This window comes from Danio rerio, chromosome 3 (genome assembly GCF_049306965.1).
Source record: "Danio rerio strain Tuebingen ecotype United States chromosome 3, GRCz12tu, whole genome shotgun sequence".
Taxonomy (NCBI): Eukaryota; Metazoa; Chordata; class Actinopteri; order Cypriniformes; family Danionidae; genus Danio; species Danio rerio.
The window spans coordinates 31,450,121-31,593,380 of record NC_133178.1 but is presented as its reverse complement, the minus strand read 5'-3'; the positions used below and the strand labels follow the sequence as shown (position 1 = coordinate 31,593,380).

Below are 143,260 nucleotides of genomic sequence, written 5' to 3'. Positions count from 1 at the left end.
TAATTAAATAGATAATAAGGCTATTAAATGCAAAAAGGCCCACTTCTTGAGAAAAAAAGAGCCACCACTTTAACCAGGCTAGCTACAGGCCTGTCATCAAGTTGCATTCACATCCTCAATAAAAACAGTAGGCTATATCAGCACATAGGTCTAATAAAGTGGTGTGGTTCGTCAATTACTTTAAAAAAAAATAAACTGAATGCACGCTTGCTGTGGATGTAAGCAAAAGGTATTAATTAAAAAGTCAACCCTGAATGTTTAACATTGTTGTCAAAGTAACTGCAACAGTTGTACTATATACCTAAATGGAAGTGAGAGAAAATCCAGTGTTAGTGGAGTATTAAATTAGACAGAATAAATGACATCATGTTCATTTAAATATGATCTTTAATATGTTACTTACCAGCTAACATACAACTGACACCGTTTTACAACCAATGCTCAGAGCTCACATTAAGTTGTGTATTTAGTTACTAATAAAGAAATAGTTACGAGTTCTCAATGCATTTTGTGTCCTCACATACATTTTAGAGATGAAAAGGGTGAAAAAAGAAACCCTTATATAATGTGCAGCTAATTGTTTTGATAAAATTGTGTAACCTTTTTGATTTAATGGAAACTGCAAAGGTTCATGGTCTTTACCACCAGATGCTAATGGAATATGCTCCAAAACACTCTAAAACCATGATTGACTGCTGGAGTGTAATCTTTTGAAATGGCTATGGTCAAAACCATTAGACCTTTGTGATGGTTTATATTGTGATTTAATTTTTTCAGTGGGAAAGAATTTAATAATGATGCTTGAACCACCTCATCAATCATCTTGTAACTGTTCCACTTCTCATGCATCTACTATTTGCTGTTCATTTACTGAAGCTCATGGGCACCTGTATCACATGGCCACCAAGCTTAAGTCAGTGCTTAAATTTTTACTTTTATTTAGCCTAATTAGTTCATATTTAATAACTTTCATTAGATAGTTTGCATTAAAATGTTCACAGTAGTTTAACTGTAATTTAAAAAATGAGTATAGTACACAACAAACACTAAAATAAATAAATAAAGTGTTACCATTCATGGCGTTTGATGCAATAATTCCTAATAAATAAGAATAATAAATCAAATAAATGAGCCTAATACATAAACAGTCCGAATTATTAATGATTAAAAGAGTGTTTAAAAAATTAAGAACTGCTTTTATTCTAGCCAAAACAAAATAAATAAGACTTTCTCCAGAAGAAAAAATATTATCAGACATACTGTGAAAACTTCCTTGCTCTGTTAAACATCATTTGGGAAATATATAAGGGAAATATATAAGAAAAAATGCAATGGGGCTATAAATTCTGACTTTAACTGTAGGTATAGAAAATTGCAAGTTAAATTTGTAATGTAACATAATGTGTGTATTTTTATATAGTATATTTTATATGTATGGCCATATACCCAAAGCACTTCACATCATGAGGAGGGTTTGTCTCTCCACACCCCCACCAACGTGTAGCATCCACTTGGAGCATGCAATGGCAGCCACAGGACAACGGCACTAGTTCGCTCACCACACACCCGCTATGGGTGGAGTGGAGAGACAGTGAGCCAGTTCAGTTGGATGGGGATAATTAGGAGCCCAGGTTTGTAAGGGCCGACTGTGGAAATTAAGCCAGGACACTGGGGTTACACCCCTACTCTTTACGAGAAGTGCAATGGGATTTTTAATGACCACAGAGAGTCAGGATCTCGGTTAAACGTCTCATCCGTAAGACGGCACTCACTGACAGTATAGTGTCCCCATCACTATATTGGGGCATTAGGATAACTGCAGCCTGAGCGCCCCTGCTGGCCTCACTAACACCACTTTCAACAGAAACCTAGTTTTACCATGTGGCCTTCCATTCAGGCACTGACCAGAATCAGCCTTGCTTAGGTTCAGTGAGTAACCAGTTTTCACAATTTTCACAAACTTTTACATAAAGAGTCATTCAAATTACAAGCTTTCATTACAGGATACCTTTTTTCTTTATCATATCAGGAATGAGGGAAACAATGTGCTATACATGAAAAATTCTAAATACTAATAGAAATGAGTTGTGACATACAAAATAATCTTGAATGCACAGCTCAAGAAACTAATTAAGTAAAATTTTAGACATAATGGGCTCTATTTTGACAGTCCATGCGCAGAGCGCAAAACGCAGGGCGCAAACGCTTTCAGGGCGTGTCAGGACGCGTTTTTGCTAATTTAAGGACGGGAAATCTGCCTTGCACCGTGGCGCATGGTCTGAAATGGTCTGAAAGGGTTGAGTTTATTTTCTTAATGAGTTATAGGTTTGTTTTGAGAATAAACCAATTAGAGTCTCATCTCCCATTCCCTTTAAGACCCAGCTGCGTCGAACCAAGAGCGCATTCGCTATTTACAGGACGCAAAGTAAGTCTAAGTGGAAAAAATGAGCATTTCACAAGCAAACAGTTAACAGTTAACAGCTATTTAACAGAAAACTGCATAATAAGAATAAGAGATAATGGATCACTTTCACATTCGCTCTTGGATAGGGAAACCTTTACGCACAGACGTCAATTAGTCTATAAATAAATACTTTTGTTTGTTAAGCGCAAATATTTGTTTCAAAACTATTTCTAAATCAGTTCTAATTTCCAGCAAACGAATAAATGAATAATAATAACAAAATGTGCTCAAAAACCTGAGTTATATCCTAAAACACATGCTGTGCCCCATATGGTCTAAAACCTGACAGGTGGGAAAATCTAAGCTTGTTTTTAATAAAACAAATATAAATATGGATATAATAAATAACACTGCTAATAATAATAACATTATACAAAAGCAAATTGTTATGAATGAACTGAAAAAGCCTCCCGAGATGAAGATGACATAAAAGCAGTGGTTTTTCATATTTATGTAGGCTAGAAAATAATATGTTTTATAATATTTTAATTCTTTATATTTATATTCTATATCAATTCTTGTTATATCCTATATATATATATCCTTAATATTTAATTTTTGACATATGTAAAGATATTTGACTATTGCTCTCTTTTGCATATTAAGTAGTGCGTAAGCGAGCCGCCGGAGTTTAGACCGGGTTAGTTTTGGTCTAATGAAAAATCTATTATAGTTTCTCAAAATAGCGACTCGCCAGCAGTCCACCTCATGCGCCTATGGGCGCTGATGCATTTGCTATTTAAACAGCGTAGCGCAACGCCTCAAAACGACTCTTGCGCCAAGCTGAAACTACAAAAAGACTATTGCGCCGCGCCTTGCGCCACACTGCGCCGGGTGTATGATAGGGCCCATATAGTAACCAGAAACATGTCTGCTATTTCTTGTTCAGAGACTATCTGTAGCAGCAGGAGTGTTTAGAACAACCCTTAATTGGATAGTTCACCCAAAAATTTAAATCAACTTTCAACTTATTCACTCTCTACTTGTTTCAGGCCTGTTTGAGATTCTTTCTTCAGTTGACCACAAAAATAGAAAGCCAGCAGCCATTAACATTCGTAGTAGGAGCAGAACATGTTGAAGTCAATGCTTTTGCTTTCCAGCATTCTTCGAAATATCGTCTTTGTATTCAACAGAAGAAGGAAACCCATAAAAGTTTGGAAAAAGTTAGGAGGATAATGACAAAATTTTCATTGTGAGGTAAACATGAAACATGGTCATCACTTCACCTGCCTAATGTCGCATCTTTCTCGCAGCCCCACAAGATGGCGCAGTTCACCAACAGTTTGGATCTGTAACTGCTCACTATCTTTGCAATCGGGGAAAAGGAAAAAAAAAATCTGTTGCATGCAGCTGTTCAGACAGAATTTCCACTCATCATTCACATAAGAATAAATATTGTGAAGGTCACTATGGAAGCTCTGTTATATGAGGGACTCCCAAAGTAATACTGCAACTCATTTTAAGGGAATGCCTTTGAACAGACGCCAGTTGGGAACACCCTCATGTTTTTTCTACTTTTACAGTTTCTATTTTTCTGTTTCTAACCAGACACAAAGCTATATTTCATCGGAAAACTAAGATACTGTCACTTACTCACCAATATGTTGTCAAAACCTGCATGACTCCTGACTGACACACTCAAACAAATCATTTTCTGTCGCCAATTAAGATAAAACAGCATTAAAGGGATAGTTTACCCAACAATTTAACTTCAGTCATCAGTGTATAAGACCCGCAGTTAAGAATACTCTATCATTTATTAACCACTTCATTAGCATATTTCATATTTGATTTCAACTGAAGAAAAAAAAGTGAATAAAGTGGATAATAAATGATCAATTAATAATTTCTGGGTCCTGTACAATTCAAAAACTCTTTATCGTGTAAACAGGAGTGAACTCTCATGTCTATGCAAGTTCTCCATGCAAAATGCTTGCTATTATGCCACTAAAACAATGGAGGCTGATGTGGAAAATGTAGGCACACGTTGTTGAACTCGTGCTGTTTCTTGTTCGGGCAGAGGAATATACGAGTCCCCTGAAGGCTGAGGGTGGTTGTTGTTCGTCAGTGTAATAACACTTCTACAAAAACAAAACAAAACGAGGTATACAATAAATGTAGGTACTAAATTAAAGTGATTTTAAAAAAATTATGAAGATCACATTTCAACGTGTTTTTTTTAAGGTAATTTATTTTAATAATGTAATTAGCATTCAATCTATAACCCATACTAAAACCTCTTTTCATTTTTTTACATATATTTACTCACTATTTACTCACCCTCACGTGGATTCACAACCTTTATAAGTTTCTTTATTCTGTGGAACACAAAAGAAAATATTTTGAAGCCTGAAACCGGTAACCATTGACTCATAGGAAAAAAACAAATATGGAAGTCAATGGTTACTAGTTTCCAGTATATTTTAAAATATCTTCTTTTGTCTTCAGCAGAACAAATAAAGAGTGAGTAAACGATCACTGAGTTTTCAGTTTTGAGTGAACTATCCTTTTTAGGTACCTTTATAAAATTTAATAGTACTGAACTGAAACTGCGTCAGTCTAGTTTTTAGAGATGAAGCTCAGTTTAGCTTAGTTCAGTGTGGTTAATTTTCACTGCTGAAAGTCCAAACACTGAAGAGCAAATCCATCAATGGGCAGCTCTACAAGTCGCAAACCAGTGGCAACAGTGGCGTGGAAAAAAACTCACCAATTGACGAAAGTGAAGGGGGAAAAAGGTAGTAGATACTAGTACTTAATCATTAGTGACTAACGGGTATTTTAGGAATGAACATGAAAATTTATAAATTTATAAAATATAAATTGTCATAATTGATATATATATATATATATATATATATATATATATATATATATATATATATATATATGATATATATATGATATAATTTATATTGAATATATATATATATATATATATATATATATATATATATATAAAGATACTTGTATCCTAGTATTTAAAAAGTACTAGTAGCATGAAAATAGTAACTTTGTTTTATAAACTAAAATTGCTTTCTACATAATACTATATTAACTAATCTAAATTTGCATAAGGAGACTGTTTTTGTATTTAATTAATCAGAAGAATGAATCATTTTACAAGATACATGAACACATAAATCGTTGCAATAACAGCAAATAAAATACAATATAATTCATGTTAACACATTAAACAACTTGTTTGAATATGTATTGGAATTCATGAGATCAATTGTAGCTATTTAAAATTTTCTGTCAGCCAACAGGTTTGTTCTCCTCAAGCTTAAAAGGAGAACAGAAAAACTATGCAATGTACAGTAAGGTCTATAAATATTGGGACATTCACACAATTCCAGCATTATTTTTTAAACTTTACACCAACACAATCAATGTAAAAAGCACTGAGATGTGCTTTAACTGCGGACTGTCAGCTTCACTATGAGGGTATTTACATCCAAATCAAGTGACCACTGTAGGCATTACCACAGTTTGCATATGTGCCTCTCACTTGTTAAGGGACCAAAAGTAATAGGACAGTTGGCTTCTCAGCTGTTCCATGGCCAGTTGTGTGTTATTTCCTTATTATTTCAATTGCAATAAGCAGATTAAAAGTCCAGAGTTCATTTCAAGTGTACTATTTGCATTTGGAATCTGTTACAGTGAACCATCAGTAAAGCGAGCCATCATTTGGCTGAAAAAAACAAAACAGCCAAAACAACTGTTGGAACATTCCTAAAAAGAAATAACACAGTAGTGAGCTCAGCAACACCAATAGACCCAGAAACCACAAAAACAACTGTGGTGGACGACTGAAAAATTCTGTCCCTGGTGAAGAAAACACCCTTCACAATAGTTGGCCAGATCAAGAACACTCTCCAGGAGGTTGGTGTGTCAGAGTCAACAATCAACAGAAGACTACACCAGAGTGAATACAGAGGGTTTACCACAAGATGTAAACTATTGGTGAGCCTCAAAATCTGAAAGGCCAGATTAGAGTTCTAAAAAGCCTTTACAGTGCTGGAACAACATCCTATGGACAGATGAGACCAAGATCAACCTGTACCAGAGTGGAAGAGAAGTATGGAGAAGGAAAGGAACTGTTCATGATCCTAAGCAGTGAAGTATGGTGGAAGTAGTGACATGGTGTGGGCATGTATGGCTATCAATAGAACTGGTTCTCTTGCATTTATTGATGAGGTGACTGCAAAAGCAGCAGGATGAATTCTGAAGTGTTTCAAGCAATATTATCTGCTTATATTAAGCCAAATTCTTCAGAACACAGTGGACAGCGCTTCACAGTGCAGATGGAGAATGACCCAAAGTATACTGCAGAAGCAACCAAAGTGTTTTTGAAGGAAAAGAAGTGTAATGTTATGCAATGGCCTAGCCAATCACCTGATCTAAATCCAATTAAGCTTGCATTTCACTTGCTGAAGACAAAACTGAAGACAAAACTGCCCCAAGAACAAGCAGGAATTGAGGACAGTTGCTGTAGAGGCCTGGCAGAGCACCACCAGGAATGAAACCCAGCTTCTGGTGATGTCTATGCATTCCAGACTTAGGGTTTTAATTGACTGCAAAGGATTTGCAACCAAGTATTAAAAAGTGACCTTTTGATTTATGATTATTGTTCCATCCTACTTACTTACTTTTGGACCCTTAACAAATGAGAGGCACAAATGCAAACTGTTGTAATTCCTACAGCGTTCACCTGATTTGGATGTAAATATGCACAAATCAAAGCTGAAAGTAGCAGTTGAAGCACATCTTGTTAGTTTTATTTCAAATTCACTGTGTTGGTGTATATAGCCAAAAATGTTAGAACTGTGTTGATATTGTGCTGAATATTTATGGACCTGACTGTATATCATCCAGGTTAAATGATCAGTCGTGGCACCGTATGTTTTTGTTTCACAAGTTTGATTTACATAAGACTTCAATTTAAATTAATCCAAGTTAGAATGATTTGTAATTAATTTGATTGTTTTAAAAGATTGCCTTAAAGTCAATGTAATATACTGTAAAATCCTGTGTGAATGAGTGTGATTAATTCTGTATTTTTAAAGATGGGGTGTGACGACTTACACAGTGTAATACATTATGTAATAATACTGCACAACAGCACAGTGCTTATATATAACAGTTTAATTTGTTTTGCATTTGTTAAACACAAATGATCCACATCATGAACAATTAAATATTTAAGACAATTAACAAGTTAAAAGCTTGTGGTCATCAAAACAATTGTTTGTAAATGATAAACTTGGAACATTGTGTAATAATAATAATAATAATAAGAATAAAAATAAAAGACAAGTATAATGTAGTAAACGTGGTGGATTATAACACTTTATAACTGATAAAGTACATTCAGCTTATAGACTTTAGCTAACTCAAGACATGTTTGTATTTATTGCTATAGGTCTCAGATGTGCAACAAGTGCTTGTATGTACAGATCATGCCTCCAGAGGGTAAGAACACATCTGAAATGATTTCTGGATTCATCTAAACCAATCGTAAACTGATTAAGATGCTTCTTGTTCGTGTGCTTAATTTAAAGATCACAAAATGAATACTGCCCTAAGACATTCAAGCAATCTACTCTTTAATATATATATGCACAGATGCTCATCAAGCCTGCTATTTGTCTTTAGTGCTGGTTTCAAATGGGAAAGTGTTGACCCAGCTCTGCGTACGAGACAGGCACTGCTGCCAGCTGTAGAGCGGCTGGTACTGAAAGTGCCGAAAAGCCTTGTCTGTGCTGACGGTGAAGGATGTGCAGGCCACAGCCAGTGTGTATTTGTTGAGCAGTGGTGTGTAGTTGTAGATGGGCTTCAGGACCCAGCGGACCATGTCGTTCATCCATGCTATGATCCACAGCATCCACACTGGCAGGCGAAGCGAGCGAAAGTTGAAGGCTGACAGAAACTGCATGTTGAATTCATCGTAGGGCTTGTATGGCGAGTCATCATAGCAGAAATAACATTCGCCACCCAGCCGATTGGGATGTTCCTGCAGAGCACGTGCTGCTAGTAAATGCATCCACGCCACATTACCTAGATGCAAAAAACAAACAACACACAAAAGACATTTAAAGGAAGAAGACATTAAATAGTTTCTTCAAAATATAGACCACATTTTTTTAAAGGCTTAGTTCACCCAAAAAAGAAACCTTATGTTATTAGTTCATGTCATTCCAATCCCTGGAGACCTTCATTCATCTTTGTAACACAAACCAAGATCTAAGATAAAACTGAGAAGATGAAATCTAAGACAATTAGGGCTGGGTGATTTGGCCTAAAATCAAGATCTCGATTAATTGAACATTTTACCTCTGTTGCATTACTTGATTTTAAAATAATTAACGGATAAACACACTAGCTACCATCTATTATTATTTACTTCAACATTGAACAACTAAAATTAAAACACACATTGCCTAAAATAGTCACTCTTTTGTATAAGAAAAAGTGAATATAAATAATTGCACTTTTGGAAATTAATATTAATGTTTTCTATATTAACAGTAAAAAATAATCAGTATCTCTTCTAAAAAATAACTCTTATATATCAGGTAAAAATATTTTAAAAAGTGCATTTCTTGAATCTTCCCTAAACAAATATTGTAATTTAAATACTAATTTTATTTATTAATTATTTATTAATTTTATTAAGGCCGAACGAAGGCAGTGGACCACGCCCGTGCGTTCAATGCAAAAGTATAAATCAGTCTTAACAGAGCGGGGTCACGTGAGGGAGAGTAACAAAAAAATTGACTTGGAAAAATTAGATTAAATTATAGGTTCTGAATGTCGATTTCGATTATTTTTCGATAAATCGCCCAGCACTAGCCACAATAATTGTAAAACTGATTGTTTTACTGATATGTTAGGGTTAACGTTTACTACAGGCAATACAATATACTGCCATTAGGGTCAGCAGCATGACACACATGCATTATTTTGACAATGGTTTGATTCCTTTTCTGGACTCTGTCTCTGAACCACTGCTGTCAGTGGAGGATGAGGGAGCTCTCGGATTTCATCCAAAATATCTTTATTTGTGTTCTGAAGATAAACAAATGTTTATGAGGAAATTGAATGACATGAATAGGAGTAATTAATAAAATAATTTTCATCTTTGGGTGAATTAACCTTTAAATATTTTTTTTAATGTGAAACTATGGGCCTTGCAAAAAAGTAATGCAAAAATCAAAGGCTGTCAATGCTTTTAAAGTAAAAAAAAAAAAAAAAAAACATAGAAAGGTAAAACAAAATGAATGCTCATGGCTCCTGATAATACAATGAGATCTTGTGAAATGAAACCATTGGTCTGTGCAAGAACTTGAACATTATTTATAAATTATCAATGTATTTATCCACAGTAATGAGTGCAATCACCACAGTCTGGCGTATGACTGTCCTGTTGTATACTGATGAATATCAAACACTGGTAAAAATATTCACTAATGCTCATGTACAATTTACACCAATGATAAAAACACTAAAGGCTACAAATAGCATAGAAGACAGTTAAATAGGGAGATTAAATAAGTAAAAATGACTGTAGGTGGCGCGGTAGCTTAGTGGTTAGCACCGTTGCCTAACAGCAAGAAGGCCGCTGGTTCGAGCCCTGACTGGGTCAGTTGTCATTTCTGTGTGGAGTTTGCATGTTTTTCCTGTGTTCGCATGGGTTTGCTCCGGGTCCTCTGGTTTCCCCCACAGTTTAAAGACATGTTCTATACGTAAATTAAATAAATTCAATTGACCATAGTGTATGAGTGAGAGAGAGAGAAAGCATGGGTGTTTCCCAGTACTGGGTTGCAGCTGGAAGGGCATCCGCTGTGTAAAACATATGCTGGATAGTTGGTGGTTCATTCCGCTGTGGCAACTTCTAAATTAATAAAGGGACTAACCTGAAGGACAATTAATGAATTAAGAAGTGACAGTAAAGTGCCGAAATAGGGTGGTGTAGTATTTGATTTAGTTTGCACAGTGAAACCCTGCTCAAAAAAAAAAAACAATATACAAAGGAATAGTTAAGGTCTCTAGGTGCATGTAAAAGATGAGGTGTTTACTGGTTCAATTCTTAAGTGCCAAAATCTGCTTTTGTGTCATTTTGTGTGAGAATGCAACATCCTGTATTATTTGTGATCTAGGTGTGAGGAGTGCCTGATGATGGCTATGGCCTTCAAAGTGCAACACGTCCAGTAAATTACTTCCAGACTGGGAAGTTTAGAGTCAGAGATCCTCTCTGCTGTTTTTCTGCTGTGCCGATGAGACTTCCTGTTTTTTGAGGTAGAGCCAGAGACTGACTTAATGACAGGGCAGCAGGAGTTCACGGACAGCTGTTATGGGTGTCCTGCTGTCTTCATAAGCCTTACGAAGTGAAGCTTTGGGAGCACTGAGATGCAGACAGACTACGACTCCAAGGTACAGTGCTCAGCGTATATATATATATATATATATATATATATATATATATATATATATATATATATATATATATATATATATATATATATATATATATATATATATATATATATATATATATATATATATATATATATATATATAAATTGAGGAGGTTGTAGTTATGATGTGTATATAGTGTTTGTCAGTTGCTTTGTGATGCATGAAAAAAAAAAAGTGTAACCTGTGGCATGGATCAGCCCAGTGCAATGCCCAGGCTGCCATGCCTACGTTACACTTTACCCTGTCAATTTAGTACATGTAAGTAGTTTTTTTTTTTTTTTTTTCATGTTTTCCTTTTTCCCTCTCTCTTTTGTTTTTCTTTTCCTCCTCTTCTCTTTCTTTTTTTTTCCTTAATACTTGTTCCTTTTTTTTTTTTTTTTAATCTGTTGTTGGACTGGTCAGGAAAATTACTGGTATATATAAAAATAATAATAATAATAATAATAATGTATAATAATAATAATAATAATAATAAATAGAAAACAAATATTATAAATAATAATAATAATAAAATGAATAAATAACATTGATAGAGACAGAAAAGGGGAACAAATAGAACAAAAGGGAAAGTAAAGAAGTATATAAAGACCAAATTATGATTCTTTTATTTTGATTGTTTACATTATACTTTTATTTTCAATTGAATTATTTTTTTTTAAATTATGTTTAATATTAGATATTTTTTTTCTTCCTCCTTATCTCTACCTGACCCCCTCTCTCCCCTCCCCTCTTGTTTATGTACTGATGAAGGCTTTGTTAGGGAATGGCTTCAGGCAAAGAGGATCTTCAATGGAGATGTATTCTGTTAATAAGTTTTTCCAGTATGACATGTGAATGGTATTTCTTGATTTCCAGTTCATGAGGATAGTTTTCTTTGCGATAGTTAGAGCCACCAGCAGAAACTGACCATTTGTATTATTTATATTGATTGTGGATATGTCACCTAATATGCAGAGGGAGGGACACAGTGGGATGTGACAACCCATTAAGTTGGAGAGTGAGTCAGTAACCTTTTCCCAAAATGATTTAATTGAAGTGCAATGCCATAAGGCATGAAGATATGTGTCTGGGGTGTTTTGTGTGCAATGTGAACATATTTCTGACGTGAAACCCATTAAATTAAAAAAAATTGTATTATCTTTTAATTTCTAAATATGTTTGGTGACTAAAATATTATTTTAATAAATATATCTGTTTAATAAATCTGTATGGACCAAAATACATTGCCTAAATTCACAGAGAAATGGAGGAAAATATTCATTTTCAAAATGGGCTGTACTCAATTATGCTGAGCTCTGTATTTGAATATGCTCAATGCAATTCAAGGACTTCAGCTTTCTGAAATCCAGGATCGTAACCAAATCTCGAAAATTTGTACTTCTCTCTTTGATGCCTAATTTCTAATTGTAAGTCCTACAACAATGGTCTCTGTCTGCAAACTTTGGTGTTCATTTTGTAAGGGGGTTTGCAGTTGAATGTGTAGAGAGGGAAACGAAAGGGTTTCAGCCACTGATCTATACAGAATGACTAGATTAGTGGTTTCAGCATGTAGCTATGCACAATTTCCATGTTCAGTTTGATGGAGGGAGAGACATATGGCTCTATTTTATTGATCTAGGAACAAAGTCTAAAGCACAGGACGCAAAAGCATTAGGGTGTGTACGAATCCACCTTTTGCTATTTTAAGGACGGAAAAATACGCTCTGCTCTTCGGCGCAAGGTCTAACAGGGTTGTGCTCATTCTCTTAATGAGTTACAGGTGTGTTTTGAGAATAAACCAATCAGAGTCTCATCTCCCATTCCCTTTAAGAGTCAGTTGCGTCACATCATGGTGCATTTGCTATTTACATGGCGGACTTTGTAAGTGGAAAAACAGGAAAAACTAAATGCTTAAACAGTTTAACAGACCATCTGCAGCAAGGATAACTAACGAAAGAATCACTTTCTATCTTTTGTGGATAAGGAAATGGTGTTGTACGTACAGACATCCATTAGCCTACAGAATTCATTTTGTTTGTTAAGTGCAAAGATTTGTTTCAAGACTATTTCTAAATTCAGTTCTAATTACCAGCAAACGGATAAATGAGCAATAGTTCAAACACAGGTCCTATGCCCATATGGCCCAAAACCTGACAGGTGGGCAAATCTAAGCTTGTTTTTAATAAAACAAACATAAATATGAATGTAATAAATAATACTGCTAATAATAATAACATTATGCATAACAAAATCAAAATTTTCTTTCTAGATCGGAACACCTATGAGTCAATGTTTTATCCAACTGGAACCGATAACTATTAAACGTTTTTGGATTTTAAAAGGTTATAGTGATCATTAAGAGTGATGGAAAATTCAGCATCCCTGTGAGCACATCAATAGAGTTCACATTTGAGTCCAATTGGGTGTGATAATAAATAAGAATGGAGTCGGACACAGGTCTACTTTGATTAATAATAATGTATGGGTTGGCTATACTCCAACATCTCTGGAAGCAGAGCTGAAGCAAAACTGCTTAATCTCTTCAAGGGGATCCTCAGCCTCAACTTGTCGATCTTATTGACAATAGACTGGGCATTCACTATAAACTGACTGGCTAAGTATGATTTATGAAGAAAGCTTATGATCCAGAAAGGTGCAGGTGTGCGAAGTAGATTTTCTGGTATGATGGAAGGAGGGGCATAGACTATGATTTCTGTCCTGTGACAGACAAATTAGCTCAGCTCATCAGATTATTTAGAGTACCAAATGATGTCTAATCAACATTCATTTTTAAACCTCTGAAGCCATCTCTCCTCATTTCTTTCTTCCCACAGTTACTGTGTTTTACGTTGATGAAGGTTAGTCAGAATCATCACACAGAGAAGTAAGAGACTGATGTTTAACCTGCATAGACGCGTCCATGCTCCGTATGAGGAGGAACTCCTCTCATCACCCAACCGCCATTACGGACACTGTTTAGATAGAAGTCCTTCATCAGCTGATGCTGTTCCCCATAGATTCCTGTTGGCCGCAGACAGCATGTGTAGAGAATGTTCCCTCCCTCGACCTAATCAGTGCAAGAAGGGGAAAGGAGAGAACAAAATGAATAATTTATTCCAGCAGAGAACTGGATGGATTGTATTTCAATTCCAATACAGGATGAAAAACAACACAAGCAATATTATGAAAAAAGAACACTAGGATTTATAGCGTTTAGAAATGCCAGTCAAGGCATAACACAATAAAACACCAAGAGCAAAGGCGTGTCTATAAAACCATACATGATGATTTAAGTCTTCCAACATGAGTGCCATGATGTTCATATTTCCCAAGGGTTTGGGAGGGAGCCGTACTGGAAAATAGCATAGTTGGAAAATAGCAACTAGACCAATGTAAATAAGAAGCATGACTTTCAGCAACCACAAAATAAAGTTACATTTGCTTGAATATGATTTATGTAAAGCCCGATGCAAGAGACTTATGTTAAATAAATAAATATATCTCAATAATGTTTTGGCTGACAAGTTGGACTAGCTTCTTAAATCGACTAACTTCAGATATGCCAATTAATAACATAAAACAGCTTTATCAAATGCGTTAAACGGAGAAAGCTGTTTACTTTTATTTGCCATACTCAGTGTTATAAACTATTATTTCGAGTCTTCAAAGTGATTGAACATGCTAAATTGATGCCTGTGTTACCTTTGTGCCATTGGCTTCCAGCACAATTTTCTCAGCTGCAGCTTTGGATTTAGGGTAGGGCATCTCATGGAATATATTATATGGAGTATCCTCATTCCCTCTGTGTCAAGAAAGAACACAATAAATTGAAAAGCAGAGCAAAGATAGATAACAGGCATTTAAGTGATTGCTACATATTTTGCAATAACTTTAATGCATTGAAGTATAGTTAAAGTCAGAATTCTTAGCCTCCCTTGGTTTTGTTTTTTTCTTTTATAAATATTTCCTAAATTATGTTTAACAGAGCAAGGAAATATTCACAATATGTCTGATAATATTTTTTCTTCTGGAGAAATTGGTTTTATTTTGGCTAGAATAAAAGCAGCTTTAAAAAAACATTGAGGTCAAAATAATTAGCCCATTTAAGCAATACATTTTTCGATAGTCTACAGAACAAACCATCGTTTTACAATAATAATAAAAAATAAACAGGGAGCTAATAATTCAGGAGGGCTAATAATTCTGACTTCAACTGTATGCTTGAAACAGTCTTGCCATAGGGCAGTTTTGAGAATTGACTCAATCATGTGAACAATGTAATAACACAGATTTTTTTATAGAAAAAAGTCAGTGGAAGACAAAGAAATGTTTGACCATATACTGCATTTTAAATGGTGACATTACCTATATTTATTTTTATCATGCGTGACAGTGAAAATGTGACGTCATGTCAGCAACTTCTCCAAACACATACATATGCATTTATTTTATTTTTTCACTCTATATCCAGATATATCAAAATATATCTTGCGTATCTAATGTTTCCAAAGACTTCTATTAGAGTTGACCTGAGTGCACCTGATTTCCAAAGGGGTTAGGGAGTGTATCTTTTTTTCTGTGAATACTTGCCTATGGCTACGAAACAATCATTATTATTAATATGATCTTAAAAGGGTATTGCTCATGGCAAGCAACTGATGTTTCACAATGTTAAATATCAAAACATACCACAAGGATATTTTCATTAAAATGTGGCAGGAAGGAGAGAGGGAGGAGGGCTGACAGATATTGGGTGCGTTTATGTTGCTATTTCATATTGAGAGAAATGAAAACATCTTGAAATGGGGGTTGTGTGTTAATCTCTCTCAAAGGAAAATGTTAATGATTCTAGCACGTGGCAGTAATGGAAAGATTTAAAGGCTTTGCTCTGTGTGCTTTTTTACTCCGAGTTCTTCACCAAACTTCAGTTAAAAGTCTGTCATGTGCAAAACAACTTAAACGCCATCCAAAAGCTATCATTCCAGTCATTGATAAGACTTGAAGACACATTTTTGCTTTGAGTCTGGCTTATTACTAGGCCAAACAGTCATCTGGAGTATTCAAGCTATGTTGGCCAAACAGATTGCTCTTTCAGTTCCTACTAACTGCGCATTATTTTGTTAATAATAAATGTGCAAATGTCATGTCAAGTAGAGAAAAATAAATAAAACAAAGAAAGAAAACAAAACAAACAAAAAAAAATTCCATTAGGGCTGAAGGATTTGGAAATCATCGCTTTAGAGCATGATATACAACACAAAAGATTCAAGTGCTTTCAGACATGCAAGTGTAATTTATCAGATGACAAGCGGTACAATGTCAGTGGCAGAGATCCATGACTTTGGTCTGTATTTTATTTTCAATTTGACAGACACTTCAAAATGGAATGTCTGAGGTGATTGTGGGATTCTGTTATGTCATATATAGAATGCCTTCAACATGTGCAAACCTATAGTCTTCCAGACATTCTTTCCTTGCGGCTTTTCACAGTGCACTTAACCCTGGGTAAAAGGGCTTTTCACACACGAAACTGTCATTGCTGAATCACTGTAAACCTAGAGTTTGAATACATTTCAGAATGTCAACAATTTACCCTGGGTTAAGAATTGACCTTATGTATTTATATGCCGATGTTTATAGCATTCAATTCAAAACTCTGGGTTAATATGGCACTTGACTCATTTACATTTAGCAGATGCTTTTATCCAAAGCAACTCCCAGCCTTGCTCAAGGGACTGACCTCAGCATTGGTATTGAGGGGTGGAAGAGAATTCACAGTGCAAGAACTCAAATCTGCGAGCTTTAGATCACAATTTCAACTAACCAATAGGCCACAGCTGCTGCAGGTTTCCATTTGAGTTAACTGGCTACAGTCTATTCAGAATAAAAACGTAACAGCACCCTGCTGAAAAATCCAGCCTAAACCAGCCTAGACTGGTTGGCTGGTTTTAGCTGGTCGACCAGGCTGGTTTTAGAGGGGTTTTGGCCATTTCCAGGCTGGTTTCCAGCCATTTCCAGCCTGGTCTTAGCTGGTCAGGCTGGGAGATGACCAGCTAAAACCAGCTTGACCAGCCTAGCCAGGCTGGGAGCCCAGCCAAAACCAGCTATGCCCAGCTTAAACCAGGCTGGTCAAGCTGGTTTTAGCTGGATTTAGCTGGTCATTTTCCAGCCTGACTAGCTAAGACCAGGCTGGAAATGGCTGGAAACCAGCCTGGAAATGGCCAAAACCCCTCTAAAACCAGCCTGGTCGACCAGCTAAAACCAGCCTAGGCTGGTTTAGGCTGGATTTTTCAGCAGGGCAGTCTACAAAAAAATATGAGAGGAAGCACAACATTAAATTCTTTATACAAACAGGTTGCATGCTCAAGAATCCTTATCAATGACACTGACACCACAAACGTGCAAATTAATCCATAGTTTAAGCATGTGAAATCTCATACTCAGGAATAGACTGTGTGCAAAATGCAAAGCAAGGTTACCCAGAATTTAAATAAGTTTTGGCTAGGAAATGTCCTCATATACTACATCCTTTTGAATTTGAACACCTTTCACTCTGTAAAGACATTTCTCAATTGTTACAATTTTAACATTTCTCAAAGAAGCTTTTTTAAACATGTCCACTCACCTGACAAATTCATCTCCCTTTACATTTGGACCAACCACCTCCATGGAGCTTGTGTAGACCAAATACTGAATACCGATATCTACACAGGCTTTTATAGCATTCTCCGTCCCTAATAATGAAAAACACGGAGTAAGAAAATGCAATAGGATTAAAAAAACAGATAAGGGGTTAATTATCAGTAAAAGAAGATGTTTGTGTTGTGTAAACTGCTTAATGACAATCGCTAAACACGCAACTGATGATGTTCCAAATATGGATGCAGTTTGAAGCATCAGATAGCTTTAAAGAGAAGGCCATAAATCATGCAAATGCTTTCTGAAGTATTGCATACTGAAAACAAAGGTAAAGTATTGTTTTTTTTAACTCCTCAGCTTCAGTGGTATTCACAGAGGTGATTTCTGGGAAAATAAGGTGGAGTGCAGAGCTCAGGCCAAACGAAAGAATATGATATGATAAGACAAGATCCAAACCAAAGGGAAATTCCAGTATGGTAGTACATTTATCAACTCCTGCTTTTGTTTTCATCTGAATTCTTTGGGTTTGTCGATGGCTATCAGTCTCGTACTGAGTCAGGCTTAACCCTTGATCAGGCGATGAACCATACATGTTAACTTCATTGACATTGATTACAATTTAGGTTTGCTCATTTAAAGCAAAGAAAGCTACATTTGAAATGTTTTTCTGAACTGAGAATTTTTCTCAGCCTAAAATGTTTATGTTCAGTTATTTCACTTTAAATGCAATAAAAGAAACATTTTATTTGCCATAAAGTTGAAATTACTGAACCTACAAAGGAGCCATGAGAAAAATGCTTTCAAAACAGAGAACACGAATTGTTTGTTCTTTAAAAAATATGTGGTAGCAAAAAAAAAAAAAAAAACATTTTAAATTGATTTCTTAAGTTCTTTAAGTCATAAAAGGCTTGTAATAATTTGTAAAACTGCTAAGGTTTTCCAATGAGTATTTTCAGTGATTTCAGCATTTAATGGTTAAAGATGTTAGCAACACTTAAGCAGCGGAGTCTTCCACAGAGAGTACGGTAAAATTAAAAAAGTGCCCCTAGCAAAACCACAAGCATTTCAAGGTCAATTTGAAGACATCAAAACATCTGTGAGAATGCAGACGTGCAGATGCTGAGTGCACTTCCCTTTCTAATTTTTTGTATTAAATTAAATGTAGATGTATAATGAAATTAGGGCTGATGGGTATTGGAAAAAAACAGATATTGCAATATTTAATTTTTCTGCTATAAATATTACAATAAGAATACAGTTTGGGTACAGAGGTTGAATAATCACAATGCAAAAAACAGCTTCTCTCAATTCGTTTGGTCTCTTTTCTAGTCCAAATATCAAAAAAAAAATCTTAGACCAGGTAAAACAATGTTTAGTTTTAACCATCAGAAGAACCAAGTGAAAATGAATAGTTTTTGCTTGTTTTAAAGAAATTATCTGCCAGTGGGGTACATGAAATAATCTAGTTTTTGCTTTGAAATGTAGATATTTGGCCTAATAGCAGGACAAAAATGTTTTTTTAGCATAAATCATATAATTTCCATAAATACAGTGATTAAATACAATTCTGTGGCTCCTGGTCAACTATAATACAGACTGGACATTACATATGTTTACGATGTGACTATTACGAATGCGTACATTACGATATCAATGCTAAAACCATATAACAAGTCGACGGTTTTTCCCATATTCGCTTGGACAGAGACGAGAACTCCGGTAAGACAAGAGGGGGAGGGGTCTGTGTATATATCAACGATCGTTGGTGTCGAAATTTTGCGGTAAGAGAAAGCATCTGCAACCCTGACCTGGAACTATTGTGCGTCACATTACGTCCGTTCTATTTGCCAAGGGAATTTACTAACATTTATTTGTGCAGTTTATATCCCACCTAGTGGGAATGCTATCAGAGCTGCAAACCAAATAGCTGACTGTGTTCATAAGCACTTACAAAACAAACCTGATGCACCCTTTTTGATTATTGGTGATTATAATCAGTGTGGACTGGAGAAATCCTTACCAGGTTTTTTTCAATATGTTAAGTGTGGAACAAGGAAAAAGAATATTCTTGACAAGTGTTATGGCAATATTAAGGATGCTTATGTTGCCAAAGCCAGACCCCCCCCCCCCCCCCCCCCCCTTGGTAACTCGGACCATAACGTTATCCATCTCCTTCCTACTTATCGGTCTGTGTTCAAAACAAGTAAACCAACGATTAAGGTCATGAAGACATGGTCAAATGAAAGTATTGAGGAGCTAAAGGGATGTTTCCTCTGCACAGACTGGGACATGTTTTATCAGGATGCAAATATAGATACTGTTACAGAAACTATCACAGCATATATTTCTTTCTGTGTGGATTCTATCATTCCACAGAGAACCATTAAGTGTTATCCGAACAGCAAACCATACATAACAGGGGGAATTAAAAGCTGTATTAAAAGGAAGAAATTGGCCTTTAGGGCAGGTGATACCGTGGGGCTTAGAGCAGCACATAAAGACCTTAATCGGGAACTAAGGACTGCAAGGATAAAATATAAAGAACAGACTGAACAACATTTGTTAAAGTCCAATACAAAAGAATTATGGAACTCAATTCGGAGAATGACAAATATGACACCAAAAAGAAAGGCATTATTCGCCTGTAACGAATCTGTTAAGGCAAATGAATTGAATGATTTCTAAATGAGATTTGAGACAGATAATTAAAAAAATGTGAAGAAATTTTAGGGGAAGTAAATTGCAACATGGCTGAAAAAAGGAGGTTAATACATCAAGGAGACGTGACTAAGGTTTTTAAATCTTTATGTTCTAGTAAGGCAATGGGAACTGATGGTATTACATGCTTTCTTCTAAAAACATTTGCTGAGGAGCTTACACCAGCCTGGCATCGCCTGTTTCAACTCTCAGTGGATACACATACAGTACCAAAGCTTTGGAAAAAATCTGTGATAATTCCAATCCCCAAAAAAGCCTTGTCCACAAGACAATAATGATTATAGGCCAGTGGCCCTAACATCAAATGTCATAAAATCATTTGAGAAGATTATAATAAAAGAATTGCGCAAGGAAGTTGAGCCGTACTTAGACCAGTATCAATTTGCATACAAAAGTAACGGTGGCACTATTGATGCAATTTCCACATTAACACATCTTGTTTTAAAACATCTAGAGAGCCCAGTTGCTTATGCTAGGTTACTTTTTATCGATTTTAGTTCAGCATTTAATTCAATTGAACCACATAAACTTTTGGAAAAGCTGGTAAAAATGCAAGTGAACCCTTTTGTTATTAAATGGTTTTATTCTTTTTTAACAGACAGGACACAGCAGGTAAAATTTAATTCAGGGTTATCTGATGTAGCAACAAGTAGTACAGGGGCGCCACAAGGGTGTGTAAGTTCACCCTTTCTGTTCACCCTCTATACAAACGACTGCGTTAGGCAGCAGACAAACCAATATATTCTTAAATTTTCCGATGACACTGTACTATTGCACCTTTTCACAAAAGATGCCAGCATCATGGAATACAGAGCGGCTGTAGAATGGTTTGTCAGCTGGTGTGATGACCACAATTTGGAAATTAATGTTAAGAAAACGGAGGAGGTCATCATAGACCCCAGGTCAGTAAGCGATAGGAGCTCTATTGTGGTTATGATAAAGACATTAAGCAGGTTGATTCATATAAATATTTAGGAGTGAACATTGATAGTGAACTTAATTGGCACTCTCAGGTGTCAAGTCTTTGTGCAAGAATTCATCAGCGATTACACTTTTTACGCAGACTAAATTATTTGGAGTGAGTAGCAGCATAATGATGACTTTTTATAAAGCAACAATAGAGTCTATTTTAAGATATGGGATTATTGTTTGGTTTGGGAATCTGACAGTAAAAATGAAAACCCAAGTTAATAACCTGATGAGAGTGGCAGGAAAAATCACGGGAATTAAGACACTTGGTTCACTAAAAGACATCTTTGAGTTGTGCACAATCCAACAAGCCAACAAGATTTTATCTGATTCTTCACATGTGCTGTCTGTGGAATATGAGCTGATGAATTCTGGCAGAAGATAAAGGGTCCCGTTGTGCAAGCATAATAGATATAAACATTCTTTTGTTCCTTTTTCAATTAAGTTGATCAACGAGCAAGCAAGGAAGGATGGTCAAAGACTAAGATAGCAGGATTGGTTTGCACAACAGAGGGCAGTGGGGCATATGGTACTTTAATTATTTTTTATTTTTTTATAAAAATTTTATTAAAATTACTGATTTTATGGAATCATATTTATATTAGGAGGTATTTTAGGATTAGATTTTAATGTGTATGCATGTTACATGTTGTCTTGTTGGTGTCGATGTACAGCAGAACCTTTTTTCTAAAACAAATTTCTCCTACGGGAGACAATAAATTTTACCTTGACCTTGACCTTGATATTGTGCAGGCCTAGGTTAAATGATTGCATTACACATTAAAGCAAATGTAATTCTCAAAGACAATGATCCATCCGGACTGGCAGACGTGTTTACTGTAAAACAGCAGTTGCGGTTGAAAAAACCAAACCTCATTATGTGCAGTAAAATTCTTGCTTTGCTTGTGAGTAAATTATGCATTTCTGGACCAACCTAACTAGTAAAGCTTAAAGGTTACTGGAAATGGCGGCAAAGAAAAACTGTGGCAGAAAGCAAAAGCACCCACACAACACCCACTAACACAGCTGCTTGTTTTCTTCCCTTTGTTGAGAGAAAAAAATACGTTTGTTTAACAAGGATGCTAAAAAAGAACACAAAAGTGTAGATTTGTACAATAAGAAACTACTTCAAATAATTAATTTCGATTTTTGAAGGCAAATAATAAATAACAGAATAAAAACAAGCACATAAGTCATTATAACTAATAAAACAAGACATTTCCAAATCATATTATTGAGTGATTTGTGAAGGGTAACACTTAAGACAGGTGGACTCAATTCACTGCCAACACAAGAATAAATAACTTGAAATCTTAATCATACAAATTCACACTATTCACTACATGGCTCTCAAATTCAATTCCTGGAGGGCCACAGCTTTGCTCTGCTACAACCCTAATTGTACAAACAAAAAATCTAAATAATTAACACTACAAGATACTATTAGGCAGGTGTGAGTTGGAGGTGTCTAGAGCTAAAATCTGCAGAGCTGCGGTCCAGCAGGAATAGAGGGTCTCACTTTAATTTGATGGTCCGCTTGTTGATTTTAAGTAACATTGCATCTACATGCCAACTAACTCTCATTAGATTATTAGTAACCTGTTGGGTTAGGGTTAGAGTTAGTGAAAGTTGACATGTACTTGCAAAGTTTCTTATAGTCAGTTAAATGTCTGTTGAAGGAGCATATCAACAGATATTAAGCAGACTGTCTACTAATACTCAAGTGGACCATCAAAATAAAGTGTTACTGTATTGACTTTAAGAACACTGATTTACTGTATTTTGATCAAATGAATGCAGCCTTAGTGAGCAGTTGCAGGGAAAATTCGGTTTTCTATAGTACTCTCCACCTGTACATTCAATACCTGTGATTGTAAACCCTTACAAACAGCAAAACACTTTCATTACTGATACAAAAGCATTGCTATCAGTCTTCTTTTATCTTCCTTTTAACTTATTATTCACTTACCTTGTACATTGACAGCAAAGATGACCTTCTCTGGAATTTTATACCACACATCAACCAAACTTGCGGCATGGAAAACCAGGTCTGCTCCCAGGAATGCATTGCGTACATCCTCATATTTTGTTATATCTCCCTGTATGATGACCACTTTCACATCCTCTGTGAATAAAAGAAAAAACGTGCTTAGCAATTTAAGAAATCCTATCTAGATTGTTTTTTCATATAGAACATTTTTAAGGGGATGTAAACAAAAACAGTGGTCCCAACATTTCCTGTTTTACATTTTGTATTTTCTTTTCCAAGAATCCAGAAAGAGCCACATTTTGATAAATAATGTTATGATAGCTGCTTTACCATCAAGTTATGATTGAAATGCCCCTTGTTACAGTTATGAAATAGTTGGATAATCAAGAAAAAAAATGTCCATGGATCAATGACATCAACACATTGAAATGGTCTATTTAAGCCATTTTCATTTTAAATAGGTCTTATGTTGTCATTGGAATACACATGCATCACATCCAGCAGTACACATAATAATTCATCAATAATATTTCATCGTATTGGAATCTGTTGACAAACCTTTGCTTACTTTATATAGCAATTTTGTAGATAAGCTTAAACTTTAAAATATTTGTGAAACGTGCTATCAAATTATTCTGCGTCAAACACGAACAATCTGTAGTTAGTTTGTAAATTCTAGTAAATGAGGGAGTCTGTGGGTGTGCTTTTGACAGCTGCTCACAAGGTCAGTTTAGCCAGCATCCTATTATCTGTGGATTGCATTAGAAAACATCCTGTTGTCATTTCTAGGATCGTTGATAATATATTTGATTATAATGACGTCTTTGTCTAATACAGGAAATAAACAATATGCTCCATCTGTCTGATGGAAGCAACACCCTCATCCTGGTAAACAAAGCATTGTTCTCATTCTTACTCAGCTATTTATACAACAATAAACATGTTTGTTTAGAATGGTCCTGCAGAGAAACGCAGTATCTGAATTTGCTGTGGTATTATCTGATTTTTGAGGCTTCCCATTGTTTTAATTTTTCAATGAAAGTGTTTAATAAAAAACAATAAGTATGTTTACATGGAAATCAAACCAATAATCCGATTTTAATGTGATTAAGCCAATACTCTGATTAAGAGTTTACCATGTAAACAGAGATTTGTTTTATTCATTTAATCAGATTAATGTCATAATCAAACTAAACAGAAATCAGATTAAGACATGTGGAGTATGCTGATTTTATTCACATTATTCAAGTGCAGTACAGACATGTAAACACTGCAATCAAACTATTACCATCATGTTGGACATTGACCTTTTTTGTAGTCAGATTCCATACACGCACAGCTGTTTGACACTATTCTCTAGACCTACATACATCTTTTGCCCATACAGTGTGCGGTATCAAATTGCAATTAAAACAACACTCTTCCAGCAGTTCATACTCGCATCCAACATCTTGTTTGTCAAGGGGGGCATGAATGAAATGTTTCTGAATGAAAGTAAAAGTGCCAAACTGCAGTTAAAGTCGACAAATTAAAAACCACCCAAAATTACATAACACTCCAGAGAAAACATGACGCAATGATGTTATTCAAGTGATGTGCTATAACATGTTAAAAAGGATCATGAAAGGAACATTAACACCTTATTCATATTATTGTCTAATTCAAATTAAGCCAAATAATTTGATTACTGATGTCCATGTAAACGTAGTCAATGAAACAAATCTACAAATGAAAATATAGCTTTATGGTTTTCTGTGGAGTCTAACAGTATTGAGGAACAAACAAAATGTAAAATAACACCATATAGCCTTCATTATTTAAATGATTAAAGACAATCAATCTTCAACTTTGTGGTCTAAATAAGCCTAAAATCTCACTGTCACGTCTTGAAAACACACACAATTAAAAATCTTACACGTGTAACTGCAACGTGACCATTGAAAAATCACACTTACAATATCGATGCTGAAGCAATTAATTGTGCAGCCCTGGTTGTTTTCGATTGTGCAACTATATCGGAGGTGTCAGTGTCAGTATGGTTAAAAAACACTATAGTATTTACTATAAATTACCATAGTATATTTTTCATGTGGGTGTCTGACAACTGAAAATAGAGCTGGCACCAGATACAGTATTGCAGCTTCTGTTACTTTTTACTTTGCACCTCTTTGTTAATATTTAATGTTATTTTATTATCATTATTACTATTTATTTAGGATATGCCTTTTCACAATCTGATTCTAATGCCTAACTATTAAACTGTTAAAAGGACTATAATTAAATGAAACATTCTTAAGAATAAAATATTACGTGTTCTTTGGAGTGTTCTTGCATTGTGATATTATATTGTCATGCTGGCATTATATAATGAGTGGAATAAAATGGTCTTAAAATTACAATAATATCGTTTATCATGATTTATTTTGGTGCCATATATATTGTACAATAAAAAATAGCCTAGAATTTATATATATATTTATATATATATATATATTTTTTTTTTTACTTGTTTGGCCATATCAGTCTATTTGACACAATCACAAGCACTGACAAACCACTGAGCCTGAACATTTCACACCAGCCTAAACATTCCACTTGTAAAAGGATTTTGCTGACAACTACCAGAGCAGCAGTCTATGGAGATTAAGGCCCAGACAGGGAAAAATGACAACCTCTTCAATAGCTACACAATACAAACAGTAATTACCGAGACTGGAATATCTAGTGTTGGATAATCATGTCTGTTATATCCCTCACCTTGAAGATGTTTGATTAACTGGGCTTTATATTAAACTCTCCTAGCGAGGGTTTTCTGATGTGCGACAGATTGTCACAACATTTTTTTCTGTCCAAGTGGGTCAATGTTCAATTCTGATATGAAAAGTTTATCTAACCTCTTTCTGTTGCCCTCTAGACTTTGACCACATGCTGAGCTATTGTCGATTTTGAACATCTGCATGAAAATAATGCAATCTTTCCCCCAGTGTGTTAAAAAAAACAGCAATGTATGTCAGGACTAAAAGGCCAAACAATGGACACTGTAGTGTATGTACTTGCCAAAAAGCCAACAAACTCTGCTAATAAAAAACAGTTCACTCACAAATTAAAGCCATCAGCAAGCTGATCACATTCAAAGTCTAACTTTCCTCAAGCATCTATATGCAGCTTCTGCTTAAGAAGTTAGGATATACTTAAAAATTTTTAGCTTTCAAATTTTAAAAACTGTAAGTTTCAGCTTAATCTCATTATAATGAGAGTTTTTTTCAGGGACTACACTGACCACAAGATTTGAGAGACTAATGTTGGGATATTTTTACAGAGAAGGACAGATGGAGCTGTCTGGTGATAATGGAAAAGATGAGCAGAGAGAACTACGTTGGATGGAAGTTGTCACCTGACCTCAAAAACTGAACCAAGCTCAAATACGCAAGCAAAAGTCAAGGTTATGTATTGAAATGAATGACAATTTCCATCTGCTTCTTCCCGTTACTGAAGTCAGAGCAACAGCAGATGCTTCCCTCTGGGCAGTTCCAGAAAAACCACACCATATAATTTAGTTGTCACGAATACCGGCATATTCTCAGGAAAACTGAATAAAAACAACCTCTTGGACAAGCGTGTCCAGCTTTACAGAAACAGCCTATTTAATTAAATCAACAGGTTTATGTTGTTGTTTAGTTTGATAAAGGAGGCTGGATATTTGCTCTATGCCTATACGAAAAGCCAACTATTAAAATAAAAGAATTTTAAGAGAGAGCATACAGAAACAATACATAAAGAAAAAAATTATGGTCTAAAAACAACTTTTGATACTCTTTTTATTTGAGACTTCATTTGCATGACCATTAATGTTTTGTGTGTATGGTTCATAAGCTGTTGACAGCAGTCTGTAGGCAGCTTATCAAGCAACTATTAGCTATTTTAAGAAAAATATAACAATCATCAATACTTAATTTAACTTTTTAGTTATATCATCTTTTTAAGACTGATTATGTAGGCTTGATTTATTTAATGCTATCAACCTTACGCAACAATAAAACTAACGTTATTATTAACTTGCTTGCTGCAAACGTATGCACAGGTAAAAAAGACTCGGTCAATTAATTCAAAAAATGTTTAATACCAACAACTAATTATAATTAATTACGACACAAAGTTTGAGATGTGGAAATTTTAATTTATTTAAAAAAAACTATTACATTCTGTTAACATCAAGCGTCTGAAAACGTAAATAAAACGCTCGTACGTTGACCGTTAAAGCAGCAAATAACGCTATTGAGACACAACTATGAATGTAATATTTAACCACGAACGGTCTGCTTGTGAGTTTCTTACCTGTACTCTCACTCTGAAGACTTGGGAAAACGTTTTTGTCGAAAAGCCTGATCTCCTTGACATTTTTTTCCTTCTCCAGCAAAACCCTCAACAGGTGCTGCCCCAGAAAACCGCATCCTCCAGTTATGACATAAGTTAACTTCGACTTGTTGTTATTGGACATTCTTTCTCCGTTGAATCCTCCTCGTTATTGACTGAAATGTTTGGTCCGTCAGCGTTTAGCGACGTCAATGACTTGGTTCACTCTGCAAATGTAAGAGAAAACAACCTGAGATCCAAATTTCGGCTAATTTAACAGCTCAGCCCAACGAGACGTGGGGGCGTTCCTCTGTCTATCTGCTGGATCCAATACGGGTAATTCCTGGCGCGTCCAGTAAGGGGGGCAAATAATGTCATTTTAATTTCGTTTTTTTAATGAATTTAATTGTAAACAATAAATTAAAATATTATATAGATAGTTATTATACACTAATGGTATTTTATATTACTAAAGGTACAATATATAGGTAAAGATGAAAAATTAGACGTTTATCTGATACATATCTGATTTTTGTTACATATCCTACAGAAGACAACAGAATTTCAGTTGAGTTTATTGTCATATAGTTTTGAATTTATATATCCAGCTAGATCAAGAAGTTTATAAAATAGATTTGTTCTTTTTTTAGACATATAAAAATATCCACATTTGTGCAGCTGTGTCTGTAATGTGCTGTAGATCAAAAACATTTAGCAATTTTATGAATAAATCCGTTTAAATATCGCTGAACACATCAAAAAATAATTCTGACTTCAACTGTTTTAAACTAGATTTTGTAACTCTAATAGTTGAGAAAAATAACAAATAGCCTATGCAGATAATTTTGCATTCATTTGAAGCGTTACACATGTACATATTTTCATATTTACACTAGTCTCAGATAACAACTTACTCTAAGCCATTATCTGTCAATTCACAAAGTGTGTGAGTAGTTAAAAATTAATATACTGATTATAACTCTGATCAAAGTCAAAATCTCCTTTCAAGGACAGTGTAATATGGCCTATATCAAACACATTTTAACCAGTTAAAACCTCTGGATCTTGCTCTGATTTGGACCAGTGGTTAAAACATGGCGTGACTGATAACTGATAAGAAAAAAACATGTTAGTGTTTAAACAGTTTAAATACATCAACCATCTAGTACATAGGAATAACATCTGCTTCTTATTTGTATAATAATCTTCAACGCTGCATAGCAACTATACATGACAGGAAATTTAAATGAGAATTTGTGAAACAAATCTGTTAACGGCTGGGGTGCATTACGAAATGGGTTACATCATCAGTCAACAGCTCACAACTTGACTTAAGAGGTTAAACAATGAAAAGAAGCCTCCTTAACCACCTAATGGGCTGTGAGAGATGTTTCATCTTTAAAAGAAAAAGAAATGACAGGGGCCAGAAAAAAAGATGATCCCCAAAAAGAATACTATACTCAACAAAATAACCAGAATCTCTCTCTATTTACAAAAAAAAATATTAAGCTTAAACATTATAGAGTTGTGCATTTACATCAGTAACTCCAGCCCAAATCTACAAAAAATAAATGAAGACAAAGTTTGCAAATGGCACTCACTCTCAGGCCAATAATTAGCTATTGCCTCATTGAATGTGGAGAAAAGAGGCTGCTCATCCAACTAAATCAGGCTAAATGATGGCCATTGGTCAGGACTCTTGATGAAGACTGAAGAATAAAACCTTGTCAGAGAACACAATGTAGAGCACAGGAGAAAAACATTACACATACAGGCATAGACAACAGATATCAGGGTTTAATGTGTCTTTTCACATAACTCTGTGGAACATGATGTTATTTTGATTACCACAGGGCGCTGTAATTGGATTGAGAAATACTAAATAATAGTGTCAGCTAAAACCCATATCAATTTATGATTTCATCGTGTGATCCTGCCAAGGGGAGAAGTATCGTTTACAAAATATACGCATTCAACAATTATTTGATTCTACTTTCCCCTTCTAGAGTTTTCCATATTCTTTCTCATATCTTGTACATGCAGTAGAAATCCCAGCAGGTGCCTCTTTATCTCAAATGTAACAAAGCTTAATGGATCACATTTTCATCGGGTATGGCTTACCTTTATTTTCAAAGAAGCTTAAAGGGACAGTTCACCCAAAACTAAAACTTCTGTCCTCATTTACTCACCCTTCACTTGTCACAAACCAGTTTCTTTCTTCAGTTGATGACACAAAAGAAGTTATTCCATCGACTTCCATAGCATTTGTTCCATAGTAAGTTTCTAACATTTTTCTAAATATCTGCTTTTGTGTACAGAAGAAAAAAGAAAACTGATAAATGTTTGGAAACACTTAAAGGGAAGTAAATGGTGAGTAAATTTGAATTTTGGATGAACCATTTCTTTAACAACCTAACTGTGAAACACTTTGGGCTCTATTTGAATGATCTAGGCGCAAAGTCTAAAGATCATGGCGCAAAAAGCATTAAGGGCATGTCGAAATCCACTTTTGCTATTTTAAGGATGGAAAAATGCAGTATGCACTGCGGTGCTTGGTCTAACAGGGTTGTGCTTATTCTCTTAATGAGTTATGGGTGTATTTTGAGCATAGCGTGCAGTAAACCAATCAGCAACCAACCAACCTTTACTTTCTTTTTGTCGTTCTTTCGTGGATTAAGGAAACGGTGTTGTACGCACTCCACTGAAGACATCCATTAGTCTACATATTTAATTACATTTGTAAGCGCAAAGATTTGTTTCAATACTATATATGAATTCAGTTCTAATTACTAGCAAATGAATAAATGAACAATAATAATGAAGTGTGAATAATGAGTTATATCCACATACGCGTCCTATGCCTGATATGGTCCAAAACCTGACCGGTGGACAATTTCTAAGCTTGCTTATAACAAATGCATATAATAAATAATAATAACGATAATAACATTATACAAAAACAAATTGTCATGAATAAACTGAAAAAAGCAGCCCGAGATGGAGACATTTGAGATATTTTTGTGGAAAATAATAATTCTTGTAATATTTTAAATCTTAATTTTTTTTAATATGTAAAGATATGTGGTATTGCTGTACATCTTGTGTGTATTAAGCAATGTGTACAACTAACAGGTTCTGTGCTGGACTTTAGACATGTTTTTAGCTGGTCAAAATAGCAACACATCGACAATGCACAGTAACACACCTCCTTTGTAGACCGGCACACGCATGAGTCCCCAAAGCAGCACAAATGAATTTGCTATTTGAACAACGTGATGCAAAATGAGAAAATTAGGGTTGTGTTTGAAAATGACACATTGCACCAAACACGTCTGCGCCTTATTGCAGCGGGTGTATGATAGGGCCCTAAGTCTTTAAAAAAAAAAAAAGGACCAGTTAAAAAATAAAAGTTAAAACCAGTTTAAAAAAAATAGGGCAAAAGCTTTAAAATCCTTTCCAACATAAGTGTACATTTGAGCTGAAAAGCCAGGACGCGTTAAACAAAAATAAAGATATAGTGTCTGGTTGATTTAATGACATTAATTGTAAAAGACACAAAACTTCACTTACATATTCGGATATTGCTTGCAAAAACACCTGTTAGCAATCAGAAGAAACATAAGAGACAACACAGGCACCTTCGAAAGAGAGCTTGAAGAGGACAAGGACGACGTGCTGAAGTGGGTCAACTTTCTGCTGAGCATTAAAGAAAAAATGGTCCAGATGACACTTCTAACCAACTATACAATCGGAAACTGGGGGAAGATTGAGAGTGTTATCTTCAGATAAGTTTTGTTTTTTTGCCAGCTAGGAGCTATGGCCTTGTAGATCAAGACCCCTGGTAGACTGCCCAAATGCTGATTCGCTTTTAATCAATTGTATCACCCTACAAAGTAATTACCAAGCTCTAGAGAACAAAAAGAAGTTTCTACTTTGTATTAACAGATACTCAAATATATTAAACTCAAGTATATCAAACATAAAATATTGCTGTGTATTTATTCAAACGGATTTCTTCTCGTTATCAGAACATTTTGAGATATATTTAATTATATCAAACTTTTGATATAGTCTAATATTGATAGCTTAAAACATTAAAGACACACCTGGATTCAAAGGCTTGAATACTGTATAAAAGGTTGGGACATACAAACCAGCAGCCCTCTTAAACAGGCTGTAAACTGTAAGTCTTAGGCCCTTTATTCTCAGTGGATTTTGTATTTGCCATGTTTTTGTTTTATTGATCGTTTTCACTGAATTTAATTTATTAATCAAAGTGTATTTTTAATAATTGTCTTCCTGGAGTGGACATTGACTTCATTTGCAGAACCCATATAGATGCCTTGTGGTACAGTATGAATCTAATTATTCCTTGAAAGACATCACAACAGATGGTTCTAAACAAAACTATGAAATATAGTGAAGAGAGGATCCTATTTAATTATGGTATTAAATGACAGCTTCCAGCATAAGTATCTTGGATAATTTGATGTCTAGTTTAAGCTTGCCAGATTATCAGAGCAGCTAAAACATTTTTTAAATGGTAATGGCTGTTTTTTTTTTTTTTTTTGTCTGTAATTATTTAAGAAACTGTTACAGATAGAAGGTATTTACAGTCAGAAGGTGTTACAGCTCACACACCACAAAGCATTACTGCTGAAAATCAAATTTTGAAAATTGGTTAAATTTGCCAATAACCACAGTGACGACCCAAAATGCTAATATAAAATTGAGTAAAATTGAGTAAAATTGTGCTTTTCAGACCTGGTGGTCATCAAAAGTTCATCAAAGGACCCCTCTAGATACTGAGTTCAAGCATCAGTTCACTGAAAAGTCTTGCAATAAAAACATGGCATCTTTTGCCATAGTGTGTTTGATCCAAAACTCAGTTTACTGCATAATGGTGAGATCAGATCTCTGTGTGGAGCACTGGCTACCTCACAGAATATAATTGTGTAAACATAATAGGGAAAGTTACCTGACTGAAAACATTTTTTGGGCTGGCGATTTAATTATAGATGCACATTGGTTGCATTATGCTATCCCTTGGAAACTTCATTGATCTTTCTTAAGGTTAGTCCATTAAATAATTAGTGGTTGCCACAGAGGGATGAACCGCCAACTTATCCAGCATGTTTTACACTGCAGATGCCAATCCAGCTGCAACCCAGAACTGGGAAATACCTTGGATTTCTCCTCTTTAATGAAATAAGGTCGAATGTCATGTGGCTCTAAATCAGGTTACAAAAACTGCCTTCATTACTGAATTTGTAAGCTAGTTTAGGTTATACACAAATAAAATAAGCATAAAAACCCACTGGCATGTTCAATCTAAAAACAATTCGATTTCGGAAGCTAATCAGCCTGCATAAAATAAAAACACATAACTAAAACTAAACCTATATTAAAAACAAACTTTGAAGATGCGTGATTAAACGATGCTAGCAGGTTTAACGACATCCTTACATGTCACTCAAGTCATTTTCTTATTAGTTAGCTATTTCTGTCTTAATTAACCTTAACTAGGCTAGCATGTTTACATCTTACATCACAGCGCGGTTCATAGCTGTTCCGACCTGTCAGCGGCTTCACAGCATCCCGATCCAAACACCTTCGTCACTCACCGGTGTTCTAGAAAACACCCCCAGGACAAAGCCGACCGTTATAATGATGTACAGCGCGTTACAGGTACAGAACATCCTGATCAGCGTTAACCATAGAGAGGTGGCATGACTCCCATACAAACACGACTTTTCTCAAATACAGCGGGATGAACGAATGTATTGTGCATGACATTTCAACAGTATATGTAAAATCCACTCTAATTTCTAGTTTCCACTCAGCGGTAACGTTAGGCTATCCTGTTTCAGTCTCCGTGAAAGCTTACCTGTCTCTTTGTGCCTACATCAATGTGCAGGTTACCAGGTACGTCTTTGCAGAGCTCGTGTTTCGCACCAGTCTTTCACGTCTACAAACTAATAGTACTTCTAAAACAGAAAAAAATCATCATAAATATATTTAACCCATTTCCTCAACTCTCCTTCCATGATTTTCACAAAATGAATCCTCTTAAAATAGGTGGTCTACACTAAACTCGTATTCCTAGTTTAAACGTGAGCTATCCCTTACCTCAGTAATTTCCCTGTTTCTTCAATGACAGCAGTGAGACTGATGTTTCTGTTTCCTGTGTGTACCTTCCTCTGCAAACTGCTTTCTTCCGCCACAGTTTAAAAGAGGAAGAGAGACAGCTCATCCATATTATACTCACCCAAAATAACTACAATCTATATATTCTCCAGTACACTGCTTAAACATACTGTACACATTAGTATCAACACTAGCTTAAATCTACAAAAATATAAAGATATTTTAAATGTCACTCTCGGGCCAATAATTAGCAATTGCCTCATTGAATGAGGAGAAAAGATGCTGCTCATCCAACTCTACCCAGCAGAATGTTGGCCAGGGGTCAGGATTCATGACGCAGGCTGCAGAATAAAACACTCAGAGAACACAATGCTTGCTTTCCATGCAGGAACAAAAGATTAGAAATACAGGTACAGACAACATTGTATAAGTGTCTCAGTGTTTTCAGCTAACAAAGTGGAACATGGTGTTATTTTAATTGCCACAGGTAGATGTAATTGGATTGTGAAACACAAAATAATACTCTCAGCTAAATCAAGGACTATCTGTAACAAAAACACATGCGTTCAACAATAATTTGATTTAGGGCTTCGCGGAAAAACGTAATTATGTATAATCATAAAAAGAATTTACGTCAATAACAATGATAAGACTGTTTTACTCTATATTGAGCCAAGAGCCAATCACACAGAAGAAATGTGCAACAACATGAATCTAAAAGTGTGTTGATATTCGAGATGTAGTGAATTTTCATCCACCGAAAATTTATCGGATGAAAAAATGTTGTGCCATTTAATGGACCCTCTCATTTTTGTGGCTTCAGTCATTGTTGGGGTACTCTTCTAAATCTGGAATCATTAACAACTGATATCGAAATATATATCGTCATTGTTCAATATGGACAATAATTAGAGATTGCACTTTTGCCATATCACCCAGCCCTAACTTGATTCTACTTCTTTCCTGTAGTGTTTTCCATATTCATTCTCCTCTCCTATCCACGCACCCCAGAAGGGGCCTTTGCTACTGCCTCAAATGTATGAAGCTTGATAGTTCAAATTACCTCTATTTTAAGTCATGGCCTGTCATCTGCAAGCGAATCCACATGCATGCAGAAACTAGCTCCTTGCATTTCGTGCTGTTTGAAAAGTGAATAAAGAAAGGCTGAGCAGCAAATTATTTTTTAAAAAATATTTTAATGCACCATTAATAAAGGGTCCAACGCATTAATACAAGAGAAATATTGCAAATAATATTAAAACTTTAAATCAAAAGAAAAAAAACAACAAAAACAAATAACTGAATGATAGGTATGTACAATTATTTTCTTGCAATGGGAAGTAGGAAAAGGATGAACATATTTACAGACTAGAACCAGTGTGTTTCTACGAGAAACAAACACCTCTACAATATTTACATGTAAGCCTTTTTAACTTTTTTGTCCTTTTCAGGGTTTTTTTTTTCACGGTTACACTTTTGTGGATCAGTTTTTACTGAAAGACTGCAATAAATCTACATATTTTACAACTCTTCCTCGCAAAGGAACAGAATGCTGGCAAGGCCCTCTGATAAAAGGGAAAAAAACAGAGCAAATAGGTAATGTCACATCAACATATGGCAGAGCAGAGAGAAGTGGAGAAAGAAAGAGAGAGAGTCAGTAATACGAAAGGACAGAAAAGAAAGAACAGACACGACCACCCATTCTAGTGAGTTTTCACACAAGCACTTCTCTCAGGAGATCTGGGACATCTATTTTAAAATATGCACAATATTTCTGTATCCTACACATTTCTTCTAACTTACGTGGAAATACATTGTACGAAAGGGAGTTATTAGTCCCCAAGTCGACACTTCAACTTAAAACAAATGCCCCATTGCTCCACGATTCCTCAGTGGTCCATAAAAACATCAATGGCAAAAGAAACCCGATGAATAATTCCAATCTTATGCTAAAATATCATGTGCATATAGTTCAGCACACTCAAAACGACGGCCTCAACTACCCTTGCTCTTCTTGAATTGCTAAAAACTATCGATGAAGTGGGTATTGCATAACGCAAGGGGTGTGTTTAAAAAAATAGTAGGTTCTTGATAACCTCTATGATAACGGTGCGTTACAGTGTACTGGCATTGTAACAACTAATTGATGAAAAATGTACAAATAAAACAGTAATGCACAACGTAACGACTTACAACACTGAACCATATAAGGTGTAGACTACGTCATACTGGAAGGGGGGAAATTTATCAATAATATCGGTTCAGCTGCGAAGAAGTTTTGTAGAGAAACATGTGCCATAACAGCCCCATATTAAAAAAATATACAGAGGTGCTTCACATACAATGATGACAGGACAGGGACAGATCTGACCTAAACGAAGGCATCAGAACGAGGATAATAAATAATAATAAAGTATGATTACTCTCTCTCAACAGGGGTGCTGCAATATGATGTTAAATTCATGTTGTTAAGCATGTCTTTAAAACTGCCCTTGAAACAAGGCCCAGCACTTTAAGGTGGTTGCTGTGCACAAATGAGAAGAATATGTGCGTGTGTGTGTGTGTGTGTTCGGTTGGTAGACAGCTGCAGTTCAAAGCATAGAGCACGGCAAAAACAACACGCAGCTGCAACAGGTGGAGCAAAATTAGATAAGGGCCTGGTCTGGAGGACAAATAAACAACAAAACTATAGGTGGGAGTCGAGGTGCTGCGGCAGTGCTGAGATCCCATTGACTCTGGGCTGAACATCAGTGTCTGTATAGAAGCCCTATCACACACACTACCTACATTGTTGTGTGCTCGGAGGAAAGTAGCTTGTGGGCCAGGACAGTTGATTGGCGAGAAGTGTATCAGGAGTAGGACACTTTCAGTTGAGGGTTCCTCTGCAGCTCTCTGTACCACATAGACATGGGATTTTGTTCTCTTCGATGGGGAACTTGTAATCGTATGTGATCTCCTCATTTACACCAATAGGCTGCTTGGAGTATATCACGATCTTCTTCTGGGACTCGATGGTGATCACTTTGGCGTAGCAGTTGGGCTATGAGAGAGAACAACAAGTTGTGAATAAGAAGAATAAATTTTTTTATTGTTATGTTGCTCTTTTATAGGGGATCTGAGAAATGTTGAATGTTTCATCTCTTTCCTGCATAGCGCGATGGGGAATGATTTCATTCCATGAGCTTATGTCTAGTTGCTTGGGGGGGAATTGCCATTGTGATGCCAATACAAATTCCATTCACAGATGCAGCAGAATCAATACATGGATTTATTTGGCTTCTAGAAGGTATGTGAAGCACTAAATCAGTTAATCCTGAAGCTACAGGGCAGCTGAAATGACAAGGGGACATTTACTACCAATATCTGGAAAAGCAGATAAAATTTAGAATCATTTAATTTCGCAGAAGAACTCAAAAGTAGATGGCCCAGAATAATCCAGTGTGAAAGGAGAGATGGAATGAGATTAGGCATGAGACGATAACCGTTTTCAATATATACAGCGGTTTGAAAAAGTCAAGGTTTTAAAACCTCAAGATTTTCAGCAATACCGTTCCTACGGTGTTTTTGAAACAAATGAAAACAGCAGAAGTCTATAATTCATTTAGCCTGACATGTTTACGGTTCCAAAATATTTTAAATGTTTCTTAACATAAAAATATTGTGCTCAAAAGAGAAAAAAAAGTTTTAGTTTTTTTACCCAGACATTCAAAAATAACTTATTCTAGAGCAGTAATCACGTGAAATCTGAAAAAAAAATTTTTATCCAAGGTTATCATACCATCAGAATCCTATACCGGCCCATGCCTAAATATGATGTGCAGTTATATGCTATGATAGTGATATTTATAAAGATAATAATGGAGTTCATTAGTGCTGGTGCAACATTTACAAATGAATAGTACACAAACAATAATATGACATCATTCTGAGGCATTGTGTAATTTGGTTTATAGCTACTCATTGACAGATTACATGGCATACAGTCAACAAGTGAGGTATAATTAAACATCTGAGCTTTCATGAAATACTTTAAATGAACTCAGAGCGGTTATAGCTGGTGCTGTTTTAACTGAACTAGAAATGTATTGATTGATGAAGAGGATCAGCACACGACTGGAACAGAATATGACATATTTTCATGAAGTATAATTTATGCATACATTTCAATGCTGAATCAAAACAGCCTTTCTTCACCACTGTTCCCATTATGTATTAAAATTGTATTAAGTTTAGGATTTTATAGAGGGACAAAGTACACAGCTTAAGCACTCAAGTAAAAGTACAGATATCCTTATAAAATCTTAATCCAGTAGCAGTACAGAGTCAAAGAGCAAAAGCACTTGATTTTTTTTATTTACTTGGGTACTAAAATAAAAGTATTTACTGATGAGCGTTTTTTTAGCAAGAGCGTTAAATTACCAAAACTTGTATATGAACTCTCAGAGCAATTATGGCTAGGGATGGGCATCATTAGGGTTTTTAACGGTATTACTACTTATATCGATACCACTTATTGGTTCGGTATTTTAACAGGTCTCTTATCTTTACTTTTTGTAGTTTTAATTTTTATGAAAAATCAAACAAACAAACTGAACAGAATTAACAACTCTGTTTTAATATTACGTTTTGAATGTAAAACAAAACAAAACCAGTAATTGTAAAATAAATAAATACATTTTTCCTGCAAAAGAATGTATAATGGTTTGACGGAAAATGACTGTATTTTTAACCATTCTTTTAGAGAAAAATCAACATATCCCTGCAGTTGAAAATACCCTTTTGAGTTGAAAATGCAGTTAAATGAGATGATGTTTATGTTTTTTCGTGCAATGTAAAAATAAGCTTTCTTTACTAAGCATAGTTTATTATTAGCCTATTCATAGGCTATATTTAAGGCTATATAAGCTTATAAAAGCATTTTTATCTGAAACATGAGCATTTCACATGTGAGATTGGTAACTGTGCAGACGAAGTTGGTCAGTTAAATTATGCTATTGTAAGACTGGAGACTCACTCTGAACGAATCATTTGAATATAAAAATGTGACCCGATCTGGCAAATTGAGTCAGAAGTGGCACCGTTCAGGCCAATATTGTGAAAGAACTACGACAAAAATTCATAAAACAGACATTGCAAAATAACCTCGCAAAGTTTTACAGTTCAGATCATTTAATAAAGGTATTTAAATTACTATAAAAGTCATTTAAGGCATGAACTATTGACTTCAAGGTCTAGAAAATTTTGAAATGAACATTGCTTTTCTTAACTCATGTCATTTTCTCTAAATGTTATATAAAACCAATCAAAAAACTTAGAAATGTATTTTGTCCAAACATACATAAACGCTGATCATTTGTTAAAGGGAATCTGTTTCAATCCTCCTGTCAGAAATAGCAGTGCTCTGTGTAAACAGGCTAGCAAATCGCTTCAGAAAGATTCAATATTTTGTAGGGTAGTCTAATGTAGTGTGGATGAGAATCACATGAATGATCAAAATGTTTGACAGCCTGTGTCTGATGCTGGAAAGGTTAATAAGGCCATGTGTTGTTGTGAAGCAGTGCGTGTGGAAACGCTTAGCATAAATTGAGATGACAAGTTAGCCAAAACACATGACTTTAACTGGAAAAGGTTGTAAACTTGACGGAGAGCCGTGTTGTTTATCATTTGATGAAGATGTTGTTTACGAGTTATGTCTGTTTATGGCCTCTCTCACCGAATACGAGATTTATTTTAACCCAATATTTAACAGTTGGAATCTCTGTTATGAATACTTTAATGCTGTTAAAAATGTAGCACCTCTGTTTAATCTTTCTGATTTTAGTAAATCTTTGTAAAAGTGGCTTTAAAAATATTTAAATAAATGCATATAAATAATTTGAGGTTCAGTCTGTTTTATAGCATTTGTATATCTAAAAAATTAAAAAATTAAGTTGTAAAATAAATAGTTTATGCCTTTAAATGCAAAGATTTTGAAGGATATCAGAAAAAACCTTTTCCTTGTGATTTTCTTTTGGAAAAAGAGGGCAGACAACTTCTTCAAAACCATTGAAGTTATGAATTTGAATAGGATATCTTTTTAAAGTCTTCTCTTTCCCTTCATTTTAATACCAAAAATAACAATTTTAAAAAAATGTGGGTCTCTATGAGTCATTATGCTGGATCAGGTAACAAATCTCCTCCAGTCTAATGCAATCCTCATATTGAGTTTTTATAAACATTAATTAGCATAACAGCTATTCACACTGGGAGGGTCAGCAACATGTTTATCACTCGAGTCATGTGGTATTTGAGATATCAGAGTGTCATTAGGAGGGAACTTACTGTGCAGCAGTGGTTAATAAACCGAGCCAAGTTACCACACTTTGTGGCATCAATGATAGTGTCATGGTCGACACGGAATAGATAACTGCTCCCGATGCCTTCCTGGGCATATCGCTTCTCCCGATTATCAGCCACCATCTACACATGGATCAACAAACACAATCCATTAGCACCGATGCATCAACAATCATGTATTACTCATAAGGAACCAACAAACATCTTAGAATATTAATTGGTTACACATCTGCTTGACTGCTCACCTGTCTGATGCTCTGTCCCACATATTCAATGACCATCTCGTCAGCAGCAATGGGCTCCATAGCAAACAAACCCCATTCGTGAATACGGCTGCGGCCAAACCTCAACTTCTTCTTGCGGAACTGCAGGCAGATCATAACAAACACGTATTATAAACAAAGACCATGCAAATATTTACAGGGCTGACCATGTTTACAAGCACATTGGGAACCTTTCCTGAACATTAACTGGAATTTGTCTATATGCAGACTAACTGATCCCAAATCAACCTATTTTAAGACCTAGAATAAAAACATGCATGTAATACTTAAAACTTTAATGTGAACAATAACAAAATGCACAAGAAAATGCTCAAGGAAATAGCATTTATCTGTAAAAATACAGTAAGAACATGCCATATTACACGCCATGCCTACATCACAGTTTCTCATTTAAAACCTTTAGTTATTGCTGTTTTTTTTATCGCAGGTTATAATTGCAATAAAATGTAGGTGAATTATAACAGAGCAAATTTTTTTGTAACCCTAGCAGTGCTGCGAGTTATTCGTTTAATCATTTAAGGCAGGGGTCACCAAACTTGCTCCTGGAGAGCCAGTGTCCTGCAGATTTTAGCCTTAACCCTAATCAAACACACCTGAACAAGCTAATCAAGGTCTTACTTGGTATACTTGAAACATCCAGGCAGCTGTGTTGAGGCAAGTTGGAGCTAAACCCTGCAGGGACACCGGCCCTCCAGGACCGAGATTGGTGACCCCTGATTTAAGGTGACATGCTGACTGACTGACAGGGCTGCACGATTCGGGAGGCCAGCAAACAAGACGTTGCTTTCAGTTATTATGAACACAATTTCCATAATTATACTTTACTTATAGTTAAGTGTCTATGGTTCTGCATACAATTACTTTATCTTTCCAGAGTTTCTAATTCTATCAATACAATTTATCCAGGTCAACTTTTTCAATAACTTTCCTCACCGTTTGTGGAGTAACGTGACACCGCTCTGTTAAGGCTCAATTACACTTGTTATATTATTAGGATATTATACTTCTGCCAAGGGGACGAGTTCAGTCCGGCACAGCCTTCGCATACCCGCGCATCTGGCAAAAAAGTTTACTTACACGTCACATAGGCACATATCGCAAGCTTTGTGACTGAACGGTTTGGTAGCGATGCGACGGTGGGTGGCGCAGAAAGCCACATTTTAGGCAATGTGTGTCTTCATTTCAGTTTAATTTCAGCATTGGTAATGTGTGTTTACTTTATTTTTAAATGATGCACCCTTCATTTAGAAATCTCTCACTTGTAATATGTGAGCATATTTACTGTACAAAACTTGTCAGTGAGCTATGAGGGCAAAAACACTAAATAAATAAAATAATTGTTCATCATTCGTAATCAAGTTAAAATTTTGATTTTAGGCCAAATCGGCCAGCCCTAGCTCCTGGTCAACTATAATTCAGACTTAACATTGCATGTCATTAACGATCCACACATTGCAATATTGATGCTAAAATGGGCAGCACTACTCACAAGTGTTCACTATTGCTTTGTCTATCATTACAGATGATTTGAACTATACTCAGTAATTGTGTATCCTAAATCTTTTTATTTCCAGATTTACTTACACTACAATCCACCACACCTGTTCAAACACTATTCTTATGGTGGGAGTTAAAACAGCACAGAAAAATCGCCCATTACTTCTAAATCATTTTGATGGAAACATCTTGATTACATTATAAATGAACTACAAAATACCAAAATCAAGGCAGTGTGTGACCCCTTTATACAACTACATAATGAACACTGATTAGCAGCACACTAAACTTCACAGTGGAGCATTCCTATCTATATTTTTCCTCTACCCAATTTTTTCATCTGCTTCTAGAAACCACTTCAATCACACAGAGCTGCGATAAATACACTAGTAAATGGCGGTGTTACATTGGAAATCAGATACATTTAGCAAACTGATTAAAATCTTGCTTTACAGTAAAACATATCAACAAAAAGACCCACAGGATAGCCTTTGTGTGACAAACCGCCAAACATCTGCTTTATAACAAATCCCCTAAACACACGTCCACCTATTCTAAACATGGAGTGAATTATTCATTCTTCCTAAAAAATTGCATGCCATCAAAGGGATAGTTCAGCCAAAAATGTACTTTTATCTTACTATTTACTCACCCTTAAGTTCTGAAGCTTTATCTGAACACAAAATAAGCTATTTTGAAATATGCTGGGAGCTAGTTGCCAATGTAGAACAAAAAAAAACCAAATATTATTGAAGTGCATCTAATTTTGTGTTTAACAGAAGAAAGAAACTCATAAGTGAAGGCGAGTAAAAAATGAAAGAACTTTCATTTTCTGTGAACTATCCCTTTAAAAAGGCTCTAAGATAAGAATGGTCTTTAAAGGAACGTCTTTTAACTTTAATCATGTGAACCCAATCTCAAACGGTTAACAAAGCACAGCACTACAACACCCACCCATAACCACTGATAAGCTCAGCCAGGCAGGGTCAATGGCACAGGAGTCACAAACTATACAACACTGTGTGTAGGGTATAGATTAATCTAAAAAGAGCACAAAGACCTGCTGGTGAATGTACCCACAGATGCCAACAACCCTGCAGGCATGATGACATCAAATTTTAAACAAAACAAATCAAGGAACTACAGCACTGAATAAAATCTAAAGCGAGCTCTTTAACCTGAAGGAGACGTGAGGTCACTGCAATCAAAGTGTTGATAACATGAAGGACAAGGCTGTGTCAACAGACTGAAGAGACTTACCTTGAGCTGGTTCAGTTTTAACAGGTCTGAGTCCATCACTGCTGGAGTGCCGATAGCACTGAGGAGACGCCGCTGCTCTGAGCGCCTTTCAGACAGCACACGATTTGAGCCCTGTGAGAGAGACGTCAACAGATGGATACAAACTACTGACCCAAACTATGTGCTGAGAGTCACTTGACGGCAAATAATCACCCTCTTAAAATTATTTAAGTAGCACAACTATAATATGTACATTTAAATCTGACATGTCTTGACAATAAAATTAAACCTGAATAAAGGCCCGTTCACACCCAGCATGAGAACTACAAATGCCCCGTTTATCCGAGTGGTACAGTTTGGTACACTTTTGTGGCTGTTTCCACTGTCAAAAGGCGTACCGAACCGTACCATACCACTTTTTTGGCACCTTTTCGAAAAGAACCAAACACGAGAAAGGGTACCTAGTGGTGGAGCTACACGCGCAGCTGAACGCTGATTAGTTACAGAGATGAGTCACGAGCTCGTGTGGAGCTAGCCAGAATGAAAACAAAGGAACCGCCATGTTTATATACAGAGCCAAGAGATTACACTAAAATATAATAACGAGCCATGGATGACCCGAGCTCAAACAACCCTTGTCGTTGTCTTGATGTACAGACACAAAGCCAAGAGGAACAAAATCTGCCAGGTGCTGTTGTTGTTAAACGAGTGCGAGCGGTTTCCGCTTTCTTCCGGGAGCTCGAGATCGCGTCTATATTTGATATAACGAACTTCTTGGGCTGATGATAATAAGGTGTGCATGATTATTGAAGTGTCTTCGTCATCTGATCCATTCAGAAAGAAAAGATTAAACGCAAGAGTGAAGCGCGAACAAAGGAGAAGCCCGACAACACATAGAAGCAAACTGTTTTAGCAACCTGAATCACGAACAAACTGCCATGTTTATCATCGCCTTTTGGACCATTATGAACTCAGAATGACAGAATTACTCTCTAACAGAGTTTAAATGTGCTGGTGATGATTAAAGACACAGATGAAAGGTTTGCACTGACTGTGGGCTGTGTTGCGTGTTGTTTATGAACCTAAATAAGGACTTTTATGTATGCTTTGTGTAGTTTTCTTTAGTTGGTAACATATCCGAGACTGTAAGGGGCTGTATGTGTTCATATGTTGCATTTATTTTGTTTATTTTATACAATTTGCAAACGTTACAGTAGGCTATTTCGTGCTGTCATTGATCTGCAGTTATGATCAAATCATGTTCAAAGAAAGGTTAGTAATAAACATTTATAAACAAGTATTTATGTGTATAAAACATTTGTTTTATGAAAACTTCTGCTCATATGATGGGTGAACGACCTGTACGGCTTTACTGTAAACATTTATTCGAGCGAGAATGACGTCGACTGAAACTCTGTCGTACACCACACCCACCAAAAGGGTACCCTTGGTAGTGGAAACGCAAGCCTCATAAAGGTGACTCGTACCGACCCGTACTGTACCATTCAGTGAAATGAGCCAAAATATATGTATAACAAAAAAAATATGTGCATCCATAATTTTGAATGATGGGAATCTGTTTATTTCATTTTATGATTTTTATTTGGCATTACCCCCTGTAACCAGCTGATGTCCTCAGTCTGCTACAAGCGCATCTGACACGTGAATCTTTATTTAAAATATATGAATCTAATCTAATTAAATTAGCAATCATAGTGAGTGTGGTCATGTTAAAAACTGTTTTCCCCAGCATTTTTAAAGGATGCAACACAATCACACTGAAACTAACACTGGACACTTGAGGTGCTTTTATTTTTATACTTCAATTTGCTAGCCTGGCTTGCATAAATTCCATGTAATTTTATCATTCTTTCCCAAGCAAAGCAATTGTTTTCTAGAGAGACATTATCTTTAAACAATCTTTAAACAAAAGAGTTTAACATCAAGTTGTGATTCTCCACAGTGGCGTCTGTAGCTTAAAAATGCCTGTAGCCTTTTTATTTCAATGGATTCTGACTAGTAGTCAGTGTTTTATCATGTATGTCTCCTTTGGTGCAGTACGGTATGGTTTAGTACGTCACCTTCATCAGGCTTTTGACTCCACTGCCAAATGGTAACCAACAGTACCCTTTTGGTAGGCAGGGTGTTTGACAGAAAGTTCGACATCATTCTTGCTTGAAGTTCAGATATCATATGAGACACTTCTTACTAAACAAATACTTTAAATACATAAATAATTATGTATGAATAAATGTTTATAACTAACCTTTGTATGAACAGGATTTGATTATAGCTGCAGATCAATGATAATGCAAAATGACCTAACGTCTGTGATTACATAAAATAAATAAAACATTGTTGACACAAAGATATTTAAAGTCTCTAAAATGTTTCCTGTTACAAATAAAAAATACCCAAAGCATACATTTAGGCCTTATTTGGGTTAATAAACCACTCAAAACATATACAGTGAGTACAAACCTCTCATCTTTATTCTTTACCAGCACAGGTAACGTTAACATCTTGTTAGAAAGTAATTCCATCATTCCAGGTTCATAATAGTCAAAAAGGTGATGATAAAAATTAAACATGACAGTTTGTTCAAGTTTTAGGTTGCTGAAAAAATATTTTACGATATTAAACGATATTGTTTCTCCAAATCTTAATCATTATAGCTGTGGTCTGTACTCTGCTGTTGTTTTACATTCAGAACGACTTTTAGAATGATGTCTTTATTGTTATCTTTATAGTTTTTGTGCTTTGGTGTGAACGGGACATCATTAATAACTTTAATGTATATTTGAGCTGAAAAAGGAAAAGAAAAGCTGAACCTACTGCAGTATCGTAGTCCCCAATTTCCCGCAATGTCACCGGCTGGTCAAGTTCAAGGTAGACGTCCTTCTCCTTGCGGCTGATGGCATAGTAGCCTTCACTACGAGCACAGCCGGTGACGTGCTCTCTGAGCTGCCCATCTGCTGTCTTCTTCTTCCGCCGGGGGTTCGGGATGTTGGTGAGTGCAGGAAAAAGGTTAAGGAATATACCTTGGAAATAAAATCAACCGTGACAGCAATACGTCTTGACTTTAAGCCATTTACACTTACACTTAACCAAAATCTATTTTAATGACTGTTGGCTTATGTATGGGCACTAAAAGCTTTTGATGTGGTTTGCATTTCTGTTTTTAAGCAGTGGTAAGGATATTAGTATGAGGGACCCAGTGTGTGTCATTGAGCCAGTCCGTGCCATGATCATCCTGCAGCAGTTTCTCATAGGTGCTCTTTAGGAGTCTCATATCTTCCTGGTCCAGGCCAGAGTTCCAGATGTCATACAAGATGGTCATCTGCTCAAACTCGCTGCGGTTCTTGTAAGAGGGACGGGGTATAGGCAGAGATTCAGGCGTGTGTTTGGGTCGCCTCTGGGTCGAGGGAGTCAGGCCAGCTTCCTGCAGGAAAAGGCGTTCGCTTTTTCTAACCTCTTCTTTTTCAAACTCCAGCGATCGCTCCAGACCGAAGTCAGAGTCTCCAGAGTCAGAGGTGGAGCTGGAAAGCTCACCAGATTCTAACTGCTCCACATCCACATCTTCTTCAAATTCCTGACAGCACAGTATGTAATTAAAATATTAGGAAACAGACTACATGCACACAATGACTAAAAAGGGGGTATTTTGACACTATTTTGGCACACTTAGTTTTACAATGCAGAACTATGAAAAACAGTTCTGTGGGTTTGTTGGAAAAACTGTTACATCGCAACAGCCTGAAACTCGCAAAAGGCGCAACCATGGTGAAATTAAGTATGAAGTGGCGGTCAACTAAAACCACGAAAGTTTTTTTTTTTTTGCAAACTATGAGTGATGTTGCAATGTTCCTTATACAAGGATCACCGTTTGGGAGACCACTTGAAACTAGACTTTCAAGTTATTTAAATGATTTTATATACATTATATACATTTAATATCTTTAAGGGGACAATACAATACCTTTCAAAAGGCTCAACACTTGTTCATTAAATTGATTTAACATTTTACAAAGACTTATATTTCAATGCTTTGTTAAAAAAACTGCATATATATATATATATATATATATATATATATATATATATATATATATATATATATATATATATATATATGTATGTATGTATGTATATACATTATACACACACACACGCATATATATTGCTTTAAGAATTGGTATATATATATATATATATATATATATATATATATATATATATATATATATACACCAATTCTTAAAGCAAAAATTAATTAGTGTAATTAGGCAAGTCATTGCACAAGTAGTTTCTTCTACAGACAATCAAATATATATATATATATATATTTTTCTAGCCGAAATAAAACAAATAAACCTTTCTCCTGAAGAAAAAATTTGATAGGAAATACTGTAAAAAAATTCCTCTGTTAAGCATGATTTGGGAAATATTTAAATATAAAACAACAAAATTCACAGGAGGGCAAATAATTTTGACTTCAACTGATATTAGTTTTAAATAATTGTGATTACAATTATTACCCAAATAATCACGATTAAGATTTTTCTCATGATTGAGCAGCCCTATAATTTAGAATGGCCGCTAAGCGATGTTACAAAATTGTAAATGGCCCTTCATAGAAAAAAGGTTTCCCAGCCTGGTCTATACTAAGAAAAATGACAAAAGCACAAACCTCTAACTTCCGTTTCTTCTGTTTCTTGACCTGCTTCTCTTTCTGTTTCTTTGAAGTCTGTAGTTCCTCATTCTCTTTGTCCTTCCTACTTCTCTTCTTGTTTTTACCTTTCCCCCTCTCCTCCAATTCCACCTCTTTGCTGATCGAGCCGGTCCTCTTGTATGGTGAGCTAAGGGTCTTGGTCTGCGTTTCCGCCGCCTCCCTGCCATCACACAGCAGGTCCAGATCCCCATATAGCTCTGGAGCCTCAGCCCTGGCAGCAAGAGCTTCTCCGATGACCTCTTCAGGAGCTTCCTGAACCCCGTGCTGATTGAGATCTGCAGGAAGCAGGACGGTGGAGTCTTGTTTCGTCTTCTTCTGTGGAGGCGTAATGTGTTGAGGTGCAGGAGTTTTAGAATAGTTGTGCTCCTGCATGACAAATAGACCCTCTGGATCCAGTAGTGGTTGGCGTGGGTGCGGGGCAAAGAAGTCTCCCTCTTCTTCCTCCAGCTTGTGCTCCTCTGCCTCGTCAGAGGTCTCAGTTTCTTCTGAGTCAATATCGGCCTCCGGGTCCATCTTGAGCGCCACATCGGCCAGAACAGAGAGGTCAGGCTTGGGGGCAGAGGCAAGCTGCAGCAGGCTGGACACTCCCAGCTGTTCCCTGAGTTTCAACCGCTGCTCCAGCTCCTCTTCATCCTCGTCCTCTTCCTCCAGAGCAGGATGAAGATGAGAAGCTGATGCCGACTGGCTGAGTGTCCGAGGGCGACCACGTGCACGGCCCTTTTGTGTTGTTGGCAATGGGACGGGATCCTCGTAGGCCATTTTGACCATGGAGGCATGGTCGAGAGGGAGATTTTGGACCGTGAGGCAGACAGGCGCAGGGGGTGTTCGGGGAGAGTCTTTGCCACGTTTGGTTGAGTTTTTGGGAGGGGGAGTTTGTGGGGATGGAGGGGGACCTGGACTCTTTTTGGGCTCATCAGGCCGCAAGGAACGCACAGGTGGAGGGACGGTAAGAATGGCTGAAGGAGAAGCAGGGGAGGTCAGGGCACTGCTTTCACTGGGACGAGAAGCAAACGGAAGGAGCATCGGGACGGGCTTAGAGGAGGCAGAAGGAGCTGCTGGTGTGGGTGTGCTTACAGGAGACACGGATGGAGGAACATCTGAAGCTTGTGAAACAGGAGAGGGAGATGGAGAGGAAGCAGTAGATGACTGAACGGATGGCTTGACCTCGCTTTCTTCCATTGAGAAAGAAACGGTCTTGCGCCGTTTCTTGAGTGGGGGAAGGAGGAGAATGGGTGAAGAAGGACGAGGGTACGGAGAAGATGGAGGCACAGGTGTAGCTGATTTCTCTTCTTCTGGAAGTCAAAAAATGTATCAAATTAACACAAAAATTTAACACTTTTGAAAATAAGAAAAAATGCCATCATTTCCTCACCCTCATGTCATTCAACTTCAGTATAACTTTCCGCAAGTGATGATATTTTACAAAATACTGGCGATAAACGATTTCTTTTTCAATTGACTTTCATAGCACAACCAAAATACAGTTAATGAGAAAGAAAACTAGTGCCAGTTCATAAACTCATTTGCTTTCCGCAAAGGAAATATTAGAAGGTAAGAAACAACATGAGGGTGAAGAAATACTAAACTTTTTCTTTGTGAAGCTAACCTTGTTTGTCCTCTGGAGTGGTCACTGATGGTTGGTCTAAACTTGCTTTGTCCCTGTAAAACAAATTGGAAATGATTCAACTTTAATGAATCTGTTCATTGACATAACTTTCTTTATGGCCTCATAGAGGGACACACCTTTCATCCTTTTCTGTGTCTACCGCTGCCACACTGTCCATCGTAGACTCATCCATTGTGTCCAATGACTCGCTCTCTGCAGCCTGCTCACCTTCCTCTTCATCTTCCTCATCAGAAGAAGAGGACGACGCTGAGGAGGATGATGAGCTCTCAGAAGAGGAGGAAGAAACACTCTCGTCATCACTGTCTGCACTAAGGGCTTCATCTGAAAGACATGAGCAACACAGAAAACAGTTAGAAACCAAAATAAGCATCTAAATGATAAACAGATAAAGTCAAATAAGATGTGCATAGCAACGACTAACAGACCAAAACAAAGAGCAGTATGCAAGACAAACAACAATTTCATACCTTCTGACTCATCCACTTTGTCACTGTCTTCATCCTCCTAAAAAACAAGTCACCAGTCACAATAATGTAAAAAACATGTATGGACTCATCTGCTGGGAGCTATATGCAAGTGAAAGAGAAGAGCTGCATAGCAATCCTCCACAGCAACTGAAAGAGAAATGCTGCCATCTAGCCATTATACAATGAAACAACAACCAAGAACATTATATAGCAAAAAATATTATTAATCATTTTAACAACTTTGTCACTGCAGTGCTGGTGTGGAAATTAATACTTATAGTGATGTTATCCAATTCACCACTGTATCTAATTTACATTCATGTGAATGGTATCAAGTTATATTTTCTTTTATATAACTGATTTATTTATTGATTTACCATGCGTTGTGGCTACAGTCTTCATCAGTTCGTGTGCCTTTTCATATCAGCTTCTATGCTTATTCATATATTTTAATGTATTATATTGAGTTTTGATTCCTGCTAAATTGTATTTCATGTTTTTTTTAAACAATGACAAAAAGCTTAAACATCTTTACAATTTTTAAATGTTACATTAAAAAAGTTACTCAAATTAAAGTTTCTCAGACAGATTCATGAACAATTATAAAGTTATTGTTAACCAAATCTAATCAAAATAGTTTTCATTTACTGAAATTAACCTGAAAATTAGACGGAAAAGTTGTGATTTAAGTAAAAAAAAAAGCTAGAAAAATATAAAAAGATGAAATTAAATAATAATAATAATAATAAAACTCAAATAAATATTGAATGTTGTTTTATTTCTTTACGTTCCCCAGTTATCAAATGAATAGAATCAAGGGCTGCACAATATATAGTATCAGCATCAATAACACTATGTACGATTCTGTAATGGTCACATCGCAGGATCTGCAATGTACATTCAGGATTATAATTGACAAGGGATGCAGTGGTTAAACTGTTCCACTATAAACAGTGCTTTATTTTGCCATGGTTAATTAATCGTAAAGGTTTCTCAACACCATGTTTCTGCACAGAACAAAAACTATTATTTTTATTTATTCTTATTTTTATTTTATTTTATTACAAAATTATTTTAATTTAATCTTTGTTCTTTCAATTATTTTTTTGTGCAAAATTATCATGTTTAAATAAATTAAATTAAACATTAAATTAAACATTTGTAGCTCAAGGTTAATTGTAGAGTATTATTTTTCACAATGAAAAAGTTATTTATTTAAGTTATAAATTAGTTATTTTACATTTGATTAATATGTTCCCAAATAGTGTTCCACTCCCCAGAAAATTTTAACTGTTTATTTCCTTTGTATTTGTTTGCTCTGTTGTACTTAAACTGCTATTTTATGCACAAATCATCACAATCAATCTAAAATTAGGAGTTCCAGCTATTCAAGTCATCTCGTGACATTGTATTTATATTGCAATATATAAATCACAATACAAAAAAATTATGCAATGTCATTTTTTTTTCCAATATTGTGCAGCTCTAATAAATTCTTTGCTGGTATATAAAGAATACCAATATACCACAGCTGAACAGATCAGGTGCAGCATATTAGTAAGACAACTAGCCTCTGGAAACCTGTACTCAAAGCACTTTCTTCTTGATGCTTGGGTTGGAGTACTTCAAACCAGCCCGTGCCCACTACAGATACACAAAAAGGACAGACCTAACGGCAAACAAACCAACCTTCTCAGAAGAGGACCCATCTGATGTCTCTTCTCCTTCGCTGTCCAGCTCGTATGGCTTGCGTGCCTTGGCTCTGCTCCTCCTCCTGGCTGCTCCTCTTTCTGCCACACGTCGCTCCTCTGTTCTTCCGGCTGCAGCGTCGGCAGATTTACCCTGATAGGAGTCTGAGAAAGAGAAAAATATGACAGAGAGGTTACATGTGTTCAATTATGTAACCTTAGAAAAAGAAAACCTGATGGAAGGCAATGGGAAATTATTAATACAGCTCATGTGGGACATACCCTCATCTTCTTCATCTGGTGGAGTAGAAGGTCTGGCTCTCTTCAGCTCATCACCCTCCACAAGCTCCTGAGGCTCTTTCCTCTTCACCTGGAGAACACATTCCTCATTAGTAATCATTTAGTTACGAAGCTTGACAGTATCACGCAACTTTAGCAACAATGGACATCTGCTTGTTACAACTGAGAACTGGAATATAGAATGAGGAATATGAGGAATATAGAACTGTATAAATTAAATGCCAAAAAAAAAAGAATCCCCATGGCCAACACCATTTTTATAAAGTTAAATAAAAAAACGGAACACACAGTTTGACATTTAATATCTGTTAAGGTTGGTTTATACTTCTATGTCGAGTGATTGGCGTGACCCACAGCGCCTGCCCTATGCATAGTCGTGCATTTATACTTCTGAGAGCTGTTTGTGTTGCTCTGCAATAACACTTCTGAAACAATAGCTGGCAGTAGGCATGGGACGATAACCTTTTTCAAGGTATACCACGGATTGGGGAAGTCAAGATTTTAAAAGATATCCAAAAATGCAGTTTTAAATTATAAAGAAATCTGTGTTTTTGAATCTATTAAAGTCAGCAGAAGTCAATGATTTATTTGCTCCAAAATAAAATGTAGGGGTGTAACGATACACTCAGCTCACGATACGATGTGTATCACGATATGATGTTCACGATTCGATATGTATCACGATATTTTGAATAAAAATTTAAAATTAAACTGAAATGCAAATTTTACCAAGTAAACTATTTTTTATGTATTTCTTTTGTTTCAACTTGTTAAACTGAACCTTCTTTAAGAAAATAAATTAAACAGGCCTGTCTCTGGAAAATAAAACAATTTAAAAACTTCTTAAAAATATTATTGAAATGACAGAGACAAAATTAAGGAACAATTTAAGTAAAGGTGCAAAAAAAATAAGCTTTCTATTCAATTGAATTTAACAGTAAGAGCTTAAGGCTTTGCTTGGTCACTTGCGTTTTTTGTGTGTGCAAAAAAAAAATCCACATTTCCAGGTATTTAATTCATATTTAATTAAATTCATTTAAAGATATCTCTAATTACAATTGTGACAAGTCAAAACTCATTTAGAGATATCTGCAAATATTTTTCAATGGAAGTCAATGGAGGAATATGACTAGTCATAATATATGTGCAGATATCTCCAATCTGATTTTGTACTAGTACAATTGTAATTGCAGATATCTCTAATTGTCATTCTGAATAGTCAAATTATAATTATGACTAGTCAAAATATAATTAGAGATATCTCTAAATATTTTTATGGATAGTCAGAACAGAGGTTTAAATGCTAAAACGGCTTGCCATACACGCGCGTCTATCAGTCCGCCCTCTGTAGTAACAGCTCACGGTCAGCACACGTCATGTGTGATTTTGCGGCGGGAACATTATATGAAGACAGAATGATATTTTAGGGTGAATTGTACCTTATAAATACAGTATGTGACTCTTTCAACACCATTAGGAGGTATCCCTGTCGCTGTGCAAAGTATGTAAATCACTGTGAAGACTTTAAAACTTAGGATGTTTGACCCAGTATGCGTGTCAAAAAGCGGACAAGTCTAAAGCAATGACTGTACAACCGAAATGTTGCCAGACGTCTGATTTTGAGAGGATGTGCCATCCTCTATTTCAACTCCACTCATCTTGGTCTGCTAACATTACTGCTGCTGCAATCTGAACTCACATGCGACAGCAGGTGGAACGTAGCTCACGTGCAAACAGCTCAACTAATAAGAGAAAACGGACGTCATATCGTAATCAAATCGTCATAACGCCACGATGCATATTGTGACATTTTTACATCGCAATAAATCGTACAACGATAAATCGTTACACCCCTAATAAAATGTGTTCAAAGGGGAAAAAGTTTTAGTTTTTACCCAGACAATTGAAAATAATATACATATTTTTGAGCAGTAATCACAATACCGAGAAACCGTGATATTTTTATCCAAGGTTATCATACCGTCACAAACCAGCCCATGCCTAGCTGGCATTGAGGTTTTTTTATGTTCCTCTGTGCTGAGTTCCTTAGCTGGTGTTTTGTTTTTTCTAAACACTACCCTAATGTACGAGTAGCTGAAACTCGCTCATTCAGAAGCATGAACCGGCAGTAGTGCAACAACTTTAATCAAAAAGTAAAAACAAAACAACAGTTTCCATCTAGAACTACCCCACTGGACTCGACACTTGTTAACACTTGCTTCAACAGGTTCGCGCTGCTCTCTGTCCCACTGCACCTGCACTGATCATAGCTACCATCCAACCAATTACAGAGATTGCAGACGTTTTTTGACAGGTGCACGTCAGCATTGGCGAGGAATATGTGACCACGCGATGGTTGTGCCAGAGCATACATGTGTGCTTGACACAGAAATACAAATCAGCCTTCAAAGTGCATGCATCCAACAGGATGCCGTATAAGGAGATCACTTTGTAAATTTATACACTGAAATGTTATTCCTTAAAAACACAATTTCATATATAAATCAGTATGTCTAAAATTAACGATTTTAAAATTATTTCAATGACTAGCCCTAGAAAAATGACAAGGTATTTGGTTTTGTTTAAATAAGGATTTGTATTAAATATAGTGATTTTTGGCCTAAAACGATTGGGGCTACTCATTTGTAAGTCACTTTGGATAAGTGTCTGCTAAATTAGCAAATATACAAAATGTGCACAGTTTACATATTCAAGAAGGTACCAACAAAATGACATAAAAAAACATTCTGGTAAACTACAGTGATCCTTTTTTCTATAATAACTGCTGTATACATATACATAAAGATACAGGAAAAAATACAATTTGTAGGTCAGCAGAAATGAGCTAAAACCTTTCAGTATAAAAAAGCTAAACTACAGTTGCCCATTTTAAGTAGAAATATATAAGACACACATACAAGAAAGTGTAGGCACATCAGTGCTCTGTAGTTTTGTTAATATAATTCTATAAGTCTGTAATTAAATAGTGCTTGAAGAGTGTTCAGTAGAAAAGTGAGTGGATTTTAGAGCCCTGCAAGATTGATTTGAGAGTTTGATAGGATGGCCACTAGGGGAACAACAGTAAACAATTATACAAGAGTATAAGTGGCAGTGAAAAGGCAGAGTAAACGTTCAATGTTTCAGAGTTGGGAAATAAAATCAGGCACCTTGAAAGAAGGCAAACGTAATGCCCCCCGCAGGGAGAAACCCTCCATGCCTCCACTCTTAGCCCAGTCTACCAGAGACATGAGTGGCTCTCTAGGTCGATTGCTTGTTGTCATCGTCGTCGTCGTCTTCTCCTCCTTCTTCTCCTCCTCACGCACCACCGCAACTCCTCGCATGGCTGTCTGGAATGGCTGAGCAAACGACAGCAATATTTGACACAACTGATAAACACTGAAGGTCATTCAAAACAAGCATTAGGAAAAGTCTGTTGTTACCTTAGCTTTCCGCTCCTTGCGGTCCCACCACTCATCAAAGGTACCAAAAGCGACATTCTCCACCATCTTGCGGTTGAGGTCCCTCTGCATGATGTTCTTCATCTCCTCGATCAAAGCTGCCAGAACCTGCTGCACTACAGCCTCACAAGGGTTGTGGCCCATTATGGCCATCTGGTCGCCTGCCGCTCCATACAGTTCTCCATCCACGCCGGGCACTGCGCCAAAGCCAGGAGGAGGATAGTGGGAAGGAAACTGTTGGGGCAGTAAGTGAGGAGGCCAGGGGGTGTGTGGAGGTGGGATGGTGTGATGGTGGGGAAGCTGAGCTGCATGAGGGTCTGGGTATGCGTACGGTAAAGGAGGAGGGATGTAGCGGTGGTCCTGATCATAATGGCTGGCAACATTCCCATCTTGGTCCATGTACGGGTGGTGAGGGTGGTGTGGCGGTGCATGCGGAGGGGGTATTGAATGAAGGTGATACGAAGGAGGATATTCAGAAGCGGGCGGGACTTCTGCAGGTGGGGCTGCTGTGCTGTTGGAGGAGGCCATTCGCATCTGGTGGAGACGACTGAGCATGTGTGTCTGCATCTGGAATGACATGGGCGCTCCTCCACAGTACTGGCTCATGAGCTCCATGGAGCTGGCATAATCGTACATGTGGTGGGGCAGCGGAGGAGGGTACTCGGGGTGCAGCTCCATGTGTGGAAGTGGAGGAGGTATGCCAGGGGGTGGAGGGGGCTGCAGGGAGAAGCCGGGAAGGGGTGGAGGAGGGAGGTGGGGAGGGTAAGATGGGATGGGTGGAGGTGGCATGGTGGCGCTGAAGTGCTGGCTGGTGTCAGGGGCAGGGCTTGCAGAGGGGTCTGTGGTTTGGGATGGGAGGACAGTCTGTGAGGAAGCTGCTGGTGAAGAGGATGAAGAAGCTGCGGGATGGGATGTCGCTGTGGTGATGGTGTTGTCATCTTCGTCAGATATTTCCATATCTTCACCAGACGAGCGAGGAGACGGCTGAAGGCAAGAGTATGTGAGGGTTACATGTTAAACACACTTTGGGGGAAAGAGACATTCACCAGCTAGAAACTAATTCAGTGCAGCACTGAAACCGAGAAACAGAACCAAGAAACTGCACAATGGCACATGACAAATTAAAACGTTTGTAAAAGCAAATGGTGTGAAACAACAGACAAAAAAATTTATTTAACCTTAAGTCATCTTAAACCCATAAGACCTTGCAGAATTATTGCACAAATTTAGATATTTTAAAACAAAAATAACTAAGCTCAAGTACACTTTCTTTTTCCAACAGTCATGAACTTTTTGAAGAGTTAATGGATTTTAAAACATTACAGTTGTTCCAAATTTCATAAAAACTATTTTCATTTGTTTTTGAAAATTAAAGCAGATCTTGCAAGTAAATCATTATTAAATGTCTTGGATGAACAGACCTTTTAATGACAACCAGGGTCCTACTTCCACACTTATTTTGAAATAAAAATTGTTTAGGGTTATGAATGGCAGGAAAAACCTGATGCTAGAAGCAACTATCTATATGATGATAAAGCATAATTACAAACGCAAAAAAAAAAAAGAGAGAGAGACAAGCGCTTTTTAAAAACGAGATGAGAGAATGCCAGGGTGCATAATCAAACAAATTAACATAAAACTCAATGGTTTGTTCAGTATTGCTCAGCTTATTGCTGGACAACTCTGACTATGAGTTGGTAACTCAAATCTCCTTTAAAATCTAGGTCTCAAGAAAAAAAAAACATCTGAGATCCATTGCATAATACAGTCAATGCTACTCAGTGCTTTGAATTTAATGGAGCTAATTTCGTGACTTAAAGAACAAAGCCGCTCATGGAGCAGTTGGATTATCAAGACAACTGCCATAAAAACCCAAAAATGTCTGAAGACTTCTCACACCTTAAAATGTTGAATTAATAGAGCAAACATAAATTTAATTGCGTATTATTACAGTGCAAGACCTGCCATTAACTAGCTGCAATCCATTAAAGTGTATGGTTCAGTGTATAGCCAAATTGAAAATGACACCACATCTTATTAATCTTTACTATGTGCACTGCACGCCATACATCGCAAAGGAGATAACATATGTCTCATGGAACAGAACAATTTTTTTTCTATAAAATGTTCTAATTTTAATATACTCAAATCACGGTTTTTCAGCGGCTGTCGAATGTGCTTTCTTACATCATGCATCATAAGTTGAGTTAGAAGTCAGTTTTCGAGAACATGCATTCGGCAGCAACTAAAAGACTGTGATTGGAGTATATAATTTAAAACTTAAACAAAATATTGTTACAAAAACAATCAAACGACTTCACAGCATATGCGTTAACTCCAGGCAACAAATGGGTTGGATTAATGTTGTTGAATTATAATGAACACCATTATACAGCAAGGAAGAGCCAGGATCAAATTTTATTTTAGTAATAAGCAAAGAAAAGATTTGGTTGACAACTATGACTTCCATTGAAATCTGTGTGTTTTGGTACAACACATTAAGTATGAAAATCTTGTTTTCATTATGACCAATAACAGTTTATAACATTAAACACCTTAAAAGAGTTTTTTTGAACCAAAAAAGTCTGACACCAGGTGTCCGTTCTTCGTACCTCGCTTAAATGATCTAAGATGATTGGGCAAATCCTAGATCTTTTAATCTTGATAGCTGATTTCAGGCTAATTTAGTTTATTCAAACAAGTACGAGTATTAGATTAAAATGTCTGGATAAACATCTGAGATCAATGCGTGTGTTGTGAAGGACAAATCTATCGATCCTTAAAATCATAATCAGCAATGCAAGGATTAGCTTACGGTACAGCAGCGTAATGACATCATCATTTCCATGTGAAAAAAATTACATAAAATTTGTAGTAAACAGTTTGTTAAATATGAAATACAGTAACCTTCCACATTTGCTGTGGGCTGCTGGCTTTACACTTTCATGTGTCAAGAGTATTTAGCAATTTATTTAGTTTTACATTTAGAGAGAATTATCTTTATTATCGTAGCCTAGGCCAATTCAAGTTTCTTAATAACTGGCTGTTTATTAATTTTGCATCAAATAAGCATTTTGATATTCGAAAACGCGTCTGCAACTTTAGCGAAGCATCAAATCATTGGCTTATTATCTGTCAAAACGTGTGCATGACTGCATAAATTATTATTACTTTCCTCAAAAAAAAAAAAAAAAAACAATGAATCTTGGCCATGTACATTATCATACACAAATTGTACTAAAGCTGGAGATCCTGGATATTTAAGCACACTTAAACACACATTTCGTTTAAGAACAAAGTGAACAAGAAGTGCATTAAATAAAATGGGACACTCACCTGTGCTTCACCATTGTAGGTGGGTGGTGTATGTGGAGCCCTGTGTGTGTCAGAGGTTGTGTGCTCTTCCTGAGGTGGAGGTATTTGGCCCTGAAGAGACTCTGACACTAAACTGTGTACAGTGGGAGTGGAGGACGCCACCTCTGGTGGCGTTTTCCTTCCTTCCCCTACACCACTAACTTGCCTTTTGCCCCTGCTGCGCCGTCCATCTTTCTCTCCTCTCCTCCTCTGTTGACCTGCCTCCATCTCTCCTTGTCTCTTGTGACTGGGTCTTTCTCCACCATGCTCTCGGAGTTTGTTTCCACCATCTTTGCTGTTCTCTGATTTTCCTCTCTCTCTGACCTCATCCTTCTCATCATCCTCATCATCTGAGGCAAGGAAAGAAAACTTGGCCTTTTGTTCCTTCAGCAACATCTCAATACGTGAGTCCAAGCTGCTGCTGTGGTGCATGAACGGCAGGCTCTCATTGGTGGAGTCAGGCTCTGGAGAAGAGTCACGCTGTGGAGGAGGCGGAGAGAGGGATGCCGTGGAAGAAGGAAGATGGTGTGGCAGTGAAGTGGAGGACGGGGAGGTAGATGATGATGGGATGGAGGCGTGGGGAGGTGAGGAGGTTGGAGGTGTCCGAGGTGGAAGGGGCGGGGTGCTGGGATGGCGTTTGGGTTTGGTCCATTGTTCTTCTCTGATGGGACTGTCCTGACCGAAATCAAGCGAGCTGAGTGTCTCAGCCACAGCAGCTGCAATGACAGAGGCTGGCGGAAGGGGAGGCGGAGGCGGTGGAGGCGCCAGGGGTGTATGGTGTGAATGACCACGATAGTCATTGTCCATGCTTCCTCCCATCCCAAAAGCCCTCTCACCTGCACCTTGCTGGGGACGGAAGGCCGACGAGGGCTCCAGCCGAGAGGAGGAGGGTGTGTCGTAAGGGGACAAGTCTTTAGATGAGGAGAATCCTCCAAATGAGGAGGTAGCAGAGGGAGGGGAGAGACTATTGGAGGAGTGGTGGCTAGAGTTCGAGTGGCTCCCATAACGTGGATCAGATGGGTTGAATTCTCCATCTCTATCTCGCTCCCACTCCCGGTCTCTGCTGCTTCTTCGTCGACTCGAGCCTCCTCCGCCACTGTGGTGGTTGTGGGAGTGATGGTGGTTCCGATGCCTACTGTGATCTCCTGAACGTGAGCCTGAACTATCCCGCCTGTAGCCCCTGCCGTCCCTGTCCTCTCGCCGGTCAGCATGATGCGAGTGGTGTGCATGGTAGGTTTTGGAAGTGGAAGAGGAGTTGGTTTCTTGTTGATATGGGTAGGTGGAGCGTCTGGAGCTTATTCCACCTCCATAGCGCCCTCCTCCAGAGTCTCTCTCCCGATCCCGGTGTCCCCTTTCTCTGTCTCTCTCTCTCTCCCTGTCAGACAGTGGGGGTTGCTCAAATTGAGGTGGTACAGGTGGATGTAAGGGCATGTGCATCCCTGAACCACCAGCACTGGGATACGGATAGGGAGGTTCATTAGGTCTGAAAGGTGCAGATGCAGGAAATCCAGGCCGACCCCTCTGGAACACATCTTGTGGAGGTGGAGCATGTAGGTCATCATGAAAGCGAGGGGGCTTAAACCCTGATGACGAGGAGACCGCTGAGGAGGAGCAGGAGGACGATGGAAGCATATCCTGCTGGGGGAAACTCTGAGTGCTGCTATAGCCACCATGCCTGAAGAAAATACAAGAAGATTATTTTTAAATTGCTAAAGAAACTTAGCCAAGTAAATATTTATTTGGGGGTTTTATGCAATCCAGAAACAAACCTGGCAACAGAGTAGCCCGAGTCCTGGGAGAAAGGGGTTCCAGAGCGTGGAGTATACGGGGTGCCCCCACCCTGTGAAGAAGCAGAGGAGCCTGGTGTATAGGGTCCGCCCATTGAAGATGGAGGAGTGTCAAGGCGCTGATCTCCAAACCCAGTGTCCACAGAACAGGGGGTGGTACTGCCAGAGTTCAGAGTTGCAGCAGCAGGAGCTGCCATCTGGTCTGTAGAGAGCCTCCGCCGGATATCAGAAGACTAACCAAAGAAGAAAAGAAACAACAGCTAATAGAGTGGATAGAAACAGAAATAGTTAAACATAACACTGCTGCACGTGGTGATTTCTCAAACTTTTGGCATATTTTGTAAAGGTTTGATTTTTTTTTCTAACACACACACACACACACACACACACACACACACACACACACACACACACACACACACACACGCACACGCACACACGCAAATATAAATAAACACAAAAAAATCTGTTAGATAATGAGTGTCCAATAAGATAAAGTTTGGTCTTTGGTCTTGAAATCCAATTAAACCAGTATGAATAAAGAAATAATGAGTGTCCAATAAGATAAAATTTGGTCTTTGGTCTTGAAATCCAATTAAACCAGTATGAATAAAGAAATCCTTTAGTCTTGGTCACACAGTTGACTAATGAAATTCCTTAGTTTTTGGTCACAGTCATAGCTACTTCATACAATCCAAAACTAAAGCAGATAAGTGAGGGAGACATATAGCACGGTTAGTTAGCATAATGTTGATACACAATAGTAATCTGTTCTCACAATTAAAACATCTAAAAAAGAACCAACAAAGAGTCTCACTGCCAGCAGCCACAGGAAGCAATCTTTCTTATCATTTAAAGACACTAACAGTTTTCATCTGCACTGCATGTGGAAAATCTGAAGAATGCACTGTGGAAGGTTTGATAGGTCTTTGGGTTCAGGCCTTTCATGGTTCATTCATGATTACGATTATAACACAGGCAAGTGTGTAGAATAAACAACAAGACAGCTCAAATCCAAGTGTTGCCCTTCAAACATGCCAATAAACTGGCTGGTAACCTCACACAGTGGCATGACTTATCGGGAACCAAAGCATTCTTTCCAGTGTGGCCCAGTTATGGTTTGTATGTGTGCTCACCGTATCTGGTTGTGTTGGAACAGGGGGCTGAAATTTCTCTGTGAGAGCTTTGCCTCCGGTCGGCACTGTCTGAGGGGTGTATGAGCCGCTTACTATCAAGTCATAATACTTCATCCTCTGTTGGCCTGGAAAAGCATGCAAACAATAAAAACTTTATTATGCAATGTTTGAAATACCCGCTTCTCCACTATATAATTTTCTTCGTTATTTGCAAGAAACATTAAAATGAGAAATTTAACACATAACAATTTGCCATTTGCTGTAAAGCTGGGCCGATAAACGATATTGAATTCCGTTAAAATATGTCAACAACGATAAGCTCTGGACTTTTTTTTACTCCATATTGATCCAAGAGCCGATCACAAAGCAGAAATGTGCAACAATGGGAATCTAAAAGTGTTTTGATATTAGAGATGTACTGAATTTTCAGCTAGCAAACATTTTATGGCCAAAAATATGTTATGCTATTTAATGGACCCTCTAACTTTTGTGGCTTCAGTTACTCTTTTAAACCTGAAAGTATCTCGTTATGGTTCAGTAAGAAAAATAATAATCGAGATTGCTTTTTCGCCATATCGCCCAGCCCTAATTTGTTGTGCTAATAGAGATGCAGATGACAATTCATATTAAGCAACAATACTTTAAGCAATGATAATGCTCATGCCCAGAGAGCTTCTGACATATTCTACTATTTTGTTAAAAACCAACTGAAACCTGATCAGGTCAACATAACAAGATATAAAATTATAGACATTTTAATCTTAAGATCGCTCAAACTTTGAAGGCAGACCACTAAGAAATCATTTTAAAATGCTGACTTGGTGCTCAAGAAACAGTTCTGCATGACAGAAAAGATTTCTGTTCATTAAATTAGTATTTTGAACTTTCCATAATTATAGTATCCGGAAAAAATATCGTAATTGTATAATTAACAGAAAGTTCAAAACAACTGAATTAACAGAAATCTGTTGCAACACTGTGCATATACAGTCATGCTTGACCAATTTTTTGCATCCTAGCAAAATAAGTGTTAAAATATTAAAAGCACACTCACACACTGGCTCCAATCTATTTGAATTGCATTCATGGAGCACTAAAGAAATTGAGGGTGCTTTTACACTTAGACTTTAGTTAAGGAACATGGCATATTTCCCCAGTTAGCGCGGTTCGTTTGGCATATGTGAAACCAGCAATCATGCTCGGATCCACAACAAAACCATTGGTCCGAGATCACCTTAATGAGGTGGTCTCAGCTCGATTTAAACAAACTCTGCAGCGTACAGATTGTAGTGAGAAAAGCAAAACGATCCAACGCACCAAAGTATCAGGCCATATCAAAGCGTATTATGAACATGTAATAGGTATATATACAGCTATATGAAGAGAGAATTATGAGTAGGACGGGATGTCATTCCTACCAGTAAATGAGCGTTTCATATCAAATACGAAAGTGAAAGCATTACCAAGAGCGATTTATCCGTTAGGAAAATTGACTTACCCCTCTGATTTATATTTGGTGACGATGTCTGTGGGTGTCACCGCTCAAAATTAAAGTGCAGCTTGTCACTTATAATGTCTTATTGCTCCCTACCATAAATTAAAATAATGACACATGACAGCTGAGCGGGACTCTGCAAAATAAACCATGAAACTGACCCAAGGGAGGAGAGTTTACTCACGCATTACTTGTTTTAGCTATTTTGGTCCGTTTAGAAACTTTGCCATGTGAAAGCGAACCGCACCATTAACAAAGTGCAACCCTGTAATAGTTTTAATCCCTGTTTCGGAACAAAAGAATCAATCTACAGTTGTGAAAGCACCCTTAATAACCACAGAAAGTCCTCTGAAAAGGCAAGCCCACCTTTGATATCCAGCTGGACATGGACAATGTTTCCCATGACAGAAGTGTTGTGCAGGTGTTTGACTGTGTCTTTGGCCCCTCTAGTGTTGGTGAAGAGGACGCGGGCCAAGCCCAAGTGCTTCCGTGTCTTAGGATGAAACAAAATCTCCATTTCCTCAACCTCACCAAACTTGGCGCACATTTCTGCCAGGAACGGCTCCTTTATGTTATCATTCAGTCTTGCGAACGTCACTTCCTTAAGCGGAATAGGGCCTACGTAATACTCGTCCAACTGTGAGAAAAAAGAAAAAGCATTTTAACACAAAAATCCCACAGAAACATAGATCCTAAGAGACATGGCAAAAGAAACAAAGAAAGGAATACCTTAAATTTGGGCACTGGCAGCGACAGCTCTGTGTGTCTTGACCAGATTCTGCGGGGTCTCGGATCACGCAAGTCCCCCACAGGCGGAAATCCTGAATCCTAAAATCAAGCAGAATGTAGACTTCACATAATGTACAGCATTATAGGCTGAATCATGAGTTGATTTGGTGCAGGTCCATACCGGAACACTAAAGTGAATCCCATCATATCTGTAGATTTTCTGAGTAACCCGCCGGAGGGCAGGGTCTTGTACTAGCTTATAGCTTTTCCATTGCAGACTGAGAGTTCGCTGAGTGTCCGCCCCACTGTCCGGATCCATGCTATCACTGCAGACACAGAGAGGAGAATGAGGTGTTGTGCAGATGCTCGGCGACTCATATTGAAGTCGTAATGAGAAAAGCTTTGTATTTGAACTTATGGGTCATTAATACAAGCAGACAACCACACTGACAGTGTGCACATGCAGAAGAGCAGCACACATTTTAATCCTGAAAAACTCCATTTGGAATACCAAACAAATTACACATAAAATGCTGTCCCCTTATATACATTTACAAAACACAAACAGACTCTTTATGAAGGGTGGGGTAAGATACTGACTAATATTTTTTGTCAAACTGACAGGGTGATCTAACCCCACTACATCTGAGCCTGACAGAGATGCCTTATTCACATTAAAATGTCCTATTAACAGCATAGTGCGTGGAAATTAAACAGCACGACTTGCGGTTGTCTATTACAACGTAATAAACAGAAATACACTAAAGGTATGGCCTAATATACGGCATCTGACATATCGACTAGCAACAACAACAAGCTAACATAATAAACACTGGAGCTGCTAGCCGCTCACACTGCGCGGAGCTAGCTAAAGTTCAACTTCAAAATGATGTGACAGCAGAGTACAGCTCAAGTGCCAATAACTTCTAGCAAACGAATATACACCAATTTCCGATACTAAAAACAAATATTCCTACTCGGTGAGGCGAGAGACTCACAGAACGGAGCGCGGGTCTGGAGGAGGTTTGCCCGCTTCGCCTGCCGCTAGCTCGCTACAGCTAGGCCTGTGTCGGACGGGGAAAACAGACAATCCGGACTTTAAAATCTAGCTCCGTTTTGACACAGGCGCCTTAAATCTGCACTAAAACGGGGTCGCTTGTATTCCGGTGCAATATCGATGCGGAATAAGTGACTATATTCCGCCAGAAAATGAAGTGTGTTAAAAAGAATAACATAATACAGTAAGCAGCCATCGCGTAACTAACCTGAGTGCCTCGCCTGCTCGCCATCAGTCACTAGAAATATCAGCCGTTGTAATGGCACACGCACTTTCCACAGAATGCAGAACCTTGTGCATTTACTATAAATGTTCTTAAAGTGTTCAAAAAGATTGTGCTTTGTTATATTTTTAAAGCTAAATTGTAATATATGTTAACATTGAGTTATATTCTCTCCTTGGCTTCTGTCTTTTGACATCAAAATTATTTGACCATTGCAAGCGAGATTGCTTTATGGCGAATCTGCTGCTATGTTTCATTTTACCTCATAACGCTATGAATGTGATATATGCGTATGCTTAAAGAGTATTTTTTTATATTAAAATAGCAATACCTCGCGGTTGTTTAACACATGCACAATAAATTATTAGCGATATTTAATTAGTAAATAGTAGTAACAACAAACTTAGTAGAAGGAGATGACAGTAAATTATATGCAGACTCGGAGTTATGTGCAGAAACACAAAATATCATAATAGCCACTAGAATGGAGAATTTGAAAGCAAAATAGCTAAATATATTTAATAATTCGTTAAAATGTAGCACATATTTATAAACACATTTTCACATATTTATAAACACATATGCTATAGTAGCATAGATAGGGAGATAAAATATTACATAAAAAGGACACATGTTCGTGGACAAAGTACATTTTGAGTAAATGTTTGTTTATTTTTTATACGTTTTATTCTATTCTTAAGCTATTCGCTAGTTGACACATTACATTTTATTGAACAGTAGGTGGTGCTGCTACAATCTAAAACATTTACTGAACAACATTTTAATTCCTGGTATTTCTTGTTATTGAAGTGTATTTCGCACTATTATTATGCGAGACAAAGTAGTTAATATTGTAGATAGGTTCTATATTTTTGTGTTACCTGAGTATTTGTTGACTCCTCCGGATACATGAAGGAAACAGATTTTGTTTCATGCCAGTCAAGCATCATCCAGAAAGACTCCATGTGTACAAGTTGGATATTGGAGAGGTCAGAATCCTTCAAACATGTTGTTTCTCATTGGTTTCTTATGCATCTTTCACCACAAAATCGGTTGTTGCTTGCATCACCATCAATATTATAGGACTGATTAATGGTACTTTATTTTGGATGTTAATTCATAGCCTGTTTTTTCTCACATATGATGCACTGTTAAGCAAGATAAGCAGCCTTACAATTCAGCTTTCATTTTAATTCCAGTTTAAAGTTTTAGAAATTTAGTTGTCTTTCAATTTTTTGTCTATATACAGTTGTCATTCATTTGATCTACAAGTTTTAAATTGAGCTATTTTAGAACATCTGTAAACTAAAGTTAAACTAAACTTTGAATGTTACCTTGGCAACTACCTAAAATTAAGTGTGTTTTAAAATAATTTACTTCAGTAAAAACATTTTGTTTGAAGCAATGAAAATATCATTGCTTTAAATAGGAATACTGTAGTTTATTACTACAGCTCTAAATCAGGACAGTATGGAAAATACAAATAAATGTGTTCCGTGTGATTTTTATTTTATTTTTTTGCAAAATAATCACTTTCTAATTTTGGTTCTTGAAACCCAATAAAAAAGTTTTAACAGTAAAGCATTTACAACTTTGTAATGTTGCCAATCCTTTTCACAACACTTAAAATACATTTTGTGACTGAAGACATCAAGTGAAGTGTTTAAAGTGTAATTTTGTCCCATCCTGCAAAGTCTTAAGGTGAACAACAGTACGTGGTCTTTGTGGTCACATCTTGTGCTTCAAAATGTGCTACATATTCTCTTTTGGAAAGAGGTCAGGACAGCAGACAGGCCAGTCAAGGACCTGTATAATTTTCCTCCACAGCCAGAACTTTGTAATGTGTGCTGAATGTGATTTTGCATCGTCTTGCTGAAATATGAATGGGCATTCCTGAAAATAAGGCAGCATATTGTGCTCCAAAATCTCTAAACTTTTTAGCATTAATGGTGCCAACAGAAGTGCAAGCTACCTTTGCCAAGGGCACTGACACAACCCAATACCATGACAGACCCTGGCTTTTAGAAGTGTTGCTTGGTACAGTGCAGATTATCCTTTTCTTCTTTGGTCTGAAGCACACAGCCTCCATTTCTTGCGAAAAATACATAAAATACTGATTCATCTGACCACAGAACACGTTTCCAAAGTGATGCCTCCGAGCTCAGAGAAGTTGCTTCTAGACACTGTTAACATAGGGCTTCATTTTGGCACAGTACAGCTTTAATTGACATTTGTGGATGTAACTACGTATTGTGGTAATTAACAAAGATTTGCCAAAGAGGTCCTGAGCCCATGTGGTAATAACACTTATAGATAAATGACGATTCTTGATGTGTAGGACAGTAGAGATTTTGTAGACAGGAAAATGTGGGGAGCAGAGATGGGAAGGATCGGCTAAGGACCTCGAGCCAGCAAACTGGCGATTCTCTGCCTATACTTGCTCCTTAAGGACTAGAGTTTTCTTGGATGCCTCTTTTGTACCAATCATAATTACAATCACCTGCTGACATCACATCATTATTTAACCAATTAACCTGACAACTAGCTATAAATAGTTCCTGTCCCAACGTTTTTGGAATGTGTTGCAGGTCTGAATGACAGGAAACTATATTTATTTACAAATGGAATGGTTGACCACACAAAACGTGAAATATTTTGTTTTTATATTGTCTACAAAGAAATACAGGTAGAAGTAAATTTGGAAATCACTCATTTTTTATCTACGTTTTCCATACTGTGCCAACTTTTTCTGATTCAGGGATGTACTATGAATTAATGACAGACAAAGAAAAACAAATTTAAATGTAAAAGAAAAAATTGAGATTAAGTAACGCCTCATCACAACTTCTTTCAAATGGTTTTCATTTTAATTCACATCTTTCAAAAAAGATCAAAGAAAGTACATTGAATAAATTGCACAAATAGTACTAAGGTGGCCTAACCGCCAGCAAATTCAGGGAAAGAAAATAAAAACAAATATTCATAATTAACAATATGAGATTATACAGAAAATCGTAAAAAACATAAAATAATAATAATAATAATATTAATAGCATAACCGAAAAAACTTAATTTAACAACATACAACACAAAACTAAAAAAAAAAATTTTTTTTGAAAAATTTGTCAAAGTGGATTGATTACTGGTCCCACGTAGAATTAAAAGTTGGATTTAGACAAAAGAGATGTTAGTAAGGGCGGTCTCTGCGGTCATGTCTGTGGTCACCCCTGAAAAACACACAACATTAATGGTATATATTTAAAAATATATATTTTTTTTACAATTAAAATATTAATATGTGCACTAAAACATTCACCTCGAGTCCATCTTTCCAGGTCCAAATCCTCCACGATCTCCTCCTCTTCCTCCTCTGAAACCTCCTCGATCACCACCACGACCACGGAAACCACCTCGATCGAAGCCACCTCTGCCCCGCTCTCCACCAAAACCACCTACACAAACACATGCATCCACTGATTCACTGTCTGAGCTCAAGAGTCAGCTGCAACTACAACATCTTGCTCCTCTTTACCTCCCATCGGGGACATTCCTCCTCCACTTCCTTCCGGTTTGGGTTCTTTGCACTGATTGCACTCGTTTCGCCATGAGAAGTTCAAATTTCCACATGAACTGCACAGACATGAGAGAAGATCAAAGTCAGTATTTCACAAATTTGCATTATTCCAAAGCAGTTACACTAAAACTTGTATTTTTAATGTTTGAATTTGTTGCATAGAAGCTGGAAACAAATATAGCAAGGAGCTGAGAGTTGCTAAATATAACACACATACAGAGCGGAACTGTTTACAAAATCACTGGTTCGGTTTGTGACATAGTTTTGTGGTCACAGTTTCAGTTTGATTTGGTTTTCATTGTAAAAAAAAAAAAATTGCCTGTTGTAAAATCTAAGAATTCAATTTAAATACAGAGCTGTATATCAACGGTTTACTGTATTTAAAATAAATATTCTCTAGGCCATGTGATCAAAAAACTGAAAGTATGAATCAGCTTGATCTTTGTAATAAGACACATTTTTTTGATAAATGACATGTGAAATTCTTTTACAGCAAGAGAAATTTTTTTATAATTTATATAAATGCTATAATCTAGGCTGATGTCTTTCATTTTTTCCCAATAATTGTTTACTTTTAACTCAGACTTGGCAGATTGTTAAACATGGGTATTCTGATGTTATATTAGATGCATTCAACCTGTATGTTGTGGCGCAGGTACATGTATAATAAAAAACCTCCAGCATTCGTGAGCTGAGAGAAAAAAGCATGCATGACAACCAGTATTGAGTTTCTGTTGCATCTTGCTCTGGAATATTTAAACTGATAATCCTGAAGAATGCTAGTTTTGCATTGCTGTAAACAGTTGATAAAGGAACAAAGTTAAACCCAATATTGCAGAATAAACAGCAGTGGGTCGTGACTATAGTAACACACCAACAAACAGCTGTAACGGCTGTTTTAATTTAATTTAATTGTATTATCTTTCTATTTCTAAATAGGTTTGGGGAATAAAATGTTATTTAAATAAATATATCTGTTTAATAAATTTGTTTTGTTTAAATGCACAAAAATACATTGTCTATATTCACTGAGAAATGGAGGAAAATATTCATTTTCAAAATGGGCTCTACTTAATTTGCGGCTGTTCTTTATGAAATTCATATTTGGTAAACTGCACCTTCACATGTGCCAGCACTTACGGGTTTGAACACTTCCAGTCTCCTGCTCTTTGCTGACCGCCGCCGTTGCCACTACCACCACCACCACCATTGTTGCCTTGGAAACCACCACCACCACCACCACCTCTGCCACCCCCAAATCCTCCACGCCCCATTGGCCCTGCCAAAAGAAGAGAGAAACCATATCAAACCAAAGTAGAGACGGTTTAAATAAAATCAACTCTGATACAGTAACTCAGTGAATGCAGTTCATTTGAACAAGTGTGAATTACCACATGTACACGCATGCCAACAGCAGTTTTAAATGCTTGATATTTTGCTTCCAAAGATAGTCAAAAAATTTGTGTTCTATATCTTTAGATTTAGCTTTAAAACAACTGCAGCGCTAACTTCTGGACATGCTAAAGGAAGGTAGAAGTTATGCAGCTGTTAAGACATTGTACGGAATAAATAAATGAAGATCAAATATTTTTGATCGTTGGCTTTATTCTATAATACTGGACTTAATTTTCTATGAAGGTTTAAACTTTGAGAGTGTTTAACGAGAGAAAAGTGTGAAAATAATAATCCCTGTCTGAGAAGTGTGTTGTGAGGGGTTTTACAGCATCTACAATAATTGTAAAAAATAAAGCAGACTACTTCGCAAATTTTGCTTATTGAGGGCTATTTTTAAAACGTAACTCCTGCAAAATAAAAAGGGACCACTGTATCCTTAAAAATTTACACCAACCTCCTCGACCACGGCCACCTCTCATGCCACCGCTGCTGCCACCACGACCAAACTCAGCTCTGCGGGTGGCGAAGGACACCTTGATTGGATTTCCATTAAAATCTTTACCTAAAAAAGCAAAATGTATGAGACTCATCAAATTCCAATAAAAGCAAATAAACAGACTACAGTCTTGTTTAAAAAAAAATGACGTCTTGTCATCCTCTTCAACGTACCATCAAACCAATCAATGGCTGCTTTTGCTGAAGGAGGGTCATCAAAGGAAACAGTAGCCTCCCCTTTAAGCTTCCCCGTCTCTCTGTCTGTATACAGATTAATCATGGGCAATCCTGTCTTTTTATTCACCTGTGTGAGAAAACAACTAGACATTTAGCGCAGAACTTTTTGAAGCCATCAGTCATCCACATCACTGTTTTTTTTTTGCCTTGCCACTGTACCTTGATGATGCCGATCTGTTTAAAGTAGTCTGCGACCGAGTCCACAGTATAGTCGTCTCCAAGACCTTGTACAAAGATGGTGTTGTTGTCAGAGTTATCCTGCTCCTGCACTGTAACAAAAACCAGAAAGTTATTATTAAGTTTAAAAAAAAAAAAAACGCCTAATAATCAAGACAATCATAATAATTGCTGTATTTGACTTACTATTGGGCCCACCAGCTCCATGATCCCTGGGCCCTTTAAGTGAAAGGAACACTTATTAATATTATGCATGTACAGAGCAACCCAGTGTGCAAACATTTCTACATTTTTCATCCTTTGACTTTCCTTCTTCTCATAATGCACATCTGTACTATCAATTATATAAAATTTATGCTCCACGTTTCGAAAACCTCACCGGATGTATGAGAGTTATACCAAAAGCACCATACGCATTGTTTCTAACCAACACTCGATGGAATTGGTCTTTAAAGGTTTTAAATATGTCCAAGGACTTAAGTGGAAGAATCTGTCCTCCCATACCAGCAACTGCAGCATGATTCATCCTCATGAGAAAACCTGAATTTATATCAGACAACTCCATGTACTGGCTTTTACATCACACATCTTGAATTTTCTGGAAAGCGGAAAACCTTGCAATAGTCATCCAAACAAATTCCTGCAAAACCCGTTCAATCATACTTCAACGTTCTGCTTTTGGGTCTTTTGTTGTTGTTATTGGTGTGTTAGGTAGGCTGGTTTTAGTTGTAGGTATCTGGTGAAAGGCAAACAAAGACAACCTCTAACTGAATACCACTTTGCACCCATTCATTTACCATTCACTATTTTTTTAATGAATGAATGAAATCAGCACTGAACACTACTGAAACATGACAATGACAGTGCGTTCATAGTGCAATTAGCCTCTTATCCTGTATTCCACAAAAGCTAATTTCGAAACAGAAAAAACAACAGACACTCTTGTCATTTCATTGTTTTTGGGCTGTGATTACGAGAAAATGGTTTTTACGTCACACAACCATTTTTCACAAAATAGTAGAATTACCAGCACCACTGAGAGGCTGTGATGATCCACAGTAAACCACCATTGAACAATTTTACCAGTCGAAGTCAACCGAGTCAATAAGAAAAACATTGAAATCCAAACAGGTTGCTTTCAGTTTTAGGAAATATGACCACGATTCTCCTTATTAGATACATAGAACTTTCTCAACCCTGAAATGTAGCGAGCTTCACCTACAAGTTACCTTACAATCCATCATAAAATATTAGTTCAATACAAAACCCATGGATTCGGTTGCATTAGCCTGTATTTGAGCTATCCGGATAAGCAAGTGTTACCATATTGGTATTTGTTGAGATGCCATTAGTTACCACTTAGAAATCCTGTGGCAAACATAAGTATGTTGGTTTACGGCTCATGATTTTGATATTCAAGCAATTATGAACATTATTCATCTTTGACAATGTGCAGTATATTGTGAATATGCAGTTTAATACCAATTCCCTTCATTTCCAGTCCTTCATTCCTGTAAGGTTTTTCCCTGGTATTAGAGGGTAGAATTTTTCCTTAAAGACCTTTGTTCCAAGTCTAAAACCACCTGACAGCGATCGACTGAACAACTCCCAGAATCCAGCTGTTTGCCAACTTAACCTTCTTTAAAAATAAGAAAAAAAAATAAAATAAAAAAACGAATCTTCATCATTAACTCCAACGATATTGTGGATATTGAAAAATCTATAATTGATAGGCATTCTTAATATCATTTTGATGAATATTTTCATTTTGAACATTCTCTCACACTTTTAAAGGCATTTCAAGAATTGTACATCTGATAAAGGTATGTCCAATCCCAGTTAAACAATACTGTATTGAAAATTAAGATTTTTTTGAAGAGCTACAGCATGGTGTGATGGTCATGGTTTTGATTTCCAGGGAACATTTACTGATAAATAAAAATACAAAAAAAAAAAAACTTTGATTCATCCATTGAACTATTATGCATACCTGCCAAAAGCTAACATGCATCAACAAACATTTGGTTTCATGTCTGCTTGTTAGATTCTTCTTAAATTAAAATTCCAGAATCCAGAAATCCATTTCCAGTCATTTACTGTGAAAAATCACTTTTTAAACACTGAAAATGACCTCCTTTTCAAAAATGTGCGCGTGATATAAGAAAAAAGTACATATCGGAGCTTTCCTTGCTTGGATAACTCACCAAAAATGAAAATTGTACTTTTTTTCCACAGAAGAAAATTAAGTTTGGAAAAACATGAGTAAATGACATAATTTAAATTTTTAGCTCAAATAACCCTTTTAGGTCTTTAGGTATTGGCTTTGTGTTTTTTCCGCAACTGCTTAAAACTTGATTTACAGCCCAGCTGTTTACCACTCATCTTTATCACTACCCAAAGTGGTTACTCCACTCATTTTACCATATTCTTTTAACAATTGTCTCTGTGACACAACCAGACACCCACTCCTCCCTCCTAGACCAGGCTCTCTTTAAACCCCTGAAGTTCCTTGTTTAAAGAGTTTGTCACTTACCACCAAACTTATTGAATCCTCCACGATCGCCCATTCTGACGGAGAAGGAGAGAGAAGCAAGACGAATTGAAGGTTGACGAGGGTGGTGCCCCATTTCACTCTTGAGGCTGGGAAGGCCCCACCCATCTCCACCATCCATTCTACAAGACCCCTGTTGCCCTTTTACCCGCTGAATTACCCCTCTCGCTAGATACATCTGTCTTCATCACCCATAAGAGCTTCTGGATCCTTCTTTATATATTCCAGTCACGCAGGCCTTCTATCATAACCATTTGCCCTACTGCATTAGAAGGAATTACCAAATATCATTTACCATGCAGTTTTGCAGTGAACTCGTTCTCCTTGACCGAATCAATTATTTTCTGACTGAAGTACCTATATTCCCCAAGACCTTCACCTAATGTAGTGAACAGCACCCATGCTCTACTACTTTGGACAGAAACTGCAAACACTGCATTCAGTTGCGTTTAAACTAGAACAGGCATAACTAAGTGATCAATTGCCCCCATTTGTATTACTCTCCAGCTGTTCCATATGGTTTTAGGATCCTTTTAAGATTTCAAAGGATCTTCAAACGTTACCTTTTGTTTTTATCCTGACCCTTCTTTTAGTCACGCATTGCTCATTTATTCTTGACTAACCCTCACTTTCCCAATTCCCAGTTTTCTAGAACTTTCTGTTTTATCTTCTTCAAAAGGAAAAGGCTAAATTCGCTGAATCATGTAGAAACCAGCCTAGGAGGAGATTTAAAGATTCATTAAAGCATTGCAACACACAATAATCCTGTAGGAGAGGATGGAGGTTTAGAGGACAAATGAGATCACAGCTAGATGGGATTTATCATCTGCTGCTTCAAATAACTGCGTAGCATTTTAACATTTACTTGCCAATTTATTAAGAGTGCATTATTTGGGGGGCTTTGTAAAATTGTATGCATGTCAAACTATGGATGCACCGATACTTTATAAATTTTTTTAGTCGACATCTGTGATTCCCTGGAATTTTTGGTTACGCTTATTTCACGTCATCTGTGTTACAGTGTAATTATTGTACATGCAAGTGCTGAGTAATATTAATTTGCAACATGTACTTCCTAAAGAGTTAGGGTGAGCATAATGGTTTGTGTTTTTGCTCCTTTACTCCAATAGTAAGTACATGTAAAGTGAAATAAAAACACTGTAAAATGAAGTGATTCAGTTCTTTTGAAGCACATTAGAAATGTAGATTTAAAGGTTGTATGTGTAACATCCTCCTGAAGTTTTATAACTCCTAATAATATCATCAATTATATGGCAGAGCTGATCATAAGGGCATGTGGGAAAGATGCAGCAGAAGCAGAAAAGAGCAAGCATTTCAGCAGTCTCTCACTCATACACAAGTAGCATTAGAAAAAGGTTTTTCTCTCACAACATCCAACTGAATCAATTTGCTTCAAAAAGTCACGACATTGCTAGTGAAATTACAGAAAATCCCAGGACAGTGTAACCATTACACTGCATATTACCAGTTTTTAACTTGGTATCCAACCCGAATACCAGTATCGGTGCACCCCAACTTATGACTATTGAAAAATTAAAAGAACCAGAAGCATTACTAATAAAATGGGAAGACATGACAAAACACATAACACTATACGTCAACGGAATCTCAACACAATTTAAGATATTTTGAATTATAACACTAGTAAATGTGTGTGAAGGCAAACATGTGATGTGATGCACTCAAACCCACAATTCTTTTGGGAGATTTTCCTCTTGTTTTGTTTATATTAAACAAAGTGAACAGATTCATATTTAAAGTAAATACCTGCTCACTCATTGAGCAAAAGCTAATCAGATGCAATTTTAAGTAGACCTTTGACTAGTTCCACTTTTTTGTGGAATATTCAGCACACTGGCACCAGCTGAAGATAATGCATCTTTTTAGACAGACACATGAATATATGAATCACCAATAAATCATACACCACGCCATTTTGGTACCTGACTGACAAAATGTCTCTGTTGATTTTGATACCACGTTAATACCTTAAGTAGACCGTAACTTTACACCACAAATCATTTATCTGTAGTTAATCGAGGTCTAAGTCATCATTTACTTTCAGCCCAGCCAGTTCATTTAACGGGAGACTTTCAGCTATGTTTTACCCTTCTACCTGATGTTAATGCTTTTCAACTTTAACACACACCGATGCATTGAGGTGGACTTTAAGTGGTGAAGGAGATGGAAACAATTTGTGATATGAGTATTTCCTTACCCCATTCCTCCTCTGCCACGGGGTCCTCCACGACCACCCCTGTCAAACCCACCCGCTCCTCGACCTCCAAAGCCACCTCCACGGCCACGTCCACCTCTACCATCCTGGCTGTATCCGCCATCCTGACCACCATAGCCCCCACCACCTCCCCCACCACTCATTGGTGGGCTATCTTGGTTGTAACCTAGAACAGAAATACAACACATCATAATAAAAATCCTAACCTTTTTACAATGTCTTGCATTGTATACAATTTTTAGGAAAGATGGTGAAGCTGATATTAGAGTTTTTTTTTAATTTATACATTGTGATCCTTATTTAATCTCTTATAATATGTCAACAAATGATTTTAGGTAAATGAACTCATGTTACACTGAATTAAAATTTAGTGCACATCTTCTGTAAATCTTGGTTAAAACAAAATTTATGCAAAGTATTTTTTCTGCTTAGAAAAAAATAGAATACAAATTATAAATTATGAAGGAAAACTCTATTTAGTAAGTCTGTGTTACTCTTTACATAGTTACCCCGTTTTGTCTTTGACCCACATAATAAACAATGCTATCTGCTTATCTGGATTTAGATCTACAAACACAACCCAACAAATAAAACCTCAATATGATGAGCAAAACCCACCTCCCTGTCCGTACTGACTTTGTTGCCCATAGCTTTGTGGTGGAGGGGAGCTGTAGTTTGGAGATGGGCTGTAAGACCCTCCTCCAGACTGAGAGGACTGGTGTTGGCCTCCGCTACCTCCGAATCCACTGCTCTGGCCTCCACTGCTTCCATATCCTCCAGACTGACCACCACTGCCTCCATACCCACCTCCACTCTGCTGCTGCTGCTGACCGTAGCCAGACGACTGAGAGCTGCTGCTATAGCCACTAGACACAACACAACATATTCCTGTCAATATTACCACACATTCAAGGCATAACTAACAACAGGACGCAGAATTATTTGAAAATAACACCTGAGGTGGTTATATAACACTTGAGGTGTAGGCAAGACATGGAACCTTTAAGTGGGCTTTATTTCCTAATAATTTAACAGGCCAGAATCCATTATTCTTATAATAACTTAAAAGTATGGTTACCACACCATGTTGTATTCCAAGACACCTGCCTAAAAATATTGCTGTCAACAGGACTATTTTTTTTTTTTACATATCTCATCACAAACGTTTTATTTTTATATTTTATGATTGCTCAACTGTAGCTGTGAGATAACCCAAATCATTCAGCACAGTGAGATAAAACTGTAAAGTCGGGAAATGCCTGAGCCTACATTAGCTGGGGGGTTTTCTGAAAATAACAGCACACCTTAGGGCTCATTCACACTGAATGAGTCTTTGCTTCTGAAAATGCAAGATAAAATTCTTTAGAAAATTTAGAAAAAAAAGTGTAAAAAACATAAGGGAATCCGGACATAGCCACTGAGTGCTTGTAAATAGAAACTTGCAATATCTGAGATCTTCTGATTGGTCGACTGCTTTGAATACGACATTAAAAAGTGAAATGTGAAAGAATTGAAAAAGAAAAAATTGTCAATCGCAATCAAGCATTCAATTGCACTATAAAATGGTCATCATGGATTCAAAAATGAAAAAGGATCAATATGGATTATGTGTACATGGCATTGGTAATCAAACTATTTACATTACACTGCTCTCAGTTTATTCTCTGTGTTCCCATTTTGCATGGTTAATATATAGGCTGATGTCATTAATCCCATTTAAATGCATCTTGAAAATTCCCCACAGAATATCACATATACATTTAGTCTTCGCTAGGGTAAAATAGAGCTTTGGGTGTTTCATTTTTAACACTGGAAAGCTGTGAAGATAATTATTTGTCATCCTAAATGTGCAACGATATGAACGATGACAAATTCAAAGTCTTGCTCTTTTGTTTGTCATTTACCTGTTGACCACCGTTGCGCTAGTATCCTGTAGAAGAGTCCTACCGAATAGCAATTAAGGTGTGTACAGGTCTTTAATGCCCTTTGATAATGTGTCTACAGTAAGAATACTCAACATTTAGTCTTAATTAAATTTGTGTTCAGCTAGAGTATGACTGAAATCTGTTTATATGGAAAACAAATTTATTCAGAGTATTGTTAAATCCATTATATCAACCGTATACAAACACTTTTGCTCCTGTAAATGTACTGACCATTCACATAATAAGACTGGACACAGACTGACACCTAAAGCTGAATTCTCACCCAGGGGCAGATGCAGGAGAAGACTGGTTATAGCCAGAATAAGAGGACTGCTGGCTGTAGCCTCCGCTTTGAGCTGGTGGAGGCTGACTGGTGTTACTGTAGCCACCAGAGCTATACGACTGACTGGACTGACTGTAGCCTTGAGAAGGGGCTTGAGATCCATATCCTCCTAAAAATGGATGAGGTAAGATTACTGAATGAACCTGTTCAGTTTTTCTGAGCTATTGCAGATATTCATGACTAATACCTGACTGGGACTGTCCATAGTTGGAGCTGTATCCTCCCTGATTATAAGGAGCGGAGCTGCTCTCTGAGCTTTGGTTGTATCCTCCATAGCTCTGCTGACTGTAGTTCTGGGCAGAAGGTTGGCTGTAGCTCTGACCGGACTGTCCTCCATAACCCCCATAGCTGGGCAAATTACAATTCATTCATCATTGTGATGACACTCTAGAATGGGTTGATGGGTGGACGGAGGGATAAATGGATAGATATTTAGAAATTTAGAACTTACCCATGGCTTGAGGTTTGGCCATAATCTAAAGAGAAAAGACAAAATATGTCATTTTATATTACTACTTTCTCTCATATTCAACACAGCTAGTGTTTTTCAGCTAATGATAAACTTCCGGTGATGGTATAACACCTGAGGTCCAGGCACAACATGGAGACTCTAAATGGGCTTTATTTAATAATAATTTAACAGACTGAAAATAGATAAATTTGTAACCTACCAATGGCTTGGGGTTTGACCATAGACTCTTGTTTAATAAATTAAGGTTTCTAATAAAGCATATATGGGCTCTATGCACAGCTAGTGTTTTTCAGGCCAATGATAAACATCTGGTGAAAGGTTAATGTGACTATTTTCAATTTCATAAGGTTCCTTACACAGCATTGATTTTGTAATGTCATTAAAAATATATACAGCGAAATAGACCGAAGCATTCATTTAGTTGATCAAGCATAAAACAAGATAAAAGACCGCATAACTGCTAGCTTCATCAGGATCAGCATGCTAGAGCAGAAACTTCACTAAAATACTGGGGTAAAATTAACATATTTTAAAGACATGGCGAGGGAAAATGAAAATTAATGCAGTGCTTCTTGTGCAGTCTGAGACCAACTTTATATGTTGGATCTGTCAGGCAGTGAAAATCTCTGATTTGTTAAAAATTAGAACTTAAACAAGCCACTTTCAAAAAGAAATTTACCAGAAACACGGAGGCTGGCTGAAATTAAAAGTCTGTGTGCATTTAGCTCATTTAAATGAAGTCAAAATGTAGAATAGAGGCATCATATATTACAACTTAAATGTAAAACAAACACCATAGTATTATCTGGTCCCAGACATATAAGACAGAACAGTGAATTTAACATCTAAGTTAATTATACTAATATCAGAAAAAGAAAGATCATAGAGAATTATGAGACAAACAGAAACATTTATAAATAAAGCAATTGATGAATCTTGTGAGAATAAATAAATAAATAAATAAATTACAATAAAACGGTTTGATATAAATCATCATATTTCCAGGTGGTCAATAGGTTCCCAAGTTGTTAAAAAGAATTATCTTATTATTTGTTATAAATCATAATTTGCCAGTAAAGAGACCTTTGGACATATTACAATCTCCCCTTTATATATATTTGAGAGCACAAATACAGTAGTTAACGTTACTGCATGTCCATAATAAGTGAATGGTTGTACCTTCTGCTGCATTTATTTGGACCTCTGGAAACGTTCAATGTAACTTTGTTTAACTCATGTAAAATTTAAGTATAGTTTTAAATTGAATTAAGTTATGTGTTTGAATACTGCTTTCTTTAGAGGAATACAAAGAAGAAATTTAGGAAAACGTTACTGCTCCGTCCATACCATAAATGAATGTCAATGGTGAGCAATACTGTTTGGACACTGGTTCACCAGGACTCTTCAGAATACTCTTTTTCACAGAACATTTGGGTTTGAAGACATGAATGCATGTACAGGACGACAAAATATCAATTTTGGACGTAACGTTACCGCTCCTTTAAAGTAACTAACTTAAATAAATAATAAATGAGCTGGGATCTTTGCATTTTAGTTGCGTCGCTAATATGAACTTTACAGGATTCAGGGTATTTAGATAATGTAACATTATCCCTCTAAAACATTGTACGTCAAGTTTGCTGAAACTGCATTAAAATAAGTCAAATTTCGTGGTCTCGTGCTCAAATATAGGTCAGTAGAACAAACGAGCTAAACCCAAAGAGCTGCAAACAAAATGGCGGATGCCGACATGTTCTTCCTTTCGTGTTTTCACAAATTAAATAACGAATACACCAAATGAGGCCCTCGCCCGTATAACATATCCATTACATAACACATGTCCTCGGTATGCGCAAGCGAAAGACAAAGATTAACGTTATATAAATAGATGTGTTTCGCAGAAGATGCTGTGTCGGCTAAACCTTATGAATATCATAAAACCAGAAATGTTTACATGACCACATCTTACCATTTGACGCCATGTTTGGGCTTAAAATCCTTTTAGAAATGATGCAGAATAACAATTTCTGAGGTGCTATACGTACAGTCGCCTTCGGTAAACTGCGCAACTGTGCGGGAAGACTGACGATGACGGTGATGATGCAGTGTCGAGTTGAGCCTGTAGGCGGCAACGGTGACGTCACACTCAGCTATATCTGAGTATCCTCATTATTATTTTGGAAATATCACGGATACATAAGTCCTTCTTTCCTCTTGCTGTATTTGTGTTATGTATGTATCTCTTTCAATTTTGTTATTGTACTTTTTCTCTCCTTTGTTCCTCTTTTTATTTATTTTTTATATGTGTTTATATTATTTAACCTTATCTGTTACTATCATTTCTAATAATAATAAAAATAAAATAAAAAATCTGAGTATCTTCATGTTTACCATCGATTCAAAAGGCAACTAAACATTGAGTGTATCATCACAGTTTTGTTTATGTAAATTTTATATAAATGATGTTTACATTGTGAATTCCTTGGGTTTTTTATCTATTCATCTAATAATTTTAAATTTGTTATTTATTTAACAAACCCTGCAGTAAGTGGTAATCATTTTTTGTTCAAGAATTTAATGGACAACTGTGCTTTGTTCTGTAGACATAAAAAAAATATTAAGAGGGTCACTTATTGACATTATATATATTAGAACCCCCTGAAATATTTGCCCCTCTATTAATTTTGTCCCCAATTTTAGTTTAATGGAGAGCAGATTTTTTTCAACACATTTCTAAACATAATAGTTTTAATAACTAATTTCTAATAACTGATTTATCTTTGCTATGATGACAGTAAAACATATTTGACTAGATATTTTTCAAGACACTTCTATACAGCATAAAGTAACATTTAAAGGCTTAACTAGGTTAATTGGGTAGGTTAGGGTAATTAGGCAAGTTGTTGTATAACAATGGTTTGTTCTATAGACCATTGAAAAAATATAGCTTAAAGGGGCTAAAAATTTTGACCTTAAAATGTTTATTAAAAATATTTTAAAAACTGCTTTTATTCTAACGGAAATAAAACAAGTAAAACTTTCTCCAGAATAAAAAATATTATCAGACGTCCTGTGAAAATTATCTTGCTCTGTTAAACATTATTCAGGGAAAAAAATAATAATAATTCAAAGGGGGCTGATAATTCATTCATTTGTTTTCTTTTTGGAAAAGCTCTTTTCTGGATTTTGTGTTTCATTGATTATATGGGTACCTAAGGGATGCATTTTTCATCAGCTAATAACAAATTGTATAATATATTAACTTTTGCTGCCAGAAAAAAAAAACATTTTACTTAATTGGATTAGTGATAAATCTCCATCACTTAAAGGGTGGCACAAGATACTTTTTGAGTTTTTTTTTTTTTTTAGTTTTGAGTTTATTAGATTACCCCTGGAACCTATTACCCATGTTTTACACAAAAAACAGAATTTTTTTTTTCAAAGTTTGGACTCCATATTTGGAACCTAGTCCTTGCCCTATCATACTAAAAGGAATATTGTAACTATACTATTATCTGAAAAATGAGCCACGTTTTTAACCTTTTATAAATAAATATATATATTTATAAAAGGTTAAAAACGTGGCTCATTTTTCAGATAATAGTACAGTTACAATATTCCTTTTATATATATATATACAGGCGAAGCAGTGGCGCAGTAGGTAGTGTATATAGGTAGTATATATATATATATATATATATATATATATATATATATATATATATATATATATATATATATATATATATATATATGTAATCTTAGCTTTTTCCCCTTTTTTCTCTTCATTGTTTTTTGTGAATATTTTTCTTTGCATGTCTTTAGAAGTTTATTGTATTATATTGTATTAGTGTGTAAATCCGATAACCTTAATTATAAAAATAAGACTTTCTACAGAATAAAAACTTTTATAGGAAAACGTCCTTGGTCTGTTAAACTTAACTTAGGAAACATTATTACTTATTTAGTCTTTCTCTCTCTCTGAATTTAACCAATATTGCAATGTACTGTTTGGCATTCCCAAACCCAGACTCTTTATTTAAGATTTGTTCTTCTTTTTTATTTTTGTATTTCAAAAGCAAATGGTAATCAAACATGTTTACTATAGATTCGGCTAACTCACCTATTTAAAGACATAATTGAAATATGTAGAAAAGAAATAAAGTTTAAAGAAATGATCGAACCAAAATCATCTTTATAAAAAAAAAAAACAAGTGTAAACAAATAAACTGAAATGTCATTTTAATTTAATACAAATTCTACAAAAGAGCTTCTATATTCTATAAAATTCTATAAAAGAGCTTACAACACTGAGATTGAATGCATTTATAACCACATTTAAATACATGCATTTTGACTTACAAAAGAACTGATAAATCAAATCCATCTTCATTAAAACATGCAGAGAAAACAAATGGCATACTAATCTAATATAAATTCTACAATCATCTAAGATGTTACAACACTGATATTGAATGCATGAGTGAAAGCAAGCAGTGGAGTGTGTGCAATAATATGCCTCATTCAGTCAATCAATTACATTACAATCAAACAAAATCAGAAATAAAAAACCATACTGAATTTATCCTATGAAGTAGGATGTTGGCATCATAAAGTGTTCTGAGGTTTTGATGACATTATTGCAATTACATTAAGTAATAATAACTCAAACACAATAACAATGCAAGGACTAGATTGTGCTTAGCCATGATAAGATGACTAGATTAGACATGGGCCGTTAGAAGATTCTGACGATATAATCACCTTGAATAAAAATATTACGGTGTCACGGTATTGTGAATACTACTCTAAAATATATTCTTTTTAAATGTCTGGGTAAAAAAATAAATAAAACTTGTTTCCCCTTTGAACACAATATATTTTATTTTGAGAAACTTTTAATATATTTTAGCAGTAGCAGTAGCAGTAAACATGTCAGAATAAATCATTAAAATTAATCATTGACTTCTGCTGTCTTCTTTATTTTCAAAAACAATTTAAATTTACAATTTAAAATGGCATCTTTAGATTTATTTTCTGCCGGAGATACTGTTGTTAAAAGAAAAAAATAAATAAATTAGCAAATATGTGAAAAAAACTTACACATAACTTAGGAACGGTACTGCAAAAATTTTTGGCGGTTTTAAAACCTTGACTGTTCCAAACCGCAGTATACCTTGAAAACGATTATCGTCCCATGCCTAGACTAGATCACCTCATAAGAACATATTGCAAATCACACCATAATTAAAAATAATGTGCAAGATTATCTGAAGCTTTGCAATGACTTCATTCAAACAGAAAATAAAAAATAATAATGAATGCCACATGGACAAAACCGGTGGCATTTAACAAAAGTTTGATTGTGTCACTTGTAAATTCCATCTGCTTAACTAATCCACTATCTCCAAATGAGCACTAATGCTAAAGACAGGACTGTAACCAGAGGCGTTTGACTTTCGCTTCTACAAGCATGGCCCAAAAAGTAAGCTTCTGGAACTGTGGTGCGGATGAGCTTTTCAAAGCTTGACACTCGGGAATAGATACCTGGTCGGTTTTTCTGAGCACAACCAAGTCCAAAACTCACAACTCCTGCTTGAATCCATGTCCCATTGCCAACAGGACAAACCAGAGGCCCTCCGGAGTCCCCCTGAAAGACAGACATGATGTTTTTCACATGGTAAGACAGTCAGTGTGAAATGCTAGATTAGCCACATACCTGACAGGAATCCTTGCCTCCCTCTTTATATCCAGCACAAATCATGTCTGATAGGATGTCAACCGTTGATGAATCAGACGACAAAATCTGATACATAAATTGGCAGGACGATTGGTCAATAATGGGCACTTCGACTTCCCGTAGAGCTGCTGCTCCAGTGAGGGAAACTGAAGAAAAGACAATGTGTGAATAGAGACACAGATTACCCAATATGTCATTAGCCCACGTACAAAACAGTAACATAACATGAAAGAATAATAACTGTGATAAACTTTCTTCAGGAGATTGTTTGTTTGAATTTGTAAACTGAAAATGCATAATAAAAGACAAAAGAAAACTTTGTTTCTCACTTTACAAAATAGTTTTATTTAGCAATTATGAACAGCATAGAAACTTAACCCTTAATTTTTTTTTTACACTTTTAGATCAACAAAAAGATGTAATTTTGAGGAAAATAATCTTTATCATATTTTTAGTATTTAGTGTGTATTACTTTGTCACTTTTTCTTCTGATCTCTGCAAATATTTATATTTATATTTATGCGTTTTACACTCTTATACACTTAAAAAAGTAATAATGTTAATAAAATAAATAAGCAGATGTAGTTGTTTGAACTATGAGCAATACTGTATACAGTTTTAAATATCTTTATATTTTGATTTTTGATCGTTTTTTTGTGGCAAACATTTGACCATAAGAAAAGTTCAAATTCATGTTTTAAAACTTAACTTGGCAATTAATACCTTTAGGATTTGATTTATTTTCTTAAGTAAAAAGAAAGTAAAAATTTACACAACGGTTGATAAATTCACACCTTCAATCTTAACACTCCTATATAAATAATGAAGAATAGAAAATCATTTGAATCAGCATTACAAAAATTTTATTTATAATAAACATAACATAAAAATAGTTATTAACTACTTAGATTAGGATCATTAGATTTTTTTAATTAAATATTGCTATTATTTTAGTGCTTTAATTTTGCTTTTCATAGTGTAATTTATGGTGAATTATACTAAATCCAACTACCACTGCAAATATAAAAGTTAGATTTTAATCCTACTACTTATTTTTAATTAAGTTAAAGTTTGTTTTGTGTTCGCACTTTCGTACATTTTTTTAAACTGACAGGTTGTGACACGGTAACTATATTGTTTTATTCAGACTTTCTCTTTAATAATATGGTTTCATTAAAGCATTTTTTGACAATTCTAAATAGGGAAATCATAATAACAGCCAATGACTATCAAAATACGTTGTTCATAGTCAATAAAATAGAGCTAATGTTGTTTGAAGTCATACTGTCAGACCGAATATTGAAAGTAGTGTGACAAGTTGTCACTCTTAAAAACAAACAAATGTGTGTGTATATATATATATATATATATATATATATATATATATATATATATATATATATATATATATATTGTATATAAAACCTTGAGTAAATATGCCATCCACTTCCCTCTTGCAATTCAACTTTCATTTTATTCCCTCTCATGGACTACTCACTGCTATTAAATATTGTCATTTGATTATTAATAATTTTTGATTCACTTCCCAGCAGAAGCTTTTATCCAGAGTGACTTACAAATGATATTATACACAAACAAAATAGTAATAAATACAGCCAACACTCGTAAGAAAGCCAGTCATTTTCGTTAGTCTCTTTCTCAATACACTCACCACCCTCCTGTTTGTGTCCCCAGCCTGTCACGTAGCACAAGGTCCCACTGTTGAACTGGAAGTCAGCAAACGGCAGACACACAGGCTGAATCCTGTCTGTCCAGGAGACCGGAGCGCGCAGTTGCACCAACGCTACATCTCTGCCACCCTGAGGATCTGTGTATCCTTCAGGAATGACCACTCGCTGCACGTAACTGACCTTCTCAAACTGGTTATAGCCATTGAGCAGATGACGTCCCATGTACAGAGTGTACGCAGACACCTCTGAGGGGCTGAGAATAGGAGACAGAGAGCATTAACGTGTGCATATAGTCTACACAAGCATTAATAATATGGTAATAACAGTGGACAAGAAGCACAAATCCAGCACTTGATTAAAAGAACAGATTATCACTCTAGTAAAAGTATTAAGCACTAAAAGCCAAAGCAAAAACGTACGCCTTTATGTACTTCTATGTATTAAAAGTGAACATACTTATTAATGTTTATTTATTTTACAAAGAAATTGTAAGTTTTTATCCCATACTTGCCATAAACTGATAACAACACTACTGATAAGTAGTTTATAAAGGATAATCCAGGTTGAAATACAAATCTATAGACAAGCACATATTAAAATGTAATAAACACTGAATGTGTGCACACAAACATAAACATGCAATATAAAAAAGGATATATTTTAAACAATTTAAGAAAAATGCTTTGTAAATCTATACTAAGTTATTTTGTGCTACAGCTTCGGGATGTTTGTTTGTTTGTTTGTGTTTAACGACACACTAGCTTCTAAAGCTTTGTTTATAGTAAGAACACGTGTTCTGTAGTTATTTAATATACACTCAAATAATGATTTCTGACACTTGTTCAAACTACTTATTTAAAACGAGCTGAATCAACACAATTCTCCAGGGTTTTTTGGGACAGCTTCATTGCTTTATTGGTTATACACTTACATTTGTAAAAACAATGAAGTTAACTCAATCGATTTGCGTTGAGAGAACGCGATGTTGTGAATCAACAATGATAACAATACTACTAATAAGTAGGCTAAAGATAATCCAGGTCAAAATACAAATCTTTAGACAAGTACATATCAAAAAGGAGGAAACACTAAATGTCTGCTGACTAATATAAATATATGAAAATAAAACTTTTAACAGAAAGATTTTAAGAACAATGCTTTGCAGCTCTATACACCTGTGCTACAGGATCAGGAAGTTTGCTTGTTTACGTTTAACGCCATGCCAGGCTCTAGGGCTATGTTTTATGTACTACAGTTATATAATGTACACTTAAATAATTACATTTGCTGTACTTATTAAAATTGAGCTTAAACAACACAATTCTTAAGTTTGTTTGGAGGAAAGCTTAATTGTTTTATGTTCAACACACTTAAATTGGTAAAAACTAATTTGGTAACTTTATTCCTTAATGTTGTTCCAACACAAACTTTTTTTTTGAATAAATTTGGTTTTACAAGTGTAAAAAATCTCTTTAAAACAATTACCTTAATAAAACAGATTCCTCACAGAATTAAAGCCAACTAAAGCTAAATCTAGTAAAACATGCTTCATGGTTAAAGTGTGTTTACAAAGAGAACATGTTGGAGGATTTTCTCCAAGTATTAAAAAACTTGTATCTGGTCCTCAACATCAGGAAGACTCACTTTGACCAGATCATTTGACTTCTGACCAAATCAAAACTAATTCTGAGTACAAGTGAGATTTGTGAGAGAACAATGTTTAAAAAGTTTGATTTAAAATGTAGTGAAGTAAAATTTATAAGTTTCCTTAAACAAAAAATATTTTAATAAAAAAAGTGACTTCACCACTAGATGAAACGTACTTAGGAAAGCAGTGTGCAGCAGATAGGACCCAATTTTTAGCAATGATAGATCCACCACAAACATGTCCATTGGATCCCATCTGAATATCCACTTGCCAAGGCCACGATCCTGGTGATGCTTCAACTCCTCCAACAATGCGTTTCCCTAGCGGAGGCCTGCCGCACACTTACATCAGCAGGTCAGAGGAGATTTAGTGCAAATAAACTGTAGGGATTTTCTTACATGATCACACCTACCCTATAACTTCCCTGGAGTATTATTACATCTTCTCACTGTACTAATAAGAGGCTACACAAACAGGAGAAGGAAAAATGAGGCGTACGGGAAAGTGTTGTGGGTAAGGTTACAAAAGAGGAGGATATTTCTAAGGTTCATCATTCTCCTTTTCACTGATATTCAAATATAATTGATGAACACTCATTTTACTTTATTTACATCCTTTACATTTATGAATTTATATTTTATTTAAATGTACTGTAAAGCTGCAAGCAGGGTGTCAGAAGATTTACAGTCATAGATAGATAGATAGATAGATAGATAGATAGATAGATAGATAGATAGATAGATAGATAGATAAAACAAATGTTATATTACATTTTTTAAATGTTTTTTATTAATAAATATTTAATGTACAATAAATAATTTTAATTAGCAACACACACACACACACACATATATATATATATATATATATATATATATATATATATATATATATATATATATATATATATTTTTTTTTTTTTTTTTTTTTTACAAAATTCATTTAGTTTCTATAGACTTGAGAGGCTATATTACAAATATTACTAGTCATGTTTTAATAAACTACCCATGTTCTACCTAAACCCTATGCATTAGTATTAATATAACAAATATTAATGCCCCTTTTTACTGTGATGTGCAGGTCACAGAAAAAAATGATAAATATTGATAAAACATTTGATGTAATGTATATGTAAATCATTTTAGATTTTAAATATGCCAAATGTAAATGTGTTATTTACTTGTATTTATATTTATAAATAATCATTATTTAAATTTTAAAAACCAGTGGATGAACTAGTTTTGAAATATCATAAACTGTGGAAAAGAAGTCATGCAAGAACAATTTTGTGGTCAAGTGACAAACAAAATGACAGTAAATAATGAATAATAGGTGCAGTAAAACATAGAAAAAGCATATAGTCAACAGTTTATCTTTAAATATATAAAGCTATATATTTATAGTTGCAGTATTTCAATGAAATAATGATCTTAAGTTCATTCTTAAACATTTTAGTCGAAAGATTAAAAGAACATCGGAAATCAGTCACTGACCCATAAGATTAAATTAATTACCTTGTGCCAGACACGTTGACAATCCTGTAGATTTTAAGACAAGAGGAAAATCAAATTAGGAATTTTAACAATGTGACGAATCAAACAGTTATAATTGTATATAAATCATCAATGCGCCTCAATACAATTGAGCTACCTGTTGCCATCAAGAAGAGCTGTAGGCAAGAATCAGTCATTGTGTTCAGTCGGCTGAATATCGGTTAATAATCGCCTTCACGTTTAAAAGAAGAAGCTTTTAATTGTTCTTGGTAGTTCAACCAAAAAAACGATCGACTCTGTGGCCAACAACTCGGTATAAAACGAAAAAAAAGACTTGTAATGTAAAAAAAAATCCAATAATTCAAGAAGTATATTCCGGGTCACGCGTGGTCTACTCGAACAATAAAAATGTCAGCGAGCTCCGTTTACTTTTAAGCACAAGAAAACCATTTGAACCCAAACCTCCGAAGACCGACTGCGCCAAGCTAACAGATTTGTGATGCTTCTTTAAAAAGCTACATCTTCTTTTCTCTACAAGTTTGCATTTTAATCGGTTTTGATTAAGAAATGCGATATAGTTAAAATAGAGGAACTGACCACCGAGCTAAAGCACAGAAATGTTCATTAAGCAGAGAATGTATGAGGGTACCTGTACCTGTTCCCAGTGTCCAATCACGACGCGCGCTCCCAATCTCCTCCTCCTAAATAAGGAGCCCGTTGTTCTCCGGACAAAGATTCTAAACCTGGGGAGAGCCAAACTCCGGCTGCACGTCTTATCAATTAGACTCGGGTTATTTGTAGGATTAACACAAACAATATTCGATTTTAAGTGATATTAATATTTTACACAATTAATAAGTACTGAGCTCCACACATTAATTACTAAATAATCCATAAATCTGTTTAAAAAGTTATAAACATGTTATATGACTCTCTGATTCAACACAAATGGATTGGGTTTTACAAAGTAAACAAAATTATATTTTACTTCTAGCAAACATTTTCACCATTGTTTTATTAAAGCACCTATGTTTTAAATGTCATATTTGCATTAAAACTATTGCTCTAAAATACTTAAAACCCCTCTTAGTTCTTCTCAGTTCCACAGTATTAGTTACCAAGTTATTGTTGCTTAAGCTGAAGGGCCATTCTTTTTCCATTTGACCCTCTTAATCTTATGTATATATTCTCACTAGTGTATATAGGGATCAGCTTTCAGCTAAAAGCCAGACAGGTGCTGCATGTGCAATAGGTAATCCTGTACTGCCTAATGAATAATTCAGCAAAATGTTTCTTGACTTGCAACTTTTTCTTTTTAACATTGTCACATGGACACGATGGAAGGTTTGGTCTAAATATTAAACTACCCTGAGGCCAATTTAAACTGCTCAGACAAATGCCAATACCAACAAACAAGTGGCCCATTGGATGTAGAATGTCGCTGAAAAAACAGTTCACAATCGCCACACACAATAAACACAGTAATTAATGAATACTTCCTATGGCTAAATAGTAATTTTATGTAAAGTTTTACGTCAGTTTGTTGGAAAATCATAATCACACTGCTCAGACATTCCACCATTGGTGAAAATAAACTGACCAACAGCTGACCAAATGAAAATCATTACAGTCTGATCCAGCAAAATCTGACAGACTTGTTTGTTGCCATTGGTCTGTGCAGTAAGAAATGGCCTTTACAAAACAAAGATAAACTAAAGTACCACAATGATAAAACAAAGATGATGAACAATGATGTGAATATTACTATTCATTTATTTATAAAAAATAACAGACTCAATACAATGCGAATGTACAATCGTAGACATTTTCCTCTTGGAGAAAGTATTTCTACATGACATTTAGGTGTGAAAAACATCAGGGGTGAAGTGGCAGTCGTACTCTCCTCTTTACCGTTCATACTCCTCATTTTTTGGAGAACTTGGCCTGCTTGTGTTTTGGAGGTGCCCATTTCAAACAATGTGTGTCCACTGTAGAAGCATAGAAAGTTAAACGATTAAACTTTGGAGAAAAAAGAGGAAGGCTGCCCAGTTCAGCATTTGTTTTTCAGATGTTACCTGTTATTGGAGGTTTCTTATACTGGGCACTTTTCAGATGTTCCTCTACGAGTTTGGGAGTGACACAGATGACATGCTGACCTTTCCAGTACTTGACCATGTTCAGAGACTGTAGTGTGCTGATGATGTCACTCTGAGTGATGCTCGTCATCTGACTGTGGGCGCATTATGCATTAGTTGGCAATCATTAACAAAACCTTGGTAGTAAATTAGCAACTTTTTTTAAACGATTGCATAATGATTGTCTAAAATAAACACTCACCAAATGTACGTAAAAACTGTGTAAGCATGTATATAATACAAGGAGTGTAGAAAATATATTAAAGAGTCATGAAACCCCCTCTTTCAGGTAAAGTGTACGTCTTTTTTTTTTTAATGCACTTGATCTTCAGACAGTAAAGCGTTTGAAAGTAGCGTCTGTCAATAACTACATTTACATCCAATTGTTTTGATGCACATTTAAAAAATGCACATAAAAGATTGAGTTGATGGATTTATATTTTAGATTTTTCTGAGTGAGTTAACTAGCGACATTAGGAGAAGAAATGCTATTTTTCTTGGTGAAGTAGTTAAAGCAGGGGTCACCAATCTCGGTCCTGGAGGGCCGGTGTCCCTGCAGGGTTTAGCTCCAACTTGCTTCAACACACCTGCCTGGATGTTTCAAGTATACTTAGTAAGACCTTAATTAGCTTGCTCAGGTGTGTTTGATAACAGTTGGAGCTAAAATCTGTAGGACACCGGCCCTCCAGGAACAAGTTTGGTGACCCCTGAGTTAAAGGGTTAAATAAAGAAAAGATTCATGCAGTTTCTCTTTACTGTTGATACTTGGTGCCGGTTTATCAGGGAGCGACGATTTTGTTCTCTTTGATTTGTTGGATGGAAACGCTGCTTTATTCGCACGTCTTTAATGTGATATTCCAGTTTTGCACATAAAGTTAATTCGCATCTTTGGATGGAAACATTAAATTAAATTAAAAATAAAAAAATTAAATTAAATTGTCATGAATAAAAATTAGACAACACTTCAAAGCACTCATAGCCCTATGCTACATCACCACCAGTGATGCTGACTTGATGTAAATATTAAGACTAAAAGATGAAATTAAAGAGACAAAGCTCAAAATTACCATGTTTTTTTTCTACAATTAAAGCTAACAGATGTCTTGATAGATGTCAAATTATTAGTTGAGAGATTCATGACCCTTTATTGTCCAGTTTGATTTCACTCCTAAAATATTCGTTATAGGCCCTGATTGTTTAGGTATACCTCATAGGTCTCAAACTTAATAGTGTATATGCGGAAGTATGCTAAAGGACTTTTAATTGGTCAGTAACCTGGGTTAAACGCTTCCGGTGAACTGTATGCCATTACAAAATCGTCCAGTTTAAGCTCTGTTTCTGTTTTTAAATTATCGATATCTGATATAAAGTGAGGCTCAGATTGTACAAGAAGCACTGCATTAAATTACATATTTCCCCACCATGTCTTTAAAACATGAACATTTATTTTACCCCAGTATATTCAATGGAGCTTCTGTGCTAGCTTGTCGATTCTGATGGGATGGGCGCGTGTGAGTAAACGCCTTTTTGTCTTGTTTTACACCTGAGCAACTAAATGAATGTCAAAGTCTATTTAACTGAATGTATTGTAATTACATTACAACTTCAATACTGTAAAAGTATTGAACCCGTGTAACCGTTCACGGAAAGTTTATTAATATGGTAAGAAACACTAGCTCCGCATATACCCTGTTTCTGGAGGGCCGGTGCTCTGCACAGTTTTGCTCCAATCCTATCAAACAGCTGATCCAAATAATGAAGGTGTTCAAAAGAGTCATGAACACGTTCATTAGTTGAATCAGCTCTATTTGACCAGGGTTGGAGAAAATCTGCAGTCCTCCAGGAATTGAGTTTGAGACCTATGAGGTATCCGATTATACTTGAGCACATGTGACCTTGTGCTTGTAAATTCAGACTGGATGTGTACCTGAGATCTTTGATGGAAAGTGTCCCTCTGAAGTCCCGCAAAATCTCTAGTAGTACCCATGACCAGTAACTCCTATAACTCAACTTTCCCAAGTCTGACAGAGGCTTCTCTGGAGAGCCCACTGTGCTTTCCAGCTTAGATAACTCATAACCTGAGAAAAATCATGACACAAGAAAAAGTTATCTATCCAGAAAGGGTCTTATATCAGATGTAGACAGTTGGTGAATCGGTGTTAAGACTCACTGAATGCAATTAGAAATTTTCCATATCCTCGTCGTTGATATGGAGGAAGGGTGAGAATACAAGCAACATTGTTCCCATCAGGAGACTCTTTTTCCTGTTCAGGGAAAACATCATAAAAGCTTATTCATTTAGGCACACTACAGTAATACAATATACAACGTCAAAAACAAACAAAAGATAGAGTTTACCTTGGAGAAGTAACCCACAATATGCGCTCCCTGTTTGTTGACTTCAGTGAGGATGTAGAAGATGAATGGTTCAACATCAAAGTAAAGTGTTTTGTGATCCAGAAACAGCTTTGCCAGGAGGCACAGATTCTGACAGTAGATCTACACAGAGAAAGACAATAATTACACTTGAATATGGGTGGAAATAGATCACGTTAAATTTTCCCTTTAATTCAAACTTTTTAGGTTTTGAGGTCATGAACTGATTTTTCTGTTGTAATAAAGGTTAACAGCTTGCATAATTTGGCTCACCTTATGGTCCTTCCCATCAACCTCATATACAGAGATATTATTTTTGCGATAAATCTCTTTGCCTGGAGGCTGGCGCCACTGACACTGTGACTGAAACAGGAGCCATCGAAGAACAAAGACAAAAAAAAAACAAAAGACAAGATACATTTAACAAGAATGTTTAACTTACTCTGTTAAATCAGATGTACTCTAAGACAAAAATCACAGAAACACAACACAAATGATTTATGATCAATAAAGACAAAACACTGATCTAAGAAAAAGATACACTTAAAATTAAGAGCTACAGTCCTCAAGCCAGATAAAAACCTGAATTCAGATTTAATAAAAAAAAAGCCTAACATAAAACAAACAAAATGTGCTTAAATGCCTTAAAAGGCATCTATTTTACCCCCTTTTCATGATTTAAGAGGAGTCTTTTGTGTCTCCAGAATGTGTCTAAAATTTCAGTTTAAAACACCCATTAGATTATTTATTATAGTATACTTTTTTAGAACATGAGATTTTCTGCTTTGAACACAATGTAGCTGTTTTTGTTGTCTGTGCCTTCAATGCTAGTTCTCCCCACCCACCTTTCCCACGTGCCTGTCAATGTGCCTTAATCTCCACCTCGGCTGCGTCAGATAAACAGCACAGTGACAGACATGAAGGTAGCAGATCTCACGTAACGTTTATAAACACTACAGTAACTAACTACAGTAAGAACTTTACCAATAATTATGTTCACGGTTATAATTATGTTAAGGAGTTAATTCAAGCCTTTCAGCAACGATGAGTCAAAAAAAAAAAAAAAAAAAAAACAAAGTTCACACATACACACACACAGTGCGCGTTTAATTGGCACCGCAAATGTGACAGGACACACGTTAATATCCAATGCTTTATGGATATCCGTTATGTTAAGGTACAAGATAAACCTAATTTAACATCCACAAACCAGGATTGAAGCATCTTCTTTTATAATTGCTGTGACATGCAGCTGTGGTGATAATGATTGTAATTATCACTGTAATTAATTTCAACATGCACTGTTTTAAAACGTTTTAAACTAGTAAAACTCATTCTTCATCTTCATTTGATGATGATTGATGATCACAGAGATCTCAACAGATCTTTTAATCGAAGTCGCTTTGCGCACATCCTGTCTTGTTAATATAATTATATGTTCTACTACGGAGACATGTTAATATGCAGCTTTGACATTGATAGGGGGGAAACCGCACTCCTATGCAGGCTGCAGTGGGACTCAAAGTTCTGCCCAAACAGCTTACAAAAGATGATTTTGATCGTAAGTGCCCTTTAAATAATGTCTGTTGGAAAGCTTATATGGAAATCAAGAGGATGCAGTAAACATGAAGGTTACCTTTATATGAACATTAAAATTTCGAACATATTTTAAACACAAATCTAAATTTAAAAAAAAAAAAAACATTTAACATTTAATAGAAATCAGTCATTTTTTTGGGGATTGTAACACTGAAGTCGTGTTACTAAGTATAAAGTTCCTTTTAGCTGTGTTTATTCTGCTGCTTCGATTTTAACTGCACACACAGCCCTCAAAAGTTGTTTTGATAAACATGTAATGATCAAACTTTTCCTGGTCAAACAACTTGTTGTCTACAAAAATCCAAACATCTTTCTTCTTTTTGTGGTTGTAGCTACACCCACCAAATACGTGTGCATCATAAATATTTGTTAAAGAATCATAAAGAATTGTTGTCATGGCAAACAGAGTCATGATAACCTTCAGATTAGACCAAATAATGTAATAACTTCCAGGTTTTTAAAAAAAAAATCATTAAGCAAGCCTGCAACACTCTATATAAATTCAGACATAGAGCACCCCCTATGGTTCAATAATAGAAGTTACAAAGGATCAACAACAACTGTGGTATGGACTAACCAGATGGTATCTGAAGGTCTTCTCATACTTCATATACTTCAGGCAGTATTCACAGATCCAAAGCTTGGGCTGTTTTCCATAGTCCTCCGGGAATGGAGAAAAGTACCACGCATCAATCTCAAAGTTCCCAATTTGGATTTTGTCCACATATTTTACTTTTGTGATCTGAAAATGATGAAATAAAATCAACATTTTGACACATTACAATCTGTAAATAAAAACACACTAAATCCGATAGTTAAATGATCCAATAAGCTGACTGGGGTGTCACTAGCCAATCTGGAGGCTGTGTACACCAGGCAGTTAAATAGCATTCTAAATTCAATTTTAGGTGACACTTTTCATCCCCTACACTCAGAGTTTCAACTCTTTCCTTCTGGTCGCAGGTTTTTAGTATCAAGCTGTAGAACTTAAAGATACAAGAATAGTTTCATACCTGCAGCTATTAGACATAAACAAAGCATAGACTAAAGCCGAGGCATTTCTGTGACTTGTATATCATACATTTAATAAATTGTTTTAAATAATTGTTTGGGGGGTGGGCACTTGAAGTGATGAGTTATTAATAATTGCTTAAAAATTTTTTTTGGAGAGTGTTTTGTATGTTTATGTCTCTATGTCGACTTGGTGTTGTTTTTTAGTGTGGCACTGTTATGAAATGAAAATTCTTGACTGCAAACCAAATCTACCTTCGTGTATACATAAAGTAACCTAACCTAATCATTGAGATGCATTTTTTTTTTCAACAATAAGCATGCAAACATTGCTCCTCTTACCGCCTCATGCTCTTTCTCCAAGGCTGCTGTAGTGGGGTCCATCTCTGCATAAGTCTGAAAAAAGAAAATTAAGTTTTATTACACATTATTTGGCAAGGCATGGCAAGTTTATTTATATAGCACATTTCATACACAGTGCCAATTCAAAGTGCTTTACATAAACAAGAATAAAAGAAACAAGTGAAATAAAAATAAAAACAAATACTAAAAATGAGTAAAATGTGATATTTACAAATTAATTACAAATCTGAAGGTGTTTGTTTAGAGTTTTAAAATACTTCATGTATATAAATGAAAAAATAAGACAATATGTATCAGTAATATAATGCATTACAGAACAAGTTAAAATGGTAGTTCACACAAAACTAAAAATTCAGTAATTATTTACTCATCCTTTCGCTTGTATCAAACCTTTAGGAGGTTCTTTTTAAAGAAAGGTGTAAACCTCTAACCACTGACCTCCGTAGTATCAAACTTGCAACTATAGAAGTCAACGGTCAGAGGTTAACATCTCATGTCAAAATATCTTCTTTATTGTTCAGCAGAAAAAAGAAACTCATAATTGTGTGGAACAATTTAAGGGTGAGTAACTAGTGAGTAAAATGTCATTTTTGGGTGAACTATACCTAATAATTGCATTATTTATATTTGCAGTGTGAAAACTAAAGTTACCTTCTGAACGTGGTTGATCTCATCATGTTTCCTCTTCTGATTTCGTGTTATCTTCCTCTCTGGCTGGTCCACAAGTTCTCCTCCACCCCCTTCCTCCACACTCTTCCTCACAGCATCTTTCACAGTCTTTGTCAACGCCAAACGAGCCTTTCCAACCCACTCATCTAAACGTCTATTGACTGTAATTGACAAAACAACGCATGTACTCAGTAAATCTGCAAGAACTACACAAACCTGTAAAGACTAGTGATGCAACACTCACATCCAACATAGTGGACATAAAACTCTTCTCTGCCCTCCTGCTCATTCAGTCTGGACTGAATAACCTCTGCTGAATCTGGAGAAAAAGAAAAACACAACTTAACAAAAAGGGAAAAGTGATTACATTATATGGTGTTGCATAAGCTATTGTTTACATTATGCAATTCTCACTCAACAGTTTTTATAACAACACACTGTTAGTATTATATAAATGTTTTTAAAAGTGGCAACATAAGTGTTTCTGAATTTAATTTTTAATAAGCTTTTCCCGTAATGAGCTTACGCCATGTTTTGTCCGTGCGCTGACACAGATAAGTCTCCCCAATCTCTACCGACACCTCCTGCTCTCTGCCGCCGCCAAGCGACACTCCGTCAGCGGAGCGCGGAGTACTCGAGCCCGTGGCTTCTCGTTCTCGATCCGCGGCCTCCATCTCATCCTCTTCCCCGCCGCTGCCATTTGATGAACATGTTGCTCGAGTTCCCGTTTCCAATCTTCCTCGGTCCGTTCCAGCGTGACCAGAGTCTATTTCAACATCCATTCGCTCTTCTGAACCGCAGTTCTCATATGAATTGTTCATGTTCGGGTGTCGACTGTTGGACATTGACATAGCTGCGCCAGACATCTTTGTCCATTTGAAAACACATTGCGCACCGCGTTAACTCGCGCAAGCGCAGTGCGATTTTGGACGTGGTGTGGTTTGTGTACATAGTATGCCCCCTATGTGTACATGAAGCGCTGTTTTTTTCAATACAGCTCTAACTGCAGTTGTAACCCTTGATCAGAGATGCCCAAACTAAGTTGTCCCATGGTAACATTTGATTTGGCCCTCCATCCTATCTGAGAAGAGAGGGCGAATTTGGGGGAGGGTTAAATCCTTTTATTACACATTGTCATTTCTAATTTAACTTACCATTTCCAGTTGTTAGTTTTTATTTCTGAGCTACAAAATGAAATTCAATATTTCAATTAACTGTAGTTAATGAATCCAATTAAAATAAATAAATAAATGAACATCCTGTTGCTCAGTGGATAGACAGTTCAGAAGTCCTCAGTAAGCAAATTAAGGTAAAGACATGTGCAGCTTGACTCATGTATTCAGCATTAAACTTAAATGGAATTTTTATGTTTTCATTATAATAGGTTCGTTATAAAATATTAAAGTGTATATATAATGCATTAGTTCATATGATTTAAGTAATGTTTTCTATTCATTTTGTAGTAAATGAGGAAATCACCACAGCAATATTGTTATACAGTTTGATATATTTAACTTCGGCCCATGGATATACCTATCCTAATTAATTCAAAGATTATCTATCTCATATTTTAGTGATAGTTCACTTGATGCTGTCACAGAGTAAACGGTACTGATTTTCCTCAAAAGTTTACACAAACAGAAATACCTACTTCAGACCATTTAAAAACTCTTTTTTTCAGTATTTACAATGTAATGTTTGATCATAATGTGATTTCTTTCTGTGAACTGTAAAATGTCTTCAGACATGTTTATATTCATTTGTAGACAACACAATACCAATTTTAAATTAGGAAATTGATATTTTGTGTTTTTCATTCCCAATAAATAAAAACTTTTGGTATTCTGATCATTCTGATAAAAAAACAACAACAAAATAACCTATAAATGCTCAATAATACTATTTTAATTACAAATATTAAAGAAATGTTAAATGTTGTCTGCTTCTGCAAATGAAATCTCTGATGTTCCTCAGTGGTTAAACTCCTTCCTAATTGCAACATCGGCTATCAATGACACAACCAAAAGCAGAAACGGAAAACATGGGTCAGTGTACTGCATGGGGTGAATTTTATTACAGACACTGACATGATGATGGTGATGATGATGGTACAGCGGGTGAAACTGGGAGGTATTCTTGTTTCTCTGCCTGCACCTCCCCTCTCCCACTGTCAGAGCACTCCCTCTTTCCTAAACTCTTTCTCCACTCTCTGATGCATGCCTCTGCCACCACCCCGATACGCCCCACCCCCTCTGTGACCCCGCCCAGCTCCTCCTTCTCTGGTTCTATATGCTCCTCCTCGGTGCCCGGCGCTCCCAGAATTATCCCAGTGACCAGGTCCCTTATAGTTCCTGTCCTGCCAGTGTCCATGATGTCGTGCGGAGCCGCGACTACCCCGTTTGTCTCCTCTACCCACATGTTCTCTCTCTGGATGTCCTTCCTGTAAAATTGTCTGAGTCACTTCTTTAGAAATACACTCCTTTTGCTGGCTTACTTCTTGTCCATCTTTGGGTTCTGAAGTCAGCATGTCCTGAGACACAGGTTTGTTTTCTTCATTGGTCAAAGGCTGCCTGAGCTGTGCTGTATTTTCACTAAGTTCACATGCCTGTCTTTGTGCTGTGCTTTCTACCTGTGATGTGGTGTTTGTCGGGCCTGAGTTTGCAGAATTAATCTTATCAGATGATTGTATGTGTTTGCCCAGTCGCTCCTCCCCAGGTGCAGGCACCATGTGACGTGCTGGTCCGCCTCTCCCGGCTCCTCTTCCTCTGCGGCCTCTCTTAAAGTCGCCTGTGTGTTTTCTTTGTGGTTGGCCTGCAGTGTGCTGATTTTGAGAGGTTTGGGTTGTGCTAGTGGAATCTGGGGATGAGGAAGGGAGTGACTGAGAAGATTCGGCACCAGAAGAATCTGTCATACCAGGTGTGTCGGATAGATTAACAGGAGCCTGGAGAGAGAAGAAAATCCCTTGTTCATTTATTTATTTATTCAATCATTTAATTGCACACTGATATTGAGAAACTTTTTACAACTTTTAAAGACATTCTCAGAATATTTTAAGACCTCATCACCACTTTAAGCTTTAATCAGTATCAAACCTTTAACTTCATAAATAGTTGTAGTTAAATAAATCAATGGAGCACAAGCATGCAACAGAACTCAGATAAGCTCGGAAACAACAAAGCTTAAAGCAGGGGTCACCAAACTTATTCCTGGAGGGCCGGTGTCCTGCAGATTTTTGTTCCAACCCTAATCAAACACACCTGAACAAGCTAATCAAGGTCTTACTTGGTATACTTGAAACATCCAGGCAGGTGCGTTGAGGCAAGTTGGAACTAAACCCTGCAGGGACACCGGCCCTCCAGGACCGAGATTGGTGACCCCTGGCTTAAAGAATAAATGGAGAGGTTATTTTCAATGACAGGCTTCATCCACTGTTTAAACTCCTCTTTCTTCAACCAGGAACTCACATTTTCAGATTTCCCATTATATCGCTCTATGATTTTGCTACATGTGGAGATCGTCACATCACCTTCCTGTGTTAGGCGGAAATTACGTGACATCACTCGGATGAAGGAGCTTGGCTGCCCTGGCCCAAATTAATTGCGTGGATCGAGCATGCTGTTGTCAATATTATGGGGAAAATAAATATATTTATGCATTTTGGATTCAAACACTTTTGACAACGCTTGAACATAATTTAAGACCTCATAAAAAAGCAATTAAGACTTTTTCATACATTTTAAGGGCCTTAATTTTCTCGTAATGGATTTACCGACTTTTAAAACTTTTTACAACCCCCCGGACACCCTGATATATTTATTTGAAAACGTTTATTCTAATTTTCTCAGGACTTACAATTTGTAAGTTATGTTTGAGCGATATGTTGTGATGTATTTTACAATTGAGCCCACATTTCCAATAATAAAACCATTTCATATGGTCATGTTTTTGCATAAAAAAAACAAAAAGGGGATCTGTTTATTTAGACATGTTTACATTCATTCTTAGTATACATATCAATATTTTAAAATTTACATATGGAAAAAAATGAAACTGATTTTCAATCAAAAACTAATACATTTGTTATTTTTACATATTGTCATTATATATACAGTAGAAGTCAGAATTATTAGTAACAGTAAATAATATTTTACTAGATATTTTTCAAGTCACTTTTATACAGCTTAAGGTGACTTTTAAAGGCTTAACTAGGTTAATTAGGTTAACTAGGCAGGTTAGGGTAATTAGGCAAGTTATTGAATATCGATGGTTTGTTCTGTAGACTATATAATAATAATTCACCTTAAAATGTTTTATCAAAAATTAAATACTGCTTTTATTCTAGCCAGAAAAAAAACAAATAAGACTTTCTTCAGAAGGAAAAATATTATGAGACAAACTGTAAAAATTTCCTTGTGCTGTTAAACATAATTTGGGAAATATAAAAAAATAATAATAATAATGCAAAGGGGGGCTAATAATTTCAACTTTAAAAATGTCAATATTTATATTAAATATTGGAGAAAATGTTATCAGACTTTTATAGAATAAAACTAATATTAATATTTCACTAATATTGTGCCTATTAAATCCAGTCAAACAAAAATAAAGTTAGGAGACCCTATTGAATTTCATGGTTTCCCTTATCAGGACTTAATACCAGAAACTATATGGTCCTTAAAAGTCTCAGTATTTGATAAAACATTAGGGTAGGGTTGCACCAGCTGATTGTAGGTATGTAAAGTCCACACTAGGGGCTTAGTAACTACTAGCTTGTTTGTAACAAAATTTATTCTTAATTCAGTTGTACCACATGCTCTTAAGGCAAACTGTAGTTAGTAGGTCAAAACCTCTCTGTAAAGTCATGTGTAGTCACTGAATAACGTAATATTCAATAAAAAGCATTTAAATGATTAAACTTCTTTAAAATTCTGCAACTAATGCACCTTTATATAACTTATATAACACCTGCATTGTGTGCCGTGAAAGCAGCAAAATTCAATGAACATGAAGTAATCAAAACATTAAACTTGAATTATTTTACACTTCACACATGAAAGAGGAAAGAACAGGAAGAAAAATTCAGCCATGAAGAAATGTTCATATTAATTGATGGATACAAAAAACACAAAACACTCCTTGAAAGAAAATTAAACTTCTTTCATAAACCAAAATAAAATGCGAGATTTGGGAGGAAATTAAGGCAGTGAATATTGGAAGATCATTCTTCATTATGATCGCGAGCTCCTCTATGTAAACTTATCTCACAGTCGTCTCCTTGCTACCGTTATATGGAGGGAGGCTGCCGTAAATGTTTGGTTGGAGCGTAGCGTTACAATTAACAGTTCAGGGGTGCATCCAGAGCCGGAGTGGGACTCTTTTTCAGCCCTGGAGTTTCAAGCCTCAGACCGGCCCACCTCAGTTCACCACTGACTATATTAAAATAAGGTTATTTCCAATTCAGTTTCTAATTACACTATCACGTCTTTTTTTGAGAAAACAGCTTTTTTAGAACTTCAAATGTTCAACAACCCTTACAGTATTATGTCTTAACAATAAAAAAAAAAAAAAAAAAAAAAAAAAGTTACTCAGACAAGGACCGAACCCAGGATGGCCGCGTCATAATCTAACGTACTACTCACTGTACCAGAACAGCTGTTCTTTGATAGGTGACTTATCTAGTTATATCATCAGCACAAGGCTACGAGAAAATAGATAAAAAGAGCAGAGCTGCGGTAAAATAATGAATAAAGAAGGCTGTGGTCAAGTAAATAAATAAATTATTTTTAAAAAGTGTGACTGCTGAGAGCAACAGATTCTGGAACTAGGGACACCGGCCCTCGCGGCCAAAAAACGGACCGGCCCACCGGGAATTCTCCCGGTCCTCCCGATTAGCCAATCCGGGCCTGGGTGCATCACAAAAATGTTTAGTAATGTGTAAGTTGTAACTTAGTATCCCTTTAAGTCACAACTACGCTATGTTTTAACTTATGCACTGCTGGTGCAACCGGCCCCAAACGAACAACATCATGAACATCACATGAAATCTTTTTTTTTTGTTTGTTTAAATAAAGACAGAAAGGCCATGGGTGACAATGCTAAGTCACCATACGATTCAGACACCCATAGATCCACTTATTTCAGTAATTACTTAAAGTAACCATTTTCTGTGGGACATTATCAGTCTCTCAGATCATTCTGGAGGAGTTCTGCTCTGGACTTTGACTGGACTATTGCAACACCTTCATTTTTTCCCAGCTGTTCTGTAGTAGATTTGCTGGTGTTCATAAAATCCCTGTCATGTTACAAGAGCCAATTTTGTCAATGCTTTAGCTTTTACACAGGCATTAACACACACCTAAAGGCTTCACACCAACAAACTGCTAAAACCCCTGCTGGTTATCGGTTACAGCCCTTTACTGATATTGTCTTGCACATTTCGTGCTATATTTTGTTCTTCTTCTGAGTTTTATTTCCAAAAGTACAAGACTTGCCAAAGATCAGATCATTTTTAAAGTCTAGACATGGAAAAATTGGAATTTAATAAGGAGTCCTGACTTGTTCACACGACTGTGTTTAATACAGACTCCTGCATAAATCATGTTCATGGATAAGCTAGGAGTGCCCAAACTTTTTCTTATAAGAGGTAAAAAACAAAACTTGACTGAGGGCTAAAGTTAAATATATTAAACTGTATTACATATAATTTTCCATGGGTAATTTCCTAATTTACATTAATTTATTTGCTAATATTTAAAAATCATTCAAAAAACTTGCTTAAAACTTATTAATTAAAAATGCAGTATCATTTTTAACATTTTATAATGAACTTATTATAGTAAAGACATAAACAATCTTATTTAAAAGGTTGCGTTCAATTTAAAATGATGATCTGTCAAAGGCATTCCCCATCTTTCTCCCTCTCTTTTCCTATAGGAAGGCGGGCCAAACCAAAAGTTACCACGGCCCAATTTTGGGCACCTCTGAGCTAAAGTATTCAAAACTTATTATTATCATGGTAGTATAAAGTATAGTAAGGCCGAAAGTTGCTGATTGCTGATGAGAGATGAGCGAAACACAGCCCTAAACAGCTGAGCTTTCATTATGTCACAGTCCACTGCCTCCTGTTCTTGCAGTCATGATCATGTGGTGAAGCAGAGCCATTTCATCAAACTAAATCCATTTTTAATGCTGCTCTAAGCAGTCAAATAAAGTGCACAATATATTTAAGTGTCTCCCTGTTTCCTATTAATGCTATTAAAATTGATATTAAATTAAATTGATATTAAAATGAAGAAATCTTACATACTTCGCCTTTAAAGTATACAATATAAATATACAATACCTCTGCAAAGAGCATTTGGCCAGACCATAGACTGCATAAAACATGCAAGATCATTTTATTCCATCTAGGATTTACCTCGTTAATGTGAATCAGGAATCGATTGGACTCCGCTTCTGGGTCAATAACTCCACCCTTTTCCTTCTGTCGCTCCAGAATCTTCTGGAGGGCTTCCCATTTCTTCTTAAATTCCCCACCGATGACCGCATCCTCCTGCTGTGAGTGTGAAGCAATAATAAACACAATGTTCATGTGTATCCAGAGCATGTGACCAGTGAGCACGCATAAGGGTGAAGAGCTTTCCAACCACACATCCTGGCATAGTCAGATAACAAGAGGCAGCACATGGGACAATGGCACACTGTTGTAAAAAAAAATCCACTGCTTGGCACGAAACACAAAAGTGACTTTGTCCACTTGACATTTCTAACAATGATAAAACGTCATGCCCAGGCCAGTCTAGCTTGACCCAACTGCAAACACTGTGTCCACTGAGAATTATATAGTGCATCTTACCTGACAGAGAACTGGAGCAGGCGAGGAAAGGAGGGCATCCAAATCATAGGTCAGAGACTCTCGACAGACAGGGCAAACAACAGCTAACTCCTGTTAAGTTTTAAAAAATCATAATAATTCAAATGTTATCAGAAAATAAAAATGATCTCAGTACCTTTATATGCAATATTTAATTTCGTGTCACCAAAATATAATAATTACGTAATAACAGAATTGTTTAAAGCAATGTGTTTTTATAAAGGCAAATTCATAGTATTTGACATAGAATGGAAAGCATAAAAGAACACAAAATAAGGCTCCTCACCTCTTCTTCTGTCCTGTCTCTGGTTTTATCCTCCTCCAGCTCCCTCTCACGGTCCTTCAGCTCCATCTCAGAGTGGGTGATGTAGCGCCCCAGACAGTGAGAATGGAAATAGTGATAACAGCTGGTCTTTGTGAACACTTCACCCTCCTTACACAAACAGAGCAAGAAAAAAATCATTAATAAAGATTTTTACACAGGCCACAGAACACCTTGAGTGCATATTTTTTGGACAAATAAAACGCCACACCTTAAAGTCATAAAGGCAGATGACACAGTTTCCATGGGGAATATTGCTATCAGTCAGGATTTCTTTGGCTCTCTATAAAGATGAAAGATACATTTTTGAGACAAACACAACACAATCAGTATATACACTACTATTGAAAGGCTTTGGGGCCTGTATACACATCTACAGAAGTTTACAGAAAAAAATTCTAATACACTGCTCAGCAAGGCCGTGCATTTTATACACAGTCCAATTTAAATGTATGGGACCAGTATGATTTCATAAAACACTTATTTTGTATAGAGTCCTTGTTACACATGTTCTGTGAACTTACTGTTGTAATAACAGTAAATTATAATTAGCATTAAAGTGCCAGCAGTTTATTAATATTACTTAGTACTTACATTTATAGTTACAATGTAACAATGACACAAATAAAGTAGTGTTTTTGACAATTCTTCTGAAGTATAATGTATTATTTTCCACAACAATATGGAACAAACAAATTTGATGCCAACACAAATAATATAGAAGTACTTCCTCACAACTTCCAGTATTAAGACTGCCACTCATTAAAAAACACAACAGATTAGCATAAAAAACCTGAAATATATCCATGGAAGAACGTGTTAAATAAGTGCTGGAAGACAACTTCAATTCTCCAACACAGTATTGAAGTTTAAAATATTTCTGCAATGCAATGTCAGTTTCACATGATCCTTTTAAGACAGTGCTATTGCTGGTTTGGTTCTCCAAAATGGTTCTTCTTTATATCAGTTGCAGGACAATACACTCTAAACTGAAAATTGTGCCATCATTTACTCATCCACTTTACCTATTGCAGTTTCTGCCCTCTGTTGAACACAAAATAAAATATGTTGAAGACTGATGGAAAGCAGCAGCCATTAACTTCAATACTATTTTTGTTCTAACTATGGATGTCAATGGCTGTTGGTTTTCAACATTCTTCAAAATACCTTTTTTGTGTTCAACAGAAAAGAAACTCAAACAGGTTCTAAAACACTTAAAAGGCAAGTAAATGACGACAGAACTTTAATTTTAGGGTGAATTTTCCCTTTTATATTTTGTGAAATCATGCAGTTTTTGATTATTTTTACATTTTAAATGAGCTGTATTTAAAGTAAGAAAAATGAAAGTAGTGGCATGGCCAAGTATGTTATCCTATAGTCAGAATTTGTGTTCTGCATTTACACAATCCGAGTGAACACACAGTATCTATTGGAAATGAAAATCTTTTGAAATCTTTTTGCTAAATAAGTATTAATTCATTAAAAAATACAGACTTTGTGATCCCAAAATTTTAAGAGGAAATTAACCCTTTTCACAAGACTGTTATCATGTGTTTAATGGTCATCAGCATCTTAAACCCTTATAATGTTTTTAATATTTAGATTTTTTTTTAAATGTATAAACATTTATATATGTATTTACATATGTATTATATCATCTTTGCATCAAATTACAAAAAACTTGAAAAAAAATATTGTACTCCTATTCACTCCGCTCTAAGTTTACCAACTATGACAACTATCGCTACTGAGAAGCCCGAAAAATGTGAAAAGAATCCATAAAATTGTATTATAGTATTAACTAAATAATGATTTAAAACCTCTATGAGCTGGTACAGTACAGGTGTCCCCACGCATTCCTCTGCCTCCATCTGCAAACTCTTCTGCAAACTACAAAATAAAAAAATAACCTTGTGAAAACACTGGAAAAAAAGTGAAACAAACAATTCTAAAGTCGAACAAATTAACAGATTCTAATTATAATCATCAATCACCTGAGTAGTTTATCATCCGAGAGTCCACGTGGATTGTGCATAGAAATGTAAGGGGATGAATATGGATACTGGAAGTAAATTAAAAAGGCCAACATTAATACAAAATTCCTATGAAAGAAATTACAAGTTAATACAAGACATGCTAGCCTTGATCCATTAAAATCTAATTCATTTACTAATAAAATAAAATCCAATCAGTAATAGACAGCACTAAAGAAGTGGCATATATTTGTAAAAGTACAAAAACTCAATAATTCACCACTCTGGAACTAGAAGCTGCTTTCTGAGCAGTTTTAGAATACTGATATGTAAAGATTTTGAGTTTCATAAAGCAAAATGTATACGGCAAAATGTATGTGCTTTTTATGAGTTGTACACAACTTAAAACAAATAAAAGGCAATGAATACAAGAATGAGAGAAAAGAAAAGAATGAGAGAAATTATTTTAAATGTTACTTTACTTCCATTGGGAATAATGGCATTACGTACATATATAATATGTAATCATGCAACCCAATAAAAAATAACTGTAATCTCATAATAAGCATTTATTAATAATATACATTTCATTTGTCTTTTTTTTTTTTTTTAGCAATTTAACCAACAAACCTGAGAGTCCAGATCCATTGTGAGTGTCAGTCGGACAAACTGAGAGAGACAGTCCTCTGCAGTGGAGGGATGGAGCACCAAACTGACAGTCCACCCCCTAACAGAGACAAATGTGTAAACCACACAGTGATTATTGTATAAGCTGATGACACTTAACTAAATTATTACCTCAAGCTGTTATTAAAATAACTAAAATAGCAATCAAATACATTTACCCCTCATCGTTCTGAGTAACGTTGAGTTCATCCAAGTAGATAGACTGCAGCACTTCAATTTCAGAAAGGACGCTGTGGAGTAAACAAATGTGAGCTGAATTTCTAGTACAACTGCAAGTACGGCATTAGCATGACACATCAGATGAGCAGAAACAAAAGCACGTTTACCACAGCGACTGCAGTAACACACTTGGCCAGTTGTTTACTTGGATACTGATAATGCAACGCCCATGACTACCGGTTGAATAAGAGCAACTTAACCATGGATGATACCCTCGGACCAAACTATTTCAGTCGGTGATCTGTTTTTGGTGCTTTTTGGTCTGTATTACTGTTACTATTTACACGGTATGTACTATTTAGTCATCTATCGCATATTATTAAGAAGTGCGCAGTACAGTTCGACTAATTTAAGTCTTACATATAAGATATGTTCGGTTTATATGTCAACAACCGATGTTGTATATATGAATTATTAATAAATACACGTTTTCTGTCAGTATTTACCAGCAGCACAATACTCACTCGCTCTCGGCAGCCATGGTCGCCCGATGACCTCACGGGTCCACGTCACGACACTGGTCACGTGACGCAGAGCAAACAGATGGGAATTTAATGGATTTACCATTCAACAAACTTGATCCAGAGGACAGATTATATAATTAAAGAGAGACAATGCAGGTTAAAACCGCGCAAATGTCCATTTTGAAATATTGAGCGCTCAAATACGCATTTAAATGTATCATTTGTCGCACTTAGTCAATTTGTATCAGTAGATTTGTTACATTGTTAAAGGCCGTTTCCTCAAAATGAGTTTTTTTTCCCAGCATTTAAACACACCCCAAACGTTAGTGTTTTTTTCAAGAGGGATAATATGATTCCACATTAAATCATATCAAGTATAACAGGCCCGTAGCCAGCATGGTGAAAGGATGGTTATTTTTTTCTCTCAATTTTTTTTCTTTTTAAGCGGCTGCTTACCCCACTTATTGGTGAAGTCCACCCCAGGTCATCATAACCACAATTTTGATTGTACCAAAAACATTTCCTAAATATTTAGAATAATTTTATTTAATTTTATTATTATTATTTTTAACAAAACATAGACTAAAAAAAATAAATATATATATATATATATATATATATATATATATATATATATATATATATATATATATATATATATATATATATATATATAATGAAATATATAGATTCAACCACCCCCACCCATCCCCTGTGTTCTCTTTAAACTGGTGTATCCAGTGAATAGAAGTTAACAGAAAACAAAAACAAAGTACAGTATCAGTTGGATCCTGGTTGTTTTGTGCAATAAACATAGAAGATTTTATCAGCTGCTGAAGTCCAGATCGTTAATTTACTCGTTTGTACCAAGTTCACTCGAGCTGTGAATAATTCCTACATTATAATGTCCTGAAGTTGTACCAACCACCTGCACGTGTCCAAATTATGTGGAGGCAGCCAATGTTGGGCTAGTAGTTTTTTTTAGAAGTTAAGCCAGCCAAACAGCTTTTTGTAGCTTGGTGAGATTCAACATAGAATCATCGCTCAGTTATAGAATGACAGGATTCACTGGTACAGGATATTCAGTAATTTTAGATGGGACAACACAGACTTCATTCCAAAATGGTTGCTTTCCCACATTCCCACATCATATTAAAAAAAGATCCAAGTTCCTGGTGAGGACATTTATCACAGAGAGGACTAAAGGAGGCATTGATATGATGTCTTTTGAGTGGGATCCAGTAGGTTCTATGACAAAAGTTATAGTGAATGAGTTGTGGATTGGAATTTTTAGATGAATTAAAAATAATTTCCCAGTCTGTGACACCCTCTCTAGATGATGACAGTCAGTTTCCCAACTGTGATGTATAGCTAAATGCTTTGCTGTATCCTCTAAGGTCTTTCTGTACATCCATGAGCCAAAATTATTAGAAGAGGACTGATCAAACAAAGCAATGATTGGATAAGATGGAAGATTGTCCCCTCAGGGAACCCCATAGGCCTTCATGGCCGATCTTAATTGCAAATATAAAATGAGAGAAGGTTCAGTTTTTTACCGCTCACTTAGTTCTTGAAAACTTAATATGCCATTAGAACCAAAAATATCTTTTAGCAAATAATTGCCTTTCTGCATCCATTTCCTTGAAAGAAATGGTGCACCACCGGATCGAAATTTATTTTATTTTATATACAAATGCATTACATCACATGTCATTAGAATACATTAATGTCTATTTTTGTAGTGTCTCTTGTAAAATAGTAAATTTGAAAAGTCATAGAAAACAACAAAAGCCAAATTAGTATTAAAATTAACTTTCTTTCAATCTACCAAATACACCCCAGGGTACGGGTCTGTACAAGAATTTTCAGAATTATGGAGAGCTAAAATACCGCAAATGCCCTCTGTAAAAACATAATAAAGGAAACAGGAATTCTTGTGATGGAAATGCAAAATATTTCATATTAAATATAAAGATGCCTCATTTGGACATTTTTTAATCAAATTTTATTGCTAATTTGTTATTTGCATACATTATTGATAGTCATTTTAATCCATCATTAAAAATCTTGATAACAGTGGAACACATCAGACAGCTTCAAATAGCGTGTTTGCTGGACCAGGCTTTTTATTGCCAGTGTAAATCCATGCCAATCAAATCACCTTTCCTTAAAAAAATACACGCGCACACAGACAAAACACTGATAAACAAACAACATGTAAACAAATGCTGATATTCGGCACATAATAGCAAATTATTTTAAATCCTCCTGGGTTCATCTAATCGCAGTGTTAACATAAAAAGTCACATTTCTCAACTGAAAACTTGCAAAGGTGATCCATTTGTCCATATTTCCTCCAACACCTCTGCTCTAACAGCATTTCTTCCCCTTCTTCCTCCTCTCTCTGTCCCTGTGGGAATTGATATGGACAGTGTCCTTTTCTCTCTCCCGCTCTCTTTCTGCTCGACTCTGGCTCTGTTTCTTGGCCCGAAGGACCATGTGGGTAAAAGCCATGAACATCTGAAAATCACAAACATTATGAAGTACTTTAATGCAAGTGGACAAAAGAAACATGTATATTCCGAAAAGCCTAAATACTTTATACGTAGTAGAGCTGAGCTGATAAGCGGTATTATATCTAATAATCACAATAAAATTTATGTCAGTAACATATTAAAAAAAAAAAAATTTTATTCACTTGACTTTAAACTAAAAGTGCTCCTTTTCATGCTTTTTGAATTTATCATTCGTCTATTTAATGTTTAATATTGCATTTGTGAGATTTAAAAATCTTTTGAATATTAAAGTAATAAATTCAATTATTGTCCCTAATAAGAAACTACAGATTCTGACAAGCCTGAAACGAACTGTCAGTAACAAATTTGCATGATTTCAGCCTGTAGACTTGATTTGTAGCTTGCAAGACCAGAGAACTGGTAGCTGAGTCCTACAAGTTTGGAGTCTGACTTGTGTTACTGACATGTTAGAAGAGCAAAATCATTTTTCAAAAGTAAAAGCATTCACACGAAAACTGACAAGGTAAAACCAACTGCTGAAAAAGCTGAAAGTTGAACATGGTAATGACGTTATGTTTTGACACTTGCTGTAAGAGTCACCAAAGCTTTTTTTTGCTAGCTAAAAACAGCAGCACTGTTCCAAAAACGCTCAGCTGAGAGCACTTTCCCAACTGTCAGAAAATAAAAATAATTTGTGAAAAAATTCCAGAATGCTCTTGCTACGCCTATGGCAAAAATGTGACCCTTCCACTGACAACAACAGAACAAAATGCTCAGCTCAAGAAAAAAAAAATGCTTTGTGGACCTGCGCCCTAAATGGTATACCGATCACAACCGCAACATTTGACCAATCAAACCAGGATAGCCTCTTCAAAAGGAGTTTATAAGAGGTCAGATCCTTGAATTAATCATTTCAGAAACTTTGAAAGAAAAAGGTGATGCTGCAATGAATATTATAAAAGGATATTGAAAAGTTTTTTTTTAACTTTGGACTAACTGTAGAAGAAACCTTAAAATAGCATAGTAGGAGCACTTTTAGTGTTGCAAAAATTAAATGAATTAGAGCTTTTATGGATAAAATGTAAACACAGGACTTCAATAAAATCTAAAAAGTTGAAGTATTTTTGAGAAAAATGAATGAATTTACAAATAAAACCAAACCTCTTCTACATTGATGTTCTCTTTAGCACTAGTTTCAAACAACCTCACGCCAACTGACTCTCCAAAGCGCATAGCATCCTGGGTGTCCACAAGTTTTTTTGAAGGATCATCATTCTTGTTTCCCACTGTTAGAGATCAAGATGAAGAGGAATATTAAATATTGTCTGTTGATACAACAACTTCATTTAATATAACCAAAACAAATTGTGTCTTGCAGCACATAACTGGAAGATCTGAAGCAGATAAAATAAAGTGGTGTGTATGAACTAACCTAAAATTTTGCAGACATTGTCACAGTTTTGCGAGATCTCATTTAACCATCTTTTCACATTGACAAATGATTCAGGGTTTGTGACATCGTAAACGATGATGACACCATGAGTGTTTCTGTAATACCTAGAGAAATACAGCAAACACATGAGAAGGACACCGAAAGAGATTAGACAGGTAAATGGTTAAAAGAATTAGTTCACCCAAAAATGATAACTGTGTCATTACACACTCTCATGTCAATTTAATTCCCAGAGACCTAAAATATATTAAAGGGCACCCAAGATGAAAATCATCTTTTGAAAGCTGTTTGGCCAGAACTGTATAGTTATAGTGTGTTCACAGTCATACTGGAGTGGAGTAATATAAAAGACAAAATAAATATTGTTTTTATTTAAATTTCCTGACATACAATCAGATCCAAATCCCTTCCATTTTTAGGCCCAGCACAATGTGATGTAGGAGTGCAGTTTTCCTACCCACTGAATTGATTTACAGCCGCATATTAACATGTCTCCGTAGTAACACATATTATATCAACAAGAAAGGAAGTGCGCAAAACAAGTGGGATTAAAAGATCTGATCAGCTCTCTAGGATCAGTAAATGTGATCAAGAATTGAGTTTTACAAGTTTAATACGTTTTTTAAAACAGTGCATGCTTGTAATCAATTACGATTTTACGATCTTCAACTGCACAGCCGCATGTCAGTACAATTATAAAAGAAGACTCTTCAATCTCAGTTTGTGGACGTTAAATCAGGATTTTTTGTGCATTAACATAACAGATATCCATACAGAAGTGGATATTAACGTGTATCCTGTCACATTTGTCGTGCAACGTTAGACGCGCACGCTGTGTGTGTGTGTATGCATGAAGTTTGTAACAACTTTGTGTGTGACTCATCTTTGCAGAAAGGCTTGAATTAATGCCACAACAAATACATCAAATAATTATTGGGACAGTTTTTACTGTAGTATTTCTCACAACACGAGATCTGCTTCCTTTATATCGGTCACTGTGCTGTTTATCTGACGCAGCCGAGGGGGAGAACCAGCATTAAAGGTACAGACAACAAAAACAGCTACATTGTGTTCAAAGCAGAAAATTTCAATATTTTGAACGCTATAATAAATAATCTGTTGGGTGTTTTGATCTGAAACTAGACACATTCTGGAGACACAAAAGACTTATATTAAATCTTGAAAAAGGGGGGAAATAGGTGCCTTTTAATTTGTGTTAGAGAAAAAAGGTCTCAGAGGATCGGAATGACATGATGGTGAATATTTAAAAACAGATTTTTTTTTTTTTTTTTAAGTGAACACATTTTTAAAAGTCTAACTAAAAACTAAAGACTCTTACGTTGAGGTGATAGTTCTAAACCTTTCCTGCCCTGCAGTGTCCCAGATCTGGAGTTTAACTCTTTCTCCGTCAATCTCTACAGTGCGGATCTTGAAGTCAACTCCAATAGTGGTTATGTAACTCCCTGCGAAAATTACAAGTATATTATTATATGTAGCTAAAACATTTTTATAACACTTCTTGACTTTCAAGCAAACATACAAAACTCTCAATGTGCCTCCATGAGAACAATAAATTAGATCATGTATTTACAGGCCCTTTGCCTCACTTTCTATCATTTTCACACAAACACACACTCCAAGTCCGCCAAGTAGACTCACCAGAGAATGAGTTGTCTGCAAATCGCAGGAGCAAACTGCTTTTTCCCACATCTGGAAGAGCCAAAGAAACACTTATTAAATGCTCTGCTGTAATTCAACACTGCTTATAAAAAACAAAAGTATGACAGTGTTATCTTTTTTTAAACCAAACAAGATCATAGTAACAATCAGACAGATATTTACATTAAACAATTAAAGAAATAATACAGAAAAATGTGATTTAAATTTAATTAAACAAGTTCAATGACACTAACAAATCTAAAAATGTCCAATTGCATCATATCATTTAACACTAGTAAAGATGCCCAAACCAGCATGTCAGTTGCCACAACCGTCCAAATCTGGCAGCTGTGGTTAATACTAGTAACATTATGCAAATGACGAAATCTGAGATAGCATCAAACAAAGCTATGATCTGAAAGAGGAAGTACACACAGCAGATGATGACATATCAGATTACTGATTTGATCATATGAGGATAAATAAGTGGTATAGCAGACTAAGTGAAGTTTTACAAACTCATTTCTAAACTAAACTGAGAAGAGCACATGATATGATTGATCGCAGCTGATCTCTCATTTGGAATCAGTAATAATCAATCAGATTGATTCACGCTTACAATAAATAGACTGAGTTCGATCTACTACCTTATCTTTGTTTTGTAAGAACCCCCCCTTCCACCTTATCTCCTCCTTTTCCTCCCTTTACCAGGGGGTGATCTCGAGACCTACCTGATCTCGAACCCCCTTCTATGCTAATTGACCTGCAGACGAGAGCCCTACGCTCAATTATCTCCAAACTCAGGGTTTTCTCCTGGGACAGCATGCCGAACCTGCTATTAGCATCAAGCAATATGTGAGTGTGAACTCTTAAAACCTCAGATGTCAAAAGGCACACAAAGCTAGAAACACTTCAGAAATGTCAATGTTGACATCTGATTGGATGATTGCAGATTGGCATGGAAATTATTATTGTTAAAAACTGTAATTAACTGCTTATGACCAACTTCACAGACCAAAACAATGACCCCAAGAGTATTCTTTACAGAACGAATCTCACCCAAGTCCATATTTATGGACTGATCTAATGACTAAATTCATAAAGGAGCAAGGACTAACATTACATATTTGCACATAGTAGTTTCATTTCAGCTTTCCAGTTTGCGGTTTACTTGTGCAATTGCACAACCATGTTCCAGTAAATACAATCTCAAGCATTCTTTCCAGTGGACATAATGCTGGAATAATAATTGGGCGTAATCACTTATTTTATGCCAAGAACTAGGGATTCACTAGTATAAAAAAGGCTGAATAGGCAAGTGTGAAAAATCAAATGTACTGACTTGAGTCACCAATGATGAGCAGCTTGAAGAGATGGTGGTAGTCTTTTCCTGCCATTCTTCCCTTTAAAATGTATCCTCATGAAACAAACTTTCAACTTCTGTCACTTTTACCGCGTCTTAAAGTGGCAGGAAGTTTAGGGCAGATGACTTTGAATAAACAACTGCAAGCATTATGTACTTGTGTATCCAGTTTTTCATTCGAGCTCAAGCGTTAAATGATTCACCAGTTTGATTTCAGTGCATTTCCACTCATGAATCAGTGCAATTTTCCACGTTTATCTTAAAACAGACTTTACATCTCCAGTTCTTTTCCCATTTCTTATTAGTGCTCACAGTTAAAATCTAAGTGAAATTTACTCTTTGCCGCCTCACCCGCAAGTGCAAACACATTACCACTTTGTTGTGGTTAAGTCTCAAATTACTCAGATCTCAAAGCGAGTGTTTCTTTAAATCGTTGACGGGGCTCATAATAACAGGTTTTGAGTATGTCAGGAACCAGTTTACACGGAAAACAGGGCAGTTTGTATGAGATCCAAGATGTTTGGTCTCCAAATCTCGATCATCCAGATATGAAGATGGCATCTCGTCACAACAATCCCATTCCGCCTATTAAACCGATGCATGCATGCAGGGGCTGGTAGCTTCCCTCCCTTTGAAAGAACACAGGTATTCCAAGACACTGCAGGAATGCAGATTCAAGCCGGAAGTGAGGCAAGTACCTTTCGGTCTCCCTGAAACCAAAATCCTAGAAAAAATAAAAATAAAAGAGAGTCAGTATTACTTTTGCATGTTGTTCAAGTATAAATACTCTCCCCCTTTACCCAGAACAGCAGCTGTGGGACTAAATATAGCTTCACGCAGTCTGACAGAGAAATGACACCCTCTCAGATAGTTCAAAACCACAGGCACCAGCTTTACGCTTTAGGCCCGGATAGGTGTGCACACAGCTGAAACCAAAACAGTGGTGGACAGAATCATTAAAATAGCATATAAAGCTAGCTGCTGAGTCAAGACAAAGCTAGATAGTCGGTAAACTGCCAAAAATGTTCCATGAAAACAGGAAGGGACGTGTTTTTCCTCTGAGCTGCTGTTGCGAGGAGGGCACAAGTTTCTCATTAATTAAATACTTAAGTTTTGTTTTGGGTCTAAAATGAAGTGAAAGGGTTAAACAGGAACGTCCTTTGAGCACATGTGATCGTTTTTTTTACAGAAAAAAGGTGGAAGTGAAATAAAATTGACACACCTAAGCTTATGTCCGCTTACCAGAAAATCTGAGAAAATAATGGTGGCAACACAGCCAAATAAATACTTGTGGTAAAACAAACACAAAAGTGAAACTAGTCGGTGGTCTAAGCATGTACTTCGAACGGAATCACGGTCAAAACAAGCCAAAATAACAACATTTAATCTTTTTTTTATCTAGACGTAGATCATTTTTACGCTGTACATCATTTCATCTAAACGTTTATCATAATCGACTGCCCTTCTGAGATAAGCGACCTTTAACTTAGTGGAAACCAAGCGGTCACGAGCAGTATCCCGCATAAATTAAACGGACACACCTGTAAAAACATAAAATCCTACCAAACCTCAAGCTGATCTTTCAAAATGAAACGCTTCTAAGATCCATCGCCTTAATCCGCTTAATCAAACTTGTGTCCATTACTCAACTCGTCGAGTAACTCCTTGGTTGCATCTTAATCAGTTGTTTTGAAATGCAGCTAGGCTAGCTACTTAACTAGCCGCAGATGCTCCAAGATAATAAGATCACACTCGAAGCCACATACTGTAAGAGCTCACCGAAAACACTTTAAACCACGTATTCCTAACACGCCGAAGGCAAATCCGGAAGACTTTGCTGAAGTTTTTGGCAAGTTTGACGGGTACTGTGTCGAGTCAGTCTCGCAAGCAGAACCGGGATCCGGGAAGTCCAGTGTTAGGGGAAGTTCGGTCAGTGTCCCAGCGGCCGCAGAGATCAGATCCGCCCATTCGAGGCCGCCGCACCTGAATGTCGAGTCACTCTCATCCTCATCCTCATCATGTGCCCGAGTTTCTCAGTCTACTCCACCTCCTCATGCCACTCCTGTTGCTGCTGAGATTACCATCGCTATTCTGTTGCCACAGACTAACTGATGACATTCCAGCCAGAAGCACGTCCTGGAAAAAAAGTATGTGCATACCTAAAAAGCATTTTGGCAATTTTGTGATTGGCATACGCAATGCTGTCTAAGTAGTGCGCCCATTATGATTTGAGACACTCTTGATTTCAATGAAAAAAATGACCATAAAATGTTTCTTTAAAAGACAACTCATCCTTATTATTTTTATCAAAACATCAGTGGTGCTTGAAAGTTTGAAAAAATGTATTTTTTGGATAAATAATGTAATTGATGTTGTTTAGCCAAGTCATTTTATTACAGTGGTTTGATCAACATTGGTAGGAAACAGTAATACTGTTTTTTATTTAATACTGTTAATACTATTTAATACTGTTTTTTTAAAATATATTTTAATCTATCTCAGAAGGCAAGCAACTGAGTTCAGGAGCAGGAATACTGTATAAAAGCCTGGAGCAAACAGACCAGCAGCACACAACAGACTTCTGTATATTGTAAGTCTTGGGCTCCTTGTTCTCAACATAAAATAAGGTAAAGAATTTTGGGGATCACTTTATTTGCATCATCCCTTTAATACATTTTTTTAAATTACTATAACATCTACACAAATTTGTCTTATACACCCATTATCATGGAGCAGTCAAGTCAGGTAAAGATTCAGTTAAAAAACAAAAAAAATCTCTCTCTGTCTGTCTGTCTGTCTGTCTCTCTCTCTCTCTCTCTCTCTCTCTCTCTCTCTCTCTCTCTCTATCTATCTATATATATATATATATATATATATATATATATATATATATATATATATATATATATATATATATATATATATATATATATATTTAATTTTGATGAATTCATTTTTTCATATGCAAACAAATCAAATCATTAAAAAATTAGAAATGTAAATACAATTAAACATAGAAAAGAAGATTCAGTGATATAAGAAAAACCCTGCAAAATAAATATATGAAAAATTAATAAAACTACATGCTTGCAAAGTTTCTTATGGTCAGTTAAATGTTGAAGGAGCAGTATCAGCAGATATTAAGCAGACAGTCTACTAAAATTCAAGTGAGAATGAATTGGTGTCTAGTTGATATGCAACTTTTAGTCAACATAATGTGCAATAGAGACCATCAAAATAAAGTCTTGCAGGATTTTGTTTTGTTCTTGTATTTGTTTTTATTAATCCTTTTCCCTAAATTTAGTTTAAAAAAAAAAAGAGTTTTATCAATCCTCCTGGAGTAAACATTTAATTAATTTGCAGAATCCACCAAGATACTTTGTGGTAAGTATCAATCTAATGGTTCCCTCAAAGACATTACAAAATATGGCTCAAAACAAAACTGTAAGGAATATCAGGATTCCCACTCTTTCATGAATTGCAGATTCAAGAACGTTTGAGAGCATCATTCATTTCAAATCAAGCATTAATCTTAATTCCTCCAGCATATGTAGTACCATGAAAGTCCTTACTGTACTTAACATTTCATTACATTTAATATTTACATTAAAATGTAAAAGTAATGATGATGTTTGTGTCCGTTTTAAACAGTCATGTTTAAAGAACAAATAAGATGTTCATACACAAATGCTCAGTTAAATACTGGTAATATTCAAATGTGGTTTCTGAAATATCCTCATAGATCATTTTAATGAAAGATTTTTAAATTAGGAAATGATAAACTTTTAGTTCTGTTTTTGACAGCAGCACAGTACAATTGCTGAAATCACACCATGAACAAGTTCAGTTAATGCAAACACTTCATAGGACCTATGTTTGTTTTAGTTTCTTTCCAAGCCTAGAGTTCATATGTCTGATTTTCAAAAAGCGTGGATACCCTGTATAGTCAAGAGAGGATCCTGGTACTTTATTTAATCAGGGTATTAAATGAAGGAATCCAGCACAACACTTACTATAGGCAATAGTGTATGAGTGAGCTCTCAGGTGCCATCTAAAATCCCTTAAACTTATGTTCTGAAGATGAACAAAGATTTTTGGTTTCCGGGTCCCACTAGTTTCATGAACATCGGATACAAGGACTTTTAAAGCACAAAGACCATGGCCTCTAGCGTCTATCGCTGGAGCACCTTTTGAGGTCAAAAGAGTGAGATTTACCTACATAGCATTTCGCTAGCTGGCCAATGTTACACTTACCTCCCTAAATCTCACTCCCATCCCGGACGAGCCCCCATGTGTAATCCACCAGTTCTACGGCACCCTACCCGCGCTAAGCAGGGATCGCAACGACGATTCTTTGCATAGGCTAAAGACAATGGCCTTTATTGTCTGTCGCTAGAGCACCTTTTGAGGTCAGAGGAGTAAAGTTTACCTGCATAGCACTTCGCTAGCTGCCTTTGTTACACAAACAAAAAATAAAGTATTGAGCAAAAAATAAATGCAAATCTTTAAAAATCACAAAGCAAAAATGAACTTTTGAGAAATAAAAATTAATTTTGTTAACAAAAAAAAATAACTGCAAATGGAAAATTAAGTTGAGACATTAAAAAAAATTTACAACAAAAAAAAAAAGAACTGCAAATAAAAATTTAGCAGTGCAAAAAAATATATATATATTTGCAACAAAAAACAACTATATATATTTTTATAGCATTGCCTTTACAATACCAAATGCTACAAGGGATCTTTGGCTTTTAAGGCATGCCCAGACCTACTGGGCTGTAAGACCACCTCAGAGATACAGTGTCTCCAGGTGAAGACGTCACTTAAATGGAGCCAGGTTCAGCCCTACTGTAAACGCCCAAGTTCCTTTGACTCCGCCCCCTTGTCAAATTAGGGCCACAAAGTGAAATGCGCAGAAGCGTGAAGTTCAAAGTGAAAACCACATTGCAAACTCACGGCTGACTAAAAAGCAAAGTGATGTAAAGGCAATGCTATAAAATGTTTTGCTGATATATAGTTGTTGTTTTTTTATTTGCATATATTTTTGTTTTTGTTTTTTGCTCTGCTTGATTTTTATTTGCAGTTTCTTTTTTTTTATTTGTAAATTTCATTTTTATTTCTCAAAACTTAATTTTCCCTTTGCAGTTCTTTATTTTTGTTAGCAAAATAAATTTTTATTTCACAAGAAATTATTTTTGCTTTGTGATTTTCGGAAATCTGATTTTTAATATTTTTGCCAATTACTTTATTTTTTTGTTTGCAAAACGTTCTTTTATTTCGCAAGAATATATGACCCTGCATTAACTCCATAAAATCCAAGTACTTTTTAGGACGTGTGGGAACCCTGTGGATTGGAAATTGAAATGACATGACGGTTAGTGATTAATAACAGAAGTTTCATTTAAAGGTGAACAAGCCCTTTAAGCCAAGGTACCATGCATCATTCCAATGAAAAAAAAAAGAAAAAGCACACATTAAATATAAAAGTGAACAATTACCAAAACGATTTATTATAAAAATACATAGTTTCATTGAATTCAAGTGAAATCATAATTGAAGAATCTGCTATAAGATTCAATTCCAATTCAAACATACTGCTGAAGTGTTAGCTCAAAACGACAGAGAGAAGGCTCTGTAACTGAAGTTGGTGAACACATCGATTTGGTGACTGCTGCCCCCTACTGTCATAACCTGTAAGATGAACATTGCATAAAAGGTTACAATCATTTCTATTCATGTTTTCCCTTTCCTTAATCATAGTCAGTTTTAAACATTTTTTGTATTGCTGCAATAAGCAGCACTTGTAAAAACAGGCACCTACCCTATGTTCAGTGTTTTTCAGATTGAGAGCCAGTGTGTTGAGTGAAGACGGAGAGCAGGGAATCTGAGCTTTTACTGTTCCCCCATGTAAACAGTGGGACACGTATGGACCCTCACCTACTGACATGATCTGAATACAACCAAAATACCATTATTTATTTCATATTTAAAAAAATATCTATACATTAAGGTGCCTTTTATTTTTAAAGTCACATATTAAACAAATAGCCATTCTCACCAAATCCTGGTAAAAGACAGCTTCTCTTTGACAGCCAGACAGAGGGAAGACAGAGGTGGGGGACATGGATCTGAGGTGCCATAAGGAGAGTGATGGGCCTCCACCACAAAGCTGAAAGGAGGAAATAGATGACTTTATGACAATAGGGACATTATGCCACAACATCTTGACACACACACACATTCCAGAGTAGCGGTCGACCATTCAATGCTCACAAAGATAGTAACTGCGGTATTCAAAAACATGCATGTCAATACACATGCAGAAACATGAAGCGAAAACAGACATGAGATAAATAAGAACAAATACACTGTGACAATAGTTTCAGTGTCTCTGTCAGCCAATCACAAGGCAAACTTACCATCCAATCAGAGTCTGTGGCAAGACAGCTGATCCACTTGCCAAACTGTGGGCGAGCACATTCCTGACCCCAATGAAAAAATGAGACAGTCAGTGAGAATGAGACATCAATGCTGTCTTTTTGCTCACTCGTTTATTCCTTCATGTTAAGCAGAGAAGTGGCTTACCTCATATTTAAAAACCTCAATACAGTGAACCGGCCGATTTGTTCGTGAGTCTGGGGGAAGATGCGCATAAAGCTTTAGGTTTCTAGGTTTTTTTTTTTTTTGAAAGTACGGGTAATAGAAAGAGTGTTCGTCACCGACTGACCCCAAATCCTCACAGCACCATCCTCTCCACCAGAGAGAATCTCCCCTTCCCGCTCTTTGAAGGACAGGCAGTGGATGTAGTCAGTGTGGCCCTTCAGTACAGACTGCACAAACAACACAAAGGACAAAAAATGTTTATAGGATCTTATTTCAAAGACCCACCATCCCCCTCAAGATCACTAAGCTTCCAATGAACCCGTAAGAAATTTTTGCAATTACTTTTACTTTGGCTTGGTTATTTTATTCATCAATGAATCCCCAACTTGTCCAGCATGTTTTACACACCGGATACCCTTCCAACTGCAACCCAGTGCTGGGAAACACCCCTACACACTCACACCAGACACCATACACTACGGACAATTGAGGTTATTAATTCACCTATACCGCATGTCTTTGGAGTGTGGGGGAAACCGGAGCACCCAGGAAGAAACCCACACAAACGCAGAGAACAGACAAACTCAACACAGAAATCCAAACTGACTCAGCTGGGACTCCAACCAGGGACATTTTTGCTGTGAGGCGACAGTGCTAACCACTGAGGCGACAGTGCTAACCACTGAGCCACTGTTGCTGGAAAACAAATCATTTTAGATGGTGGAAGGTTGAAGGCAAACCTTCTGATTACTTCATAGCAATACAGAACAAAGTGCATTACAATTAAATAATAAAGTAAACAACAGTTACAGTTATTGTTAGAATGTAGCTGCTTTTAGCATTAAGCTAATTCATAATGGTACATGTTGAAGCTGAAGTTTAACCAAAAAATTTGGAGGAAAAATGTTGCCTATTTAAGTTTATGTTTTTCTTGTGTTTAAAATGGGCTGGGCAGTGGCGCAGTAGGTAGTGCTGTCGCCTCACAGCTAGAAGGTCGCTGGTTCGAACCTCGGCTCAGTTGGCGTTTCTGTGTGGAGTTTGCATGTTGTCCCTGCCTTCGCGTGGGTTTCAACCGTGTACTTCGGTTCCCCCCACAGTCCAAAGACATGCAGTACAGGTGAATTGGGTAGGCTAAATTGTTCGTAGTGTATGAGTGTGAATGAATGTGTGTGGATGTTTCCCAGAGATGGGTTGCGGCTGGAAGGGCATCTGCTGCGTAAAAACTTGCTGGAAGGTTGGCGGTTCATTCTGCTGTGGCGACCCCGGATTAATAAAGGGACTAAGCCGACAAGAAAATCAATGAATGAATGAATGTTTTTAAAATCCCCAATTCAAGGCTAATTTACAACATACATATAGTTCTAATAATAGTTTTTCATGTGGGTTACTTGTAAAAATACTATAACAAATTGGTAAAACTTGCACACAATATACTTCTGTAACAAATCAGTTTAGACATACTTGACCAGATGTGAAAATGATTATTCAGTTTATTTTGGCCAGACACATTTTTTTTTCCAACAAGTCACATGTGGGGCTTTGTAGTCACCACTAAATCGAGAAACATAAAACATAAACACTCACACACACAAAACTGGAATAGTTATGGACCACAACAATAGGTCTTAGAGTCGAAAAGTTTGAAAATAAGTTCATTAAAATCACAAAAAACTATTTGTACTTTCCGTTCAGTTGTGCTTATAAAAATAAAGTGAAGCTCAGATGTTTGTACTGTTTTTACACAACAAGAAGAAAATGTACAGAAAGTTACATTTAAAATTGATAAATATATAAAAATATTTATCATCATCATTACATTTTAGGACATTAAAAGTGAACAAGGTGTAGTCTAACTCACTTTGAAGGTACCAGTCTCCATGTCCATGATGTGAATGTTATTGTCTCCTCCTCCAACTATCAAGTTGTTGTCCTGAGGAAAACGAACAGTAGCAAATATGATATATTTATATACATATATCGATATGTAGACATACACATACATAAACCTTTGCAAATGCACTGATATAAATCATAGTTTGTCACATACATACATTCACTTCCATTTTAAGGGGCTAGTTTACACAAAAACGAACATTTACTCAGTATTTTCTCACCCTCAAATGGTGTCAAACCTTTACATTTCTTTCATCTGTTGAACACCAAAGAAGATATTCTGAAGAAAACTGTAACCATTAAAAACTATAGTAGGAAAAATAAATACTACAGAGGTCAATGGTTACCGGTTTCCAGGTTTCTTCAAAGATGTCCTCTTTTGTGTTCAACAGAAGAAAAAAACTCAAAAAGGTTTGAAACAAGTAAAGGGCGAGTAAATGATGACTGAATTTTCATATTTTGGGTGAACTATGCCTTTAAAGGTTTTTTAGATTTTAGTTAAGGATATCTATAAGCTAGTGTGCTCCAAAACACCAAGTTCACATTTAGAAGATATAAACCTTCAAAAGCATCCAAAAGCATTCAAAGCTTGCAGTTCATCACTTCCACCTAAATCGATCAACATTTATTTATTTCACGTTGCATACTTCATACTTCAGTTTCTCATTAAATCTTGACCAATCCAATGCTCTCTAGTAGGCTTACATACCCGTCAACCTTTTTGCCAGGATTCTCCTGTATTTAACCATTCTATCCCGCTATCATCTAGTTTACGTATTTTCCCATATTTCTTCTGTATTTTTTATCTTTCTATAAAAAGTGAAAGTACCGTCAACACAGCCAATTTCAAATGTGATATAATTGCAAATGCTGTTTAAGAGATCTGTGCTTTCACTTTATTTTAGCTTGAAAGTACATCGAAATGAATATAAAAATGTCTGCATTCATTTTTTTCCATTAAAGCGCAGTGTTGATCGTCACCTTTCCTATGCAGCCCCTGAATCAATGAATGCATGTATTAGTGCTGATTCCTGATGAGGTACAAAAGTGGGCAGTTTCAGTGTGTGTTTAAACAGACAAATGCATGTAAACGTCCATCCTGCGTGTTTTATTTTAAACACAACTAGTTTACTCTTAAAATAAGCATAAATAGTTACTAAAGAAATCAAATGCTTTCATTATAGAGCTGTGGATTCATTCCTGACACCTCTGTTATCAAACAAAACAAAATGAGAGATTCATTTGCTACTCTTAGTTAAAAAAAAACAATAGTAAGTTTAATCAATATTTAAATACAGCGAATAAAAAGTGAACAAGATTTTACAGCTTGTTTTCATTTCAGTATAGGCCATTGATTTCAATAGGCTAAAGCTTTTATTTATTGTCAATATTTTCTAATGTTTCCTGTGTATTCTATCATTTGAAGCTAATTGTCATCACATATTTTTACATCCCGATGTTGACAGGTATGCTAGTATTTGAAACGCTCCATCCACTTTAAAACAAAAAGCTACTGGCTGTTAAAAAAAAACAAAAAAAAAAACTCTTTTTACGTTTAAGTTTAGACTTCTATTAAAGATTGAATAAAAATGCACATTTCAAAGCAGAACCTTTAAAAAAAAAACTAACAAATACATGCAAAGACAAAATATGCTCAGCATTTTTAAAATAAGATAAATATGTCAAATACAAACCTTTGGGTTAATGATCATCGCATTGATTTCTGGAATTTCAAGACTAGTCCTGTGTGGAATAAGACATTGCACAAACAACTGAGGCAGTTCACAGATTAATGAAAGTCATAAAACTAACTGAGCAATGAGCGTGTGAGAATGAGCAGGTGAATCTAAATAGTTATTGACAGTCTCTCACTCATAATTAGGTTTTCTTGTCCATGCAGCTTTGGTGCTCTGTGGAAACATAAATAAATAATCATGCTAAGCTTATTTGGACTTTTCTGAAGTTTCTGCAAGCACAAAGCAAAACTACGAAAAGGAATATAATTTTTTCCAACCCAGGCAAAACTCTACCTACTTTTTTGATGAGCTCTGCCCAACTCCAGGCACTGATCTCTCCATTCCCAGCGCTCAGGAGATGAGATTCAGTGGACAGAAGAGAGAATACAGGACCGTCGTGAGCTGAAAACATTAAAAAAGCTCTTTTACATGTCATTGTAATCAAAAACTGTATTTAATTTTCATGGCATAATAATTGCTAAATGTTTTATCACAATAACAAATGACAATAACAAGTGTAAATGTAGACGATCTTATGTTGTCCTCTTAATAATTTATTAACCCCACTAGAATCTGTCTGAGCAATTTCTGAGCCCATCTTTCACTCTATTTATTTACTTATGTAGATACTAGGGATGCTCCGATCAGGATTTGTCGCTAATACAGAGTAACAATTCCTTGTCATGGCGATCAGCCGATACCGAATACCGATTCTAAATTCTTCAAGCTTTATAATACATTAAGCACATTTACCCTAGTATAAAACTTAAGAGAAGATCTTCCCCTTAAATACGTCTCTTATAACCATTTACTATAACCATATTACTTATAAACATTATATATATATATATATATATATATATATATATATATATATATATATATATATATATATATCAAATATTTATTTATTATTTTTATTATTTTACCATTTACCTACGTACTATTACTGTATGTGTGAACATGTCTTGGCCAGAAGCAGCTTTACAGAAAATAATTAATTCACTCATTTTACTTCGGCTTAGCCCCATATTCATCTGGGGTCACCACAGAGGAATGAACCACCACAGAAAATAATAAATTATTTACCTCCTCATTTGTTGTGGCTACTGTAGGCTAAGTATAATATACGAGAGCGCACATGTGTCTAACTCTGCTTGTAAATTCATTAATGAACACCAGTGATCGGGCTCATGAAATCAGAGAGTACAGATGGAGTCATGAAATGTGATTATAGGCTGATACCGATTTTCGACCGATTAATCAGAGAATGCCTACATACTTAAGAAAATGTGCCAACAATAACAACAATAACTCTGCATATTCTACACTGAAATATACTGTATTAATAAATACTCCTCATGTCACATGTTTGTGCTGCAATATTGGATAGTGTAAATCATTCTCTATTAGCTAATGTTTATAAGTTAAATACACAACACATGTAAAGGGAAATATCAATAAAATGTGTCTGACCGGTAAAGTTAAGGATGGGCTTCTGACTCCTTTCTGATGCATCTGGGCTCAGTGCAGCTGAAAGACTGTAAAGACAAGACTAGTAAACAAAAACCATTTCAAGAGCCATTTAAAGAGATAGTTCATCCAAAAAGGAAAATTCTGTCAAAGTTATTATTATTATTATTATTATTAACTCTACCTCCACTCATTTCAAACCTGAGTTTCTTTTTTCTACTGAACACAAAATACGATATGCTTAATGGTAACCATTAACATCCTTAAAATATGTTTCCCTGCTATGGATGTCAGTGGCTACAAGCTTCAAAACATTTCCTTTTTAGTTCAACAGAATGGAGTAAATAAAATTCACTTTTTTGAGCAAACTATCTCTTCAATATAAACACAAAACAGTCTTAAATACATATAGATACGTCACGTATAGCTACTGGCACACATCTATTAACAAACATAACTGCAGCACTGACTATGAACTGCTCTTATAACAGACGGTTTACTGTGCCTGTATTTACCTGAACACTGCAATCTCTCCATAGTTGTTGCCCGCTGCGAGGTAGCGACCGCAGGGAGAGAAGCTCTGAGAGAAGACTGACATGTGCAGGAGCTGGACAAAGACAAACGCCTGTCACACACACTGCGAGTAATACCTCAAAAATCTACACATGTATGAATGAAACTGCATATAAAGTTGTATATGAGCTAATTGTGACAACTATTAATGCGCTGTTTTTAGTGATGTGATAATTTGAGCTAGATGAAAGATTGAATACGATTCCAGCTGTTTAATTTACCTCAACTGGACCCATCTTCGGGAGATTATTAAACGCTTAATGTAACTTAAAAATCCTCAGCTACTTTTTACACAAAGCCCTTTCGTGTGCTACTCATTCAAATGGCGTCGCGTAAATATGACGCGTAAATATGACGTTTCTCCGTAACCTACCGTCACAGACAGCGCCCGTCCTTAAAAAAAAGTTAGCATGGTTACAAAAAAATGAAATTAAAAAAAAATTTAAAAAGTTAGCATGGTTGCTTAACTAGTTTTCGCCATAGATTACTTCAGTTACTTCAAAAGGGTTAATAATTAGCATTAAATCTATAAAATTGTATTTAAGTTACAATTCAAATGTAACATGTCTAAGTTTTAACCCATGTAAACCTCAACGCTTACATAATGGAAATAACTATTTTAAATCTTTGAACTTGAGCCAAGCAGGCGTTTTTTTTTGTTTTGTTTTTTTTTATTGTCCATAACAATTCCTTACAAAGCAATAACAGCATGTTTCATACATGCCATATACTGACATTATAAATTCATACTCAATATAAGAGTTTCTTAAGCATGTGGCCATCTGTTAGTCATAACCTTGAGCAAGATATCCCTTAAATAAATTTTTCAGAGGAAAATAATTTTAATTGAAGTACCTAACACCCCAACAGTGGTTATTATGATGCTTTAACTAACATAACCACATTACCATAGCGACTACTACAGCCATATCACTCTGCAGCCCACCGGTTACTCAGTGAAGCTAAGCAGGGCTGCGCCTGGTTAGTACCTGAATGGGTGACCACTTGGGAAAACTACGTTGCTGTTGAAAGTGGTGTTAATGAAGCTCAAAATGTGGTCTGTGTGAGTCCTAATGCTCCAGTAAAGTGAAGGGGACACTCTACTCTCAGTGAGTGCTGTCTTTGGGATAAGACATCATGGGCACTTCTCGTAAAGAGTAGCTCACTAGTTATAGCTGGTGTGTAATGAGCGCACTGGCATCATTGTCCTGTGGCTGCTGTCGCATCATCTAAGTGAATGCTGTGCACTGGTGGTGGTGTGAACTCATAGTTGTGGGGCATACAAATAAATGCACTATAATAAAATACACATTATATTACAGCATTTTGGAAAAATCTGTGACTAAAATGAGATACTTCTGTGTGAAAGGCAATTTCATTGCTTTTAATTGTTGACTTTAAGCCCATGTACTAAGCATAGTTTAGAAATATGTGCCATTTTGTCAAATTCAAGACACTGGGCCTTTTCGTAATTAAATCAGTATTAACTGATTCATCATTTAATAAAGATTAGACTTGGACTGAATTGTGTTTTAGCAATTATTAATATATTTCCATTAATCCAATGTTAATGGAACATCTGAATTATAGGCTACAAGCAAATATAGTGCCATTAAAGGTTGGATAAAAATAAAGATGCACACAAAATACATACTTGTATATGTTCATGTAAGAAAACTTCATTAGATTATTCTTATCTGACCAATGAGAAAAAAATATTAAAGGTTTAATTATTAAAACGACAGCTTTCAGTTTAATAAAAACTGTTAAATAAAGATCATTCCCAATAACAAAACCACAGTTTCAGACATGGAAGATTCTACGGCCATTTTATTATTCATAGCTCTTCCTTTTCCACAAATAAACAAAAAGAAACAGAATCTGTCCACATATGCAGGAACAGTAAATCATCCATTCTGAACAGCAAATTACAGAAGTTCATCTACATTCAGAACAATGTAGCAGACAGAAAACCACTAGACGTGTGATTTGCGCATGTTTGTGTGTGTGTGTGTATACAAATAGAGTCCAGCATCTGTTGGCACAGAGCAATAGTTGACTAGCGCTTCAGTGTCTCAGCTGGCCTCTGCTTGAACATTAATTACAACATATTAAAAGTAAAAATAAATCCTCCCTTTTTGGGAGAGTTACAAAGAACCAGGCTTCGACAGATCTTCCTCTACAAATGGTGAGAGCACCACCATTAAAACTAGTCACATTTCTAGCCTCATCCATAGGATACAGAAGATCCAATCCAGTGAGGGTCAGGTAAGTGTCCAGAAAACAAAAATGTGAACAACGATTCACTCATTTCCTCCGTCGACTGTCTGGAGATCGGCTTCTCGACTTCCTGCTTGCGACGCTGATGGAAAACAGTGGTGAACATTAATATCAGCAGGCTGGAAATTAGGAGTGTGCAGTAAAATGAATGCTTTGTTTCAGAACTGACCGTCGAGAGGGTGGAGAATGTGCAGGTCTTCGCTGCCTCGCTGGAGGAGAGTAACTGAGTGACCGAGAGTCTCTGAGCGAGTCCGCTGGCACTCTTTTTGGCCGTGGAGGACTGCAGATTTCAAAGGAAATGGAGACAGCGGAGATTACAGCAGAGAAATGAAAGGCCATTTTATGTTGACAATTTATGCAGCAAATGTGTAATTTTAAAACTACCAGAGATCAGACAGATATTTGGATCCCCCAATGATGATGCTTTATCTAAATACTATCTTTTGTTGATGGCAGCTGATTTGTGTGCTCTAGAATAAAAATAGTAAATTCCCCAAATGTATGAGCCCAAACTGAAAAAAGCACACGTTTTTACTCCAAACGGACTTCAACATTTATTTCACCTAAATCCTTCTGTAAGATGACTTCTTAGTCATGTTTATTAGTCACACTGAATTAAAGAGAGCAGTTGAAGATGTCCTATAAAGAAAATATAGGTGTACCAAGGCATAGATGAATAATAATTCAGTACATGGAAATGGGCATACTGAGTCTCAAACACCACTGCATCAATCCAATTACGAAAGGGTTATATGAATTCATTAACTGTGGTTGATTGATGTTGTACAAAATACAATAATACATCCATGTCTGTTTATTTGATTAGATTTAATTATAAATGAATCTATATTCACAACCGTTTCAAATATGGTCAATTAGGACTTTCTGAGCAAGGACTATTTTATGGGGTAATAAATGAGCATATAAATCCACTTCTGGAGATTTGTTGAACACACCATCTTACCTAAGCCGCATACCTACTACTTATATATGAGAGAACAATTTATTGGATCAATTTATTAGATCAATTTATTAGATCAATGCAGTATAAGGCACTAAAATCTTTTATTTAAAAAGCACTGGGATTTTCCTGGTATTTGGAGTTTCAATGTGAGATTACCCTCTGATATTTGGAGATTTACAACAGTGTTTCCCTGACAAGATGTGCATTACAAGTACGCAAAGTTTCGACTTGCGCTCATCGACGTTCAGACTTGCCAAGTTCAGATTACCAAAAACCAACTCCAGAGGATGCGAGGACACAAGTCAGGTTCTTCTTCAAATGGAACAGCAGTTTACTTTATAACACCACTTACCTCACTGAGAATTCATCGGTTTCACTGTATATTAAGAATAAAATTATTTAATTGTGTATATCAAGACCTTATAATTAATAAATCTTTTTTGAATCTATATTTTTGATTTAAGAAAATTTAAACATAAATCCCTATAAATGTGAATTAAATTCTTTTATACATAAGTAAATGCTATTATACAGACTCGTGTCTTTGATTATCAGATTTAAAGTTTAGGATGTAAACAGTTGGAAATAAAGATAACAAACAGCGTACAACACGGTAACAAAGACAACGATAATATGTAACAAAATAAGTCAAAATAATACACCTGATAACAAATAATAGATTCAACAGAGATTTTTCAGCAAAAACTGTCCATTAGATATGTACAAGATGTATAAAATATCATGTTTTAACTATAATAGAGAGATGAGTTTGATTCAATTTATGTTTATTTATATAGCGCTTTTCACAATGTAGATTGTCAAAGCAGCCTAACAGTTCTAGTAAAGTCCAGATTTCAGAGTTTAGTCCAGCGCTACATCCGAGATAGACTGACCAAAGTAAAGCTGCTCTTAGCAAGGAGATTTTCACGAAGGTGTTTAGAGTCCACATAAGCTGAAGCACATCGTCAGACTCGCTATGTTTGTAAAAAAACTGCCGATTTGAGTTTAAAACAACTACATTCTTGCCTGAAAAACTAAAATACTCCACTGTTGTGTCACAAAATAAAGTTTTATAACCGTGCAGGTTTTCTCTGTGAAAAAAATGCTGTTTTTTTGGCAAGGTGTGAACTTTGAATTGGAGTATTTCAGCAACAGTTGATGATGTTTACGAGAACACAAGATTGCAAGTATAGACAAGAATGCATATTGAGAAACAGCCAATGACATGAAAATAGCCAAATATCCTACCTTTTTGTTTTCTTTTCTTTCTCACTTTCAGATGAGGATGACGACGAAGAAGCTCTTCCTTTTGCTGTCTTTCCAGCATTTTTATTTGTGCTTGCTTTAACACCCCTGTAAAAACAACAATTAATATGAAGATCTCTTTTAAATGAGTGAAAAAAACTTTATTATTTGGCACTTACGCCTTTTCTTTCTCTGCTTCAGAGTCTGAACTGTCTGATGAGGAGGATGATGAGGATGAAGAAGATGACGAGGAGGAGGAGGAGGATGAAGAACTTGAGCTGCTTCTTTTCTGCTGTTTGGCAGAGCTCTCTTTCTCTGATTTCCCGTTTACTGCAGTCTTTCCTCTTGCTGATGGTTCATGAACAGATGTTGGGGATTGCCTTCTTAACCGACCTCCCGGAGGATCAGTGCTTATTGGTGATTTTGATCGGGCAGGTACATCACGATAAGACAGAGGAAGAGAGAGGCGAGACTCTCGAGGAGGGGAGGGAGATCGATGTTTGGAGGTCCTTTCTGGTTGCTTATTCCTAGCCTGTTCATTAGCTTCCCTTGATCTATCTTTATCTGTATCAGTTGGTTTTACACCCCTCATGGGTCTCTGAGGAGAAGGTGAGGATGAAGAGGAGGAACTAGAGGAAGAGGATGGCGAGCGGCGTGGAGGAGTAAGATCTTTAGGTGGCACCCTTGTCCTTTGTTCTCGCTCTTTCTCTCTCTCCTGTTCACGCTGCCTGTCCCGCTCTCGATTCCTCCTCCTCTCCTGCTCTCTCTCCCTTTCCCTTGATAAGGAGCGACTACTTCTGCGCCGACGTGCCGGAGAGGGAGAACGGCGAGATCTAGGTATAGAAAGAGAGAGGGAAAATGTTTGTGACAAGACTAGCAACTTTTAAATGTCCTGATTTTCATAACTCACTTTGTACCCTCACTAGGAACAATGTGTTTGAAGGAATAGTTCATCAAAAGAGGAAAAACTGACTCCCCTCCAGTGGTACCAATTTTTTTTAGCAATCTTGGAAAAAATGGGTTTACACTAAAAGCAAAATTAAGTGTTTGAGTAAGAGTGTGCAATGCATTTGTTACAAATGTAAGGGGTTTTGTCTCAATCGCAATTCAATAACTAAAGCAAGTTGTTTTGAATACATTGTTTGACATTCATAGTAGGGTTGGGTACTGGACCAAATCAGCATATGAATTTTGGTGACAAGAACGCAAGCATTAAGAAGAACAATGGCATACATAAGTACGCGTTGTGTTACACCAGCTCTAAACATTTCATTCTAAACAACATTTGAGGGATACGGACACCGTCGTTGATGTTAGGTGTTTGTTCTTGTTGCTTGGACATAGAAAGCAAAGTGCGCAGCTGGTTGAGAGACCCCATTTATCAACAAGCATGATCGCAGTCATCTAATTAGCTTAAACTAAGCTTTCTCAGGTTTGGCTATATTTTACAAACAAAGATTCTGACACAGCAACGTGAAGCAGATCGTTTCTTCAGTGCACCATACCAGTACCAGTCTAGTAATAATCATAACTGGTTATTATGTACTGACGTCAGTTATCTCATATGCACTGTCACGGTAGCTTACTATGATGAGGGAGGCAAGCAAGAGTAATTAAAACCCTTCAACTACTTAAAAACGCAGAAATGGTGCACAATTTACTGCTTGTGTGTTTGCTGGACAATCTTTCACTGACACTGAACAGCAGAAGCCCCCATTTTACTGCGATTGAGAAAATTAAAGTAAACTTAATTGACCTTTCCTCTCCTCTCGGCTGTTACAGCGATACTTCTGGATACAGACATAAGCGTGTCAGATCAAGTTTTTTGCACCGTGTCTATCATGGACCAGCTATGATCGCCGATGCCGTTAATCAGTGTTTATCATCAGTGAACAGCGCCAGAGAAATAAAGCCAATTGCAACCCTTTCTGTTGAGCGCGTGACCAATCATGGGGTTGTAAGAACTAGCTTGACAAGGCTCAGTAAGCTTATGGGATATTTACATTTGTGTATTTTACATATGCTGTTCTGTGCATGTACTTGAGTTTTTAAAGGTGCAGTTAATTTATCTGACTGTTTGTATTAAAGGACCAAATTGTATTACAAACAATATATAAACATATTTATAAATTTTTCTTCTGCTCTGAATAAAAATATCAAATTGTGTATGGAAAGCATCATCAATGCACTGAGATATCGAATTGAACTGAATCGATCATTAATAGAGGTTCAAACCTCTAATTTGAGGGCACATGGAATCAACTTAAAGGCAGAGGTATGCATTGTCTTTGACAGCTTACGACATCATCTGGCACTTTCACGATGTACGTTTACAGACACCAACACTCTGATTTGAATATGATTGAGACAAGACTCTGAATAACAGTCTAATAATGTAAACAGCGACTTTTTGATTACCTTAACCTTGATCACCTCAGACACCCACATCACAAAATACGTCAAATTCTATTAAAACAACACTCTTCCATCAATCCATACGCCATATTCTCACTTAATACCTTAGTTTGTCAATGAATGAAAGGCATGAATGAAATCGAAACTGCCAAACTGCAGTTAAAGTAAAAAAATAAATAAATAAATAAAACACTCAAAATTACATGAAACTCCGGGGGAAATGGGTAGAGTCTAGACAGGATACAGCTGATACTCAAATCATTTTAGTGACACTGTATAACAATGATTAATATTTTTACAGTACTGTTATGGTTGGGTTTGTTGGGGTGGGGTAGACATTAAAAAATACAAATTAATGGGTAATTTAATAAATAACATAATACTCCATACAACTACTGTTAAGGAAACGTTAAATAGACTGGTCACGCAAAGACGTTAGTCGAAATATGCGCTTTAACATGTAAAACAGAGACATGAAAGGAACATTAAAGAGCAACTCATGTAAACACCTTAATTATATTATTGTCTTATTCAAACCAAGGCAAGTTATTAGATCACTAATGTTTATGTAAATGTAGTCACTAGCCCCAAACCTAGAGAAAAGGAGTTCACGGATTTTGATGGCAGCCTTTCCACAGGTTAGTAGTAAGCTAATGTAACGTAATTGCATAATGCAAATCTTAAATTCATGCTAACAAATGGTCAAAAGAAATATATTAATGCAATTCAAATACACAAAATATGAATTGATATACATTTTAAACTTTAATTATATTTTTAATTAAAATACATACATTTTTGTCAAATCATTTTGTGGCTCAAAAGTATTGGTCCAGGCACCATTTTGGCACTCGCACCATTTTTAAAGTATCGATTTAGCACCGGTATTGAAATTACCCCAAATGATACCCCACCCTAAACTATAGTGAGAAATATCAATGGCTAGCTGTTTTTAACACTGTGTACAGTGTTTCCTCTAAGATTTTTTCTAGCTGTGGATGCAGGCCTTTTATTACACAGATCTACCAACTACCTATGGCGTTATTACAATGACAAATGTCGTGAGCGCAGTATTACAAGTCGAGATTGCATTCATGTAATACGAGCATGCAAATCTCTGTGCTTGTGCGCCGATTTTCTCAGCTCATGCACAAAACTTTTTGCATTCCCCCAAATAAACGCTGCCGAAGTGCGATTTAGTGCGTTTATATAACGAGTATATCTCAAACATTTATTACATTTGCTAGGAATATGAATGTCTTCAATAGACCAACAGAGCGGCATTATTGGGTCCTGAAGTAAAGTGAAACGTCTATAAACTCCAGCAGGATAAAGTCATTATATGCAGAGCTCAAGACCTTTATCTATGAAGTATAATTATGGAAACTGTATTCAACATAACTGAAAGCTACGCTGTGTTTCCTGGCCTCACGCACCTGTCAGTCAGTCAGTCTGTCAGCACGTTACCTTAAAGAGTTAAACAAATAACGCACAGCACTACTACAGTCTCCATTGCCTCTTGCATTTCCAAAACCTGGTCATCTGACTAACCTGTACGGAGGACTCGGTCTTCGGGGACTCCTTGATCTGCTGTTCCTCGTCCTCCTCTCCCTGGAACGCTCTCGATCTCTGTCTGCTGGTCTTGCTCTAAATCGGTCCCGTTCTCGAAGGCGTTCTCGGCTGCGGTCCCGTCTAGAAGGGGAATAGTTGCGTGGAGGTGACAGTCTTCTGACCCCCCGTCTTGGACTTGGGGAAAGTGAACGTTGAGGGTCCTGGTATTGTCTTGGTGGAGTGCGTTTTGGGGAAGGCCGAGAAGCTGCTTGTTTAACCTGAGGGGCGTCAATCCTTCCTTTTTCTCTTGGAGACAAAGGCGGTGCCTCTTTCCTTTGGTCACTCTGTCGATCTCTTCCTCTGCTAGGTGAAGGACGTGACGACTCTTGTTCCAGCTCTGATGGTGAATATCGCTCACCTCCTCGACCTCTGCTCTGAGATTGGCTTTCTCCTGAAGGCATGTACCTTTCCCCAACCTGAGCTGCTCTGTCCAGGACTCTCTGAGGGGGAGAAAGAGGGGGGCTGGAAGTCTCAGTGGGAGTGTACCTCTCTTTACCACGTTCCCGATCATTCATTACTGTGAACGAAGATGAGGACTGACCAGGTCTCCGCTCTCTCTCAGGGTCTCGCTGCTTCTTTTCAACATCATCTCTTTTACTTTGGGGCTCAGGAGGTGAGCTCTGTCTTTGTATGGGAGGGTAAGTCTTCCTGCCCTCATCACTCTCCCCATTCCTTACTCGGTTCTCCTTCTCTCTGCGTGCAATTGCCTGAGCGATGACAGCATTAGGAACAGACTTACTGGCCGAGGTGCTGTCTTTTGAACTCTGCTTTTTTTTCTTGTCATCATCTGAGGATGAAGAAGAGGAGGAAGAGGAGGAGGAGGAGGAAGATGAGGAGGAGGAGCTGTCACTATCACTCTCACTGTTGCTACTGCTGCTGCTGCTGCTACTACTGCTACTGCTCACAGCTTTAGCTTTGTCTTTCTGTCCAGTCTTTTCTTTTTGAGCCAGTTTCTCCATCTTTTGGTGCGGGGGACTTTTCTCCTGCCTCTTGTCCTCTTCCATTCTCCTGTCTTTCTTGAGCACCTCTTGCTCTGCCTCACTTCCTCTAATTCCTCGTCTGTTCTCAGGCTGACACCTAGAGGAGGACGTCCTGTCTGAATGGGACACTTCTTCTCTTCTACTACGGTTTCTCTCCTTTTCTCTGTCGCTCTCTCTGGCTTTCCTCAGAGCTTCTTCCCTCATCTCCTCCTCTCGTCTTTTCTCCCTGTCTCGCTGTTCTTGTCTTTCCTTCTCCAGTTCTCGTTCTTTCTGTCTTCCATTGGCGAAAGGTGAACGCTTAGGAGACACAGAGTCACTAGATCGGTTTCGAGCTTGCTCCTTTGCTTTATCACCATCTCGTCCTCTGTCTTCTTTTCTGCTTTTATCCCTGTCGCTAATCCTCTCCCCTCCTCTTGCCCTCTCTTTCTCTCTGTCTCTTGGTGAAGGAGCTCTCGCTTTCTCTCCACTGTGTCCTCTTCTCATTCTGTCTTTACGTGGGGAAGGAGATGGGGATGGCGATGATGTTGATGATGAGGAGGAGGAGTCATGTCTACTTTGAACTTTGTTCTTCTTCCCATCGTCCCTTCGGTCTCTCTGCTGCTTAGGAGAGGGAGATCGGGGTGAAGAGTCAGGCCTTTTCCGCAGAGGGGCTTTCAGTCTCTCCTCACTCCTTTGTCTTCTGTCTTGCCGCTGCTTGTTTGGTGGTGGAGATGGTGAAGAGGAGTCATGTCTTCTTGTTTGAGGGGGTTTCTCTCTCTCTTCACTCCTTGGGCGTCTGTCCAGCTGCTGCTTCGGAGGTGGAGAACGTGATGAAGAGTCGTTACGTTTCCTCTGAGGTTTTTCTTGTAGTTGTTCTCTCTCACGCTCTCGACCTTTGTCTCTTTTGTTCTGCTCAGGTGTTCTAGAGCGTCTTGGTGACCTCTAAAGGTGAAGAGAATGAAGGATTAAGGAAGCACTTAACCACACATTATGAAAATTTACATGACCACTTCCTAAAATTACACAGCCACGCCGGAGCATGTGCAGAGGCACTCAAAATCAATGTAATATTTAGAAAATTATATACATTAATTTGCTAAATATACAAGTAATAAAACTGTAATAACCATATACAAAATAGGTCAAATTAGTCAAACTGAACACAAAAAAAAATGATACAAATGCTTCAAAACTGCACATTACCTCTCTGATTTCCATTCTCTTAGGACTTTCTTGACTGCGACCACGGCGTCTTCTGTCAGGGGATCTTCCTTTCCTCACCTCTTCTGGACGAGAATCAGTTTTTTTCTGCTGCTTCCCTCTTTGAGGGGATTGGCTGGAACCCAAATGCATACATATAGTCAAACCAAAAAGTTATTTAGGGTGCTTTCACACCTACACTTTTGTTTTGGAACGTGTCTCGTTTGCCCAGTTAGCGCAGTTCGTTTAGCATATGTGAACAGGGCAATCACGCTCTGTTCCGCGCCAAAGTAATCACTCCGAGATCGCTTGAGTGAGGTGGTCTCGGCTCGATTGAAACGAACCCTGGAGCGGTTTGATTACAGTGAGAAAGCGATCCGATCCGAGCGCGGTTATATCACAGTGTTTTATGGATATGTAATAGGCATACGGCTATATGTAGAGAGAATTCTGAGTATGGCGGGAAGTTTTCGCGAGTCTCCGGATGCCCGCAAACGAGTGATAATCTCCCGGTAATCTCGCGTCTCCCTCCCGGTCCTCAAATAGGCATCGTTGCGCACCCTTCTCACCCCTCCCCACTGCATCTCTCCTCAGACACATTGCGCGCGCACCCTGTCAATCACCACCAAACCACCACCTCTCCTGACAGCTTAGCGGGACGCTGCAAAATAAACCCTAACATTCTGACCAATGTGAGGAGAGTTTACTCGCACATGACTTGTTTTAGCTCTTTTGGTCCGATTAGAAACTTTGCAGTGTGAAAGCGAACCGCTCCAAGAGCAAAGAGCAACAATGTAACATTTATTATCTCTGTTTCGGAACAACTTAATCGATTCACAGGTGTGAAAGCACCCTTAGACATCTTTAACATGTAACTTTTTCAAAGTTTACTCTCTGTAGGTTAGATAATGGTAATATATGAAAAAACTTAGTTTTTCAGTTATACTGTGTCAGAACAAACACATTATGTCAGAGAACTCAAAGGAAAAAGCATGTAATGAATATAAACCAGAAATAATACAAATAACTTTGTATAAAGACTGATTTATACTAGGGCTGTGCAATTAATCGAAAATCCGATTTCGATTTTGCTTCTAACGATTATGAAAAACCATTAACCAAGATAAACAATTATTGCATCATATACCGCCCCCTTTCCAGTTGTACACATTTGTTACTCTTAAAAGCGCACTGCACACACACAGAAGCATGCGGTCAGCATTCGGTCTCATTCGCACACTGAGACGAGCAGAGCGCACACATCTTAAGTCATCTTAAGGTAAGCGCTTTAATGGTCAAATAGGTGTCAAAATGCAGTGTCTAGTGATTATTCATATTAATCCTCATTTTTGTAATAAACAAACGAGTTGAGAATCAAGACACGTGAAAGAGAAACCATTAAAAGTGACAGTGTGAAATATTCCTGCTGCCGCCTGTTTTTATCATTTATCAAACAAAAGGAGAAAATCCCTCGCTGCTCTTGACTGAAGGACTTTTGTAGCCAAAGTATTTTTCTTACAGTGAAGATGCTTTAAGCACAGTTTGTTTCATTTTTTTATTCTATTGTATTTATTTCTCTCTCCTTTACAGGGAAGAAAATAACTGTATATGCAGTTGAAGCCAAAATTATTAGCCCTCCTGAATTTTAGCAACCCATTTCCTCCCCAATTTCTGTTTAATGGAAAGAAGTTTTTTTTTCCAACTTATTTCTGAATATAATAGTTTTAATAACTCATTTCTAATAACTCATTTTATCTTTGCTCTGATGAAAGTACATAATATATTATTAGATATTTTTCAAAATACAAGCTTTCAGATTCAAAATGTAATTCAAAGGCTTAATAAGGGTAATTAGGCAAGTCATTGTATAACAGTAGTTTCTTCTGCAGATAATTAAAAAATATATTGCTTAAGGTGGTTAATAATATTTCCTTTAAAAGAAGTTTCAAAATATTTAAACCTGCTTTTATTCTAGCCAATATAAAACAAATAAGCCTTTCTCTAGAAGAAAAAATATTAGAGGAAATACTGTTAAAATTCCTTGCTCTGTTAGACATTATTTGGGAATTTATTTTTTTTTTTTAATTCTCAGGAGTGCCAATCATTTTGACATTAAATGATAATCGTTATTACAATTATGACCAAAATAATCGTGATTATGATTTTTCCTAAAATCGAGCAGCCCTAATTTATACTACTGCATTGAGTGCACGCTGCTGATACGGTGCAGCCTTCGCAAAGTCAAAGCTCCATATGGAAACTTTTGTGTTTTGCTCATGTTTAAATTTGTTGCACGTTTGCCGGTTCCCGCCTCTGAATGAGTAAGGTTAAGCTACTTGTACAGTAAGCAGGGCCGGAGCAAGCTGAACTGGCACTTTTTGGCAAATGACAAAGACAAGACAAGCCCGGGGGTAGGATGTCAGTGGACGAAAGTGAGAACCAGGGGGGCGGGGGTCTGGTTTGAGGGGTGGATGGGGGTGTCGCGGACACCGACCTGACTATTCTGGCCCTAGGCGGCCACCTCTTACAAAGAAAATATAAAAATTTGATCTAGTGTATGAATTTTTTTGATCTACATTTCTATTCATTTTCATTATTAAGAAAACTTATACAACAATACAAATACAACTTCAACAATACAACGGTAACAATGCAAAGGGTTAACCTAGCATTCACTATAAAATGACTCAAAGTAACACCACTGGTGTACACATTTAAGTGTCATGATACCTGCGAGCTGGACTGGATGATGCACTCTGCCGTCTCCGGCTCTTACTGGGAGGTGGAGCCTCATTGTCGCTCCTTTTTCTCTTTCCTTTTGATGTTTCTTTTTCATCTGATGAACTGCTGTAAGACAAATTTTATCAATCAATTACAAAAAAAGTGTTCATCGAACAAGTGACCTGCAGCTACAAGAACACCACGCCCTACCTCTCAGTGTCACTGTTCACTGACTCCTCCCTGAAAAAAAAAAGACAACCATTTAAGCAGTTAAAGAAATGCAGAATGTTTCATACAGGGGAGAAATACATCACCTCAATCGTGTAAACTATAAAAACATGACCACATAATTAAGCCATTAATAGCTAAAAGAAGCATTTCTACATGTCATCGAAAATTTATTCTCTCAAAGGAAATTCACACAGGCAATAATAGAAATGATTAAATATAATTATTTACTACATAAAAACTGGCTGAATATTAAAACTTTTTTCCTAAATGATTTATGGAAATGCTTGAGAACAAGTTAAAAGCGCAAAATACCATTGCAGTTTAGGTTTTTTTTTTAAATTTGTAATCTAGAGGGAAACTAATTAAAGTGGGACACTGCATACTTGAAGCCTCACCTATGAGGACAACACCATAATGTGTTTTTTTTTTTGAGTAAGTAACTTTAAAAACCTTTTCTTTTTCTTCTTCTTGTCCTTTTTCTTCTCTCTGTGAGGGGATGGGGAGGGGCTTTCAGAGCTATTTGACAAGAGTAAAAAATAATATTAATATACAACTAATTCCTATTTCTTGTTTTTTTAAGTGTTTCAATATTCTTCTCTATTTACCTCTCTCTACTTTTGTTTTTCTTTTTCTTCTTCTTGCGGCTCTTTTTTGGCTCAGTAGATGAATCAGAGTCATCAGACTCAATAATTCTGAAAAGAAATGAGGAGAAACGGACAGAAAAGTCAGTAAGCACATGAAAGGTTTGACTTCTAAAAGTTACAGTAGCGTTTTCAGAGCCCTTGTATCTCAAAGGATAAAGGAAAAAGTGATTTTTCATGATAGCACCCCTTTAATCTCTTCTCTGTCTACTCACTGGTACTGTTGCTGCTGCTGCTTCTCTCGTTCCAGTCTCTCCTGCTCCCTCTTCTCCTTTTCTCGCTCCTTCCGGTCAGGGTTAAAGGATGAGCCGTCAACATAGTCAGAGCTGATGCCGAACGCTTGTCTCAGGCGGTCATTTTTTTGCTGGTTAGCGGCTGCCAGAGCATGAGTCTCTGTCACACTGTTGAAAATGAAGAAAAATGGATGAAAACTACTATTTAAGACACAGAAAAGCCTGTGGCAAAAGCCGAACTGCCCATTTCCACCAAGCTGTTTGGTACAGTATGGTAAACATTTAGGGCTCTATTTTAACAATCTACGTGCAAAGTCTGAAGCGCAGGGCGCAAAAGATTTAAGGGCGTGTCCGAATCCACTTTTGCTATTTTAAGGATGGTAAAATCTGCTCTGCGCCATGGTGCATGGTCTAACAGGGTTGTGCTTATTCTCTTAATGAGTAATAGATGTGTTTTGAGAATAAACCAATCAGAGTCTCATTTCACTTTCCTTTTAAGAGTCAGTTGCATCGCTCCATGACACATTTGCTATTTACATGGCGGACTTCATAAGTGGAAAAACGGAACACTTTAAAATAGTTAGGAAAAAAAAAAAAAAAGAGTTAAACAGCATCTGCAGAAAGAGAATAATGAGCCTCCTCCATTCAGCCTTTAC

General features: G+C 36.3%; 9 protein-coding genes across 19 annotated transcripts in view; all 9 read right to left on the bottom strand.

Annotated features, from left to right (window-relative positions):
- Positions 1-7,594: 7,594 nt before the first annotated feature.
- On the bottom strand, positions 7,595-27,837 carry hsd3b7 (hydroxy-delta-5-steroid dehydrogenase, 3 beta- and steroid delta-isomerase). 2 transcript variants are annotated; one of them, XM_073936673.1, is made up of 6 exons: positions 27,573-27,837; positions 21,974-23,372; positions 17,547-19,216; positions 14,624-14,723; positions 13,826-13,988; positions 7,595-8,521 (listed from the first exon to the last, which is right to left on the bottom strand). In XM_073936673.1, exons 3-6 carry the CDS (start codon positions 17,816-17,818, stop codon positions 8,106-8,108), a joined length of 951 nt encoding a protein of 316 aa, XP_073792774.1. In that variant the 5' UTR covers positions 17,819-19,216; positions 21,974-23,372; positions 27,573-27,837; the 3' UTR covers positions 7,595-8,105.
- Positions 27,838-35,247: 7,410 nt separating this feature from the next.
- On the bottom strand, positions 35,248-65,160 carry setd1a (SET domain containing 1A, histone lysine methyltransferase). Of its 4 annotated transcripts, none has more exons than XM_021473973.3 (21): positions 64,865-65,160; positions 64,048-64,192; positions 63,867-63,965; positions 63,504-63,774; positions 61,643-61,767; positions 60,489-60,739; positions 58,702-60,394; positions 55,348-56,349; positions 55,075-55,263; positions 51,890-51,977; positions 51,609-51,772; positions 49,920-49,956; positions 49,569-49,773; positions 49,432-49,484; positions 47,784-49,117; positions 46,295-46,685; positions 45,929-46,107; positions 43,115-43,225; positions 40,319-40,438; positions 40,059-40,196; positions 35,248-36,777 (listed from the first exon to the last, which is right to left on the bottom strand). In XM_021473973.3, exons 2-21 carry the CDS (start codon positions 64,183-64,185, stop codon positions 36,604-36,606), a joined length of 6,762 nt encoding a protein of 2,253 aa, XP_021329648.2. In that variant the 5' UTR covers positions 64,186-64,192; positions 64,865-65,160; the 3' UTR covers positions 35,248-36,603. The 4 variants fall into 4 exon arrangements, with proteins under 4 accessions (XP_021329648.2, XP_073800689.1, XP_021329647.2 ...); XM_073944588.1 differs by having other exon boundaries at positions 47,784-49,114; XM_021473972.3 differs by having other exon boundaries at positions 65,132-65,160.
- A 2,831-nt stretch (positions 65,161-67,991) lies between these two features.
- Positions 67,992-80,635, bottom strand: fus (FUS RNA binding protein). Of its 2 annotated transcripts, NM_201083.2 has the most exon segments (15): positions 67,992-68,373; positions 68,463-68,598; positions 68,679-68,776; positions 69,861-69,999; positions 70,570-70,677; positions 70,785-70,914; positions 71,007-71,116; positions 71,211-71,243; positions 73,558-73,592; positions 75,815-75,998; positions 76,451-76,698; positions 78,041-78,209; positions 78,288-78,448; positions 78,552-78,576; positions 80,542-80,635. In NM_201083.2, coding segments are annotated over 15 exon segments (1,629 nt in total). In that variant the 5' UTR covers positions 80,555-80,635; the 3' UTR covers positions 67,992-68,333.
- A 2,162-nt stretch (positions 80,636-82,797) lies between these two features.
- Positions 82,798-89,785, bottom strand: si:dkey-16l2.17. Its single transcript, XM_001341462.7, has 6 exons — positions 89,302-89,785; positions 89,166-89,189; positions 87,827-87,992; positions 85,985-86,256; positions 84,292-84,458; positions 82,798-84,222 (listed from the first exon to the last, which is right to left on the bottom strand). Exons 1-6 carry the CDS (start codon positions 89,339-89,341, stop codon positions 83,974-83,976), a joined length of 918 nt encoding a protein of 305 aa, XP_001341498.1. The 5' UTR covers positions 89,342-89,785; the 3' UTR covers positions 82,798-83,973.
- A 1,113-nt stretch (positions 89,786-90,898) lies between these two features.
- Positions 90,899-98,198, bottom strand: kat8 (K(lysine) acetyltransferase 8). The gene is given in 11 exon segments (NM_212742.2): positions 90,899-91,132; positions 91,220-91,374; positions 93,207-93,357; positions 93,450-93,543; positions 93,638-93,778; positions 93,929-94,018; positions 95,832-95,996; positions 96,608-96,661; positions 97,280-97,458; positions 97,542-97,616; positions 97,824-98,198. Coding segments are annotated over 11 exon segments (1,464 nt in total). The 5' UTR covers positions 98,119-98,198; the 3' UTR covers positions 90,899-91,067.
- Positions 98,199-99,343: 1,145 nt separating this feature from the next.
- rnf25 (ring finger protein 25) lies at positions 99,344-108,898 on the bottom strand. Of its 4 annotated transcripts, none has more exons than XM_068215282.2 (11): positions 108,479-108,898; positions 108,311-108,382; positions 108,096-108,192; positions 107,487-107,554; positions 107,313-107,382; positions 105,704-105,775; positions 105,457-105,603; positions 105,153-105,242; positions 104,715-104,852; positions 100,580-100,678; positions 99,344-100,238 (listed from the first exon to the last, which is right to left on the bottom strand). In XM_068215282.2, the coding sequence occupies exons 3-11, from the start codon at positions 108,111-108,113 to the stop codon at positions 99,468-99,470; spliced, it is 1,473 nt and encodes a 490-aa protein (XP_068071383.2). In that variant the 5' UTR covers positions 108,114-108,192; positions 108,311-108,382; positions 108,479-108,898; the 3' UTR covers positions 99,344-99,467.
- A 1,925-nt stretch (positions 108,899-110,823) lies between these two features.
- Positions 110,824-117,737, bottom strand: si:dkey-16l2.16. 2 transcript variants are annotated; one of them, XM_073944609.1, is made up of 7 exons: positions 117,395-117,737; positions 115,806-116,550; positions 114,464-114,514; positions 114,144-114,267; positions 112,784-112,908; positions 112,513-112,637; positions 110,824-111,355 (listed from the first exon to the last, which is right to left on the bottom strand). In XM_073944609.1, the coding sequence occupies exons 2-7, from the start codon at positions 115,858-115,860 to the stop codon at positions 111,206-111,208; spliced, it is 630 nt and encodes a 209-aa protein (XP_073800710.1). In that variant the 5' UTR covers positions 115,861-116,550; positions 117,395-117,737; the 3' UTR covers positions 110,824-111,205. The 2 variants fall into 2 exon arrangements, with proteins under 2 accessions (XP_073800710.1, XP_021327130.1); XM_021471455.3 differs by having other exon boundaries at positions 117,606-117,737.
- A 3,576-nt stretch (positions 117,738-121,313) lies between these two features.
- Positions 121,314-128,425, bottom strand: thoc6 (THO complex 6). Its single transcript, NM_001006095.1, is given in 13 exon segments — positions 121,314-121,517; positions 121,648-121,776; positions 121,885-121,995; positions 122,246-122,308; positions 122,412-122,461; positions 122,554-122,656; positions 124,288-124,359; positions 126,017-126,065; positions 126,195-126,232; positions 126,357-126,460; positions 127,535-127,599; positions 128,047-128,138; positions 128,326-128,425. Coding segments are annotated over 13 exon segments (972 nt in total). The 5' UTR covers positions 128,341-128,425; the 3' UTR covers positions 121,314-121,436.
- Positions 128,426-129,917: 1,492 nt separating this feature from the next.
- The window catches only part of srrm2 (serine/arginine repetitive matrix 2), an 18,964-nt gene continuing 5,621 nt past the window's right edge, over positions 129,918-143,260 (bottom strand). The window contains 11 exon segments of one of the 2 annotated variants that reach the window (NM_001030075.2): positions 129,918-130,466; positions 130,554-130,664; positions 132,597-132,701; positions 132,773-133,426; positions 136,560-138,520; positions 138,782-138,914; positions 141,509-141,625; positions 141,710-141,739; positions 142,181-142,246; positions 142,336-142,422; positions 142,587-142,772. In NM_001030075.2, coding sequence (NP_001025246.2) covers positions 130,412-130,466; positions 130,554-130,664; positions 132,597-132,701; positions 132,773-133,426; positions 136,560-138,520; positions 138,782-138,914; positions 141,509-141,625; positions 141,710-141,739; positions 142,181-142,246; positions 142,336-142,422; positions 142,587-142,772 — 3,505 coding nt within the window. In that variant the 3' untranslated portion in view covers positions 129,918-130,411. 2 annotated transcript variants of the gene reach the window in all.

What these genes read in the sequence shown, in the direction of transcription:
- hsd3b7 (XM_073936673.1), bottom strand. Translation starts at nt 17,818, where the DNA reads ATGCTTCAAACTGCATCCATATTTGGAACATCATCAGTTGCGTGTTTA. An exon ending in TGGAAGCCAATGGCACAAAG is followed by an intron (nt 13,989 to 14,623) that starts GTAACACAGGCA and finishes TGCACTGATTAG; the next exon opens with GTCGAGGGAGGGAACATTCT. An exon ending in GCATGGACGCGTCTATGCAG is followed by an intron (nt 8,522 to 13,825) that starts GTTAAACATCAG and finishes TTTTGCATCTAG; the next exon opens with GTAATGTGGCGTGGATGCAT.
- setd1a (XM_021473973.3), bottom strand. Translation starts at nt 64,185, where the DNA reads ATGGATCCGGACAGTGGGGCGGACACTCAGCGAACTCTCAGTCTGCAA. An exon ending in GGATTCACTTTAGTGTTCCG is followed by an intron (nt 63,966 to 64,047) that starts GTATGGACCTGC and finishes GCTTGATTTTAG; the next exon opens with GATTCAGGATTTCCGCCTGT. An exon ending in TACGTTTGCCTTCTTTCAAG is followed by an intron (nt 51,978 to 55,074) that starts GTGCCTGATTTT and finishes TGTGTTCTCCAG; the next exon opens with GTGAAGAGGAAAGAGCCTCA.
- fus (XM_073937884.1), bottom strand. Translation starts at nt 75,947, where the DNA reads ATGGTGGTCAGGATGGCGGATACAGCCAGGATGGTAGAGGTGGACGTG. An exon ending in CGTGGCAGAGGAGGAATGGG is followed by an intron (nt 71,244 to 75,814) that starts GTAAGGAAATAC and finishes TTTCACTTAAAG; the next exon opens with GGCCCAGGGATCATGGAGCT. An exon ending in TGGAGCTGGTGGGCCCAATA is followed by an intron (nt 71,117 to 71,210) that starts GTAAGTCAAATA and finishes TTTTTGTTACAG; the next exon opens with TGCAGGAGCAGGATAACTCT.
- si:dkey-16l2.17 (XM_001341462.7), bottom strand. Translation starts at nt 89,341, where the DNA reads ATGACTGATTCTTGCCTACAGCTCTTCTTGATGGCAACAG. An exon ending in GTCAACGTGTCTGGCACAAG is followed by an intron (nt 87,993 to 89,165) that starts GTAATTAATTTA and finishes TGCTGATGTAAG; the next exon opens with TGTGCGGCAGGCCTCCGCTA. An exon ending in GGGACACAAACAGGAGGGTG is followed by an intron (nt 84,459 to 85,984) that starts GTGAGTGTATTG and finishes TCTTTTCTTCAG; the next exon opens with TTTCCCTCACTGGAGCAGCA.
- rnf25 (XM_068215280.2), bottom strand. An exon ending in TCTGCCTTTATGACTTTAAG is followed by an intron (nt 105,604 to 105,703) that starts GTGTGGCGTTTT and finishes TGTTTGTGTAAG; the next exon opens with GAGGGTGAAGTGTTCACAAA. An exon ending in TCCTGATTCACATTAACGAG is followed by an intron (nt 100,679 to 104,714) that starts GTAAATCCTAGA and finishes TTATTCTTTAAG; the next exon opens with CCAGGGGTCACCAATCTCGG.
- si:dkey-16l2.16 (XM_073944609.1), bottom strand. Translation starts at nt 115,860, where the DNA reads ATGGCAGGAAAAGACTACCACCATCTCTTCAAGCTGCTCATCATTGGT. An exon ending in TGCAGACAACTCATTCTCTG is followed by an intron (nt 114,268 to 114,463) that starts GTGAGTCTACTT and finishes TAATTTTCGCAG; the next exon opens with GGAGTTACATAACCACTATT. An exon ending in TTTAGAACTATCACCTCAAC is followed by an intron (nt 112,909 to 114,143) that starts GTAAGAGTCTTT and finishes GTATTTCTCTAG; the next exon opens with GTATTACAGAAACACTCATG.